This window comes from Rhinopithecus roxellana, chromosome 3 (genome assembly GCF_007565055.1).
Source record: "Rhinopithecus roxellana isolate Shanxi Qingling chromosome 3, ASM756505v1, whole genome shotgun sequence".
NCBI classification, from domain to species: domain Eukaryota; kingdom Metazoa; phylum Chordata; class Mammalia; order Primates; family Cercopithecidae; genus Rhinopithecus; species Rhinopithecus roxellana.
Genome location: NC_044551.1, coordinates 153,352,375 through 153,496,553, shown reverse-complemented (window position 1 = coordinate 153,496,553; position 144,179 = coordinate 153,352,375). Strand labels below are relative to the sequence as shown.

Genomic DNA, 144,179 nt, shown 5'->3' with positions numbered 1-144,179 from the left:
ATGTATAGCATGTGGCTACTGTGTTGGACAGCACACCTCTAGCAGAGGGAACAAATGGATTTAAGCGAACTGATTTAGCCAGGAAAACACATGGGCCTGGGTTTAACTGATAAAAATATTTTCGGATGAAGAAACCAAACCCATATTATTCAGTATTCAGATGCTGCAATGTTAAGTCAGTGTTTTTCAAGGGAGCAAGGCTGAAGATATTTTATCCTAAACTCAGGCTTTTTCTTGAGTCATTATATTTGAAACATAAAATTAAGATACATACAAGTCCAAAGGAAACCAATGATGTTGAGATTTTTTTGCAAAATATTAAAAAAGAAACTTAAAGAGATAATATGACAGTATAGGTGCTTCTTTATTGTTGCATTAAATAATTAGGACAAAAGCATATTTGCAGGACTAATAATAATAACTACCATAATTTTAAAGAAATAATAAACACAAATAGTAATATAAAAGCTTGTAATATGAAATGATATGGGTTTTCTATTGGTGGCAAAGTCACAGGTGCTACAAATGATGGTTTACTACCTACGATTATAACTGAAGGAAAATTTAATTTGTAGCTAGACCTTAGTGAAAATAAAGATGTAGTTTTCCTCCACACAAGATCATGGGCAGCCTTAATTCTGTCCATGGATCTTCTGGTACCCAAGTTTAGAATAAGTTCTAGGTAGAGGTACTTGGATAAGTGACCCAGCAATTCAACTTCACAGAGACTCCTTTTTGTTCTTTATAAAGACATGTAACCCTCCAGTCTATCTCTGCTTTGCACTTTAATTTTTACTCACTGGTATTTAAGAAAATTTTTAGAAAGTCCCACTGAAACCAGTTTCTTTTGAGCCTACTTTGTTTAATTGTCTACTAAGTACAATTAAACAAAGATCTTCTGCTTTCTACTTGAGATAAAAAATTAACAATTAACTGACTTTATTTTGTTTTTATTTTTGTTGCTTTTTATTTTTTAATTTAATTAGTATTTTTATTTCTATAAATTTATGGGGTACAAGTGCGATTTTGTTACATGCATAGATTTCATAGTGATGAAGTCAGGACTTTTAGGGTACCCATCACCTGAATAATGTATGTTATAGGCATTAAATAATTTCTCATCATCCACCCCGTTCTCACCCCCTCACCCTTCCAAGTCTCTACTGTTTATTATTATACACTCTATGTTCATATGTACACATTTAGTTCCCACTTATAAGCAAAATCATGCAATATTTGTCTTCTTGTGTCTGATTTATTTCACTTAAGATAATGATCCCCAGTTCCATTCATTTTGCTGCAAAAGACATCATATCATCATTTTTATGGCTAAATAGTATTCCATTGTGTGTATATATGTATATTAAATATGTATATATACCACTTTATTCAGACATATGTTGATGGACACTTAATGTCAACATATATGTATATTATATATGCATATGTACCACTTTTTTCAGCCATATGTTGATGAGCACTTAACATCAACATATGTTAAGATTGATTTCATACGTTTGCTATTGAGAATAGTGCTGCAATAAACATATGAGTATAGGTATCTTTTTGATATACTGATTTATTTTTCTCTTGGTAGATACATAGTAGTGAGATTGCTGGATCCAACGGTAGTTCTATTTTACCTCTTTAAGAAATCCCCATACTGTTTTCCATTGAGGTTGTACAAATTTACACTTCTACCAAACAGTGTATGAGTTCTCTCTTCTCCACACCTTCACCAACATATAGTTTTTGTCTTTTTAATAATAGTCATTATGACTGGTATAAAATGATATCTCATTGTAGTTTTAATTTGTACTTCTCTGAGGATTAGTGATGTTGAACATTTTTATATACCTGTTGGTCATTTATATGTCTACTTTTGAAAAATGTCTATTCATGTCACTTGACCACTTTTAAAAAATGGGATTATTTGTGGTTTTTCATTGAGTTGTTTGAGTTCCTTGTGAATTCTGAATATTAGTCCCCTGTTGGATTCATAGTTTACAAATATATTCTCTCATTCTGCAGGCTGCCTGTTCCCTCTGTTGATTATTTCTTTTGCTGTGCAGAAGCATTTTAGTATAATTAAGTCCCATTTGTCTATTTTTGTTTTTATTGCCTGTGTTTTTAAGGTCTTAGTCATAGATTCTTTGCCTAGACCAATGTACAGAAGAGTTTTTCTCCATTTTTTCTTGTATTTTTATAGTTTTAAGTCTAACATTGAAGTCTTTTATCCATCTTGAGTTGATTTTTGCATATAGTGAGAGACAGGGATCCAATTTCACTCTTCTGTGTATGGAAATCCATTTTTCCCAGCACCATTTATAGAAAAGTGCCCTTTCACCCATGTATGTTCTTGTCAACTTTATCAAAGACTAGCTGGCTGTAAATATGTGGCCTTATTCCTAGATTCTGTTCTCTCTTTTGTTTCATTGATCTATGTGTCTATTTTTATACCAGCACCATGCTGTTTGGGTTATTATAGCCTCATAGTATATAATTTGAAGCCAGACAATGTGATGCCTCCAGCTTCGTTCCTTTTGCTTAAGATTGCTTTGGCGATTAAGGCTTTTTTTTTGGTTCCCTACTAATTTTAGGATTGTTTTTCTAATTTTGTGGAAAATGACTTTGGTATTTTGATAGGAGCTGCATTGAATCTGTAGATTGCTTTGGGCAGTATTTGCATGTTAATGATGTTGATTCTTCTGATTCATATTCATGGGATGTTTTTCTATTTACTTGTGTCAGCTATTATTTCTTTTGTCAGTGTTTTGTAGTTTTATTTGTAGAGATCTTTTACTTCCTTGATTAAATATATTCCAAAATATTTTTTTTTTTTTTTTTGTAGCTATTGTAACTAGGATTGGCTCCTAGATTTAATTCTCAGCTAGGTCATTATTGGTGTACAGAAATGCTACTGATTCTTGGGCCTGGCGCGGTGGCTCACGTCTATAATCCCAGCACTTTGGGAGGCTGAGGGGGGTGGATCACGAGGTCAGGAGTTCAAGACAAGCCTGATCAACATGGTGAAACCCTGTCTCTAAAAAAAAAAATACAAAAATCAGCTGGGTGCAGTGGTCTATACCTGTAGTCCTAGCTACTTGGGAGGCTGAGGCAGAATTGCTTGAACTCAGGAAGTGGAGGTTGCAGTGAGTGGAGATTTCACCACTGCACTCCAGCCTGGGTGACAGAGTGAGACTCTGTCTCAAAATAAATAAAATAAAATAAAATAAAATAAAATAAAATAAAATAAAATAAAATAAAATAAAATAAAATAAAATAAAATAAAACAACAACAACAAAAAACCAAAACAACAACAATAAAAAACAACTACTGATTCATGTACATTGTTTTTTGTATCATAAACCTTTACCAAGTTCATTTATCAAGTCTAAGAGTTTTTTTGGGGTGGAGTCTTTAGGTTTTTCTAGCTATAAGATCATATCTTCAGTGAACAGAAATAATCTGACTTCCTTTTTTCTAGTTTTGATGCCTTTTATTTCTTTCTCTTGCTTGATTCCTCTGGCTAGAACTTCTAGCTCTATGTTGAATAGGAGTGGTGAAAGTGGGCATTCTTGTCCTCTTCCAATTCTTAGAGAATATACTTTCAACTTTTTCCCCATTTGGCATGATGTTGGCAGTGGTTTTGTCATATGTGGCCATTATTACTTTGAGGCATGTTCCTTCTGTGCCTAGTTTTTTAAGTGCTTTTATCATGAAGGGATGCTGAATTTTATCAAATGCTTTTTCTGCATCTACTGAGATGATCATATGATTTTTGTCCTTAAATCTGTTTATATGATGTATCACATTGTTTTATTTGTATATGTTGAACCATCCTTGCATCCCTGGTATAAAACACACTTGATCATGGTGTATCATCATTTTGATGTGCAGTTGGATTTGATTTGCTAGTTTCTTCTTTTCTTTTCTTGTTTGAAGATTTTTGGTTGATGATCATCAAGGATATTGGTCTGTAGTTTTCTCGTTTTGTCCTTGTCTGGTTTTGGTATCAAGGTAATACTAACCTCATAGAATGAGTTGGGGAGAATTCTTTATTCCTGAATTTTTTGGAACAGTTTCAGGAGGATTGGTATTAGCTTTTTGTATGTTTGATAGAATTTGTCTGTGAATCCATTTGATCCTGGGCTTTTCTTTTTTGGGAGATTTTTCTATTATTACTGATTCAATATTGTTACTCATTATTGGTTTGTTCAGGTTTTCCATTTCTTCCTGGTTCAATCTTGGGAGGCTGTATATTTCCAGGAATTTATTTCCTCTAGGTTTTCTAGTTTGTGAGTATATAGTTGTTCATAATAGTCTATGATGATGTTTTGTGTTTCTGTGGTATTAATTGTAATGCCTCCTTTTTCATTCTTGTTTTATTTGGATCTTCACTCTTCCTTGGTTAGCCTAGCTAGAAGTTAATCAAGTTTTAAAATCTTTTTGAAGAAGCAGCTTTTTGTTTTGTCAATCCTTTGTATTGTGCTTTTGCCCTCTATTTCATTAGTTCTGTTTTGATTTTTGTTATTTCTTCCTTTGGATTTGGCTTATTCTTGATTTCCTAATTTATTGAGGTGTGATGTTAGGTTGTTAATTTGTATTCTTTCCACTTTTTTATTTATTGTTATAAGTGTCTCTCTTCACACTGCTTTTGCTGTATCCTACAGGTTTTGGTATGTTGTGTTTCCATTTTCATTTATTCCAATTTTTAAAAATTTCCATCTTAATTTCTTCATTGACTCAATGATCATTCATGATCAGGAGCATGTTGTTCAATTTCCGTGCATTTGTATAGTTTCTGACATTGCTTGTGGTATTGACATCTGGTTTTATTCTACTGTGGTCTGAGAATATACCTGATATAACTTCTATTTTTTAAAAGTTTGTTGAGACTTGTTTTTTGGTGTATCATGTAGTCTGTCTTGGAGAATGTACTTTGTGCTGATGCAAAGAATGTATATCCTGCAGTTGTTAGGTAAAATGTTCTGTAAATGTCTTTAAGATCCATTTGGCTTTAAGTCTGATTTAAGTCCAATGTTTCTTTGCTGATTTTTTTTATCCTGATAATCTAATGCTGTGACTGGGGTTTTGAAACCCCCACTATTACTGTATTACTGTTGATCTCTTTCTTTAGGTCTAGTAATATTTGTTTTTATGAATCTGAGTGCTCCAGTGGTAGATGTATATATATTTAGAATTGTTATATCTCCTTGCTGAATTAATCCCTTTATTATTATTTGATGACCTTCATTTTTTTTGGCTATTTTTGATTTAAAGTTTAAAGCATAAAGATACAAGCATAGCTACTGTTGATCACTTATGGTTTCCATTTGCATGGAATATCTTTTTTCACCCCTTTACTTTCAGCCTATATGTCTTTACAGCTAAGATTTGTTTCTTGTAAGAACCATATAGTTGGACTGTGTTTTGTTATTGATTCCACCAGTGTATATCTTTTAAGTGGAGCATACATAGGCCATTAATGTTCAAGGTTAATATTGATATGTGAGGTTTCATTTCTGTCATATTGTTAATTGTTTTCTAGTTGGGTTATAAATTCTTTGTTTCTTTTTCTTTGTCACCTTATATATTAAACAAATAAAATATATTCAATGTAGAGAAATAAAAGAAGCAATCAACAAAAAAGAAAATTAGTGCACTATAGACATAAATACCATTAATATTTTGATGCATACCCTTTGAGACAAACAAAAATGTATCTGGTATGTACACAGGAAAAATATGTAGATATTTATTTTTAAAATAAAATGAGATGGTATTGTATATACTCTCCTGTAACCTACTTTTTTGCACTTAAAATGTCATAGGCATCTCTGTATGTCAAAAAATATTTGATACCATTTTTTAATGTCAGGATGGCTGAATTCCATTGTATAACTGTGACATAATTTAACAAATTCCCTTCTTAGACTTTTAAGTTGTTTCATTTTTTTCATAAGTAAAACAATACTTAACAGTAAGCAAGTATTTCATTTTCAAACTTTCTATTAAATTTAGATGACACTTTCTTTCTCAAAAAAAAAAAAAAAGAACATAACATCCCCCATCTCATAAGATTATTGGAAATATTAAATGAGATGAAGTACATAAATTATTTGGCACAGATCCTTTCATGTAATAAATATGCAGTGGCAATTAGCTATTTTATAATTTAATTTTTGTTATTATAGTACCTCTTATCTGAAATACTTTGGACCAGAGAAATATTTGATTTGAATTTTTTTGAATTTTGGAATATTTAAAGACTATATGCCAGCTAAACAATCCTTATCTAAAAAATCCAAAATCTGAAATAATCCAATGAGCATTTTCCTTGAGTATCATGTTGGTACTCAAAATGTTTCAAATTTTGTAATATTTTGAATTTCAGATTTTTGTGTTAAGGATGTTTAACCTGTATTTCATAGGGTAACTTCCTAAGTATGAAATTTCTAGATCAAAAGGTATAGTCAAATTTGAAATGTGATGCCAAAGTTTGACCTAGAAATATTGTTTCCAAACACCCATGAATGAATGTAAATATCTATTTCCCTTGTCACTGTTGATTTTAAAATCTTTGCCATTTGCTATGCCTTTGACATCATCACTAGGGGAGTTGAATACTTTATATACACTTATTGGCTATTTTAATTTCTTTTAAAAATTATTTATCCCCCTATTTGTCCTTTGTCATATGTTGTAAATTTTTTTTTTCAGTTTTAAAAACTTCCCTTTTAGCTTTATCTACAACATCTTTTTATGGAGAAACTTCAGAAATAATTTAATGCTTATAGTTTCACCTATTCCCTCCCCACCTTTTTGGTGGGTTCATTTTTTGGAGTCACACTTGGAAATATTGCTTTGTTTCAATTTTATAATGTATTAGAATTTCTTTAAGTAATTTTATCATATAGATGTTTATATATAAACTTTTAGCTCATCGGGAAATTATTTTGATGTATTACATTAAGCATAAAATTAGCTTAAAAATTAATAGCCACTTGAACTAAAGTAATTACTACATAGGTAGATTCTTTGCAACAAAGAAATGTTTAAGAATTTGTAAAAATTCTGTTTAAAGTACATTTCAAAGAAGTAGATTTGATTATACTTTATTCGCCTACATTTTGACTTCCTAGTTCACAGTAGTAGGGAGGAGGGGTTATGTTAGACAGAATATTGTTAATTAATCCTTCCCATTCCCTAAGTAGCAATTACCACCCAACCTTTATGGGTACTTTATTTTCTTTTCCTTCATTTCTCTCCTAATCACTTTTATATTTCTAGCTTTGTCTTAAGCCTCCACTGATTTCATCAAGGAGAATGAAACAGGAATAGCATAACAGCTAAAATAACAAGATGAAGTTGGGCACTTTTGCTAGTAGTGTTGATTTTTTTTTCTAACACATCAAAATATAGCCCTATGTGAAAACACTGACTTTGTAGAGATGATTGGTTCTTCAAAAACAGAATGGTACCGTTGATTTATTTTGCATGATGTCTTGGTTATAGGTAAATATTTTATGATGTTGGCATATGGAAAGTATGAATCCACCCAAGTGTTTAACATGAGATAATTTATTTTTACTTTTCTTGTCCCCATTTCCTGTGGCAATATTCTGTTTAATTCAATCAGAACTTTGTATCCTTATGATATGTAGAGCACCAGCTTCACTGAGACAGTGCTTGAAGAAGATTGGCGCAGATAGCAGCTCCTCTTGTCACAAATGGAATCAGACTCCTCTTATATAGGAGATACTAAATTGGCATGGTGGGCTGAATGACAGCAAGGCTGAAGGAAAGCTATTTAGACAGAAAAGGTACCTCAAAAAGGCACTGTATTGACCAAGAAGATATCTAAGATGTCAAAAGGTGATGGTAAAAGAAAGTATGGGTTCCTACTTTCCCTGTAGAAACTCACTCAAAACCAAGTTAGTTTCCTCACCAACCCAGAATTGAGAGGAACAACCAGAGAAATGTCTTGCTTCCCCAAGGTCTTTTGAAAGGCACATTTAAAGCTATGCATATGTGCCTATCGACTGCATTTTACATCTCTAAACTGTCTATGTCATTGGGTCTTCTACCTCAACAGGTAACTTCATCTGTGAACACTGGGGCGATTTCAACTGAGCAACCACTATTACAGACAGAGCTAAGCCTGCTAGAAGTAACTGTATTTATCAGTCATCTGCCAATGACATCCAAGCCATGTATCATACATTCAAACTTCGGGTGGAGTAGTAGAGAGCTGTTTAGAAAATCTAACTCTGTCCTCCTAGTCACACTTCTTTGATTTGTATGAGACATTCCCTTGCAACCCTGCCTCCAACCTGCTTTCCTTTAAATAAGGTGAAGAACAAGAAGAATTGCTTACTACCCCAGTTCTCATAAAAACAAGTTAGTTCTTATATCAAAGCTATGACAGAGTCCAATGTCTAGAACGTATCCAAGATTCCTGAGTCCTATAATCTACCGTCAAACCTCCATCCCACTGCTAACCTTCACTGGCAGAATGCCATGGGCATACAGGCTTGTGCATCATGGCTCCTTGACCTAGTACAGTCTACAAAATCCTGAACCAAACTCATAATGTCTTCTTCCCTCTGAGACCTCAACTCCAGAGTAGGCTAGAAATAAATTGATGCACTTGCTTTGAAGTCCAACACCAGGCACAACGGTGATCCCCAGTGCTACCCATATCCAAGAATCAGTAAACTATTTAATCTTTCTAAGTCTTAGTTCCCTGATGTTAAAATGTGAGTAATTATAGTCCCTATCACATGAAATCTAAGATATAAATGCACAAATACAGTGCTTGGTTCAGTAAAATGTGAACTGTTGTTCTTTTCCTCCTCCCTCTACTTTTTACTTTCTACCACTCTCCAACATTTTCCTCATCTATTTTTACTGAAACACAGTCTCTATTGATACTTACAACTTTCCACTTTCCTTTCTTTCTGTCACTTAATTATATGTGACATTCCGACAAGACTATAACCAGGCCTACTATGGGCATGACCCTAATCCAGCTTCAGCACCTATCCCACTCCCCCTTTCCCCTGCCTTGCATGGTGTATACTGGTATGAATACATGAATGAATGAACGATTATCTGTGACTTTTAAAAACTGGTACCTGCTTTAATACATGTTTGTATCAAAGTTGGCTCTTTTTCTGTCTGCCCACATTGGTGATCTTGGTGTTTTGAGGACAGGGACTATCAGGGTAATTGGTTTTGTACCACAGAGCATGCAAAAAGTCCTAATTGATGATGACATTTTAGTAGTCAACAACAGTTGAAGTCAGAAAGGACTTTTTCTTTTTTGCATCATCTTTATGTTTAATGAAACATTCGATCCTCCTCTTTAGGAGTTTTATTTTCTAATTTCCCCAAATTGCATTTCCAGTTTCTACATGTTGCTTGTCTCATGGTGACAGTTTCAGGCATTTTCCCAAATGCTAATGATACAAAGGATGAATGATAGTGTGAGTAAATTGCTGTGGAACTGCGCTTTTGAAAAGATAAAAAGAACAAGAAATGGGACTTCTCTAGTTTCTGTTCAATTTCAATAACACATTTCTTATTAGCTGCCTTTGTTTTTACTCTGTGGGTATTTAAATTTTAGCAAACTGAGTAGTTTCTCCCAGAGAACTACCAACTGAGCGTTTTTCAACTATGGCAAACAGGATTTTTCTCATATGAAGCAGATTATGTTATTACTAAGAATAATTGAAAGCACACTTGAATTGTTGAGTTGGTTCCCAAAGTGGATTTTACTTGCAGAGAACATGGAAAAACGAGACTGATTGAAGTGAGCCCCATTCTTAGCACCAGGCTCTATTTCCAGCATATTTCTGGGTCTCCCCTACCCTCCTTCAATCCATAGCCCATGTTGCTGTCAGAGTGTTTTCTAAAATGCACTTCTGATAACATTGTTTCCCTCCTAATACCTGATTATGGCTCTTCTTTACTTTCTGAATAAAATGCAAACTTTTTCCCTCCCCAGGCTTAGCTACTACTCTTCTCAAAGCGTACTATAGTCTTCCTGGCCTTTGGAAGTTTATGTATGTGTACCTATTGTCTAGAACCTAGAAGAAACTCTTTATATGCCTTCCCAGACCTCACCCAGGTTACCTTGCATTCTCTTGACTTCTGTTCATCTCTCAGAATTCTACCTGGATGTCACTCCTACCAGGCAGTCTTCCATAACTCCCAGCTGGTTTAGGGGCACCTCTCTGATTATACAGCCCCCTATACCTCCAACACCATAACCACACCATAGCCCTGATAGTCTTTCTCTGCTTGATGTCCCTCAGTAGACTGCTCAGGTGAGACGGTTGTCTCATTCACAACTGCCCTGTAGGGTCCAGCATAATGAATGCCTCACATATTTTTTAACATGATGATATATTAGGGATAAAAAGGAAGACCTAATAAATATTAGGATCCTAAGTTCATTTTGCTGAGGCTAGATTCAGGCATTTAGCTTATATTTCATTTGAACTTGAATACTTCATGAGATGTTTCCCCAACCACAACAAAAGGGACTGCTGAGCTGACCCTTCAGAAGCCTCCTGTGGGGCCTGCCTGCAATAGGTAATACATATTTACTGTTAGCTATGCAAATCTTACTTCTCTATGAATAGTTTCTCTCTCAATGGTGTGTCTAGCAATGATTAATAGAGTTTGAGCACCTAGTTCCTAGTTATTTTTGCAACTAGGATAAAACATGATACAAAACAAGTTTAAATTATAAAGGCAGATTTTCTTGACCAAGAGACTTGTGAACTTTAGGAGAATTTTCATAGGAAGATGATCAAATATTGTGTTTTAGCTAGGGATCTAACAGGCAAATGAAGTATAAGTCATTTTTTGGCTTCCATGGTGGATCGCCACCTTGACATAGTAAAAGCCATCAATGTGGTGACACTTGGCCACCTAAGTCAAAGTTGTTACAATGCCCAGGACAGTATTCCACACAAATGTAAGGACTTATCCAATCAATAGGTTCCAATAGAGTCTTAACACTTGTAGAATTCAGTTTGGTGCTCAAGATTTCTTTTTTTTTTTTTTTTTTTGAGACCGAGTCTGGCTCTGTAGCCCAGGCTGGAGTGCAGTGGCCGGATCTCAGCTCATTGCAAGCTCCGCCTCCCAGGTTTACCATTCTCCTGCCTCAGCCTCCGGAGTAGCTGGGACTACAGGCGCCTGCCACCTCGCCTGGCTAGTTTGTTGTATTTTTTAGTAGAGACGGGGTTTCACCGGGTTAGCCAGGATGGTCTCGATCTCCTGACCTCGTAATCTGCCCGCCTTGGCCTCCCAAAGTGCTGGGATTACAGGCTTGAGCCACTGCGCCGGGCCCGGTGCTCAAGATTTCTAAAGCAACAGCTGGACCAGAAGAAGCTCTTAGAAGAGTTAGGATCAGCTCACAACAATTATCCACTTAATGTGGCATTTATCTGAAACACTAACTCTGTGCAAGGTCATTTAGATTAACCACCATTTATTTCATGAACACTTTCCTAAAACTAGAAATAGTCATAAAGATAATAATTTATTGCAAGCATAATCAATTTAAGAAAAATAATTAGCATGAGCCATTATTGTAGGGGAATATAAGCTGTCCATAAAACATATGCTCAAATCTGTTTCTTGTTTCCCTTGGAAGAGATTAGTTACATATGGTTTATATGGTATGCCTCTTGCAGATGTGGATACTTAAAAAAATTATGAACTAGCATTATTAATCTTTTTGTGAATAACAAAAGAATTAATTGAGAGCTTCATTATCATAGATGATAGAGGTTTTAGATGACAATGGCATTTTATTTCAAAAGTTCATCAAAGAGAGGATTTTAATTGTGAAGCTTGACTAATCATGACCACTTCGACTCGTGATAATTATGTATCAAGATGGAAGTTTTTAATGAGTCTTCTTGAGATTAGGGGTACATTCTGCCATTGTGTATTTGACACAGAAAACAAATGTTCCAAATTCTAACTGAAAATGTCAAAAACCTACTTATAAACATACTTGTTCTAAAAATTTATTCTGAGTTTAGGTTAGAAGTACATGAGCTGAGAGACAGTATTGTTAGAATGGTTTACAGCAGTTGAGAGGGAACAGTCATGGGGACAACTTCAATAATTAGCTTAAAAAAGGGCACTGACAAATCTTTTGTTCAAGGACTTGCCTTACAACTCAAAGCAAAGGGGTTAAGGTACATGTGAGAGGATTCCAAATGCCCATCCACTAGGTAGACCCACTAAGAAAATGTTTTGCTGTGAGTTTTATTATTCCTCAAACTCTCCATGACAGATGACTTAGGAGAGCAAGTTCCTTCTTGCTTCAGAATAATTAAATAGGTGGCATTAATGGCTGATATCTAACATCTATGAGGCTATACAATTGCCCCTCTATGAGTCAGCTGCTTCTGGGGCTGGTATAGCCTTCAGAGCTGAAGTCAGATGCGGAAGACACTGACTTCCTTGCAAACTAATGATCTCTTTCTTCCCTTACTTTCACTTTGATTCTGATGTAAACACAATTAATTGGGAAACTGATCTGCTATTAGATAAACTTTCTTTTATAGGTGGCATTTCTAAAATGGGACTCAAGAAGGGAAGTTACTCCTTTTTTATAGAAGAAAACAAAAGCTCAAAAACAGTGTGAAGAATTAGAGAGTTCTAGGCCTTCTCTCAACCTTTTCCTAGGATCCCACCAGTTTCCTGAGTGCCAGCAGCATTTCAATAGTGGAATATAATTTCCAGTCAACAACTTTCTCAACTAAGTATAACCAAGTCACACATCAAAAGAAATTTAGGATGTATTCAGAAACCAACTGAATTCCAAGACATATCATTGGAGCATACTTTTATTTTCTCATGGAACTTTTATTGGGACCATCCTAAACTGACAGCCCTTCCCAAACCTTAGTTTCCAGAACTGAAGACAGCAATTTGGGATCATACAACACACTATTTCCTTTAAATAGCAGACAGCCCTCTGGACAAGACTAAGAACCTGAGATGTAAAGATCCTAGGTAGATAAAAGAATCTCTGTTAGCTAATGAGTGAAGCAAATCTACCCAAGGGCTGACATAGGAAAATATCAACTGATTACATAAAAGGAGAAAAAAAAATGCATTGCAGGTTCAAACTCCTTGCCTGAACTATGTTTGCATGAAGGTGGAGAGGCGTGATTAAAACTCATTTAAAACCATCTGGGGAAGATGCAGAGTCTTCTGCCCTATATTAGTCAGGCTTCTCCAGAGAAACAGAACAAATAAGATTTATATATTAATATAAAGTCATACAATTTATATATTAATATAAATATATTAATATAAAGAGATGTATTATGAAGGTTTTGGTTCATGCAATTATAGAGGCCAAGAAGTCCCGTGATCTGCTATCTGCAAGCTGAAGACCCAGAAAAGCCAGTGATGTGGCTCCAGCCCAAGCCCAACCCAAAGGCCTGAGAACCAGGAGTCAAAGATGTAAGGCTTGGTCGGAGTCTGGAGGCCTGAGAACCAGGAGTGCTAATGTCCAAGGGCAGGGGAAGAAGGATGGCTCAGCTCAGGCAGAAAGAGCAGATTTCCTTTCCTCTGCCTTTTTGTTCTATGTTGGCCCTCAGTGGATTGGATAATGCTCACCCCCATAGTGAAGGCAGATCTTCTTTACTCAGTCTATTGATTCAAATGCTCATCTCTTCTGGAAACACCCACATAGACATACCCAGAAATAATGTTTGCCAGCCATCTGGGCACCCGTGAGCCCAGTCAAGTTGACACATAAAATTATCCATCACATGCCCCATCGCTCTTTTTAGCCATAGTTGCCAGAGGGGACAGAGGTGTCATGTTTTGGGCAAAGACTGATAAATACTTTTATTAGGAAAAGGATGATAAGCCCAATTTGAATTGGACTATAAAGTAGACTTTGAGTTTTTGTGCAAGTTGGAAAAGAAACAGGGCCAATGTCAGGAAATCCAATTTCAGGAAGCAAAGCAAGTATGTGAGATGGCCCTGCTCAGAAAATAGGGTGTGCAGTAAATTTAGACAACATGGGCGTAGTGCTGAGGCCACAGTTAAAATGAAAGAAAATAGGCACATATTTGCTTGTCTGTGCAGTTTCTCACTTTCTGCAGGAAGGACAGATAGGCTCAGAGCTGTAAAGTCAACAGCTCAAGAATGTACCATTTTGTGGTGATTCTAACAAATCTACATCTATTTGGTCCTCAAAAATTATGTTAGTTTACTCAGACATACATGAATGCAGCCAGCCTATAAAAGAAGCCTGTGTGTTCACTCTTCCCCCTTCTGATTCCTGCCCTTCTTCCCCACCACACAAAGATGCTGGTCTCAGACTGATCACTCTAAGATCTCTGTTTCTCCCTTCCTACTCTATCCTCACTTCTGTTAGCTGTTTGAGATCCTCTTGACTCCCAGTGTGTCTGGAGTATCCTTTTCCACTCTGACCCAGCAGCCATCAGCCTCTTCCCCACACAGCTTCCCCCATACTGATATCATACCTCTGAAACCAACATCGAGTTTCTTGCAGCAATATTTGCAATACTGGCTTCTTGGCCTTGGTTTTTGGTTCCCCTCTCAGTTTGGCTCTGTCTCTGGCCTTACACTTTCTGCTCTAACTCTGATCCCACAGTGATCAGAGTTCTTATATTCTACTCAGACTGACTATAGCTGAGTTAATATTCTCTTAATATCCAGCTTTGACACAGGATATAGTCTTATCCCTGGCACGCACAGAGTAGACACACGATAAGTATTGGTTGAAATATTGCTAAATAAAGCAGGTGACTGAATATTGCCACTGGTTGTTTCTGGACTGCTGGTTGATCTTATAGACTTACGGATTTATCTCATTTATTTAGCCTCAATTAGGGTTTTGTTAATCAATCTATCTCAAAACCATATTAGTTGCATGGTTAAGCCTAAGATGAGCACAATTTATCCATTGGTGAATGAGAACAGATTGAATTAGCTAAATATGGTTGGATTAAATTAGCTGCAAAATTGAAGAGCTTTTGTCATTTGGGTTTAGTTGTCATCCCTTGAAATCACTGGATGTTCTAGGCCAAGACCTTACCTGAGCCACCGATGTGATTGAGCACCAAATAACTGCCATTCATGAGCAAGTAATACGTTACATGGGCCTCAAGAGAGAAATCTCACAGCTGAAAGATAAGCCTCGTTTTGGCCATTTTACAGATAAGAAAAAGCCGAGAGGTGAAGTGACTTATCCGATACAACTAGACAAGCAGACAGATGCTGGGGCCTGAATTCAAACTGAGGTCTGGATAATTCCAAAGATCATATTCTTTTTATATTTCCATTTAGAGTTTCCTCATTATGGTCCAGGCACAGAGTAGACACCCAGAATTCAAAACCTAAAAAAAAAAAAAAAAAAAAAAAAAAATCAGAGCTCTAGGTCCCAAGGAACTCATAGCCCAGTAGGAAAAAAGACTGCATTTAAAACAAGCAGATGGCCAGAAATGGGCAGCCAGTCACAAGGTGGGAGGTGGTCCACTGCAGGGAAGAAGCTCAAGGATGGTCACTGCACACACACAGCCCAGCGAGCTCCTTCAAAGATACCAGCTGGGAGTGAGCTTTAATGCTCCCTGTCTTTTGCTGTCCTCATCCTGGCTTTCCCTTCTTTCTGCTCTACCAGCCAAAGCCTCAGGATCTCATTCATGACGGCTGTCAGAGGCCACAACATTCCCTACTGGTTGATTTCCATTTACTCACTTATTTATTTGGCTCTCTGCTTCCCCCTGCTCAATCATAGGTGTGGTTCAGATTCATTTTACTTCCTCCAAATCCCTTGACTTCCTGCTAGCTTCTCTGACCCTCGAGTAACATAAACAGCTGCAGAAATGGCACAAATGATTTCTCACACCTGGGCTTCCTCCATCACCAGCGTCAGTATGGATCATAAAGTTCTAGATCTCAAATTTGAATGATTATTTTTATTTCCTCTTAAGTGCTACACCATTGAAGTCATTTTATAATCCTCCAATTCCACCATGAGCAAGGATGCTCATGTCCTGTGCCCAGGTCTGCCAGTCACCAGGGAAATTTGGTTAGTGTGCAGGGAACTAGGTAGGGGGAACAGTAGGAGAGTATTCAAAGAAGTCATCCAGATCCTTCTTCTCAGGGATTAAAGGGAGGACATGATGGAATAATTTAAGAAGGACACAGGCAGAACCGAAGTAAATGTTAGAATGGTTGGAAGTGATTAGATGATGATAAAATTCTCCTTGAATACTTGCTACTGAGTATCATCACAGTAACATTGTTAGGTTTCTTTTTCCCATTTTATAGATGAAAAAAATGAGTCTGAGAATTAATGAGCCTAAGGTATATAGCTTATATGTGGCAAAGCCAGTTTTCAAACCTAGGTCCACCAGAATCCTGCTGTTAGTCCCACTGCACCATGCTGCAAAGAAGAAAGATGAACAGCTGGGCCTGCTGGGTAGGAGTTTAGGAGGGAGATAGGAGGGGACAGCATGAAGCTGGAGTGTGCAGCTGTGCTCGGGAGACTGTCCTGAGGGATAGACAGGGCATCTGGGCTTCAGAAGAAGAGGTGTAAGCTGCAACAGGAGGGAAGCAGGGGTTGCAGTCAAGGATCAGAGATACCTTCCCCCTTGAAGGGCCCAGCTCCCTTTTCCTTTTGCACAGAGGATGAGAGGACATGCAGGGCTGAATCCTCTGGTGGGCGTAATGCCTGGCTACACAGCACTCATGCTGAGGCCCTGAAAAGATGAACTGCTTTGGACAGACTGTGAGAGCAATGAGTAAAATCCAGCTCTCATTTCCATCCACTGAAACTCAGACCTCATCAAACGCCCACAACAGTTTTAAAGAGAATGTTAGTTACAATCCAGAGCTAATTAAAACTTTCCATAAAATGACTCTTTAAAATTTAAGTGGCCTTGAATGCTAACAGCCCAGGCTTGTCTCTAACTGCAGAAATATTATTAACACATTAGCACAGCAATACCAGCTATTGAATTTGCTCGGCAATTTTGAAATAATGATGTTTTGAGTGTTTCCAGCTGAAATGGTGTGTCCCTTTCAATTCTGACCTAGCAGCCATCAGCCTCCTCCCTCCACTGCTTCCCCCATACTGATGTCATCCCTCTGAGAACAACATCGAGTTTCTTGCAGCAATATTTGCAACTGCCCAGGGCTCCTTGGTTTAGTTCTATTCTGATGCCTACCTACTTAGTTTGGACCTTTTATTTTCACCCCCCCTTGAAAACACAGACTGTGTTCATGTGAATTACACTGTATGCAAGTTGAGGGTATAAAATGCACCAAGCTCATTTCTGTCCCTTAGAGGCTGTGGGACTTTAGAACAAGTTATTAGGACATTATGGCTACTAATGACAATAATTGTTAACATTTGTTGAACACTTACTATGTGCCAAGCAGAATTTACATACATTACCCAAATTCCCCCAACAAACCTCATTTTTATTTATTCTGTTTAACAAACAGCTATAAAGTACTCACTACAACACTCAGTATGTGTCAGACACTGTTGTGTTTTATGTACATTCACAACTTAATCCTTATAACAATCTCAACAAAGCAGATATAGTTATTATTTCCTATTTTACAGATGAGTGAACTCGGATGCAGATGGATTAAGTAACTAAAGATTTAGTAAGCAAAGTAACACGACCAATAAGTATAACAATGAAACAATGCCAGGGTTCAAAATCATGGACTCGGACTCCAGAATCCATATCCTTACTGTACACCACCAGTCTTGCAATTTGAGCATGCTTTGGAATCACCTAGAAGGCTCATGGAAGCATAAATGACTGGGTCCTAACCACCCCCTCCTCCACCATGCCCAGTTTTGATTCTATAGTTGGGCCTGAGAATATGCATTTCTAAAAAGTTGCTAGGTGATATTGATGCTGCTGTTTGAGACTGCTCTAGACTGTGTTCTAATATTCCAATTATCTCCCTTATTACAACTGAGGAGGCTGAGTCTCAGGTTAACTAAATTACCCGAAACTATATAGCGCAGAAGTAGCTGAACTACACTTTGGTTGTTCTAAAATGCACAAAACACCCTGAATCTCAGTTTCCCCATCTTGATAATGGGGATATGAATATCACCTAACTTACAAACTTGTTAATACTAGCCAAAGTAATTAACATTATAGACTATGGCATGTAGCAAGTACTGAGTGCTTGCTGGTATCCTGAAAAACCCTGTATACTGTATGTGCCAAATAAAAGTTAAATTGTGTTGAATCCATCCAATTGCTCAGAAACAAACTTTTGCTGTTGCTGTTGTCCAGATGCTCCTGACATCTCTAGGTTCGCCTTCCCTTTAGTGCCCAAATATCAAAGGTCTGAACAGGTCTTTCCCTTCTAGATCCAAGTTCCCTGAGCTGTCATGTTCTATAACTGCTAGGAGACACTATTACAATTTTATAACGTATGAATAGCACCTTATGGAGTTGGCAGTGTGGCAGCCCTGATGGTATTTATATCTTCATTTTTGTTTGTCTTTTTCCTTAGATCCAGAATAAGAATAAATCAAATTTCCTCTTACTTCCAGTTTGGGGCCTGCCTCTTGATGCTGTTATATACAAAGATAAGTTAATACACTTAAGAGTTTAGTTCTCCATTGCCTCAGCCTTGACAATTTTGCATAAACAAAATATTCTTGTATTCTCCCCCACCCCTCTACAATACAAAGGCAAAGCAAAACAAACAAACAAAAAACTCTGCTTTCAAAATTGAGTCTAAGCATTCATGTCAAGGGAGGAAAAAGGCTGAGAAACACTTTGATTTAACAATCTCACTTCTAAGGATTTACCCTGAAGATTGATTCTCAATAACATAAAAACCACTCATATGAGCAATATTATTCATTGAAGTTATTTATTATAGCAAAATATTAGAATGAATGAAATGTCTAGTCATAAAATACCGGTGGTGTTTTCATACAGTGAAATGATATGCATCTGTAGAAATAAATAAGGATGATATTTGCAAAATGATCTGGCATAATTTCCAGAATATGTATCTTTAAGTGAAAAGAAGCACAATGCAAAAAATTATATATAGTATTTTACTGTTTATGTTAAAATAAATTTCCTTGGTGTTTGCCCAAAGGAGCTGAAAACTTATGTCCACACAAGAACTTGCAAATGGATATTTAAAGCAGGTTTATTTATAACTGCCAAAATTTAGAAAGAACCTAGATGTCCTTCAGTAGGCGAATGGGTAAGTCAACTATGGTACATCCAATCAATGGAATATTATTAAGTGTTAAAAAAAAAAGGGGGGGCGCGGAGCAAGATGGCCGAATAGGAACAGCTCCAGTCTCCAGCTCCCAGCGCGAGCGACACAGAAGACAGGTGATTTCTGCATTTTCAACTGAGGTACTGGGGTCATCTCACTAGGGAGTGCCGGACAATTGGTGCTGGTCAGCTGCTGCAGCCTGACCAGCGAGAGCTGAAGCAGGGCGAGGCATCACCTCACCTGGGAAGCGCAAGGGGGAAGGGAATCCCTTTTCCTAGCCAGGGGAACTGAGACACACAACATCTGGAAAATTGGGCAACTCTCACCCCAATACTGCGCTTTACCAAGGGTCTTAGCAAACAGGCACACCAGGAGATTATATCCCACATCTGGCCGGGAGGGTCCCATGCCCATGGAGCCTCCCTCATTGCTAGCACAGCAGTCTGTTATCTAACTGCAAGGCAGCAGTGAGGCTGGGGGAGGGGCACCCACCATTGCTGAGGCTTAAGTAGGTAAACAAAGCCGCTGGGAAGCTCGAACTGGGTGGAGCTCACAGCAGCTCAAGGAGGCCTACTTGTCTCTGTAGACTTCACCTCTGGGGACAGGGCACAGCTAAACAACAACAACAACAACAACAACAAAGCAGCAGAAACCTCTGCAGATGCAAACAACTCTGTTTGACAGCTTTGAAGAGAGCAGTGGATCTCCCAACATGGAGGTTGAGATCTGAGAATGGACAGACTGCCTGCTCAAGTGGGTCCCTGAACCCTGAGTAGCCTAACTGGGAGACATCCCCAACTAGGGGCAGACTGACACCCCACACCTCACAGGGTGGAGTACACCCCTGAGAGGAAGCTTGCAAAGCAAGAATCAGACAGATACACTTGCTGTTCAGCAATATTCAATCTTCTGCAGCCTCTGCTGCTGATACCCAGGCAAACAGGGTCTGGAGTGGACCTCAAGCAATCTCTAACAGACCTACAGCTGAGGGTCCTGACTGTTAGAAGGAAAACTAACAAATAGGAAGGACACCCACACCAAAACCCCATCAGTGCGTCACCATCATCAAAGACCAGAGGCAGATAAAACCACAAAGATGGGGAAAAAGCAGGGCAGAAAAGCTGGAAATTCAAAAAATAAGAGCACATCTCCCCCTCCAAAGGAACGCAGCTCGTCGCCAGCAATGGATCAAAGCTGGACGGAGAATGACTTTGACGAGACGAGAGAAGAAGGCTTCAGTCCATCAAACTTCTCAGAGCTAAAGGAGGATTATGTACCCAGCGCAAAGAAACTAAAAATCTTGAAAAAAGAGTGGAAGAATTTTTAACTAGAAAAATTATGCAGAGAAGGCCATAAACGAACTGACAGAGATGAAAACCATGACACGAGAAATATGTGACAAATGCACAAGCTTCAGTAACCGACTCGATCAACTGGAAGAAAGAGTATCAGCGATTGAGGATCAAATGAATGAAATGAAGCAAGAAGAGAAATCTAAAGAAAAAAGAAGAAAAAGAAATGAACAAAGCCTGCAAGAAGTATGGGATTATGTAAAAAGACCAAATCTACGTCTGATAGGGGTGCCTGGAAGTGAGGGGGAAAATGGAACCAAGTTGGAAAACACTTTTCAGGATATCATCCAGGAGAACTTCCCCAAACTAGTAGGGCAGGCCAACATTCAGATTCAGGAAATACAGAGAACGTCACAAAGATACTCCTCGAGAAGTGCAACTCAAAGACACATAATTGCCAGATTCACCAAAGTTGAAATGAAGGAAAAAATCTTAAGGGCAGCCAGAGAGAAAGGTCGGGTTACCCACAAAGGGAAGCCCATCAGACTAACAGCAGATCTCTTAGCAGAAACTCTACAAGCCAGAAGAGAGTGGGGGCCAATATTCAACATTCTTAAAGAAAAGACTTTTAAACCCAGAATTTCATATCCAGCCAAACTAAGTTTCATAAGTGAAGGAGAAATAAAATCCTTTACAGATAAGCAAATGCTTAGAGATTTTGTCACCACCAGGCCTGCCTTACAAGAGACCCTGAAGGAAACCCTAAACATGGAAAGGAACAACCGGTACCAGCCATCGCAAAAACATGCCAAAATGTAAAGACCGTCGTGGCTAGGAATAAACTGCATCAACTAATGAGCAAAATAACCAGTTAATATCATAATGACAGGATCAAGTTCACACATAACAATATTAACCTTAAATGTAAATGGACTAAATGGTCCAATTAAAAGCCATAGACTGGCAAACTGGATAAAGAGTTAAGACCCATCAGTTTGCTGTATTTAGGAGACCCATCTCACATGCAGAGACACACATAGGCTCAAAATAAAGGGATGGAGGAAGATCTACCAAGCAAATGGAAAACAAAAAAAAAGCAGGGGTTGCAATCCTAGTCTCTGATAAAACGGACTTTAAACCATCAAAGATCAAAAGAGACAAAGAAGGACATTACATAATGGTAAAGGGATCAATTCAAAAGGAAGTGCTAACTATCCTAAATATATATGCACCCAATACAGGAGCACCCAGATTCATAAAGCAAGTCCTTAGAGACTTACAAAGAGACTTAGACTCCCATACAATAATAATGGGAGACTTCAACACTCCACTGTCAACATTAGACAGATCAACGAGACAGAAAGTTAGCAAGGATATCCAGTAATTGAACTCATCTATGCAGCAAGCAGACCTAATAGACAGCTACAGAACTCTCCACCCCAAATCAACAGAATATACATTCTTCTCAGCACCACATCACACTTATTCCAAAACTGACCACATAATTGGAAGTAAAGCACTCCTCAGCAAATGTACAAGAACAGAAATTATAACAAACTGTTTCTCAGACCACAGTGCAATCAAACTAGAACTCAGGACTAAAAAACTCAATCAAAACCGCTCAACTACATGGAAACTGAATAACCTGCTCCTGAATGACTACTGGGTACATAACGAAATGAAGGCAGAAATAAAGATGTTCTTTGAAACCAACGAGAACATACCAGAATCTCTGGGACACATTTAAAGCAGTGTGTAGAGGGAAATTTATAGCACTAAATGCCCACAAGAGAAAGCTGGAAAGATCTAAAATGGACACTCTAACATCACAATTAAAAGAACTAGAGAAGCAAGAGCAAACACATTCAAAAGCTAGCAGAAGGCAAGAAATGACTAAGATCAGAGCAGAACTGAAGGAGATAGAGACACAAAAAACCCTCCAAAAAAATCAATGAATCCAGGAGTTGGTTTTTTGAAAAGATCAACAAAATTGACAGACCGCTAGCAAGACTAATAAAGAAGAAAAGAGAGAAGAATCAAATAGATGCAATAAAAAATGATAAAGGGGATATCACCACTGACCCCACAGAAATACAAACTGCCATCAGAGAATACTATAAACACCTCTACGCCAATCAACTAGAAAAGCTAGAAGAAATGGATAATTTCCTGGACACTTACACTCTTCCAAGACTAAATCAAGAAGAAGTTAAATCCCTGAATAAACCAATAGCAGGCTCTGAAATTGAGGCAATAATTAATAGCCTACCAACCAAAAAAAGTCCAGGACCAGATGGATTTACAGCTGAATTCTACCAGAGGTACAAGGAGGAGCTGGTACCATTCCTTCTGAAACTATTCCAATCAATAGAAAAAGAGGGAATCCTCCCTAACTCATTTTATGAGGCCAACATCATCCTGATACCAAAGCCTGGCAGAGACACAACAAAAAAAGAGAATTTTAGACCAATATCCCTGATGAACATCGACTGGAAAAATCCTCAATAAAATACTAGCAAACCGGATCCAGCAGCACATCAAAAAGCTTATCCACCATGATCAAGTGGGCTTCATCCCTGGGATGCAAGGCTGGTTCAACATATGCAAATCAATAAATGTAATCCAGCATATGAACAGAACCAAAGACAAAAACTACATGATTATCTCAATAGATGCAGAAAAGGCCTTTGACAAAATTCAACAGCACTTCATGCTAAAAACGCTCAGTAAATTCGGTATTGATGGAACATATCTCAAAATAATAAGAGCTATTTATGACAAACCCACAGCCAATATCATACTGAATGGACAAAAACTGGAAAAATTCCCTTTGAAAACTGGCACAAGACAGGGATGCCCTCTCTCACCACTCCTATTCAACATAGTGTTGGAAGTTCTGGCTAGGGCAATCAGGCAAGAGAAAGAAATAAAACGTATTCAGTTAGGAAAAGAGGAAGTCAAATTGTCCCTGTTTGCAGATGACATGATTGTATATTTAGAAAACCCCATTGTCTCAGCCCAAAATCTCCTTAAGCTGATAAGAAACTTCAGCAAAGTCTCAGGATACAAAATTAATGTGCAAAAATCACAAGCATTCTTATACACCAGTAACAGACAAACAGAGAGCCAAATCATGAATGAACTTGCATTCACAATTGCTTCAAAGAGAATAAAATACCTAGGAATCCAACTTACAAGGGATGTAAAGGACCTCTTCAAGGAGAACTACAAATCACTGCTCAGTGAAATCAAAGAGGACACTAACAAATGGAAGTACATACCATGCTCATGGATAGGAAGAATCAATATCGTGAAAATGGCCATACTGCCCGAGGTAATTTATAGATTCAATGCCATCCCCATCAAACTACCAATGAGTTTCTTCACAGAATTGGAAAAAATTGCTTTAAAGTTCATTTGGAACCAAAACAGAGCCTGCATTGCCAAGACAATCCTAAGTCAAAAGAACAAAGCTGGAGGCATCACGCTACTTGACTTCAAACTATACTACAAGGCTACAGTAACCAAAACAGCATGGTACTGGGACCAAAACAGAGATATAGACCAATGGAACAGAACAGAGTCCTCAGAAATAATACCACACATCTACAGCCATCTGATCTTTGACAAATCTGAGAGAAACAAGAAATGGGGAAAGGATTCCCTATTTAATAAATGGTGCTGGGAAAATTGGCTAGCCATAAGTAGAAAGCTGAAACTGGATCCTTTCCTTACTCCTTATATGAAAATTAATTCAAGATGGATTAGAGACTTAAATGTTAGACCTAATACCATAAAAACCTTAGAAGAAAACCTAGGTAATACCATTCAGGACATAGGCATGGGCAAGGACTTCATGTCTAAAACACCAAAAGCAACGACAACAAAAGCCAAAATTGACAAATGGGATCTAATTAAACTAAAGAGCTTCTGCACAGCAAAAGAAACTACCATCAGAGTGAACAGGTAACCTACAGAATGGGAGAAAATTTTTGCAATCTACTCATCAGACAAAGGGCTAATATCCAGAACCTACAAAGAACTCAAAAAATTTACAAGACAAAAACAAACAACCCCATCAAAAAGTGGGCAAAGGATATGAACAGACATTTCTCAAAAGAAGACATTCATACAGCCAACAGACACATGAAAAAATGCTCATTATCACTCGCCATCAGAGAAATGCAAATCAAAACCACAATGAGATACCATCTCACACCAGTTAGAATGGCAATCATTAAAAAGTCAGGAAACAACAGGTGCTGGAGAGGATGTGGAGAAATAGGAACACTTTTACACTGTTGGTGGGATTGTAAACTAGTTCAACCATTATGGAAAACAGTATGGCGATTCCTCAAGGATCTAGAACTAGAAGTACCATATGACCCAGCCATCCCATTACTGGGTATATACTCAAAGGATTATAAATCATGCTGCTATAAAGACACATGCACACGTATGTTTATTGTGGCACTATTCACAATAGCAAAGACTTGGAATCAACCCAAATGTCCATCAGTGACAGACTAGATTAAGAAAATGTGGCACTTATATACCATGGAATACTATGCAGCCATAAAAAAGGATGAGTTGGTGTCCTTTGTAGGGACATGGATGCAGCTGGAAACCATCATTCTCAGCAAACTATCGCAAGAACAGAAAACCAAACACCGCATGTTCTCACTCATAGGTGGGAACTGAACAATGAGATCACTTGGACTCGGGAAGGGGAACATCACACACCAGGGCCAATCATGGGGAGCGGTGAGGGGGGAGAGATTGCATTGGGAGTTATACCTGATGTAAATGATGAGTTGATGGGTGCTGACGAGTTGATGGGTGCAGCACACCAACATGGCACAAGTATACATATGTAACAAACCTGCATGTTATGCACATGTACCCTAGAACTTAAATTATAATAATAATATAAAAAAAGTAATAAATAAAATATTACAAACAGGTCATGCAAAAAAAGAAAAAAAAGCATCAAGCCATGAAAAGATACAGAGGAACCTTAAATGCATAATATTCACTAAAGAAACCAATCTGAAAAGGTTACATATTTTATGATTCCAACTACATGGCATTCTGGAAAAGATAAAACTATGAAGACAGTAGAAAGATTAGTGTTTTCCAGGAGTTGGAGGTGGAGGGGATGAATAGGCAGAGCATGTAAAAGTGTTAGAGCAGTGAAAATACTCCATAAGATACTATAATGGTGGACACATACCATTATACACTTGTCCAAAACCATAGAAAGTAAAACACCAAGAGTGGACCCTAACGCAAACTATAGACTTTGAGTGATTATAATGTGTTCACCAATTTTAACAAATAAACCACTCTGATGAGGATGTTGATACTGAGGGATGTTGCATGTGTAGGGGCAGTGGCTATATGGGAAATCTCTCTATCATTGTATCAGTCTCTCAATTTTGCTGTGAGCCCAAAACTGCTCTAAACAATTAAATACTTTTAAAGAATCCAGAGAATTTAAAAAATAATATGGTGCATGTATGTGTGTGTGTGTGTGTGTGTGTGTGTGTGTGTGTGTGTGTGTGCTATTTTGCAAAAAGAAACACAGGAAGAATAAACCAGAAACCAATAAAATTAGTTACCTAATGTCTTAGTCCATTTGTGCTGCTATAAAGGAATACCCAGGCTGGGAAATTTATAAAGAAAAGACATTTGTTTGGCTAATGGTTCTCCAGGCTGTATAAGAAGCATGGCGCCAACATCTGCTTCTGTTGAGGTCCTCAGACTCCTTCTACTCATGGTGGAAGGTGAACGGGAGCCAGAATGTGCAGGGATCATATGGTGAAAGAGGAAGCAAGAAAGAGCAGGGAGAGATACCAGTCCCTTTTTGACAATCAGCTCTTGAGGAAACTAATAGCGTGAGAACTCCCTCACCCCCACTACCCAGGGAGGGCATTAATCGGTTCATGAGAGATCTATTCCCACGACCCAAACACTTCCCATTAAGCCCACCACCAACATTGAGAATCAAATTTCAACATGAGATTTGGAGGGGTCAAATAAACCTTACTGTAACAAGTAATTAGTAATGTACAAGAATGGGTAGGAATACAGTATAGGAGTGACGGAAGAAATTGGAGTCTTTCCAAGTATATCCTTTTTGTAGTTTTCTTTTGATTCCATATTAATGTTTCACATATGCTAAATAATAAAAATAAATTAATAAAGATGGAGGAAAGCTAAAATGAAATTTAAACACAGATTATTAATCCTATGTTAATATCAAACAGCTATCAAAAGCATATAAAAGAAAACCAGGATTTGTCCAAGTAACTCTTGAATATATCACTAGATACAATTGCTGAGATTTGTTTTAAAGACAAAAAGAACAACAAAGAAACCTTGAACTCTATTTAGGAGATTTGTTTTGATAGTAGTATTGGTGTAGTAACTTTGAAAGCACTAATCATTGTATTGTAGACTTGAGCAATGAGTAACTATATTGATACTGAGAACCAGAGTTCTCATTATGCCTATTTATAGACTATTCATTCTCATTGTACAAGAAGGAATATACAAATATAAAATGCAGAAATTCAATGGAGAAAAAAATAGCCATTTCAACAAATGGTACTGGAACAATTGAATGTCAAAATTCAAAAAACATCTAGAAATGACCACTTAAATAAATGAACTGTAGACCTAAATATAAATTGCAAAATTATACAGCTTCTAGAGGAAAATGCAGAAGAAAATCTAAGTGACCTTGGGTTTGGTGATTAGAGGTAATAAAAAAGCATGATCCATGAAAGAAAAAATTTGATAAGTTGTAAAAAAGTTAAAATCTTTTACTCTGTGAAAGACGCCATTAAAAGAATGAAGGCCAGGCATGGTGGCTCACGCCTGTAATCCCAGCAGTTTGGGAGGCCAAGGTGGGCAGATCATGAGGTCAGGAGATCGAGACCATCCTGGCCAACACGGTAAAACCCCGTCTCTTCCGAAAAAAAAAAAAAAAAAAAAATTAACTGGGCCTGGTGGTGTGCCTGTAGTCCCAGCTACTCTGGAGGCTGAGGCAGGAGACTTGCTTGAACCCCAGAGGCAGAGGTTGCAGTGAGCTGAGATCTCACAACTGCACTCCAGCCTGGGCAACAGAGTGAGACCATCTCAAAAAAAAAAAAAAAGTAAATATAGCAATAGACCGGGAGAAAATATTTATAAAACACATGTGTGATAAAGGACTTACATCCAAAATGCAAATACACTTGAAGCTCAACAATAGGAAAACAACAACACAATTTAAAAACGGGCAAAAGATCTGAATAGACGCATCATCAAAGAAGATATTCAGATAAAAAATAACCATGTGAAAAAAATTTCAAAATTATTTGTCATCAAGGAACTTTACATTAAACCAATGAGATACTACAACACACCTACTTAAATGGCAAACAAACAACCCCAAAAAGAAAACCTGGCAAAGCAGCAAGAGTTCTCATTCATTGCTGATGGGGACGAAAAATGTCATGTTGGAAAACAGTTTGTCAATGTTTTACAAAGCTAAACATAGTCTTACCATATAATTCAGCCATCATCTTCCTATTTAAAGACTTATTGCCACAGAAAATCTTGCAAGCAAGTGTTTACTGCAGCTTTATTCATAATCGACAAAGACTGGAAGCCACAAAGAGGTCATTCAATAGGTGAATAGAAATTTATTCATTGATTAAAAAGAGATGAGCTATCAAGCCACAAAAGGCTACGGATAGACTTTAAATGCATATTGCTAAGTGAAAGAGGTCAGTCTGAAAAGACCACACACTGTATGATTCCAATTACATGATATTCTGAAAAAGACAAACTATATAGAGGTAGTAAACAGATTCATGGTTCGGGGGAGGGGTAGAGGGTTAAACAGGTGAAGCACAATAGATCTTTAGGATAATACAACTATTCTGCATGATATTATAATGTTAGATACATGACATTATTTTCAAAGTTTATAGAATTTTATAGCACAAAGAGAGAACTTTAATGTAGACAAAAAAAAAAAAAAAAAAAAAAAGAAAAAGAAACATTAGGAGCTCCAGGAATCCCAGGAAGGAATTCAGACTGTGATAAGAGACTCTGATTGTTATCGCAAATATACAGAACTACAGCACTGAAGGGGGTAGAATAGGTAATGACCTACATAACTTTAGTCTAGAAGTAAAGTCTATAAGACTAAAGTCAAAAGGGACTCAAATAAGCACTGTATGCTATTTGATAAAGTTGTTTCTTATGGGGAACAGATTAATAATCCAGATACTGCTACACACGTATACTGCAACTGAGCAATTAAGTAAATGTACAGTAGAAGCGTGGGAGCCAGGTTCCTCACTGTTAAAGAAGGAGGCTACAGATAAGCAAGGGGTTATAGATAAGCATGGAATGGTCCATATGGTAACTCATTACAGTTGGAGACATCAGTATGAATTTATATTTAGCTTAATACAGATACAGAAATATTTATGGATAAATGTATATGCGTAATGTACTATATACATATATATTTCCTTGTTCTGGTAGTGGAGAGGGGCTAGAAAAAAACACCATCCCAGCAGCAATGAACACACCTAGAATCCAGATCTTGGTCTATAATACAATTACAGGAACCTTTAAAAAGAACCAGGATTCCTTGGAGAAATGGCTGATTACAGTATTGGGGCAGGAAACAAACAAGATGAGCCTCGAGCATCTTGTAATATCAGAAAGTAAGGAAGTGCTTAAAAATTAAAAGAAACTTACAATGATGGGTTTATGTCAGAGGAACAGAGGGACACAGAACCCAACTGCAAGAACTTCCAGTGGTCAAAGCTGGAACAATTTGAACAACAAAATACAGTAGTATTGGATTATAACCCAAAGTGTAACATAAATATCCATAAGTCCACATTGAAAATGACTAAATAAATAATTGATAGAGAAGAAACAAATGTCCCTTTCAAAAGAATTCCAAGTGAATCATGTAGATACTCCATTCTTTTTCATCATTAGTGATGTATGCAAACAACTTTCAAATACATTTTGACATCAAAGTCAGGCAATTCACTTGGAAGAACATTATAACGAAAACCACTGAATTTTTGTAGTAAGATGTTTAGTGTCAACTTTGATTATGGGAATACTTTACATCTCATACAAAGAAAGCACTGGTACTTAGAAACTTAAGAAAATTACTAGAACTGTTAAGACTGAGGTGAAGAATTTGTACAGCCTTCCACAGTTTCAAAGAGGTAGTGATAGGTACTTGTCCTCCTTGCAATATCAAATGCAGTTTCTTCCAAGTTGTTTTTCAGCCCTGGCTTGATGTAACAACTCACCAGGAGGAGTTCTAGGGTATCCTTGCTGTCTCTGTTCCCAGCAGCAAGATGCAAGGGGGCCAAGAGGCCTTTTGTTTGGGCATTGATATCTGCATCATGCTGCAGTAAGAAAGAAGCCACTTGTATTATTCTACTTACAAGCACTGTGTAGGGGCGTCTAGCCATCCACAGTCACTGCATGAGCATCTGCTCCCTGTGCAATGAGCTCCTGGACAATATCTAAGTGTCCACTGTAGGCTGCACGATGAAGAGGGGTATACTCATCTTCATCTCTGGTGTTCACATGAGCGACCTTTTCAGAAAGTAGTCTCCGCACTGTAGTAAGCCGATTTTTTTCAGCAGCCCAAAGAAACAATTTGCCTGGGTCTTTTTCCATTTTTTTTTTCTTGCAACTGATACCACTCTTCATTTTTTTCATCTTGCTCCTCGTCTTCATCAGAACTGCCTACCCAAAGACTTTGAGTACCAGTAGGAATAAGGTGTCCACATGTTTCCAAAAATTCAAGTTGGTTAAAGTGTTCAGAAAAATCCAAGGAATTCCCTTGGTCTGGTATTCCATCATTATTTCCTTTTTCTTTTTCCATTTTTACTGCTATTCTAAATTAAAAGCATTTCAAATGCCAGGGTATAAATAACCTTTCTAGAGATGAATTATGACTGCTTTATTCATCAAGATCTGACAGAAGGGAAAATAGCCGCCGTGCATCTCATTTCCGGGAGCATTTTTTTTTAACAATTTTTCATTATTATACTTTAAGTTCTGGGGTACATGTGCAGAATGTGCAGGTTTGTTACATAGGTATACATGTGCCATGGTGGTTTGCTGCACCCATCAACCCCTTACCGACACTAGGTATTTCTCCTAATGCTCTCCCTCCCCTTGCCCCCCACTCCCCAACAGGCCCCAGTGTGTGATATTCCCCTCCCTGTGTCCATGTGTTCTCATTGTTCAACTTCCACTTATGAGTGAGAACACGTGGTGTTTGGTTTTCTGTTTTTGTGTTAGTTTGCTGAGAATGATGGTTTCCATACTCCATTCTTAAGAAGGGGAGCATAAATCTGTACTCTTTAATTGTAGGCTTCTCATAGTGACTTCCTTTCAAAGAGTACAGCATGGAAATGAAGGAGGGAGGGAAAGAGTAACTTTACAGTGAAGAAACCCAACAAAACACCCATGGCCAGGCGATCAGGGCCAACATCAGCAGTGAGAAACCATGTTGATAAAATGTGATGAAAATGGCACTTTACCTCTGTGGTTTCCCCCCAAAGTCCACAATCTCAGTCTAATTGTGAGGAAAGATAACAGACAAATCCAATTTGAGAGGCATCCTACAAAATATCTGACCAGTATTCAAAACTGTCAAGGTCATCAAAAATGAGAAAAGCAAGAGAAGTTTTCATAGCTAAGAGGATCCTAAAGGGACATGATGTGAGTGTAAGGTAGTATCTTGGATAGGATCCTGGGACAGCAAAAGGACATAAGGAAAAACTAAGCAAATCTGAGTAACTATAAACTTTCAGTTATTAAAAATATGGTATCAATGTTGGTTCATTAGTTGTAACAAAAGCTAAGTGGCTAATAAGGGAAATTGGGTGTGGGGTATACCAGAACTCTGTATACAGTCTTAATTTTTCTGTACACCTATAACTGTTCTGAAAAAATAAACTCTATTGGGAAAAAAAGTTCCCCTGGTTTTGATTCCATTTATGTAGAGATTTGGGTCTTGTCTGCAATATGATTCTTCATTCAGTTCCTTACTCTTTGAACTATTTCCCTTTCTTGTCCTATATTGTTCTGCTTCTGCCACATTGATTCCATCACTGGGCAGTTCTAGCAGCTTAGAAACCCTATTATTGTGCTCATTTATTCATGGGTTCTGCCCTCATAGAGCAACATAGAATGAGTTTGCAGCCACAAAGCAGTTCTTCAGTCATTCAAGGATACTACTTTCTTGAAGCCATCCTCCCAGGATTAAAATTAGGTAAATGCCCTCTCCATTCCTCATGTGGTGCCATTTCTGAATACTTCACTACCCTGGACACTTTCCTATGAGTATTTATGTTTGTTAAAATGAGGAACCTAGATCTAAATATGTTTTCCCTGTTGTATTCCAATCAGAATTAAGCATAATAGCATAATATCATTTTTTAAATTATATTTCCTCTTACCGACTGCTTAAAATATATATTATATCATTCTGGTTTTAGACCTCCATTTCAAGGTGAGCTAAATATAATTAAGTTTCCTTTACGCATGCTCCCACTGTCATTAAATGCACCCCATTGATGAAATTTCAAACAATTCATTTAAATTCTCTACCTCATTCAGTTGTTCTCACTGTTTGAAATCAATAGCTGTTTTTGACTGACTTTCTGAATGAACTAACACTTTTCTTAGTCCTTATTGTATACAAAATCTTACATGTATGCCAAGGATGCATAGTAAACACACTCAAATACATGTCTTTTGTTCAGCAATGGGCTTTGTGTTGATTAGTAAAATCATAGCTCTCTCAAACAGGATATATCTCAATAGTACTTTTCCCATAGGGGTTAGCTGAGGTGTAAAATAGTGAATCCGTACCAAGGAATTTGGTGGCATGAAGTCTTAGGTTTTCATGCCGAGCGTAAAACCAAACATAGCAATAAAATAAAATGGTGATAGAATAACTCCCAGGGGAATATAGAAATTATAGTGCTCAGATATGAAAGCTGGAATTAGTTGCTACCTTTTTGTGTTCCAGAGTAAATCTTTCTTAACATTGCAGAGAAGTGATTTGGGACTTCTGACGTTTGGAAAGATGTCTTTATCCATTTGGATGATGTTTCTTTCAGGATTTGGCAATCTGTGCTATCCCTGACTCTCTCCTTGGGAAGAGTGTGGTAGGTATACATGTAAGGGTACAGCATCAGCTAAGAATTTCTGAACGTACTCAGTGAAGGCCCATATATATCTATTGGGTGACTTGTTCGACAGCCCAACTTCCTGTTTTTCCCCACTTCAACTCCACATGGATCCCAGGTTTCCCCTTTCCTCTGAGCCTGTTGCCCTCATTGATATTTTTGGCTTTTCCTCATGACCCAAAACCTTCTGTTTGGTTGTTTGATGTTATTCACTATGTCTGTTTATTAGAGTCTGCCATATATTTGCCTCTCCTGATAGTATATGGATAAATAAAATGTTAAAAGGTCACTTAATTGTGTGGCAATGGTTTTGAGGATGGAGCCATGTCCTGCATTTCTTGCTTTTTCCTCTTACATCAGCACTCCAAGGACACTGAAATATGGATGTACTCAGTAGGTCCTTCTAAATCTACCAATGGATACAGCCTAAAAGGTTACCTAGGCCAAGTCCACTTAATCCCCCAAAATAAAGTTGATTCATTCAGAAGCAAAATCAATTTCATTTGATTACACTCTCAGAGCTGAGTGTCCAGAAAAATGCTTGTGCTTGAAAGAACTGACCAAATGTTGGATTTGGCACAGTTGGTGGCAAATCCAGTTTTATCTTTCTCCTCTATGCATGAGTAGGGGGAGAGAAAGATTTGTCTGTCCTTTTATAAACTGTTTGAAAGCAAAATGAGGCTGGCTACTTATGCTGCTGGGAATCTCACTTGGTTCAGAGATTTAGAATTAGTTTTGTGGTGTTTGACAGCTTATACCTCTCTGTCTAAGCTTGTGGTAACTGAAGTTGCCCAGTGGGAGGAAGGTTAAGTTGTCTTTCTGAACAGCTTCCAGTCATCCTTCTTTGCAGACCCAGAGGCAGCTCTGGTGGTTCAAAAAGAACAAATAATTTCATCCCCCAGGAGGAAGCATTGCTTGAGAGCAATAACTGCATTTTCTACCCCATCAGAGCTTATCTGTATACTTGGGATAGTGCTGACTATATTTAGCATGCACCATAATCGTGGTGTGGTCCAGTGATGTCTCTGCTATTCCTTCCTCAAACGTTGGTGTTTCCAAGAAGCAAGCTCTCAGAGCTAGTATCCTTTTGGGTGGGGAGCCTGCCGTGTAACCATCACTGTCTCCCCTGGCCAACCTCCAACAGGGTATGATTTTGCTTCCCTTTTGGAAAGATATTCCCAGAAATTAGGATTGCAAGCCAGAAAGCCCCTGAGCAAATGGATTGGAAGTTTCAGAAGTTTTGATTGTTGCTGAGATTTGTTTCCCTGTCTTAGTCAAAGAAATTTGGGGTGGCAAATTGATTTCATTTGTGTGTCAATTCAGATCAATTGGTATGCACAGAAGAACTGTGTGGAGAGACTTTCAGGACATGTCTTATCTCGGGTGTTGAGTAAAAATAGAGCCTGACTGTTTAGAGATAGCTGTCTGGAGTGGGAGGCAGCCCCACTGAGGCACTGGGTTTGAGTGCCTCAGAGTTGTCAACAAAGGGATGCAACAATTGTGGAGCATTCTATATATACCTAGTACTGTTCCAAGTGCACAGAGGAGCTCTGACATAGAAGAAAATACAGTTATTGCTCTCAAAAAGAGTATACATGGAACAGGGTGATAGTGGTATTATTGGGCTCTGTGATGAGATTTATCACTGTCCCTTCTTAACATGTGAACGCATACAAACATACTTAAAAACATAAATGGAGGGGCGTCCGCCATTACTGAGGCCTTCAGTAGGCAGTTTTCTGGTCACAGTGTAAACGAAGCCGTAGAGAAGTTCAGACTGGGCGGAGCCCATCCGCAGTGCCACAAAGCTGCTACAGCCAGACTGCCACTCTAGATTCCTCCTCTCTGGGCAGGGCATCTCTGAAAGAAACGCAGCAGCCCCAGTTGGGGGCTTGTAGAAAAAAATCCCATCTCCCTGGGACAGAGCATCTGGGGGAAGGGGTAGCTGTGGGTACAGTTTCAGGAGACTTAAACGTTCCTGCCTGCTGGCTCTGAAGAGAGCAGCAGATCTCGCATCACAGTGCTGGAGCTCTGCTAAGGGACAGACTACCTCCTCAAGTGGGTCCCTAACCCCCATGCCTCCTGATGGGAAGACACCTCCCAGCAGGGGTTGACAGACACCTCATACAGGAGAGCTCCTGCAGGCATCTGGCAGGTGCCCCTCTGGGATGAAGCTTCCAGAGGAAGGAGTGGGCAGCAATCTTTGCTGTTCTGCAGACTCTGCTGGTGATACCCAAGCATACAGGGTCTGGAGTGGACCTCCAGGAAACTCCAGCAGACCTGCAGAAGAGGGTCCTGACTGTTAGAAGGAAAACTAACAAACAGAAAGCAGTAGCATCAATATCAACAAAAAGGACGACCATGCAAAAACCCTAGCTGAAGGCCACCAACATTAAAGACCAAAGTCAGACAAATCCACAAAGATGAGGAAAAACCAGCACAAGAAGGCTGAAAATTCCCCAAACCAGAACGCCTCTTCTCCTCCAAAGGATCACAACCCCTTGCCAGCAAGGGAACAAAACTAGATGGGGAATGAGTTTGACAAATTGACAGAAGCAGGCTTCAGAAGGTGGGTAATAACAAACTCCTCTGAGCTAACAGAGCATGTTCTGTTACAAGGCAGCTATGAAGAGCTGCTTTGCAGCTAAGAACCTTGATAAAAGGTTACAGGAACTGCTAACTAGAATAACCAGTGCACATAAATGACCTGATGGAGCTGAAAAACACACCATGAGAGCTTCGTGAAGCACACACAAGTATCAATAGCCAAATTGATCAAGTGGAAGAAAGGATATCAGATTGAAGATCAACTTAATGAAATAAAGCGTGACAACAAGACTAGAGAAAAAATAACAAAAATGAACAAAGAAAAGCCTCCAAGAAATATGGGACTATGTGAAAAGACCAAACCTATGTTTGATTGGTATACCTGAAAGTGATGGGGAGATTGGAACTAAGTTGAAAAACACACTTCAGGATATTACCCAGGAGAACTTCCCAACCTAGCAAGACAGGCCAACATTCAAATTCAGGAAACACAGAGAAAACCACAAAGACACCCCTTGAGAAGCACAACCCCAAGACACATAATTCTCAGATTCACCAAGGTTCAAATGAAGGAAAAATGTTAAGGGCAGCCAGAGAGAAAGGTCAGGTTACCCCAAGGGAAGCCCATTAGACTAATAGCAGCTCTCTCTGCAGAAACCCTATAAGCCAGAAGAGATGATTCTTAAAGAAATGAATTAAACATTCTTAAAGAAATGAATTTTCAACCCAGAATATCATATCCTGCCAAACTAAACTTCGTAAGTGAAGGAGAAATAAAATCTTTTACAGACAAGCAAATGTTGAGTGATTTTGTTACCATGAGGCCTGCCTTATAAGAATTCCTGAAGGAAGCACTAAATATGGAAAGGAAAAACTGGTACCAGTCTCTGCAAAAACATACCAAAATGTAAAGATCATTGACACTATGAAGAAACGGTATCAACTAATGGGCAAAATAACCACCTAACATCATAATGACAGGATAAATTCACACATAACAATATTTAACATTAAATGTAAATAGGCTAAATGTCCTAATATAAAGACACAGCCTGGTAAATTGGATAAAGAGTCAAGACTCATCAGTGTGCTGTATTCAGGAGACCCATCTCATGTACAAAGACACATATAGGCTCAAAATAAAGGGATGGAAGAAGATTTACCAAGCAAATGGAAAGCAAAAAACAAAACAAAACAAAACAAAACAACACAGAAAAGCAAGGGTTGCAATCCTAGTCTATGATAAAATAGATTTTAAATGAACAAAGATCAAAAAAGACAAAGAAGGGCATTACATAATGATAAAGGAATCAATGAACAAGAAGAGCTAACTATCCTAAATATATATGCACCCAATACAGGAGCACCCAGTTTCACAAAGCAAGTTCTTAGAGACCTACAAAGAGACTTAGACTCCCACACAATAATAGTGGGAGATTTAATACTCCACTGTCAATATTAGACAGATGAATGAGACAGAAAATTAAAAAAATGATATTTAGGACTTGAACTCAGCTCTGGACCAAGTGGAACTAATAGACATCAACAGAACTCTCCACCTCAAATCAACAGAACATACATTCTTCTCAGCACCACATCACACTTATTCTAAAATTTACCACATAATTGGAGGTTAAACACTCCTAAGGAAATGTAAAGGAATGGATATCATAACAAACGTCTCTCAAATCACAGTGCAATCAAATTAGAACTCAAGATTAAGAAACTCATTCAAAACCACAAAACTACATGGAAACTGAACAATCTGCTCCTGAATGACTACTGGATAAATAACGAAATTAAGGCAGAAATAAATAACTTCTTCGAAACCAATGAGAACAAAGACACAACATACCAGAACCTCTGAGACACAGCTAAAGCAGTGTGTAGAGGGAAATTTATAACGCTAAGTGCCCACAGGAGAAAGTGGGAAAGATCTAAAATCGACACCCTAACATCACAATGAAAAGAACTAGAGAAGTTAGAGCAAACAAATTCAAAAGCTAACAGAAGACAAGAAATAACTAGGGTTAGAGCTGAACTGAAGGAGATAGAGACATGAAAAACTTTACAAAAAATCAATGAATCCAGGAGCTGGTTTTTTGAAAAAATTAACAAAATAGATCCACTAGCCAGACTAATAAAGAAGACAAGAGAGAAGACTCAAATAGATGCAATAAAGAATGATAAACAGGATATCACCACTGATCCCACAGAAATACAACCTACCATCAGAGAATACTATAAACACCTCTACACAAATAAACTAGAAAATATAGAAGAAATGGATAAATTCCTGGACATATACACCATCCCAAAACTAAACCAGGAAGAAGTCGAATCCCTGAATACACTAATAACAAGTTCTGAAATTAAGATAGTAATGAATAGCCTACCAACCAAAAAGAGGCCAGGACCAGACGGATTCACAGCTGAATTCTGCCAGAGGTACAAAGAGGAGCTGGTACCATTCCTTTTGAACCTATTGCAAACAATAGAAAAAGAGGGAATCCTCCCTAACTCATTTTATGAGGCCAGCATCATCCTGATACCAAAACCTGGCAAAGACACAACAAACAAAGAAAATTTCAGGCCAATATCCCTGATGAACACTGATGTGAAAATCCTCAATAAAATACTGGCAAACCAAATCCAGCAGCACATTAAAAAGCTTATCCACCATAATCAAGTCGGCTTCATCCCTGAGATTCAAGGCTGGCTCACCATACGCAAATCAATAAACGTAAACCATCACATTAACAGAAACAATGACAAAAACCACATGATTACAATAGATGCAGGAAAGGCCTTCAATAAAATTCAACAACACTTTATGCTAAAAACATTCAATAAACTAGTTATTGATGGAACGTATCTCAAAATAATAAGAGCTATTTATGACAAACCCACAGCTAATACCATAGTGAATGAGCAAAACCAGGAAGCATTCCCTTTGAAAACTGGCACAAGACAAGGATGCCCTCTCTCACTACTCCTATTCAACATAGTATTGGAAGTTCTGGCCAGAGCAATCTGGCAAGAGAAAGAAATAAAGGGTATGTAAATAGGAAGTGAGAAAGTCAAATTATCTGTTTGCAGATGACATGACTGTATATTTAGAAAACCCCCATCATCTCAGCCCCAAAACTCTTTAAGCTGATAAGCAACTTCTGCAAAGTCTTGGGATAAAAAATCAATGTGCAAAAATCAATGTGCAAAAATAGACAAACAGAGAGGCAAATCATGAGTGAATTTCCATTTACAACTGCTACAAAGAGAATAAAATACCTAGGAATACAACTTACAAGGGATGTGAAGGACCTCTTCAAGGAGAACTACAACCACTACTCAAGGAAATAAGAGAGGATCACAAACAAATGGAAAAACTTTCCATGCTCATGGATAGGAAGAATCAATATCGTGAAAATGGCCATACTGCCCAAAATAATTTATAGATTCAATGCTATTCCCATCAAGCTACCATTGACATTCTTCACAGAATTAGAAAAAACTACTTCAAATTTCGTATGGAACCAAAAAAGAGTCTGTATAGCCAAGACAATCCTAAGCAAAAAGGACAAAGCTGGAGGCATCATACTACCTGACTTCAAACTATACTGCAAGGCTACAGTAACAAAAACAGCTTGATATTGGTACCAAAACAGATATACAGACCAATGGAACAGAATAGAGGCCTTGGAAATAATGCCACACATCTACAACCATCTGATCTTTGACAAACCTGACAACAACAAGCAATGCGGAAAGGATTCCCTATTTAACAAATGGTTTTGGGAAAACTGGCTAGCCATATGCAGAAAACAGAAACTGGACCCCTTCTTTACACCTTATACAAAAATTAACTCAAGATGGATTAAAGATTCAAACATAAGACCTAAAACAATAAAAACCCTAGAAGAAAACCTAGGCAGTGCCATTCAGGACACAGGCATGGGCAAAGACTTCATGACTAAAACACCAAAAGCAAATGCAATAAAAACCAAAATTCAAAAGTGAGATCTAATTCAACTAAAGAGCTTCTGCTCAGCAAAAGAAACTATCATCAGAGTGAACAGGCAACCTACAGAATGGGAGAAAATTTTTGCAATCCATTCATCTGACAAATGGCTAATATCCAGAATCTACAAGGAACTTAAACAAATTTACAAGAAAAAAACAAACAACCCCATCGAAAAGTGGGTGAATGATATGAACAGACACTTCTCAAAAGAAGACATCTATGTGACCAAAAAACATATGAAAAAAAATGCTCATCATCACTGGTCATTAGAGAAATGCAAATCTAAACCACAACGAGATACTATCTCAAACCAGTTAGAATGGCGATCATTAGAAAGCCAGGAAAGGCCAGGCGTGGTGGCTCACGCCTGTAATCTCAGCACTTTGGGAGGTCAAGGCAGGCAGATCACAAGGTCAAGAGATCGAGACCATCCTGGCCAACATGGTGAAACCCTGTATCTATTAAAAATACAAAAATTAGCTGGGTGTGGTAGCACATGCCTGTAGTCCCATCTACTCAGGAGGCTGAGGCAGGAGAATCTCTTGAACCTGGGAGGCAGAGGTTGCAGTGAGCTGAGATTGTGCCACTGCACTCCAGCCTGGTGACAGAGTGAGGCTCTGTCTCAATAATAATAATCGTAATAATAATAATAAAGTCAGGAAACAACAGATGCTGAAGAGGATGTGAAGATACAGGAATGCTTTTACACTATTGATGGGAGTGTAAATTAGTTCAACTGTTGTGGAAGACAGTGTGGAGATTCCTTAAGGATCTAGAACTAGAAATACCATTTGACCCAGCAATCCCATTACTGGGTATGTACCCAAAGGATTATAAATCTTTCTGCTATAAAGACACATGCATATGGATGTTTATTGCAACACTATTCACAATAGCAAAGACTTGGAACCAACCCAAATGCCCATCAATGATAGACTGGATAAAAAAATGTGGCACATATATACCATGGAATACTATGCAGCCATAATGAGTTCATGTCCTCTGCAGGGACATGGATGAAGCTAGAAACCATCATTCTCAGCAAACTAACACAGGAACAGAAAACCAAACACTGCATGTTCTCACTTGTAAGTGGGAGTTGAACAATGAGAACATATTGGTACAGGGAGGGGAACATCACATACTAGGACCTTTTATGGGGTATGGGGCAAGGGGAGGGATAGCATTAGGAGAAATATCTAATGTAGACGAAGGGTTGATAGGTGCAGCAAACCACTATGGCACATGTATACTTATGTAGCAAACCTGCATGTTCTGCATATGTATCCCAGAACTTAAAGTATAATAAAAAAAGAAAACATATATTATATTGAGGTATATGAAAGACACAGAAAAATGTACAAGTAGTAAGTGTACAACTTCATATTTTTTTATTGTGGTAAGAACACTTAACATGAGTTAGCACTTAACCGTCCTCTTAACAAATTTTTAAATGTACACTACATTATTATGAACTGTAGGTGCAATGCTACACATTATATCTCTAGTGCTTATTCATCTTCCTTGACTGAAACTTTCTGACTGCTAATTAGCAACTCTATTTCTCTCTCCTTCTAGGGACTGGCAACCACTATTCTACTTTTTGATTCCATGAATTTGACTCTTTTAGACACCTAATACGAATGAAATCATGCCATATTTGCCCTTTACTGACAGGTTTATTTCACTTAGCAAATGTCCTCCAGGTTCATCCATTTTGTTACAGATAGTGGGATTTCAAGAAAAACTACAAATGTTTTGCATTGAATTCTGTATTTGGTGGTTCCTCTACTATAAAAAAATGCTCTAGTTTCCAGTGCTTCTCAAACATAAATATGCATACAAATCACCTGGGGAACAGATTCTATTTTGGTTGGCATGGGCTTGTGCCTGGGATTAGGCTTTTCTAGCATGTTCCCTGGTGATGCCCATGCTGCTGATCCATGACCCACACTGCAGAGCAAACTTCTAAACTCTCAAATGGCTTCATATTTCTCTTGAGATACAGACTTAGCTTAACATGGCTTACAAGGTCTTTGCATGATTTCATTGCCATCTAACACAATAGCTTTTTTTCTTCGCTCCATGACTTTCTGTGCTCTTCTCGGACACTGAATTTGGCCTTTGTTAAGTCCTTTCTACTAGTCAAGCTCTGCTCACCTCAGTGCCTCAGATGCTGTTCAATCTGTCTGGAAAAATCTGTCACTATCTTTTCTCCTGGATACATTTTACTCATGCTTTGAATCTCAGCTCTAACACCACTTCAACAGGACAACTCCCTGACTGCTCTGACTAGAATACTCATCTTTATTATCTATTCTCATAGCAGAGAACATTTTTACCTTCAAATTTGGTTATGATTGGTGTAAGTTCTATCAGGGGAGGGATCTTGTTTGTTTTTATTCACCATTATATTCCTAGAACTTAACATACCATTTCTTGCATCAATTCCTAGACTTTGCTTTTCTTGGAAACGCCAATCCTTAGAGTAAGTTTTTCAGAAAAGAAGAAGCCCCTGACCCTCTAAACTGCCCTGTTTGGGCACCAAGCTGTGGGCAGGAGGTGAGATAAGGTTTAGGGTGTCCATTGCTTTGTGAGAAACTGACTGTGAGATAGAACTTGGGTTTGTGTTATTTCAGAATCCTATTGCCGTTCTTTATCCATCCTTTCAAGCTTCAAAGGACTGAGGACATGATCCTATTCTGCTTTACATCAGTTTCCTGTAGGCTTATATAACTTCCCTCCAAACCCTATCTCACTACTGAAGAAGAAGTTCTTTCTGAACAGAAATTAGGTCTTCCCTTATTTTTGCTATGTAAGCCTTGTTCACAGAGAAATTTAATAACATATGAGGTTAAATCAAATCTGGAAACATTTATAGGAAAACGGGTTCATGGGAGAGCAGAGTTTGGCCCATTAGTATCTTCCCTGGGATGGCTAGGATAACATAGTGATAATTTACCCTGCAGATATGTGAGTCACATAAAATGTCATGTTTCCCTTTTTGCATTGGATGTTGGAAAGTCTAGCATCAAGTTCTGTCCAAGTGTATCATGCTTTAAGATAAGAATTTGTTAAACCATTTCAACTTCTTTTTAGATAAAGTAAGGGTAGAGAAATGTATTGCAAATATTTAATGAGATGCCTATTAATGCTCATGATGTATTAGGAGCTCAACACATGTTAATTCCAATTCTATTCAAAAAGCTAAGTAATATTACCCTCCGTTTTAAGATAAGCAAATAGAATGCCTATGTAATTTACCCAAAGTTATAGGCCTAAACTCTGGTCTAGACAAAGAAACTGAGGCTCAGAGAGGACACACTAACTTGTTCAACTTTACTCAGCTGATTAGAGACGGTCGTATTCTTCTAGGGCTGCTATAACAATTACGACCACAAACTAGGTAGCTCAAAACCACAGAAACTTACACTTTCCCAGTTCTAGAGGCTGGAGCCCAAAACAGGTGTTGGTGGTGCCATGCTCCCTCTGAAGCCTCTGGGGAAGACTCCTTCCTCACCTCTTCCTGACTTCTTGCAGCTCATGGCTGCATCTTTCTCATCTCTGCCTTTGTCTTCACATGGTCTTCTACCCTGTGTGTGTCTCTGTGAGCCTCTCCTCTTCTTATATCAGTCATTGGTATAACCCACCCTAATTCACTATGACCTCATCTCAACTAATTACTATTTCCAAACTAAATCCGATTTCCAAATAAGTTCACAGTTTGAGGTTTTGAGTGGACATGAATTTTGGGGGTACACTATTCAACTCGCCACAGTGACTGAGCTAGGACTGTAAGTTAGAACTAACTCAAGGCCATGTTCTTTATACTACACCAAATTAACTACCTCTGCCTACGTTATCGTTGCCACAATGCTTCACAACTGACTGATCCCTATGGGAAAGGCGGCACTGGCTGATTCTAAATTTAATTTGGCAGTTTCTCTTAAAAGTGGACTGGTGGTTAATTTGAATGGAAGAATTGCTGAATGGTCAGTCTAGAGAAGATGTAATTAGTGGATTAGGGTTAAAGTAGAATTACGTTTTGAGAAGCCAAATGTTCAGATAATTGGGTTGACTAGATAGAGTTGGGTTTAGTTGACATGGAATTTCTACCCTCAGAGCAACAGCCTCTTCATCCATATTTTCCCTTTTCCCAGCTTCTAAACCCCATTGTTGAGAAAAGTGCTTACCTTGCAAAATACCTCCTCACTTGCAGGGGTGGGCAAAGCTGTTTCCCAATCACTTTTTGATCTTAACATTATTCTGAAAATTACATCTCATTCAGCATGATATTTTAATGAGTCTTTGTTCTAGTTAGGTCAATTGGTGCCGAGCTAACAAAATACAGGAACGGGGTGAGATGGCCCTCAGAGGTATTGGATATCTTCATAACTCTACGGCTTAGAACAGCAGTTCCCTTAGCTGCTCTGTTCAGCCAGTCACGAGAAATTGCAATTCTGAGACTACCTCTGGGCATGTTCTTTTCTAGGTGTGATTTCCCCATATACTTTATTGTGGTGGCAAATATTGTGGGGTAAGGGGAAGGTAGTTGTACATAAGACTCTTTACCCAGGGCCTAGATAAATTAGCCATATTAGAGGACAAGAGGAACCAAGCTTCCTCAAGAGGCAGGTTGGATGGGACATGTGACAGGAAGCTGGATCCAGTTAAGAAGGAAGGCAAGGGGGAAGGAGAGAAGACCACCTGGCCATTTCCTGGGCTAGATGGCAGGAAGGCAGCCTTAGGAGAAGAGCATTGCCCACTGATGGTTTGAAGGTCAGCTAAGGAGGTTAACCTGCTCAGTCTACCAACCATCTCTCCTCTTGAACCCCATCCCCAACGGAAAAACCTCCCTCTTCTTGGCCCTGATGGTGACCTCAGTTCTTCATGGTGACTGATTCCTCTCCTTGGTGACTTAATCTCCACTGTGCCTGATTTCTTCTGTGATTCTTTACCTTTGAGGATATTTTATTATTGCTAAGGCTTGGCATCTCTTCTATGAGGCTTATCAACCATTTATACTTTCCTGCAAATGTGATACACTTGAAAGAAATTTCTGATAAGGGTCCAACACTTTTCTTATCAGAAATTTCTTTCAAGGATTTCACATTTATAGGAAAGTGGAAAGCATGTGACCTTTTCTTCTAAACAGGAAGCCTTTTGACACAGGGAGTCAAATACTGGTTTCAACAATATTGTTAGAGGTTAGGGAGAGTTTCTCAAGAAGTGCAGAAAGAAGGAAAAAAAAGAATAAAATCAAGAAAGAGAAGAAAGGAAAGAGAAAAGGAGGGAGGGGGAGAAGGAAGAGGGAGGAATTAAAAAGCCTGGGTCCTCTGAATAACTTTGGCAGCATCTAAGCATGATTACCAAGCACGTTGGCAATTTCTTGTAGAACAAACACATTGCAAGAGATAAGTAGAGATAAGACTTTGGATTCTAAGGTTAGAGAAACCTTGGTTTAAATCTAGGCCTTTCTCCTTTATAAATGTGTAAATTTGGAAAGTCATTTGACTTTGCTGAGTTCTGCTTCTTCACTTGGAAAGTAAGGATACTGAAAACCACCTAACAGGCTTTTGGAGAAGATTCAGTGAATGCCTAATGAATATAGTGGCCAGCACAGTGCCAGGATAAATGCCACATCCATGTTGCCTTTTATTATTTGTACAAAGCAGTGTGCAGCAGAGCTGAAAGCGGTTTGGGATGACCCCCACAGGCAGCACTTGCTTCCCTTGGAAGGGTCCAGCACAGGTTCAAAGCACCGGCTTAAGGGCTAGTCCTGTGTTTCTCACATGGCTGGTTGGCTTCTGTCTCTGAAGCCTTGCTTCTGTTGTCCCAAGGATTTACAAGTTTCCTTCAGCACCTTCAGTTCCTTCTTCCGCATACGTTCACGGTGGGGAATGCCTAACAAGGCTGTCTGTGCAATGGGCAGGGACCTCGCTGGGAAGGTAGATTCTCTAACACTCTTGAAGTTCTCCAGTAGCTCCAGTGCTCCAGGCCACGGCAGCATTATCCCCCGCTCAACTCGCTGGTTTCTCCTGGGCTTGTTTATTCTAGGCCTTTTGTAGTCTTACCTGCTGCCTCCACACAGCCTTGCTTCTTGAATATGAAGTGCTGCTGGTTTGGATTTGAGATGACAAGCCAGGTGAAGCTGAGTGGATCCTGTTTGTTTGAGCCAGTGTTGTGCATGCAGGTCAGAGACTCAGAGGGTGGACAAAGCATTGGTTTGAAAAGTGGCTGCCTTTCTCTTTTTCTAAAACTACTTGCATTTCTTAAGTCAGGCCTCAGAGGGACTGGAAACATTCTTCTTTACAGACCCCATCAGTGATTCGTGAGAGCATTTGTCCTAGATTTACTCAGTTCTGCAGCTGAAAAATGTAGCAGGCAGAAAGCTAACCTTGGAAGAGTTGGAGGGCTTACCCCCTGACACCAGCATACATTTTCTTTCCTAGCTGAGGACCAATTATATAAAGGACCATATGGAAAAACTTCACTGGAAAAGAAATAAAGTATGTCTAAGCTTACACTCAGCTGGCCAAGAGGGACCTACTGTAGCCAGGGGATAAATTAAATATTGACAAAACAAGAAGATTGCTCAGTGAAAGGAGAGTGCCGCGGGACTTGGAGCTCAGGACCGCCAAGTTCATCCATAGCTTTGTCCAGGATCACTTTTTGACCTTGGGTAAGTAGGTTGCTTGATTTCCTTGGGCCTCAGTTTCTTCATATGTAAAGGAAAAGAATGTACCTGACAATCTAAGTCTCTTATCGTGTAGATATACTGCAAGGCAGAAGCAATGATGCAGCTGGCCAGAGAAACACAGATAAGACTGAGATTTGTGTTCAGAGTGACCTTGTTTTAGATATAACATTCCTAAAAATTTGTGTATTTGTAAACCATATTTAACATAAAATTAGGAAACTCAGTTTTTAAAGAACTAGTCCTTGGCTGGGCACAGTGGCTCATACCTGTAATTCCAGCACTTTGGGAGGATGAGGTGGGAAAATCACTTGAGGCCAGGAGTTCAAAACCAGCCTGGGCAACCTAGCAAGACTCTGTCTCTACAAATAATAATAATAATAATTTAAAACTTAGCCAGGTGTGGTGGCATGTGCCTATAGTTCCAGCTACTCAGGAGACTGAGGTGGGAGTATTGCTTAAGCACAGGAATTCAAGGTTACAGTGAGGTATGATCACACTGCCCTCCAGCCTGGGTGACAGAGTGAGACTCCATCTCAAAAAAAAAAAAAAAAGATTTAGTTTTTAAGTTCAAAATTGTTTCTTAAGTAGAGGCACCTGGCAATGGACACATGCCTTTTCTGGTGGAGAATATACAGAAGCCTGAATTGACTTAGCAGCAGAACACTGAGGTTCACAGCACTCATGCACAAATCCAGAGGAGTATTCATGAAAAGATGGATTACTTTCATCAGACAAGTGTCTTAGAGATTTATAGTAAGGGATATATATCCACCAACATCAGCGCCCACTTAAGGCACTTATTGAAAGGACACAAGTCTCAAAGACACCCATCGGTGAAGCACTATGTACAGCCATGGAGTCCCTGTCTCTGAATGTCTGGACCTTTCGTCCTTGTCCTCATCCCCCACATGGAGTTCCCCAGCTCCTCTCTGATATGAGCTCCACTCTCTCCACCGTCTGGCCACTTCTGCCTGCCTGGCCTCCTCCTCTCACTTTGGTTGCTGTGTGGCTTTGCTTTTGGGGGCCCTGGGCCTAACCCTGACTCTCCATGTGGCCTTTCAATTCCAGAGCCCTAACAAGACTGATTTGGCCTCTGTGGCATTGAAATTCTCAGGAGAGGGAATTCAATTCCTTCCTGGTAGAGCAGTGATTTGAATAGCCAGCTGGTTGCTGGGGTGCCACCCTCCCATGGTTGCACAGGCTGTGGGTGAATGGAGAGAATTCCCAGAGAACAGGGCTATGGGCAGAATAGTCACCGTGAAACTCAGTCACGCTCACCAGGAAAAATACAGCATGTACCACAGAAACACTTAGAACCACTTGTTTGCTTTCCAACCTTCTGGTCTCCCCATCCCTTTTCAAGAGACACAGAGTGAAAACCCTGGTCTAGAATAATCTAAGAGTGGAGTAATAATGAGTCTAGGACTTTCTATTGCACTTCTTGGTCTCCGATCTTATTTATCAAATAGGGTAAAACCCACACACTCAATCTCTAGGAACTATTCAGAGACCAAAGAGACATACAAACTTCGTCTTTTTTGCCATCTCCTGAAGCCATACATCATTTTCAAACAAAGAACCACCTCCTTATTTCCACATTAAGAAAAAGGCACAAAATGTTATCAATTCAATAAACTTTTATGATTGGCCTACTACTTAATGGTAATGGAGAACCAGGCAATTAACAGATTTCCATGGACCTGGTGAAGCAGACAGGTGCACAGGGAATTCCAACTCAGGCAGTGATCATGATATTATACATTTGTGTGGTGATGTCACATTGCTCCTCTCACAGAGCTTCCGCAGAGCCCACGGAAGCAGTGTCTGCTCGAAATATAGCCAAACACGAACAGAGGCAGGCTTGAAGATGAAGACAAAGACAAGAGAGTTCATTTTACCCAGTTTTCCCCACAAGCTCCATCTGTCCTCAACACATGGTATTCTTCCTCCCAACACCCACATGCAGCCTTATCCCTCCCTGAAAACTCACCCATAGTGATAACATATCTTCTGCAGACTTAGATGTTATAACAAAAATAATTTCACTGGAATGGATAACCTCTCAGATCCATTCCACCCTTGAGATACTGGGCTTCTCTGGTCATTATCTGTGTTTACAGGAGAGGGGCATTTCCTCCATTGTTTATCTATTTTTGAGGAACCCAACTTCTAAGTTATCTTTGCTAGCTTATTTTTTTTCCTGAAAAAAAAAAAAAAATTGAAGTGCCAGTGTTCACCTTGATAAACTAAAAAAGAAAGCTTCTCCCACTCCCTTCCCTTTCTTTTCTCTACTGAGATTTCCCATATCAATGGTATAGAAAGAGCACCTGCTGAAGTCTGTGCTCATATCCACGAATATGAACAAGCAGCTGATCTCTTCTTATTGCAACTTACAGAAAATAGAATGATACATTTAATACCTTTGGGGAAGGAACGTATGTGAAACAGTCCTACACTTTGTAACATGTAAACTTCTTATTCTTCAATTAGCCATTTGATAGAGAAAAATGCTAATTTATTTGTATTTTAATTTATTAATAATGTGTTTATTGCAGTGTTGCCTTTGGAAAAGTAGTTATTTATTTATCCAACAAATATTTGTTGGGTGCCCTCTGTGGGCCTAGCGCAGTGTTCGGCCTCAGGGGTGCCACAGTATGTAATGCATAGTCACTGCCTGCCAGCAGCTAGTAGAGAAAAGACAGTTTGAATGAATAATTATGATAAAGATGAGAGAAGTGGAAGCACACGGTATTAAGGAAACACACAGTAGGGAAAGGAGCTTATAAACTAATTAGGACCTAATTATCTAAGTGGTGTGCAAGTGTGTATGTGGTTAGGGAGAAATGGAGGAAGGTACTTCATTGGTTTTCTCTACTTTGTACATAAGAATTTTTTTCAGTTTACTCAGGTGTGTCTATTCAGTTCAGTCATTGAAATAGCACAGTGCTCAGTGGGTTTAATCAACTTGGGATTGTCTGAAAATAGGGTTGCTTGAGAGTGACAGAGAATAACAATTTATTGAGAATGACCACACTGTGGATCGATTAGATTAGGTTCACCTGCATTATGGTTTAAAAAAAGCAGGGTGAGGAACCAATACTGGCAGCTTGAACAAGATGGAAGTTTCTTCCTCATATAAAAGTACAGAGTGGGGTGGGTTGAGCAGTCCAGAGCCGGCATGACACTTCATTGCATCAGGCAGCCAGACTCCTATCATCTTGTCTTGTCTTGTCATCCTTAGCACGTGGATTCCTGGTCATGGCCCCAAATGCTTGAGCTCCAGCCATCCTGGCCACACACTCCAGGCAGCTGGAAGGAAGAGAAGGATGAGCTGAAGCCCCATCCCTTTAGGAACACCTTGCTTTACACTTCTCTCATCCCATTGGCTGAAACTTAGTGACATGCCATGTGACTGCAAAGGAAGCTGGGAAATCCAGTCTTTACCCTAGAGGACCATGCGTGCAGTTAAAAATGTGGGGTTTTATTGCTAAAGAAGAGAGGAGAGCAGAGATTAAAAACAAAGAGCACTCTGTCACATTCTGTGCTGAAGACTACAGAAGGTTTGCTGCATAGAGACAATACCAACAAATTATAATGACCCTTTACAGCTCTACTATGTTCCTCCTCATTAAGGGACTCATTAATACCCTTCCCCTGGGTAGCTGAGGGATTAATTCCTGTAGACTCTGAATTTGTCTCTCTTTGACCAACATTGTTCTTGTTTGCCCACAGTGGGATGTCTAATTCTCACCTTAGGATCGCTGTTACTGACCTCAATGTGTTTTAAAAAATGTTCCTTTTAAAAACATTACAAGGCAATGTATGTTTATTGTATAAAATTTTAGAAAATTCAGAAAAATATGAAGAAGAAAGGATTCCAACCATAATCTCACTATCACAGATAGTTTCTATTAATATAATTACATAATATAAACATTTGGAAGCATATTTCTTCAGTCCTTTTTTTAACCTTTTACTAAACATTTAAAAAATAATACATAGTATATCATTTAGATTCAAGTGATACATACGTATACAGGGTAAAACATGAAAGTTGTCCCACAGCATCCTTCACTTTGACTCATTCATTTATCTAATCATTCAAAAATACTGAGTTTTAATTATAGAGTTATAGCAGTAATTATGACAGATGCATACCTCTCCTTATGGAACTTACCTTCTAGAATGATACAACGACCACTTATGAGAGGGAAAAAAGATGAGATAGAGAGGATTCCTTCAGGTATGGGTGGTGGTGATGCTTTTGCCAGTCACAGAAAGCCTAGGGACTCTAACCAAACATCCGGAGGCACAATTTGACTCAACCATTTGAATGACATTATCAAAGAACTGGATGCTTGCTCCAATTATTGGCTTAGCTACCTCAGCATTGGTACTGTTCTCAGGTGGGCTCCATTCTCCCTGACATGAGATACCCTCTAGCAACAGCTAGGACTGCAACTTTTCTCATTCCTAGCCATTACCTCATGAACCCTACAAACCACAGAATGAAATTTCATTGTTCTACTTGTACTGACTTGGCCCATTCCTAAATCAATAGTTATAGCCAGAAAGATGGAATACATTGATTGGCTTAAGCTAGTTATGACCCACTCCGGGAACTCAACATGGAATTAGTCCTACCAAAGCCACTTGACAAGGAAAACTGTGGTCCATTAAGGAAGAGGAGCAGGAAAATTGTTGCTATGCGGTGGAGGTGGATGGCTGACTAATAATCACTATATGAATAACTTGACGCTTCATGGATGAGAAGGAGGCAGCCTCCTGAAGAGTCAAAGGAAAAGTGCTAAAAAAGAAAAAGGTTCCATGAGTTGGGAGAGAGGCTGGCATATTCAAAAAGATTAGAAAGCCAGAATTGCTGGGTGAGAGAGAGAGGTGAGACATTGTGATGGTCATCCTTCCAGTCATGTTTCTTTTTTTTTTTTTTTTTTTTTTTTTTTTTATTATACTTTAAGTTCTAGGGTACATGTGCATAATGTGCAGGTTTGTTACATATGTATACTTATGCCATGTTGGTGTGCTGCACCCATCAACTCGTCAGCACCCATCAATTCATCATTTATATCATGTATAACTCCCCAATGCAATCCCTCCCTCCTCCCCCCTCCCCCCTCCCCATGATAGGCCCCAGTGCGTGATGTTCCCCTTCCCGAGTCCAAGTGATCTCATTGTTCAGTTCCCACCTATGAGTGAGAACATGCGGTGTTTGGTTTTCTCTTCTTGTGATAGTTTGCTAAGAATGATGGTTTCCAGCTGCATCCATGTCCCTACAAAGGACGCAAACTCATCCTTTTTTATGGCTGCATAGTATTCCATGGTGTATATGTGCCACATTTTCTTAATCCAGTCTGTCACAGATGGACATTTGGGTTGATTCCAAGTCTTTGCTATTGTGAATAGTGCCGCAATAAACATACGTGTGCATGTGTCTTTGTAGTAGAATAATTTATAATCCTTTGGGTATATACCCAGTAGTGGGATGGCTGGGTCATATGGTACATCTAGTTCTAGATCCTTGAGGAATTGCCATACTGTTTTCCATAATGGTTGAACTAGTTTACAATCCCACCAACAGTGTAAAAGTGTTCCTATTTCTCCACATCCTCTCCAACACCTGTTGTTTCCTGACTTCTTAATGATTGCCATTCTAACTGGTGTGAGATGGTATCTCATTGTGGTTTTGATTTGCATTTCTCTGATGGCGAGTGACGATGAGCATTTTTTCATGTGTCTGTTGGCTGTATGAATATCTTCTTTTGAGAAATGTCTGTTCATATCCTTTCCCCACTTTTTGATGGGGTTGTTTGTTTTTTTCTCGTATATTTGTTTGAGTTCTTTGTAGATTCTGGATATTAGCCCTTTGTCAGATGAGTAGGTTGCAAAAATTTTCTCCCATTCTGTAGGTTGCCTATTCACTCTGATGGTAGTTTCTTTTGCTGTGCAAAAGCTCTTTAGTTTAATTAGATCCCATTTGTCAATTTTTGCTTTTGCTGCCATTGCTTTTGGTGTTTTAGACATGAAGTCCTTGCCCATGCCTATGTCCTGAATGGTACTACCTAGATTTTCTTCTAGGGTTTTTATGGTATTAGGTCTAACATTTAAGTCTCTAATCCATCTTGAATTAATCTTCGTATAAGGGGTAAGGAAAGGATCCAGTTTCAGCTTTCTTCTTATGGCTAGCCAATTTTCCCAGCACCATTTATTAAATAGGGAATCCTTTCCCCATTTCTTGTTTCTCTCAGGTTTGTCAAAGATCAGATGGCTGTAGATGTGCGGTATTATTTCTGAGGACTCTGTTCTGTTCCATTGGTCTATAGCTCTGTTTTGGTCCCAGTACCATGCTGTTTTGGTTACTGTAGCCTTGTAGTATAGTTTGAAGTCAGGTAGCGTGATGCCTCCAGCTTTGTCCTTTTGACTTAGGATTGTCTTGGCAATCCGGGCTCTTTTTTGGTTCCATATGAACTTTAAAGCAGTTTTTTCCAATTCTGTGAAGAAACTCATTGGTAGCTTGATGGGGATGGCATTGAATCTATAAATAACCTTGGGGAGTATGGCCATTTTCACGATATTGATTCTTCCTATCCATGAGCATGGTATGTTCTTCCATTTGTTTGTGTCCTCTTTGATTTCACTGAGCAGTGGTTTGTAGTTCTCCTTGAAGAGGTCCTTTACATCCCTTGTAAGTTGGATTCCTAGGTATTTTATTCTCTTTGAAGCAATTGTGAATGGAAGTTCATTCCTGATTTGCCTCTCTGCTTGTCTGTTACTGGTGTATAAGAATGCTTGTGATTTTTGCACATTAATTTTGTATCCTGAGACTTTGCTGAAGTTTCTTATCAGCTTAAGGAGATTTTGGGCTGAGACGATGGGGTTTTCTAAATATACAATCATGTCATCTGCAAACAGGGACAATTTGACTTCTTCTTTTCCTAACTGGATACCCTTGATTTCTTTCTCTTGCCTGATTGCCCTAGCCAGAACTTCCAACACTATGTTGAATAGGAGTGGTGAGAGAGGGCATCCCTGTCTTGTGCCAGTTTTCAAAGGGAATTTTTCCAGTTTTTGCCCATTCAGTATGATATTAGCTGTGGGTTTTACATAAATGGCTCTTATTATTTTGAGGTACGTTCCATCAATACCGAATTTATTGAGCGTTTTTAGCATGAAGGGCTGTTGAATTTTGTCAAAAGCCTTTTCTGCATCTATTGAGACAATCATGTGGTTCTTGTCTTTGGTTCTGTTTATATGCTGGATTACGTTTATTGATTTGCGAATGTTGAACCAGCCTTGCATCCCAGGGATGAAGCCCACTTGATCATGGTGGATAAGCTTTTTGATGTGCTGCTGAATCCGGTTTGCCAGTATTTTATTGAGAATTTTTGCATCAATGTTCATCAGGGATATTGGTCTAAAATTCTCTTTTTTTGTTGTGTCTCTGCCAGGCTTTGGTATCAGGATGATGTTGGCCTCATAAAATGAGTTAGGGAGGATTCCCTCTTTTTCTATTGATTGGAATAGTTTCAGAAGGAATGGTACCAGCTCCTGCTTGTACCTCTGGTAGAATTCAGCTGTGAATCCATCTGGTCCTGGACTTTTTTTGGTGGGTAGGCTATTAATTGTTGCCTCAAATTCAGAGCCTGCTATTGGTCTATTCAGGGATTCAACTTCTTCCTGGTTTAGCCTTGGGAGAGTGTAAGTGTCCAGGAAATTATCCATTTCTTCTAGATTTTCTAGTTGATTTGCGTAGAGGCATTTATAGTATTCTCTGATGGTAGTTTGTATTTCTGTGGGGTCAGTGGTGATATCCCCTTTATCATTTTTTATTGCATCTATTTGATTCCTCTCTCTTTTCTTCTTTATTAGCCTTGCTAGCGGTCTGTCAATTTTGTTGATCTTTTCAAAAAACCAACTCCTGGATTCATTGATTTTTTGGAGGGTTTTTTGTGTCTCTATCTCCTTCAGTTCTGCTCTGATCTTAGTTATTTCTTGCCTTCTGCTAGCTTTTGAATGTGTTTGCTCTTGCCTCTCTAGTTCTTTTAATTGTGATGTTAGAGTGTCCATTTTAGATCTTTCCTGCTTTCTCTTGTGGGCATTTAGTGCTATAAATTTCCCTCTACACACTGCTTTAAATGTGTCCCAGAGATTCTGGTATGTTGTATCTTTGTTCTCATTGGTTTCAAAGAACATCTTTATTTCCGCTTTCATTTCGTTATGTACCCAGTAGTCATTCAGGAGCAGGTTGTTCAGTTTCCATGTAGTTGAGCGGTTTTGATTGAGTTTCTTAGTCCTGAGTTCTAGTTTGATTGCACTGTGGTCTGAGAGACAGTTTGTTATAATTTCTGTTCTTTTACATTTGCTGAGGAGTGCTTTACTTCCAATTATGTGGTCAATTTTGGAATAAGTGCGATGTGGTGCTGAGAAGAATGTATATTCTGTTGATTTGGTGTGGAGAGTTCTATAGATGTCTATTAGGTCCGCTTGGTGCAGAGATGAGTTCAATTCCTGGATATCCTTGTTAACTTTCTGTCTCGTTGATCTGTCTAATGTTGACAGCGGAGTGTTGAAGTCTCCCATTATTATTGTATGGGAGTCTAAGTCTCTTTGTAAGTCCCTAAGGACTTGCTTTATGAATCTGGGTGCTCCTGTATTGGGTGCATATATATTTAGGAGAGTTAGCTCTTCCTGTTGAATTGATCCCTTTACCATTATGTAATGGCCTTCTTTGTCTCTTTTGATCTTTGATGGTTTAAAGTCTGTTTTATCAGAGACAAGGATTGCAACCCCTGCTTTTTTTTGTTCTCCATTTGCTTGGTAGATCTTCCTCCATCCCTTTATTTTGAGCCTATGTATGTCTCTGCATGTGAGATGGGTCTCCTGAATACAGCAGACTGATGGGTCTTGACTCTTTATCCAGTTTGCCAGTCTGTGTCTTTTAATTGGAGCATTTAGTCCATTAACATTTAAGGTTAATATTGTTATGTGTGAACTTGATCCTGCCATTATGATATTAACTGGTTATTTTGCTCGTTAGTTGATGCAGTTTCTTCCTAGCCTCGATGGTCTTTACATTTTGGCATGTTTTTGCGATGGCTGGTACCGGTTGTTCCTTTCCATGTTTAGGGCTTCCTTCAGGGTCTCTTGTAAGGCAGGCCTGGTGGTGACAAAATCTCTAAGCATTTGCTTATCTGTAAAGGATTTTATTTCTCCTTCACTTATGAAACTTAGTTTGGCTGGATATGAAATTCTGGGTTTAAAATTCTTTTCTTTAAGAACGTTGAATATTGGCCCCCACTCTCTTCTGGCTTGTAGAGTTTCTGCTGAGAGATCTGCTGTTAGTCTGATGGGCTTCCCTTTGTGGGTAACCCGACCTTTCTCTCTGGCTGCCCTTAAGATTTTTTCCTTCATTTCAACTTTGGTGAATCTGGCAATTATGTGTCTTGGAGTTGCTCTTCTGGAGGAGTATCTTTGTGGCGTTCTCTGTATTTCCTGAATTTGAATGTTGGCCTGCCCTACTAGGTTGGGGAAGTTCTCCTGGATGATTTCCTGAAGAGTGTTTTCCAACTTGGTTCCATTTTCCCCCTCACTTTCAGGCACCCCAATCAGGCGTAGATTTGGTCTTTTTACGTAATCCCATACTTCTTGCAGGCTTTGCTCATTTCTTTTTCTTCTTTTTTCTTTTGGTTTCTCTTCTCGCTTCATTTCATTCATTTGATCTTCAATCGCTGATACTCTTTCTTCCAGTTGATCGAGTCGGTTACTGAAGCTTGTGCATTTGTCACGTATTTCTCGTGTCATGGTTTTCATCTGTGTCATTTCGTTTATGATCTTCTCTGCATTAATTAGTCTAGCTGTCAATTCTTCCACTCTTTTTTCAAGATTTTTAGTTTCTTTGCGCTGGGTACGTAATTCCTCCTTTAGCTCTGAGAAGTTTGATGGACTGAAGCCTTCTTCTCTCCTCTCGTCCAAGTCATTCTCTGACCAGCTTTGATCCGTTGCTGGCGATGGGCTGCGCTCCTTTGCAGGGGGAGATGCGCTCTTATTTTTTGAATTTCCAGCTTTTCTGCCCTGCTTCTTCCCCATCTTTGTGGTTTTATCTGTCTCTGGTCTTTGATGGTGGTGACGAACTGATGGGGTTTTGGTATAGGTGTCCTTCCTGTTTGATAGTTTTCCTTCTGACAGTCAGAAGGACTGTCTGTTGGTCTGTTGGAGATTGCTTGAGGTCCACTCCAGACCCTGTTTGCCTGGGTATCAGCAGCAGAGGTTGCCGAAGATAGAATATTGCTGAACAGCGAGTGTACCTGTCTGATTCTTCCTTTGGAAGTTTCCTCTCAGGGGTGTACTCCACCCTGTGAGGTGTGGGGTGTCAGACTGCCCCTAGTGGGGGATTTCTCCCAGCTAGGCTACTCAGGGGTCAGGGACACACCTGAGCAGGCAGTCTGTCCGTTCTCAGATCTCAACCTCCGCGTTGGGAGATCCGCGGCTCTCCCCAAAGCTGTCAGACAGAGTCGTTCGCGTCTGCACCGGCTCCCGCTACTTCCCCTGTTGGTCTTCAGCTGTGCGCTGTCCCCAGAGGTGGAGACTACAGAGACAGGTAGGCTTTCTTGAGCTGCTGTAAGCTCCACCCAGTTCGAGCTTCCCAGCGGCTTTGTTTACCTACTTAAGCCTCAGGAATGGCGGGCGCCCCTCCCCCAGCCTCGCTGCTGCCTTGCGGATAGATCGCGGCAGACTGCTGTGTTAGCAGTGAGGGAGGCTTCGTGGGCGTGGGACCCTCCCGGCCAGGTGTGGGATATATTCTGGTGTGCCTGTATGCTTACAGCGCAGTATTGGGGTGGGAGTTACCCGATTTTCCAGGTGTTGTGTGTCTCAGTTCCCCTGGCTAGGAAAACGGATCCCCTTCCCCCTTGCGCTTCCAGGTGAGGCGATGCCTCGCCCTGCTTCAGCTCTCGCTGGTCAGGCTGCAGCAGCTGACCAGCACCGATTGTCCGGCACTCCCTAGTGAGATGACCCCAGTACCTCAGTTGAAAATGCAGAAATCACCGGTCTTCTGTGTCGCTCGCGCTGGGAGTTGGAGACTGGAGCTGTTCCTATTCGGCCATCTTGCTTCCAGTCATGTTTCTATGTAAAACAAATATTTTTGCTTTTTCTACATATAATGAAAATCATGTTCTGTGAATTGTTTTCTGACTGGCCTTTCTCACTGACAAAGAAAAATGCCTAACAATCTTGCACATGTACCCCTAAACCTAAAATAAAAGTTAAATAAAAGAAAAATGCCATGCAAATATTTTCGTGTCAGTACATAAAGATTTATCATATTCTTTCTGAAGGCAGTGGTTTATGTGTATCAACAATTTTTTGAACTATTCTTCTAGTGATGGACATTTTTCCCAATGCTTTTCCATGAATCTTGAAGAAAATACATCTTCCTTGAGAAAAAATTGTGAGATACAGATTTTCTGGATTAAGGAATGTACATATTTAAAGCACTAGTAATACTTCCAAGTTAACCTCAAAATGACTTGGCAATGAATACACCAAACAAGAGTATATGAGTTCTGTTTCCTTAACAACAACACTGAATATGATCAATATGTTTAATTATTTCCAATCTAATGAATAAAAAACGTGAGCTAATTGTTGATTTAATTTTCATTTCCCTGATTACTAGTCAAGTTGAACAACTTTTCATATGTTTATAGTCTGTTGGCATTTCTTTTCATGTTAATTGCCTATCTCTATTCTTTCTCAATTTTTCATTTTTTGGCATTTATAGCTTTTATATATTCTGAATATTAATCCTGCCTATAATTTATGTGATAAATATTTTCTCTTAGTGTGTTGCTTATTTTTTCCCCAAATTTCATTAAGAAAAATTTCAAATACTCAGCAATTTTAAAAAACGTTGCTTATTTTTTTAACTTCTTTTATGCCTTTTGTATACAGAGTTTAAATTTATTTTACACATCTGTGAACAGCTTTTTTTTTTCAAACTTCTGACATTTTGTATTCTACCTAGGAAGACTTAACTGACTCCAAAGCCATCAAAATATTCTTGTTTATTTTCATCTAATATTATCATTGTATTGAATACAGCATTCTTTAGCCCATCTCAGTTATATTTTGCTGCTGGGAACAGAGAGTTGGAACACATCTAGTTTTATTAAATCAATGACGTTGGGACAACTAGTTATCCATTTGAAGGGAAAATAGACCATTCTTTTTCTTTCCATGTGAAATTCAATCTGTTCCCTAAGCTAAATTTCTGTATCTACTTGGAAACATTTCTGTATCCTCTGTTTTATTCTAATGATCTATTTATTAATTTCTCCACCGATAACACACTGTTTCAATTACTTTTATCATAGATTTTTGTTAGGTCAAGTACATTAGTCACTTCTCTGTCAACAGTTCTTTCTTTCTTTTTTAAGTTTCTCTTCCTTATAAACTTTATAACCAGAAGGGTTATAAAGCTCTCTAAAGGGAATGTATTGGGTCTGCACTCTCCAGTGATTATGCCATCCCTGAGGGCTCAGCATCCTTCTGCTCTCTACAGCAAAGAAAGGGTAACGTCTTAGAGTCTGATAGAAATAATCACTTCCTCTCTGGTGGAGACTAGAGAGAGAGACCCTATTAGGCTGAGCCTTGGCACCATGACATCTTCTGCACAGCCTCTGGGACTTGTTCAAGATAAAAAGAGCTGCTGGAGTCTTGCAGTTTCATCTTTCTGTGCCCAATACTGTATATCTCTGCTGCTTCACAGGGTCACAAATGAGGGTCACAAATATGAACACTCAATTGGTAATAAAAATCTTGTATTCCTATCCCTATTTGCTAACTTGCTCTGAGTCTAGCTCCTTTGGACATTTGGTTTTGAATAAGTGGTATGGAGGAATTTGTAAGAACTTGCCCTCTCCCATGATCTGCCCCCTGTCTCCTTCTAAGTTGTCGATATGGTTTAGCTGTGTCCCCACTCAAATCTCATCTTGAATTGTAGCTCCCAAAATTCTCATGTACTTTGGGAGGGTCTTGGTAGAAGATAATTGAATCATGGGGGCGGTTTCCCCCACACCGTTCTTGTGGAAATATATGTCTCATGAGATCTGATAGTTTTATAAGGGAAAACTCCATTCACTTGGGTCTCATTCTCTCTTGTTTACCACCATGTAAGACGTCCTTTGCTCTTCCGCCATGATTGTGAGGCCTCCCCAGCCATGTGGAACTGTGAGTCCATTAAACATCTTTTTCTACATAAATTACCCAGTCTCTGGTATGTCTTTATCAGCAGCATGAAAATGGACTAATACAGTTGCCTACCTGATTTTGTTTTCATCATTTATTTCCTTCCCAGATCTTATACAATGTTCAGCTTTGGGATACATATATAATACTCTCCCCTTGCCCATATTAACCTAATGCTATAACAAAACTGTATGTATATATGTAAATCTTTAACCATCAGAAAAACATGGAGAATATTATAACTAAGGAATAGGGCCTTATAATTTTTCTGTAATAGGACAGTGCTGCCTACTTGAACAACTTCCACAATACAGTCCATAACTGCTCACCTAGTGAACAACAGGGAAGACAAAGTCATCAAAGTCATCAGAGTCAGAGGGATAGAAATCTTGGCCTTTTGGACTATATCCCCACCCAGATTCCTCAAGTGATTGGAATGACTCAATCTAATGAAATAAAAGATAATTTCAGAAGAATCCAAAGACCCTTTGTGAAATAGATAGCATAAATAAAAAACAATCACAACTTCTGGAAATCGAGGACACATTTAGAAAAATGCAATTTGCACTGGAAAGTCTCAGCAATAAAATCAAACTAACAGAAGAAAGAACTTCAGAGCTCAAAGATAAGGCTTTGAGATTAACCCAATCCATCAAAGACAAAGAAAAAAGAATTTTAAAAAATGAACAAAGAATCCAAGAAATTTAGGACTATGTTAAGCATCCAAACCTAAGAGTAATTGGTGTTCCTGAGGAAGAAGAAAAATCTAAAAGCTTGGAAAACATGCTTGAGGAAATAATTGAGGAAAATTTCCCCAGCCTTGCTAGAGATCTAGATTTCCAAATACAAGAAGCTCAAAGAACACCTGGGAAATGCATGTCAAAAAGATAATCACCTAGGCAAATAGTCATAAGGTTATCTAAAGTCAAGATGAAGGAAGTAATCTTAGGAACTATGAGGCAAAAGCACCAGGTAACCTATAAAGGAAAACCTATCAGAGTAATAGCAGATTTCTCAGCAGAAACCCTACAAGCTAGAAGGGACTGGGGTCCTATTTTTAGCCTCCTTAAACAAAACAATATCAGCCAAGAATTTTGTATACAGCAAAACTACACTTTATAAACAAAGGAAGGAAAAAGTCTTTTCCAGACAAACAAATGCTGAGAGAATTCACCACTACCAAGCCAGCACTACAAGAACTGCTAAAAGCATCTCTAAATGTTGAAACAAATCCTCAAAATATACTAAAATTGAACCTCCTTAAAGCATGAATCTCACAGGACCTACATAGCAATAGAACAATGAAAAATAAACAAGGTATTCAGGCAACAAATAGCACAATGAATAGAATAGTGCCTCACATCTCAGTACTAATATTGAATGTAAATAATGGAAGAATGGATAAGAATTTATCAACCAAGTTTCTGCTGTCTTCAGGAGGCTCACCTAACACATAAGGACTCACATAAACTTAAGGTAAAGGGGTGGAAAAAGATATTTCATGCAAATGTACACCAAAAGTGAGCAGGAGTAGCTATGCTTACATCAGAAAAACAAACTTTAAACCAATAGCAGTTAAAAAAGGCAAAGAGGGATATTATATGATGATAAAAGGACTAGTACAACAGGAAAATATCACAATCTTAAATATATATGTGCCTAACACTGTTGATCCCAAGTTTATAAAACAATTACTACTAGGCCTAAGAAATGAAATAGACAGCAACACAATAACAGTGGAGGACTTCAATACTCCACTGACAGCACTAGACAGGTCATCAAGACAGAAAGTCAACAAAGAAACAATGGTCTTCACACCCTAGGCCAGGTGTGGTGGCTCGCACCTGTAATCCCAGCACTTTGGGAGGCCAAGGCAGGTGGATCATGAGGTCAGGAGTCCAAGACCAGCCTGGCCAAGATGGTGAAAACTTGTCTCTACTAAATATACAAAAAATTAGCCAGGCGTGGTGGTGAGCACCTGTAGTCCCAGCCACTCAGGAGGCTGAGGCAGAGAATTGCTTGAACCTGGGAGTCAGAGGTTGCAGTGAGCCAAGATCTCACCACTGCACTCCAGCCTGGGTGATACAGTGAGACTCCACCTCAAAAAACAAAAAACAAACAAACAAACAAAAAACTATATCCTAGAACAAATGGACTTAACAGGTTTTTGTAGAACATTCTACCCAACAACTGCAGAATATACATTCTATTCATTAGTACATGGAACATTCTCCAAGATAGACCATATCATAAGACACAGAACAAGTCTCAGTAAATTTAAGAAAATCGAAATATCAAGTATTCTCTCAGAGAAGAGTGGAATAAAATTGGAAATTAACTCCCAAAGGAACCCTCAAAACCATGGAAATTAAATAACCTGCTCCTGAATGATCTTCGGGTCAATAATGAAATCAAGATGGAAATTTAAAATTTCTTTGAACTGAACTATAATAGTGACACAGTCTATCAAAACCTCTGGGATACAGCAAAAGTGGTGCTAAGAGCAAAGTTCATAACTTTAAATGCCTACATCAAAAAGTGTGAAAGAGTACACAAATAGACAATCGAAGGTCACACCTCTTGGAACTGGAGAAACAAGACCCATCCCAACCCAAACCCAGCAGAAGAAAATAACAAAGATCAGAGCAGAATTAAAGGAAATTGAAACAAGAAAATACAAAAGATAAATGAAAGAAAAAGCTGGTTCTTTGAAAAGATAAATAAAATTGATAGACCATTAGTGAGAGTAACCAAGAAGAGGGAAGATCCAAATAAGTTCAATTAAAAAAAAACAGGAGATATTACTACTGATACCCCAGAAATACAAAAGATTATTCAAGGCTACTATGAACACCTTTACACACATAAACTGGAAAACCTGGAGGAGATGGATACATTCTGGACATATACAACCCTCCTAAATTAAACCAGGAAAATATACCAACTCTAAACAGACAAATAACAAGCAGCAAGATTGAAATAACTAAAAAATTGCCAATAAAAAGAAGTCTAGGACCAGATGAATTCACAGCTAAATTCTATCAGACATTCAAAGAAGAATTGGTACCAATCCTATTGACACTATTCCATGGTGTCAATAGAGAAAGAGGGAATCCTCCCTAAATCATTCTATGAAGACAATATCACCCTAATACCAAAGCCAGGGAAGAAAATAGAAAGAAAGAGAGAAAGAGAGAGAGAAAGAGAGAAAGGAAGGAAGGAAGGAAAGAAGGAAGGAAGGAAGGAAGGAAGGAAGGAAGGAAGGAAGGAAGGAAGGAAGGAAGGAAGGAAGGAAGGAACTGCAGACCAATACCCCTGATGAACTTAGATGTAAAAATCCTCAACAAAATGCTAGCTAACTGAATCCAACAGCATATCAAAAAGATAATCCACCATGATCAAGTGGGTTTCATACCAGGGATACAATGACGGTTTAATATCTGCAAGTCAATAAATGTGATACACCACATAAACAGAATTAAAAACAAAAATCATATGATCATCTCAATAGATGCAGAAAAGCATTTGACAAAATCCAGCATCCCTTTATGATTAAAACCCTCAGCAAAATTGGCATAGAAGGGACATACCTTAAGGTAATAAAAGCCATCTATGACAAACCCACAGCCAACATTATACTGAATGGGGAAAAGTTGAAATCATTCCCCTTGAGTACTGGAACAAGACAAGGATGCCCATTTTCACCACTTCTATTCAACACAGTAGCAGAAGTTCTAGCAAGAGCAATCAGACAAGAGAAAGAAATCAAGGGCATCCAAATGGTTAAAGAGGAAGTCAAACTGTTGCTATTTGCTGAAGATATGACCATATACCTAGAAAGCCCTAAAGACTCATCCAAAAAAACTCCTAGAACTGATAAATTAACTCAGCAAAGTTTCCAGATACAAAATTAATATACAAAAATAAGTTGTTCTGCTATACATCAACAGTGACCATGCTGAGAATCAAATCAAGAACTCAATCCCTTTACAACAGCTGCAAAAAAAAAAAAAAATACTTATGAAGATACCTAAACAAGGAGGTAAACGACCTCTACAAGGAAAACTGTAAAACACTGCTGAAAGAAATCATAGATGACATGAACAAATGGAAACACATCTGATGCTCATGAATGGGTAGAATCAATATCATGAAAATGACCATGCTGCCAAAAGCATTATACAAATTCAATGCAATTCCCATCAAAATACCACCATCATTCTTCACAGAGTGAAGAACGGTTCTTCATATAGAACCAAGACAGAGCCTCCACAGCCAAAGCAAGACTAAGCAAAAAGAACAAATCTGGAGGCATCACGTTAACCGACTTCAAACTATAAGGCCATAGTCACCAAAACAGCATGGTACCTGTATAAAAATGGGCACATAGACCAATGGAACAGAATAGAGAACGCAGAAATAAAGCCAAATACTTACAGCTAACTGATCTTCGGCAAAACAAACAAAAACATAAAGTGGGGAAAGGATATCCTTTTTAACAAATGGTGCTCGGATAATTGGCAAGCCACATATAAAAGAATGAAACTGGATCCTCATCTCTCAGCTTACACAAAAATCAACTCAAGATGGATTAAAGACTTAAATCTAAGACCTGAAACCATAAAGATTCTAGAAGATAATATCAGAAAACCTTTCTAGACATTGACTTAGGCAAAGGCTTCCTGACCAAGAACTCAAAAGCAAATGAAGCAAAAACAGAGCTAACTAGCTGGAACATAATTGAACTAAAAAGCTTCTGCACAGCAAAAGAAATAATCCCAAACAGACAATGCACAGAGTGGAAGAAAATCTTCACAATCTATACATTTGACAAAGGACTAATATCCAGAACCTACAAAGAACTCAAACAAATCTGCCAGATAAAAACAAACAATCCCATCAAAAAATGGGCTAAGGATATGAATAGACAATTCTTCAAAAGAAGACATACAAATGGCTAAGAAGCATATGGAAAAATCATCAATATCATTAATTATCGGGAAAATGCAAATCAAAATCACCTCACTCCTGCAAGAATGGCCACAATCAAAAAATCAAAAAATAAAAGATGTTGTCAGGGATGCGATGAAAGGGGAACACTTTTACACCATTGGTGGGAGTGTAAACTAGTACAACCCCTATGGAAAACAGTGTGGAGATTCCTTGAAGAACTAAAATTAGATCTACCATTTGATCCAGCAATCCCACTACTAGGTATCTACCCAGAAGAAAAATAACTCATTATAGGAGAAAGATACTTATACATGCAAGTTTATAGCAGCACAATTTGCAATTGCAAAAATATAAAACCAGCCCAAAAGCCCATCAATCAACGAGTGGATAAAGAAAATGTGATGTTTCACACTTACATATATGTAAATATAATAGCTATATAATAGATATCATATATGTGTGATATATAATATATATATATATTCCCTGTACCATGGAATACTACCCAGCCATAAAAAGGAAGGAAATAATGACATTTGCAGCAATCTGGATGAAATTAGAGACAATTATTTTAAATTAAGTAACTCAGGAATGGAAAACCAAACATTGTATGTTCTTGCTCATACGTGGGAGCTAAGCTATAAGGACACTAAGGCATAAGAATGACACATTGGACTTTGGGGATACTGGGTAAAGGGTGGGAGAGATATAAGGATAAGACTACACATTGGGTACAGTGTACACTGTTGGGTGAGGGGTGCAACAAAAATCTCAGAAATAACCACTAAAGAACTCATTCATGTAACAAAACACTGCTTGTTCTCCAAAAGCCTATTGAAATAAAAAGTAAATTTAAAAAGTCAATTGAGTTTAAATAGTTGAACTCTGAATTTGAGTGATCTCCAGACCACCCAAATTGTATTTCAGGTAGTGAGTAATAAATCCCATCAACTATGGCAAGGAATCAGACCTCACAGATGCGGACATGACTTTAGATCGAAGCTCCCTAAAATTGGATGGGAGTCTGATTCTGCACAGATCTTGCTGTGAAGCAGGCTGCAATCCCATATGCCTAATCCTTCTTCCCACTATGATGAGAGACTTTCGATGAAGTCCAGGAACAAGGACCCCAGTGTCAGACTGCCTGGATTCAAACTCTGGCTCCACCCTGTATCAACTGAGTCACTTTGGACAAGTTAGTTAAACTCTCGGGGTCTCAGTGTCCTCATCTGCAAAACAGAATAATTACACCTATCAAGTATACATATGTAACAAACCTGCACATTATGCACATGTACCCTAGAACTTAAAGTATAATAAAAAAAAAAAAAAGAAAAGCAGTATTAAAAAATAAATAAATAATTACACCTATCTTACAGAGGTTTCGTGAAGACCAAGTTAACTTGCTATATGTAGAATGTTTAGGACAATACCTTATTCATAGTAAAATTTTAGGTTAATGATAAATTAATGTTAGCTATCCTTCCATAATTATCACTCTGGACAGGTCACAGGACTCGCCCTGTGAATTTCTCTCTATAATATACAGTGCCAGCGTTTGGCTCCCAGAGTGCAATGATGCAATGCTGACGTCCTGTCACTTGTCTTTTCTATCAGAGGTGCACTGTGATCCAGGCAGGTGTCAGGATCCCATTAAATGTTCCTGCACAGCAAACACTACAAATGGCTCACTCATAGACCACAGGTGGTGATTGGTTTAGGACACATGGAGAACTGATTAAGCCAGAAACAAATAGAGATTCTGTGCAGATGAGCCCTGCAAATACCACATCCTCACCAGTAGCTCAGATGGCAGGAGGCTCTGAGATGAGAGGGATAGAATGCCACACATTTTCCAAGGCAGTAGGAGCCTTTAGTTCAGCTGAATTACAGTGATGCCAGAATCTTCTACAGACTGGCTGTCTCAGTGTGGCTATCACTGCTTTCAAAATCTCCTGGTCACGTTTCCATTACAATAATGCAGTTGCTCATTTCTTTGCTCTCTCAAGCTGAAATCCTGCATAATTTTCTCATTCTCTAATTGCTTTTCCTATTTGATCCCATAAAATAACAGGAAGGTTTCTATTGTGCTACCAGAATTAGAAAAGTAAGGCAGAATCGCTCAGTTGTAGAATGCACTCCAGTTCAGCCCTGATGCAACTGTATTTTCCCTAGGGGCCATGTGAGCACACAGTCAGAGCCATAGCAGCATTCCCTGGGCTCCAACATAGAACTTCAGAGCTACAAAGTTAGCCCAGTGCTGTGCACCTCCAAGGGGTGACTTGGCTTGACCTGTCATAGTGAGGCATGGAGAGCCTCCCAAATGGCCACTTGAATCCCAATTTGTGTGTGTTTTCATGTCACCCCGCAGGTTTTTTGTGCAAGGCCCTGCCTTGAAAGCCTTTCTCTCACCTTCTTCCTGCATTATCACTTCCTCATTCACCCTTTGATTCCTTTCCCAATGCCACCTGAGGGATAATAAGCCTTGTTAACTTTTTTAAGGGCTTGCATTAAATATCTGGTGGATATAAATTTGGTAGTGGTGGTGGAGGAATGGGGTAATGGAGTAGGAAACAGGACTTTTGTCTGTTTTTACTCACTGATGTATACTGGTGCTTAGAACAGGTACCTGGTGCAATGCAGGTGATACATACTGCTGAATTATGAATGAATTAATTAATGAGTGATTTACACAGATTAAGGACTTTACACAGATTATCACACTAAATCCTACAAGAATCTTACAAAGTATTATAATCATCTCCATTTTATAAAGGAGGAAACTGAGGCTTAGCAAAACTAATCTACCCACAATCATACAGTCAGCAATTAGTGTTGACAGCCCTCAAATCAAAGCAAGCTGGTTCCAGAACCCTAGTCTGAACCACTAACTACCCAGCCACGTGCCTACACTCCTGACCCTTCAGTTATGCTGCATCTGTGTTCTACTCTGCACCTGCGCTGACCGAGTACACAGGACTGATCAGGCTGAATTCCAACTGGCTGTTTATTTGTGTAACTTGAATCACAGGGACATGTGCTTCACCTGCTCTCCTGTCAGGATATGGCCCCATCTATGGGCTCCCCAGTTGATGCCAACAGAGGACATTGTTCTAGCCTTGTCCACTTCCTCTGAGAAAGAGACCCTACCCTTCCCACCCTTCCCTGCAGTAGGGCATGGGTCAGGCTCTAACTCTGAAAGTTTACCAAAGTTTCAAGACTTATGACAAAGAAGTATAATAAAGTGTAATAAAGAGGAATAGCATTCAAGTTAGGCAAGCTTCATCCCACTATTTTGTTTATTCGTAACTAAGGGGCTTCCTTGTGGCAGGGTACTCTTACACCAGGATACCTCCTTGTCTCAGAATCAGGCCAGATGGACCCTGGAAGAGAGGGACATTTTTGCCTCACCCCGATCTAAAGCCTGCCTTCTAAATCATTTATTGCCCAGGGTAATGGTCAGCATATGTTTTCAATCCCTCCAGGAAGAATGCCATCACCAGTCTGACCCTAAGGGACTAAGCTGAAAATCATACAAGAAATCAACATCAATAGATCCCAGAGTTGGGGTTACTGAATTTCAAGAAGAATCTGTGATCCATCCTTCAGGTGGGACACAAACAGTCCAATGCAGCAGGACCACATGAGCCCAGGCCGACTCTTTTCCAGACTCCCCTCAGCCTTAATGCCTCATTGTCCATAAATATCTCACAGTGGCTGCAAGTCCCTTGAGAGCTGTGACTTATTCACCCATCTTCCCTGTGCCTAGCCCAGCACCTAGCACATCATTCTCTTCAAAGGCTGGTTGTGGCAAGCCAAATGCCCAGTTGTCACTATCCTGCCACTGATATGGTTTTACCTCTGAGCTCTGGAAAACATTAGCTTTCTGCAGCAAAACATCTGTGGACTCAGCAACCTGGAGCCAGTGGAATCAATCTGAACATTTCAAGCCCTGGAGAGAAAAGACTTTTTTTTTTATGTTGCCCTGAGGGTAGGTGCCAGGCATACCCTGGGATTCTGGACATAAGGTATAGGACAAGATGCACAAAAGTCAGGATTAGTAGAGCTCAGGTTTCATCTTCTTTTCATGGTCTGTGTTGACACAACAAATAGTGGCTCTCAGACAGAATTATCCAAAGATGTGACAGAGGCAGAGGCACATGCAAGTAAACAGACAGGCTCAGTGTGAAACTCTGAGTTCTCTGCCAGTTAGTTCATTCAGGGCTATCTGGGGACCTGCCCTGATTTGTGTAAAGGGAAGAGGCCAGTGTGGTCAACAGCCTAGTACTGTCTGTGAATTCTTTAATCCATTTGGCTTACACAGGTACTATCCAAAAAATTACAAGGGAGAATGGGAAAAAGTTTACTTTAGCAGAAAAATAGTTAGGAAAAATAATTATGGGAATATAGCCAACTTGAGACTCTTCTCTATATATTTACTTATATGATGCTTTATTGACATAAGAGTCATCAGAAGGTGTTATGGGTTGAATTTTATCCCCCTAAAGTTCAAATGTTGAAGTCCTAATCTCTGGCATCTGAGGATGTGACCTTACTTGAAGATGGGGTCTTTTAATCAAGTTAAATGAGGTCAACTAGGCTAGGCTTTAAGCCGATATGATTGGTGTCATCATAAGAAAGGGAAACTTGGACACAGAGACATGCATAGAGGGAAGATGATGTGAAGAGACACAGGGAGAAGATGGCTGTCTATAAGCCAATGAGATTGGGCTGGAACAGATTCTCCCTCACAGCCCCACAAGGAGAACCAACCCTTCTGAAGTCTTGATTTTGGACTTCTAGCTCGAGAACTATGAGATGAAAAAGTTTTCTGTTTAAGCCTCCCAGCCTGTGGTCCTCTTATAGTAGCCCTAGCAAACTGATACAAAGGGCATCTGGGTATTGGTAGTTTGTGTTATATGCCTGCTGCCAATCCTGATGGTGGCCTGACCTCTGCTTAAATGTTGTGATTTTCTTATAACATCACCAATGAGGGGCATCTCCTGGCTCCTAAGGCCTGAGGATTGTTCACACTCAAGGCACAATTGGAAAAGGCCAATAAACTCTGAGCATGCAATCAAATCCAAACATGGGCAGTCTTCTCTAGATTTGTATTTTGACCAGTCTCTGACAGAAGACTCAACACAACTAGACCTGGGTGGACTGGCTGCCCAGTTTTGGCACTGCCTTTGCTAATATACTCACTTGAGTTTCTATAGGCTGATCTATAAAGGCTGACTTAGTGGCTGGTCATACTCTTGGGTTGACCACACATGAAGCGCTTGTTGCCAGTCCAAGGCTGCATCCACACCAGGGACCTGGCCCTCCAGGAGTGTCCAATGCTCTAAAAATGCCAATCACTGCATTTATTTTTGTGAACTAAATTAAAGTTGAATTAGGAAAAGGGATGTCCAGACGTGTTTGCTGACAGTAGGGAAGAATTCCTTGGAAAGAATGAAACTGCAAAAGAGAGAGGAATTACTGATATGATTAAAGGCATATGAGGAAAGATTGGCCTGGCAAGGATATTTGCCATTTATTGAAACCTCCTGGGTGCCAGACCACATCCTACTGCTTTATATCTACCACAACGGTCTCATAAAATCCCCATAAAATATGTATTATTGCCATCATCTTTCAGAGGTGAAAACTGAGATGCATACAGATTCAATAGTATGCTCAAGATCATACAGCAGGTAAGTATGAATAAACCAAAAACATCCGTTCATTCTATTAGGCTACTTTCCTTGGACTAAAACATCCCTCTGTTCCTTTTCCCTGAGTTAGTAGGAATGGAAGTAGGTCTAGGTGATTTTGCCCTTCATCACCTTCTCTCTGATACTGTAGATTGTTCCCTGCCTACCTTCCACTCTGCTCTGTGCCCAGGAACTTGATCTCTGTGTGTTGCTTCAATGGGCTCCCCTGCCTGCTGGCTTCTGTTTGAGGTCAGCCAATGGAAGTCACCTGCAGGAGACCAGATGACAGAAGGAGAGTTACGCTACGCTGGTGTTTATCTCCTTGCCTCCCTCTCTGCTGAGTTCCCCGGGTTGGCTGTGTACCTTGAACCCAGGCTACAGTTTCCATCAGGTGGCCCTCTCCATAGAGCTCTTTCTCTGGGTTCCACTAACATCACGTCCGTTGTAGTACTGGAGTACTGCACCATCCCTAGCTTTTTCTGTAAGCCCAGTCCATGTCTTTGTTAAAAAAGTGTGCAGTACTCATGCTGAATGATGCTGTGGACCACTTTGAGTTACATGGCCAAAGATTTAAAGTAGAATAAATTGATCTGGCTTCTGGATGTGTTAACCTGAGAACAGGAATAGACAAAGTGTACCAAGAGCCTGCAAGGGTAGAAGGAAACAGAAATGAGCTCAGAGATGCCTAAGGGTCTCTAGTCTAGCAGTGGAGGCAGATATGGAAGGGGCTGGCCACACCACAGTATGTCAGGCATTAGACGAGACCTCTGCCCACGATGTGGCAGATAACCTGGAAGGCATGTGACTGGGGTGGGCTTCAGGTTCTGGGTGCTTTCTCTTTCGTATGTAGGTCTCCCATATCTAGGTTTCTCTAGAGTGTATGGGAAAAAACTCTGGAGTCTGTGCCTCAGTCATTCAAATAGATCCTGTGGTTCTGGGGTCTGGCCTCAGAGAAGGCATGTGCCTGACAAGTTTTAATGGTGTCCCCAGCTGGCACTAATAGTGTGTTCACTGTACTCTTAGATATTATTTTTGCTAAGCGCTTGGAAAGTCCTTAATCCTGCCCTGCCAATCAACCTCCCTTTCTTCAAGGCCCCAGAGGGACACAGGAATATGGGAAAATGCCCGGCAAAAATAAAATATAACAAATAAAACAATATGTTATCAGCTGTGGTGTTTCCTTCCAGTCCCAAAGCAGAGAACTCTAGTCAGCTGGTAAACACGTTTTTCTTAAGCTAGTTAGGCCTAATGAACTTCAGACCAAGGATTGATCCAATGCAAACCCATCTGCTACAGGAGGGATATAACCAGAGAGAAGTGGTAGCAGAAGAACGGGTTTGGGTTCCAGTACTTAGTTCAGAGCTGTTCTGGACCTCAGTGGAGGCAGATGTCCTGGGCTAGCCCGTCTAGCAGGAGAAATAGAGGACACCCAGAGAGAAAAAGATGTTGTCTGGATAGGTCTGCTTCCCTCTGCCACCAAAAGGGAAGACATAAAATCGATGCAGGAATAGAAAACCAAATTCCACATGTTCTCATTTATAAGTGGGAGCTAAGCATTGAGAACACGCAGACACAAAGATGAGAACAATAGACACTGTGGACTACCAAATTGGGGATGGGGAAAGGGGTGAAAGTGGAAAAGCTGACTCTCAGGTACTATGCTGACTCCCTGGGTGACAGGATCATTCATACTCCAAACTCCAGCGACACACTATTTACCCATGTAACAAACCTGCACATGTGCCCCGTGAACCTAAAATAAAAGCTGAAAGAAAAAAAAAAAAAAGAATTGTACTGTGTGCCAACCCTTTAACTCATAGTTATTCTACTCACGGAGGCCTTAGAATCCACGTTAGCATTCTTCCTTCTTGGGAGGAGTGAGCAGGAGAGAAGCATGGGGCTTCCTAAGGACCTGTGGCCCTTCCTTTGTGCTGTGACTGAGTAGCTCATGACCGTCTGATCCTCCTCCAGATAACAGCTAAACTGGACAAAACATCAAACCCGACGATCTGCGGGCACAGGAGACTGGAGACTGAGCACCAACAGGCAGATTCTGGAACGGGGATGACACTCAGAACAAAGGAATGGTGTGGTGTGAGACTGCAGTTTGTATGGAGTTTTTCACTCTAGAGCAAACTGAAATCTGCATTCTGTAGGGCGGCTAAAAGTCTGCTAGAAACTCCGTATTCTCTCCGATCCGAAAAACTAGATGTCTGAGTTTAAGGTCACCACACATACCGGATAAGCGAGGGAGCAATCCCTGAATGGAGCGAACCAGAGAAAGAGGGCCCCAATTTTGCATATAAACTCTGCCAAGTCTCTGTGTGAGCCCCGCACCATGTACACCCAGAAGAGACTCCAGGAAAGCTTAGGGTCGTTGCCAAAGAGACAAAGCTTGTAGCCTGAGTTTAATCAATTGCATTATCTTCTGGGGATAGGGAGGAAGTACTCTTCAGGATATGACCAGGATAAAACATAATCAGTCTCCCAAATGTAACATTCACAAGTTCCAAGACACAATCCCAAACCACAAATGAATAACTAGCAATGTCTGACCTAAAAGCCTGGGCCTCTTGCTTCATTAAAGATGGTAGGTGCAGCTGTTCTCAAAGTGAGGAGTTCCCTGGGATCCTTTCAGGGTCCATGAGGTCAAACTATTTTTATAATAATGCTAAGTTGTTATTTGCCTTTTTCTTTTTCATTTTCTTGCAAGTGTACAGTGGAGTTTTCCATAAGCTATATATATGACATATGATGTTAAAACAGACTGAATATAAAAGTAGTTATGAGAATCCAGCTCTCTTCTATTAAACTAGATATTGAAGAGGTTTGCAAAACTGTGAAACTATGCTATTTTTCTTACTTTTTTTTACCTAATTTGGAAAATCTAGTTGTTTTTCATAAAAAAGATGAGCTTATCTTAAATAAATTAATAACATATTTTTTAAATTTCTAAACTTTCGTCTCTAATGTGGTAAATGTAACTATTAGCCATATAAACAAAAATTCTTAGAGATCCCAGGTACGTTCAAAGAGGATAAGTGGTTCTGGGGCCACAGAATCTGAGAATTGCTAGTATGAGGCAGTTATTCTCAAACTTCAGCATACATCAGAGTCACCTGGGCAGCCTGTCAAAGCAGATTGCTGGGCCCCATCTCCAGAGTTTCTGATGGAGAAAGTCTGTGTAAGGCTTAAACATATTCATTTCTAACAAGCTCCCAGCTGATGCTGATCCAGGACCCTCACAGGTGTAAGAGATGTTGTGTGTGTAGGACAGACCCCGCCCCCCGCCCAACCCCCTTGCAGCACCAAGGCATTTATTTCCCAGCTGCCTCAACTGCTAGGTGGCTCACAGCTGAGTCTGTCTTTAAGCATTGCTCTGGGAAGCAGGGGTTTCCTTGTCCAGTGCTACACCTCCTCAGGGATCCATGTTACATCACACTCAGCAGGCTGAGTGATGTGGGCACACGAAGGCCCAGCCTCTTTGCCTCCATGTGTGATGATTCTGAAAAGCCCTTTCAGCTTTGGAACTCCCCTGGGATCAGCTGGGGTCCTCTTTTCAGGTACATCTCAGTTCAACATCTCCGCCTGCCCAGTCCTGCAGCCTTCATTCCCTCACAGGTGTTCCCAATAACATTCTCTAATAAATACAAATCTCCCTGGCAGAGTTCCCCACACCCCTGAGAACTTAATCTGCAACAGATGTGGAAAGCATGGGCCTGCTTTGTAGCCTTCATAGTCCCCAGTCTTTCTTTTTATTTTATTTTATTTTTTATTTTTTTAAATTTTTCCGTAAGTTATTGGGATACAGGTGATATTTGGTTACATGAGTAAGTTCTTTAGCGGTGATTTGTGAGATTTGGTGCACCCTTCACCTGAGCAGTATACACTGCACCATATTCGTAGTCTTTTATCTCTCACTCCCCTCCCACTCTTCCTCCCAAGTCCCCAAAGTCCATTGTATCATTCTTATGCCTTTGCTTCCTCGGAGCTTAGCTCTGATGTTTGGTTTTCCATTTCTGAGTTACTTCACTTAGAATAATAGTCTCCAGTCTCATCCAGGTCACTGCAAATGCTGTTAATTCATTCCTTTTTATGGATGTGTAGTATTCTGTCATAAATATATACCATAGTTTCTTTATCCACTTGTTGATTGATGGGCATTTGTGTTGGTTCCATGATTTTGCTATTGTGAGTTGTGCCACTATAAACATGCGTGTGCAAGTATATTTTTTGAATAATGACTTCTTTTCCTCTGGGTAGATACCCAGTAGTGGGATTGCTGGACCAAGTGGTAGTTCTACTTTTAGTTCTTTAAGGAATCTCCACACTGTTTTCCATAGTGACTATACTAGTTTATATTCCTACCAGCAGTGTCAAAGTGTTCCCTGTTCACTGCATCCACACCAACATCTACTGTTTTTGTATGTTTTGATTAGGCCCATTCTTGCAGGAGTAAGGTGGTATCACATTGTGGTTTTGATTTGCATTCCCTATCATTACTGATGTTGAACATTTTTTCATATGTTTCTTGGCCATTTGTATACCTTCTTTTAAGAATGTTTATTCATGTCTGTAGGCCGCTTTTTCATGGGGTTATTTTTTTCGTACTGATTTGAGTTCATTGTAGCTTCTGGATAGTAGTCCTTAGTCAGATGTATAGATTAAGAAGATTTTTTCCCAATCTTTGGGTTGTTTGTTTGCTGACTGTTCCTTTTGCCATGAAAAAGCTCTTTAGTTTAATTATGTCCCAGCTATTTATCTTTGTTATTATTGCATTTGCTTTGGGTTCTTGGTCATGAAACCCTTACCTAAGCCAATATCTAGAAGGGTTTTTCCAATGTTATCTTCTAGAATTTTTATAGTTTCAAGTCTTAGATTTAAGTCTTTAATCCATCTTGAGTCGATTTTTGTTTAAGGCAAGAGATGAGGGACCAGTTTCATTCTCCTACATGTGACTTGCCAATTATCCCAGCATTATTTGTTGAAAAGAGTGTCCTTTCCACACTTTATGTTTTTGTTTGCTTTGTTGAAGATCAATTGGCTGTAAGTACTTGAGTTTATTTCTGGGTTCTCTATTCTGTTCCATTGGTCTATGTGCCTATTTTTAAACCAGTATCATGCTGTTTTGGTGATGATGGCCTTATAGTATAGTTTGAAATCAGGTAGTGTGATGCCTCCAGATTTGTTCTTTTTGCTTAGTCTTGCTTTGGCTAGGTGGGCTCTTTTTTGGTTCTATATGGTTTTAGAATTGTTTTCTCAATTCTGTGAAGAATGATGGTGATAGTCCCCAGTCTTTCTGATGGGCAGAGTGGCAGTTCTCCTGCTGACCAGACTGCTTTGCTTTTGCTTATGTCTGGACAAGTTTGAAGTTCAAGTCTCCAGTAATGAGCATGTGGCTTCTCCTGTAAAGCATCCCCATTGGTGTGCAGGGTCCTGGAAAGATGTTTAGGGGAAATGATCTGAGTTTAGTCATCCTGACAATGGGCTGCTGGAGTTGACTCATGCCTGCTCACAGTGCTCACTGTTCTATTTTTAGGAATTCACCAAGCTGAGTGTTAAACACAGTGATATTACAAATTATATAAAGTTACAATTAACTAGATCTATAAGTATATAAATATACAATTAAATATGAAACAAATTATATTTTTAAAAGGTAATGTGCACTCAAAGCTTATGATTTCCTAATTATTTGACTACATTTTAACTATATTCTTAGGATTATTGACATCTATTGTATCTGTGTAATGAAAATGGTATGTGAAGATGGCCGAATAGGAACAGCTCCAGTCTCAAACTCCCAGTGCGAGCGACACAGAAGACCGGTGATTTCTGCATTTTCAACTGAGGTACTGGGGTCATCTCACTGGGGAGTGCCGGACAATTGGTGCTGGTCAGCTGCTGAAGCCCGACCAGTGAGAGCTGAAGCAGGGCGAGGCATCGCCTCACCTGGGAAGCGCAAGGGGGAAGGGAATCCCTTTTCCTAGCCTGGGGAACTGAGACACACAACACCTGGAAAATCGGGTAATTCCCACCCCAATACTGCGCTTTAAGCAAACAGGCACACCAGGAGATTATACCCACACCTGGCCGGGAGGGTCCCACGGCCATGGAGCCTCCCTCATTGCTAGCACGGCAGTCTGCGATCTAACCGAAACGGCAGCAGTGAGGCTGGGGGAGGGGTGCCCGCCATTGCTGAGGCTTAAGTAGGTAAACAAAGCTGCTGGGAAGCTCGAACTGGGTGGAGCTCACAGCAGCTCAAGGAAACCTGCCTGTCTCTGTAGACTCCACCTCTGAGGACAGGGCACAGCTAAACAACAAAAGGGGAAGCAGCAGAGGCCTGTGTAGATGCAAACGACTCTGTCTGACAGCTTTGAAGAGAGCAGTGGATCTCCCCACACGGAGGTTGAGATCTGAGAACTGACAGACTGCCTGCTCAAGTGGGTCCCTGACCCCTGAGTAGCCTAACTGGGAGACATCCCCAACTAGGGGCAGTCTGACACCCCACACCTCACAGGGTGGAGTACACCCCTGAGAGGAAGCTTCCAAAGTAAGAATCAGACAGGTACACTCGCGGTTCAGCAATATTCTATCTTCTGCAACCTCTGCTGCTGATACCCAGGCAAACAGGGTCTGGAGTGGACCTCAAGCAATCTCCAACAGACCTACAGCTGAGGGTCCTGACTGTCAGAAGGAAAACTATCAAACAGGAAGGACACCTATACCAAAACCCCATCAGTACGTCACCATCATCAAAGACCAGACGCAGATAAAACCACGAAGATGGGGAAGAAGCAGGGCAGAAAAGCTGGAAATTCAAGAAATAAGAGCACATCTCCCCCTGCAAAGGAGCGCAGCTCATCGCCAGCAATGGATCAAAGCTGGTCAGAGAATGACTTTGACGAAACGAGAGAAGGCGGCTTCAGTCCATCAAACTTCTCAGAGCTAAAGGAGGAATTACGTACCCAGTGCAAAGAAACTAAAAATCTTGAAAAAAGAGTGGAAGAATTGATTGCTAGAATAATTAATGCAGAGAAGGTCATAAACGAAATGACAGATATGAAAACCATGACACGAGAAATACGTGACAAATGCACAAGCTTCAGTAACCGACTTGATCAACTGGAAGAAAGAGTATCAGCGATTGAGGATCAAATGAATGAAATGAAGCGAGAAGAGAAACTAAAAGAAAAAAGAAAAAGAAATGAACAAAGCCTGCAAGAAGTATGGGATTATATAAAAAGACCAAATCTACGTCTGATTGAGGTGCCTGAAAGTGAGGGGGAAAATGGAACCAAGTTGGAAAACACTCTTCAGGATATCATCCAGGAGAACTTCCCCAAACTAGTAGGGCAGGCCAACATTCAAATTCAGGAAATACAGAGACCACCACAAAGATACGCCTCGAGAAGAGCAACTCCAAGACACATAATTGCCAGATTCACCAAAGTTGAAATGAAGGAAAGAATCTTAAGGGCAGCCAGAGAGAAAGGTCGGGTTACACACAAAGGGAAGCCCATCAGACTAATAGCAGACCTCTTGACAGAAACTCTCTAAGCCAGAAGAGAGTGGGGGCCAATATTCAATGTTCTTAAAGAAAAGACTTTTAAACCCAGAATTTCATATCCAGCCAAACTAAGTTTCATAAGTGAAGGAGAAATAAAATCCTTTACAGATAAGCAAATGCTTAGAGATTTTGTCACCACCAGGCCTGCCTTACAAGAGACCCTGAAGGAAGCCCTAAACATGGAAAGGAACAACCAGTACCAGCCATTGCAAAAACATGCCAAAATGTAAAGACCATCGAGGCTAGGAAGAAACTGCATCAACTAACGAGCAAAATAACCAGTTAATATCATAATGGCAGGATCAAGTTCACACATAACAATATTAACCTTAAATGTTAATGGACTAAATGGTCCAATTAAAAGACACAGACTGGCAAACTGGATAAAGAGTCAAGACCCATCAGTCTGCTGTATTCAGGAGACCCATCTCACATGCAGAGACATACATAGACTCAAAATAAAGGGATGGAGGAAGATCTACCAAGCAAATGGAGAACAAAAAAAAAGCAGGGGTTGCAATCCTAGTCTCTGATAAAATAGACTTTAAACCATCAAAGATCAAAAGAGACAAAGAAGGACATTACATAATGGTAAAGGGATCAATTCAACAGGAAGAGCTAACTCTCCTAAATATATATGCACCCAATACAGGAGCACCCAGATTCATAAAGCAAGTCCTTAGAGACTTACAAAGAGACTTAGACTCCCATACAATAATAATGGGAGACTTCAACACTCCACTGTCAACATTAGACAGATCAACGAGACAGAAAGTTAACAAGGATATCCAGTAATTGAACTCATCTCTGCACCAAGCGGACCTAATAGACATCTATAGAACTCTCCACCCCAAATCAAGAGAATATACATTCTTCTCAGCACCACATCGCACTTCTTCCAAAATTGACCACATAATTGGAAGTAAAGCACTCCTCAGCAAATGTAAAAGAACAGAAATTATAACAAACTGTCTCTCAGACCACAGTGCAATCAAACTAGAACTCAGGACTAAGAAACTCAATCAAAACCGCTCAACTACATGGAAACTGAACAACCTGCTCCTGAATGACTACTGGGTACATAACGAAATGAAGCGGAAATAAAGATGTTCTTTGAAACCAATGAGAACAAAGATACAACATACCAGAATCTCTGGGACACATTTAAAGCAGTGTGTAGAGGGAAATTTATAGCACTAAATGCCCACAAGAGAAAGCAGGAAAGATCTAAAATTGACACTCTAACATCACAATTAAAAGAACTAGAGAGGCAAGAGCAATCACATTCAAAAGCTAGCAGAAGGCAAGAAATAACTAAGATCAGAGCAGAACTGAAGGAGATAGAGACACAAAAAATCCTCCAAAAAATCAATGAATCCAGGAGTTGGTTTTTTGAAAAGATCAACAAAATTGACAGACCGCTAGCAAGGCTAATAAAGAAGAAAAGAGAGAGGAATCAAATAGATGCAATAAAAAATGATAAAGGGGATATCACCACTGACCCCACAGAAATACAAACTACCATCAGAGAATACTATAAACGTCTCTACGCAAATCAACTAGAAAATCTAGAAGAAATGGATAATTTCCTGGACACTTACACTCTCCCAAGGCTAAACCAGGAAGAAGTTGAATCCCTGAATAGACCAATAGCAGGCTCTGAAATTGAGGCAACAATTAATAGCCTACCCACCAAAAAAAGTCCAGGACCAGATGGATTCACAGCTGAATTCTACCAGAGGTACAAGGAGGAGCTGGTACCATTCCTTCTGAAACTATTCCAATCAATAGAAAAAGAGGGAATCCTCCCTAACTCATTTTATGAGGCCAACATCATCCTGATACCAAAGCCTGGCAGAGACACAACAAAAAAAGAGAATTTTAGACCAATATCCCTGATGAACATTGATGCAAAAATCCTCAATAAAATACTGGCAAACCGGATTCAGCAGCACATCAAAAAGCTTATCCACCATGATCAAGTGGGCTTCATCCCTGGGATGCAAGGCTGGTTCAACATTCGCAAATCAATAAACGTAATCCAGCATATAAACAGAACCAAAGACAAGAACCACATGATTGTCTCAATAGATGCAGAAAAGGCTTTGACAAAATTCAACAGCCCTTCATGCTAAAAACGCTCAATAAATTCGGTATTGATGGAACGTACCTCAAAATAATAAGAGCTATTTATGACAAACCCACAGCTAATATCATACTGAATGGGCAAAAACTGGAAAAATTCCCTTTGAAAACTGGCACAAGACAGGGATGCCCTCTCTCACCACTCCTATTCAACATAGTGTTGGAAGTTCTGGCTAGGGCAATCAGGCAAGAGAAAGAAATCAAGGGTATCCAGTTAGGAAAAGAAGAGGTCAAATTGTCCCTGTTTGCAGATGACATGATTGTATATTTAGAAAACCCCATCGTCTCAGCCCAAAATCTCCTTAAGCTGATAAGAAACTTCAGCAAAGTCTCAGGATACAAAATTAATGTGCAAAAATCACAAGCATTCTTATACACCAGCAACAGACAAGCAGAGAGCCAAATCAGGAATGAACTTCCATTCACAATTGCTTCAAAGAGAATAAAATACCTAGGAATCCAGCTTACAAGGGATGTAAAGGACCTCTTCAAGGAGAACTACAAACCACTGCTCAGTGAAATCAAAGAGGACACAAACAATGGAAGAACATACCATGCTCATGGATAGGAAGAATCAATATCGTGAAAATGGCCATACTCCCAAGGTTATTTATAGATTCAATGCCATCCCCATCAAGCTACCAATGACTTTCTTCACAGAATTGGAAAAAACTGCTTTAAAGTTCATATGGAACCAAAAAAGAGCCCGCATTGCCAAGACAATCCTAAGTCAAAGGACAAAGCTGGAGGCGTCACGCTACCTGACTTCAAACTATACTACAAGGCTACAGTAACCAAAACAGCATGGTACTGGTACCAAAACAGAGCTATAGACCAATGGAACAGAACAGAGTCCTCAGAAATAATACCGCACATCTACAGCCATCTGATCTTTGACAAACCTGAGAGAAACAAGAAATGGGGAAAGGATTCCCTATTTAATAAATGGTGCTGGGAAAATTGGCTAGCCATAAGTAGAAAGCTGAAACTGGATCCTTTCCTTACCCCTTATACGAAGATTAATTCAAGATGGATTAGAGACTTAAATGTTAGACCTAATACCATAAAAACCCTAGAAGAAAATCTAGGTAGTACCATTCAGGACATAGGCATGGGCAAGGACTTCATGTCTAAAACACCAAAAGCAACGGCAGCAAAAGCCAAAATTGACAAATGGGATCTAATTAAACTAAAGAGCTTTTGCACAGCAAAAGAAACTACCATCAGAGTGAACAGGCAACCTACAGAATGGGAGAAAATTTTTGCAACCTACTCATCTGACAAAGGGCTAATATCCAGAATCTACAAAGAACTCAAACAAATATACGAGAAAAAAACAAACAACCCCATCAAAAAGTGGGGAAAGGATATGAACAGACATTTCTCAAAAGAAGATATTCATACAGGCAACAGATACATGAAAAAATGCTCATCATCACTCGCCATCAGAGAAATGCAAATCAAAACCACAATGAGATACCATCTCACACCAGTTAGAATGGCAATCATTAAGAAGTCAGGAAACAACAGGTGTTGGAGAGGATGTGGAGAAATAGGAACACTTTTACACTGTTGGTGGGATTGTAAACTAGTTCAACCATTATGGAAAACAGTATGGCAATTCCTCAAGGATCTAGAACTAGATGTACCATATGACTCAGCCATCCCACTACTGGGTATATACCCAAAGGATTATAAATTATTCTACTACAAAGACACATGCACACGTATGTTTATTGCGGCACTATTCACAATAGCAAAGACTTGGAATCAACCCAAATGTCCATCTGTGACAGACTGGATTAAGAAAATGTGGCACATATACACCATGGAATACTATGCAGCCATAAAAAAGGATGAGTTTGCGTCCTTTGTAGGGACATGGATGCAGCTGGAAACCATCATTCTTAGCAAACTATCACAAGAACAGAAAACCAAACACCGCATGTTCTCACTCATAGGTGGGAACTGAACAATGAGATCACTTGGACTCGGGAAGGGGAACATCACGCACTGGGGCCTATCATGGGGAGGGGGGAGGGGGGAGGGGGGAGGAGGGAGGGATTGCATTGGGGAGTTATACATGATATAAATGATGAATTGATGGGTGCTGACGAGTTGATGGGTGCAGCACACCCACATGGCATAAGTATACATATGTAACAAACCTGCACGTTATGCACATGTACCCTAGAACTTAAAGTATAATAAAAAAAATAAAAATAAAAAAATAAAAAATAAAAATAAATAAAAAATAAAAAAAAAAAAAAAGAAAAGAAAAAAAAAAAAAAAAAAGAAACTCAATCAAAACCGCTCAACTACATGGAAACTGAACAACCTGCTCCTGAATGACTACTGGGTACATAACGAAATGAAGGCAGAAATAAAGATGTTCTTTGAAACCAATGAGAACAAAGATACAACATACCAGAATCTCTGGGACACATTTAAAGCAGTGTGTAGAGGGAAATTTGCAGCACTAAATGCCCACAAGAGAAAGCTGGAAAGCTCTAAAATTGACACTCTAACATCACAATTAAAAGAACTGGAGAAGCAAGAGCAAACACATTCAAAAGCTAGCAGAAGGCAAGAAATAACTAAGATCAGAGCAGAATTGAAAGAGATAGAGACACAAAAAACCCTCCAAAAAATCAATGAATCCAGGAGTTGGGTTTTTGAAAAAATCAACAAAATTGACAGACTGCTAGCAAGACTAATAAAGAAGAAAAGGGAGAGGAATCAAATAGACGCAATAAAAAACAATAAAGGGGATATCACCACCGACCCCACAGAAATACAAACTACCATCAGAGAATACTATAAACACCTCTACGCAAATCAACTAGAAAATCTAGAAGAAATGGATAATTTCCTGGACACTTACACTCTTCCAAGACTAAACCAGGAAGAAGTTGAATCCCTGAATAGACCAATAGCAGGCTCTGAAATTGAGGCAATAATTAATAGCCTACCAACCAAAAAAAGTCCAGGATCAGATAGATTCACAGCCGAATTCTACCAGAGGTACAAGGCGGAGCTGGTACCATTCCTTCTGAAACTATTCCAATCAATAGAAAAAGAGGGAATCCTCCCTAACTCATTTTATGAGGCCAACATCATCCTGATACCAAATCTGGCAGAGACACAACAAAAAAAGAGAATTTTAGACCAATATCCCTGATGAACATCGATGCAAAAATCCTCAATAAAATACTGGCAAACCGGATTCTGCAGCACATCAAAAAGCTTATCCACCATGATCAAGTGGGCTTCATCCCTGGGATGCAAGGCTGGTTCAACATTCGCAAATCAATAAATGTAATCCAGCATATAAACAGAACCAAAGACAAGAACCACATGATTATCTCAATAGATGCAGAAAAGGCCTTTGACAAAATTCAACAGCCCTTCATGCTAAAAACGCTCAATAAATTCGGTATTGATGGAACGTACCTCAAAATAATAAGAGCTATTTATGACAAACCCACAGCCAATATCATACTGAATGGGCAAAAACTGGAAAAATTCCCTTTGAAAACTGGCACAAGACAGGATGCCCTCTCTCACCACTCCTATTCAACATAGTGTTGGAAGTTCTGGCTAGGGCAATCAGGCAAGAGAAAGAAATAAAGCGTACCCAGTTAGGAAAAGAAGAAGTCAAATTGTCCCTGTTTGCAGATGACATGATTGTATATTTAGAAAACCCCATTGTCTCAGCCCAAAATCTCCTTAAGCTGATAAGAAACTTCAGCAAAGTCTCAGGATACAAAATTAATGTACAAAAATCACAAGCATTCTTATACACCAGTAACAGACAAACAGAGAGCCAAATCATGAATGAACTTCCATTCACAATTGTTTCAAAGAGAATAAAATACCTAGGAATCCGACTTGCAAGGGATGTAAAGGATCTCTTCAAGGAGAACTACAAACCACTGCTCAGTGAAATCAAAGAGGACACTAACAAATGGAAGAACATACCATGCTCATGGATAGGAAGACTCAATATCGTGAAAATGGCCATACTGCCCAAGGTTATTTATAGATTCAATGCCATCCCCATCAAGCTACCAATGAGTTTCTTCACAGAATTGGAAAAAACTGCTTTAAAGTTCATATGGAACCAAAAAAGAGCCCGCATTGCCAAGACAATCCTAAGTCATAAGAACAAAGCTGGAGGCATCATGCTACCTGACTTCAAACTATACTACAGGGCTACAGTAACCAAAACAGCATGGTACTGGTACCAAAACAGAGATATAGACCAATGGAACAGAACAGAGTCCTCAGAAGTAATACCACACATCTACAGCCATCTGATCTTTGACAAACCTGAGAGAAACAAGAAATGGGGAAAGGATTCCCTATTTAATAAATGGTGCTGAGAAAACTGGCTAGCCATAAGTAGAAAGCTGAAACTTGATCCTTTCCTTACCCCTTATACGAAGATTAATTCAAGATGGATTAGAGACTTAAATGTTAGATCTAATACCATAAAAACCCTAGAAGAAAACCTAGATAGTACCATTCAGGACATAGGCATGGGCAAGGACTTCATGTCTAAAACACCAAAAGCAATGGCAGCAAAAGCAAAAATTGACAAATGGGATCTAATTAAACTAAAGAGCTTCTGCACAGCAAAAGAAACTACCATCAGAGTGAACAGGCAACCTACAGAATGGGGGAAAGTTTTTGCAATCTACTCATCTGACAAAGGGCTAATATCCAGAATCTACAAATAACTCAAACAAATTTACAAGAGAAAAACAAACAACCCCATCAAAAAGTGGGCAAAGGATATGAACAGACATTTCTCAAAAGAAGACATTCATACAGCCAACAGACACATGAAAAAATGCTCATCATCACTGGCCATCAGAGAGATGCAAATCAAAACCACAATGAGATACCATCTCACACCAGTTAGAATGGCAATCATTAAAAAGTCAGGAAACAACAGGTGTTGGAGAGGATGTGGAGAAATAGGAACACTTTTACACTGTTGGTGGGATTGTAAACTAGTTCAACCATTATGGAAAACAGTATGGCGATTCCTCAAGGATCTAGAACTAGAAGTACCATATGACCCAGCCATCCCACTACTGGGTATATACCCAAAGGATTATAAATCATGCTGCTATAAAGACACATGCACACGCATGTTTATTGCGGCACTATTCACAATAGCAAAGACTTGAAATCAACCCAAATGTCCATCTGTGACAGACTGGATTAAGAAAATGTGGCACATATACACCATGGAATATTATGCAGCCATAAAAAAGGATGAGTTTGCATCCTTTGTAGGGACATGGATGCAGCTGGAAACCATCATTCTTAGCAAACTATCACAAGAACAGAAAACTAAACACCGCATGTTCTCACTCATAGGTGGGAACTGAACAATGACATCACTTGGACTCGGGAAGGGGAACATCACACATCGGGGCCTATCATGGGGAGGGGAGAGGGATTGCACTGGGAATTATACCTGATATAAATGACGAATTGATGGGTGCTGACGAGTTGATGGGTGCAGCACACCAACATGGCACAAGTATACATATGTAACAAACCTGCACGTTATGCACATGTACCCTAGAACTTAAAGTATTATAATAAAAATAAAATAAAATAAAATGATTTCTATAAAAGGAAAAAAAAAAAAAAAGAAAATGGTATGTGATAGTGCACCACACAGATACAAAAGATATTAATAACCTTAAGAAAATAGATAATAGGTAAGATAGTCAAATAATTAGAAAAAAAAGCAAGGCCAAGTGTTTGGAAGATAAAAGAGTTGCTAAACTCTGGGAAAACAGTCAACAAGAGACTTGAGTTGATATCTTTCCCATCCCAGCTCAGAAGCTTCCTGTTTTCCCAAGCCAAGAGACCATTGGAGCCTATTCCATTTCTTTTAGCTCTTAGCTGATGGCAACTCTATGCCTCCTCCACTAGTGTGGATGGAATTCTGACTTTCTTATTTATTTATCTGGTCCTATCTATGCTTATCTTCTGATATCAACTGCGTGCTGAGCATTGGAATAGAGAAGACATGCCCTTGTCCTTGGGCAGTTCAAGTCTAACAGAAAATACAGACATGCATAAAAGAAATGAAATATGTACACATCTAAGTAAGAAGAGAACCACATAAATATCTATTGAATAGAACCCCTGGAAGCATCAGATAAGTGATTGCCTATTAGGAGAATTTCACAGAACTGAGAAGACACAAGCAATGTCTGTGTGGAACAGCTGAGATTAGCCAGGTAGGCAAATGATGCCAGTTGGAAAGAACATTATATGCAAAGCCATGTCAACAATTCAGGGTATAGCTTTTGGTTATGGGGACTGTGCAGAGCTGCCTACACTCTCCTCTGGTTGTTGAAGACCACATGTTATCCTATCACCATTAAGTCTGCTGGCATCAGAGAAAGGCCAGCTGGCTTACATGGGAATCACAGCCCTGACTAAGGCTGTGCTCACAGGCTATTATAGTCCCCTGAGCTAATTGGACACTATTTCTATATTCGTGTGCTCCTGGAGCTTTGTAGAATGATTCAGAGATTTTATGATTAATCTCATATTGGAAAGGGCACCTGTGGAACCACTTCTCTGAAAATCTTCCAATGATGAGATTTTCTCATTGCTGGTGATGGTTTAGACAGACTTGCTGGGTGGAAGGCGTTGGCAAGGCATCAGATGACCTGCAACTTTTGCTGTCGAACTCCCGAATCACATCTAGTGCTGGTCCACTGACCTTGATCTTAGAATAATTGATTTGGATGAACTAAAATCCTGGCAAAAGTCCTAGAATCTTCAGCAGCTTGTGCTAAAGAATTGTTTTCCGTTTCCTGTACAGCAAAAGGGAGCTTGCTGTGGTATTGAAATCAGGACATAGCACAAGTCCCTCTAGACCCCTTTGTAGCCATAGCGTCCAGCTTTTTCTCTGGAACCAAAAGGCTTCTTTGAGCAGCCAAGAGCAATGAGGATGTTGGACACTTCAGGCAAATGAAAGTGGTCTCTCTGAGCTGTCCCATTACTGGGGAAGATTGACAAGTTCTAATTGGCGGGCGCTAAGCCTTTCAAATATATCATGTCATAATAAACCTGTTCGCATTTCTGTCTCTCTGGCAAGACTGCCAGCTCTTTGAGGGCAAAGACTGGGTTTAATTTATCTATGGGATTCCAGGTGTTAAATGCTTGGGTGGGTGCATGGATGAAAGAATGGATGGATAGACAGATGATTAATCTTGCCCTATAGGACTTAGAGTAAAAAATTTAAGTAACTTAGAAAATATTCATTAAACAGTTAACTATATACAAGAAACTTTTCTGTCTTCTTTATGGATTATTTTATTTGATCTTCATAGCATTCCTATGAGAAATATATTATTAACTTGTCTATTTACAAATAAGAAGTCTTATTTTTAAAAGAGTAGTCACTTTCTCAAGATTACTTTTCTCACAGGATCACTTTCACTTTCTCAATTCACTTTCTGAAGATTAATAAGAGGAAGAGGCTAGGTTCAGGATCATTTTTTCGGACTCCAGAGTCCTAGTTCTGAAACATGGTTGAGTAAGGGAAATAACCTAGTGCCCAGGCATTGAGGGGAGGTAGGGAATGGAGAGGTTGGGGCAGTGAGAGAATGCTTCTTGGGGAAAATGGGATCAAAACTGAAGTCTACAGGGTAGTTATAATGTAAACAACTGCAAAGGGGACAGGAAAATGCTCCAGAAGGGAGGGTAGAGTGGGCGAAAGCTTGTTGGGATTGTGATGGTCTGTGCCAGGCTGTGAGAAGATGAAGAAAGGACGGGACTGGAGGGGTAGTCTGCAGCCAAATGTGTCTCTGAACCAACCTTCCTCCATTGCCTTTTTCCTGGAACTTGTCCATTAAGCTGAAAGAAGATGTCAGCCTTGTAACTTACTTCTTTCATGAGCAGGTCTGGGTCTCTTGCATGACTTAGACCAAGCGAGTAAGTAAAGCAGAAATGCCCACATTCATACCAGGCTGGCACTGGAGTTACCTCATATGAGAAAGCTGCCTGCTGCCTGCTACCTGTGGCTTAGCCAGCCTTGCTTGAGGTCTCCACAGAGGCTACCATTGGCATTGTGAGAGGCAAAGAAAATAGGCTGAGTCAGAGGCAGGTTTGCAAGTAAGCAGGAAACCCCTTAGAACCCTGCCAAGAGGAACTGCAATACTTAGCGTTCAATTAGACAGCATAAAAGAAGAGGGCACTCGGAGTAAGTTATAGGGCAATTGAAAGCTGCTCCATTATGTTTGAAAATGGAACATAGAGTGTTCCCCATTTCAGATTACAAGGTCAGGGTGTCAAATGGGATCATCAGTGCAGATATTGAAGACTCTGTGAAAGGGTGGTGATAATCAATAGTTATAATGGAGGCTTACATGCTAGGCAATGTGCCAGGCACTCCATATGTGTCGTCTAATTAAATTCTTACAACACTTCTGTGAGGATATAGAGATTCAGAAAGGTTAATTGACTTGCCTAAAACCATCCAGCTTTTAAGTTGTTGAGTCATATTTGAAAGCCAATTCCATCAGGCTCCAAGAGTTTTGCATTGTAATTGCTTCTGCAAAAATATTCCAAATATTCTCCTCCTGAGAATAAAGTATGATCTACTCCAGTGAAAACCAAATATCCCAACAATTAGCACTATGAGAACACTCTAGACCTAGAGTCATGCGAATCGTGGGGTGTTAGAAAGGTTATTAGACCAGTTATTAGAAGACGTGAACTATGGTTTCTAGACCTTTTGATGAGTACCTGAATGACTTCTCTTAAACTTAGAGGGAGTATATGTAAAGGAGTTATCATAGTGACTAGCTTGCAGTGAATATGTAATAGATGTACCTTCTTGTTATTAATTGAAATGCTAAATATTGCTTAAAGACTTCCAGAAATGACTTTATGGTTGGAAGCCACAATACTAGACAATCTCTAAAGTCCTTTCTAGTTTTAAAAGTTTGATTCGTTCTGTTTTCTCCATCCCTATCTTCAAGGTTTTCCTAGAAACTTTTGAACCTGCATTAAAGTATAAAGCTCAATCCTAATCCTCCTATTTAGAGGCACCATAGTTGACATCACATATATTTTCTTCTGATCTATTTTCTTTTGTGTTTTTACGTAATAAATATTATTGTGCATAACAAACTTCTATCATGTTTTCTTCATTTAACTTTTTATTGTATTTTTTCCACATCCTTAAATTTTTTCCTCAATATTACTTTCAATGACTGAAGAATAATCTGTCATTTGGATATTTCTAAGATATTGGTCAGTTCGCTTATAACATTTAGCTAAAAGAAATAATGCTTCAATTAATATGTTTGTATAATAAATCATAGCATTTAAAATTATTTCCTAAAGGCAGAGACTTTGAATTGAAGAAGAAATTGCCATGCTTTTATACAAGTTATCTGAGTTCTTGACTTATGAATCATTTTGCCAATTGAAGCTATTTCTTCAAGCATTATTTTACAGACAGATGTGTGGATGGTACATTTGTTTAACATATGTGTACCTGAGAGTTCCTGTTGCTTTCACATATGAATTATTGTATTCTGTTGTTATCCCCTCAAAACCATTTCTCTCTTTTTCTCTATAACTTAGTATCATAGAGGAAAAGTGTATTGTCAAACAGATATATATTTCTTTACAGGTCATTTGTGGATCATCTAAAAGGATGCTTATAGAATTTTATTTTTACTTATAATTAAAATATTCCATTTTAGATTTACATTTAGATTTGGGTCATTTTCTTTGATTCTATCTGAGAATGTAGTAAGATTTCTCACCCTAATATCTTCCTATTAAAATTCTCCTTAAAAAAAAAGGGTGGATCACGAGGTCAGGAGATCGAGACCATCCTGGCCTACACGGTGAAACCCCGTCTCTACTAAAAAAAAAATACAAAAAAAAAACTAGCCGGGCGAGGTGGCGGGCGCCTGTAGTCCCAGCTACTCGGGAGGCTGAGGCAGGAGAATGGCGTAAACCCGGGAGGCGGAGCTTGCAGTGAGCCGAGATTGCACCACTGCACTCCAGCCTGGGCGACAGAGCGAGACTCCGTCTCCAAAAAAAAAAAAAAAACTGTGCAGAATGTTCTTCAATTATGTTCTCCAGTATTGATTCAATATTAATGATTCTGGATTTTTCCTTAGAAATTCATGTAATTATTAGGTGGAATGTTTAGTCTCTGTTTTCTCTCTATATATATCATCACTCACATTTTAATATTTATCCCATTCCTCTAATTATTAAACACACTTTAAAGTTTGTCGTTTGTATCACTGAACTGAATTTTTCTGCCACTTCTGATCTTTAATGCCTCCAATATAGATTTAATTCTGTACTTTTGGTTTACAGAAAATCTACATTTTATTTTTTCTTCCATCTTATTATGTTATCTCTTCAGTTTGGGTTTTCCTAGAAACTTTTGAAACTTCATTAAAGTATTTTAACTGCATTTTAAACTTGTGGAAATCTGTTTCCGTTCCAGAGAGGTCATACCTCATAGCATCTTCTTAAATATACAAACAATTTTCTAAACTCTTTTTCTGATCCCTGTAGTAAATTATCTTCAAAGATTTGCTATTCCTCTGCATCTTCACAATAAAATAGCCTTTCACCAACCCTGTAGAATATTCTAATGGATCCCATAATGTTTTTGCTCTCGTGTGCTTGAATAAATGTGCTTTATGCAGAGTTAAAGTTTGCTATGCGTTATTAATCATTGAGGCCTTTGAATTCTGGTAAGCACTTTTCTCGTATTTTATAGCCAAAGAACAAAATGGTACACGCAGTTCCTAGCCCAATTTCTTGTTTCCAGTGGGCACTCAACCTATGTGGAAAAAAATGCTGAGTGCCAGGTGCATGTAGCCCCCACCTCATCCCCACAGACATACTGTACATAGTCCCCTACCCTATATGTCTTGTTTTGTTGTTTTCTCGGGGGTTATGTATATGGGTAGTGTAAAATTTACTGAAAAAAGTATGTATTGAGAGTGCACTAAAGAAGTAAGAAGCAATATTTTGTCTGCCAAAGTAAGAAGCAATATTTTGTCTGCCAAAAAGAATGACATCCATGTAGTTGAGAACCATTGCTCCATTTTCTTGGATGTGTTTCTCAACCAGATTGATGGTGATGAACACAGGTTCTACCTATTTATTTTAGGACCAGAGTTTTTCATAGGCGAATTAGTGAAAATACAAGAAAAGTTGTGTCTAAGGCTGCAGCAAGATATAATCTTAAGCCAGAAGCAATATTCTAGGAACCAAATGTCTGCCTCACGTTCTTGGGTCACAGGAGCTAAATTAATTTACTCTAGGCTGTGTTTAAGATTAGAAGCTAGTTTTGCTGGTATAACTTCCTTTTTCTTCTTGTCTTCATCAACATCTTTCACCATCGTGTCTTCTTCATTTTTCTAAGTAGCTCTCTCTTTCATTTAAAATTTTCACTTCTTTCCTTTGAAGTCAAACATTCCTTTTAGTAGAATGAATTCTATGCAATAATAAAGAGATCTTTCTGTAGCAATGAGATGTGAAAATAATCATTTTCTTCTACATGTCTCTAATTTACACAACATAGATACCATCAGTTTCTAATGCACTAGATAGTTATGCTTAATTATTTTTTACATCATTTCCTACTAATGTGTTTAGGGGAAGTGATTACTGGAGATGTGATTGAAGTACTAGAAATCCATTTGGGAGACAGATGGTTCATCTCAATCCAAGAGCTCAATCCATCAGTAGGAAAATGGAGTCATGCCCCAGGTGAGATAGTAGATGTGTGAAATGCCATGTTTGTGTGTGTGCAACACACGTGCAGGCATGTGGTTTTATAGGCCATTGGTTATGACTCTGTGTGGATATAGGACCTGTGTAAAGAGTTTAAGATTCATTAAAATAGTATACACTCTGAAAGTGACAAACTTTATAGTTCTCTGAATGTACAATGTTCCCTTTAGTGACTTTTTACATTTTGAGATGTAATGATCATTCAGAGTTTATTATCATCTAAATGAATATGGGGAGTTGGTAGAACTTTGCAATTGTCTTTCACCACTGCTAATATCTGCCATTGGGGGCAGAAATAGAAGTTGTAGGAAGAGGAATAAATGCCTAAACTCACTTCTCTCTCTCCTTCCTAACTCACTCCTGTTTTCTCCCATCTCTCTTCCCTACAGTGTGGCAAAACTGTTTTCAAGGATTCTTGCTTCCTTCTCCACTTTAATCTTTCTGCTTTTCTTCTGTTAAATACTCAGAGCAGGTTTCCCTTCTTACCCATTGGGAAATCTTCCTCCCTTCACTTAAATTCCATTTCTTTTTTTTAAAAAAAACCTGTGCTGTCATTGGACCAAATTCTAACCTTAGATATCCTCTCCCTTTCTGCCCAAACCAAATAATCCAGAAGATAGGAGTAAAAGTGAGCACAAACATCTTTATAAGTATGAATTGTAAAGTTATGAAAAATGACATCTCAGAACCTTCCAAAAAGTTTTAGAATGATATATATGGCATGCTGCCAGATTATTGACATTCATGAAAAAACCTCTTCATCTACCCAAATGTAAATAGTAATAATAGTTTATTGAGAGTCTATTATGTGCCAAGCGTAAGCTTAGATTTGGAATTCAATCATGAATTAGATATAATCCCTTTCCTGTAGGAGCTCTCTGCACAGAGGTACTGATAGGCACTCAAAATAAGAAATAGCAACATAATGTAGTCCTACGATCACTCATGGGAGTACCAATAGAGGAGTCATGTGATGGTTAATTTTAGGTGTCAACTTGACTGAATTAAGGGGTACTCAGATAGCTAGGTAAAGCATTATTTCTGTGTATGTTTGTGTGGGGGGTTCTGAAAGAGATTGACATTTGAATCAGTAGACTGAGTTAGAAAGATCTGCCCTCACCAAGTGTGAGCAGGCACCATCCAATCCATTAAGGGACCAGATAGAACAAAAAGGCAGAGGAAAACTGAATTTGTTTTCTCTTCTTGAGCTGGGACACTCATCTTCTGCCCTTGGATATCAGAACTCAAGATTGTCTCCTCTTTGAACTCTGGAACTTGCACAAATCCCTCCCCCAACCAAAGCTTTTGGCCTTGAACTGAGAGTTATACATTCAGCTCTCCTAGTTCTTCAGCCTTCAGACTTGGACTGAGCGAGGGTACTGGCTTCCCTGATTTTCCAGCTTGCAGACTGCATATTGTGGGACTGCGTAGCCTCCAAAATTATGTGAGCCAATTCCCATAATAAATACCCATAGGTAGATAGATATAGATATAGATATAGATATAGATATAGATATAGATAGATAGATATAGAGGGAGGGAGGGAGGGAGGGAGATAGATAGATAGATAGATAGATAGATAGATAGATAGATAGATAGATTGATAGAGATAAATTTTTGAGACATGGTCTGGCTCTGTTGCCCAGACTGGAGTGCAGTGGTGCAATCTTGGCTTACTGTAACCTCCACAGGATCAGGTTCAAGTGATCCTCCCACCTCAGCCTCCCAAGTAGCTGGGACTATGGGCACATGCCACCATGCCTGGCTAATTTTTGTATGTTTTTGTAAATGTGGGATTTTGCCATGTTGCCCAAGCTGGTCTCAAGTTCCTGAGCTCAGTGATCCAATCCACCTCAGCCTCCTAAAGTGCTGGAATTACAGGGTGAGCCATGGCATCTGGCCCCTTCTCACATATTGATATCTATTATCTTTATCTGTGTGTGTGTGTGTCTCCTATTGGTTCTGTTTCTTTGGAGAACCTTGACTAATACAAGTGATTATATCTGGAGATTTGGGAAAAACATATCCTGGAAACGTGACCTGCTAGTTGGATTTTAAAGAGTGAGAGGGATTGGTAGGTTGGGTAAAATAATGAATAAACTCTTATGCAGAAGAAAGAGTAGGTACAAAACTTTGGCGATATTAAAGAGCAGAGCACATTTGGGTGAAGGTATCTTAGTCCATTTTGTGTTGCTATAGCAGAATATTTGAGACTGGGTATTTTATAAATGACAGAAATGTATTTCTTACAATTCTAGAGACTAGGAAGTCCAAGATCATGCCATTGGCAGGTTCAGTCTCTGGTTTCAAGATGGCATTAGGTTGCTGCAAAAGTGATTGCAAGTTTTGCCATTGGAAGTAATGACAAAAACCGCTATTACTTTTGCACCAAACTCATACCTTGTTGCCGTGTCTGCTGAAGGGGAGGAACATTGCGTTCTCACATAGCAGAAGATCAAAAGAGAGTGAATTTACTTCTTTAATAGCTTCTATAGTGGCATTAATTATTCACGAGGGCTCCGCCCTCATACCTAAACACCACCAGTTAGGTCCCACCTCCCAACACTGTTACATTGGGGATTAAGTTTCCAACATGTGAATTTGTGGAGACACATTCAGACCATAGCAGAAGGCAGGAAGTTCACTGTGACTGGAACACAGTATTACAAGGAGATGCAGGAAGCGAAAAGGCATAACACGAAGCTGGGAAAGTGGGTAGAAGCTTCATTTTGAAGGTAGCATAAGGTATGCGAAGGCTTTTATCTTCTAGATGGTGGTGAACCACTGGTGAGTTTGAGAAGGGATGTGAAAGGACCCAACTTTTATCTTAGAAAGCTCGTACAGAATGTAGTATGCAGAGTAAGGGTGAGTTGGGTATGGAGATGTGACCCTGGGGAAGGAACTCTGATCAGAACACTATGGCCGTGGTCCATCCAAGAAAGAAGCTCAGATCACAGCAAGGGATAGATGACTTCAGAGAACACAAACATTCTCCTTTCAGCTAAAACTATACTATATCAACATCATCCAAGGAACAAAATGTAAAAATGTTGAGAAGTTGTTTCTAATCTTTTCTGATATGCTCAACTCTACTGAACTCTAAAAGGAAATTTTGCATTCGGCTCTATTTCTCCGTTTGCATTTTATTGTTGTCTGCAGTAGTGAGAACTACACCAGAAAATATCTGCAGTGGTTTCCATCTAAAACAGCTTAACATCTTACTTTATTATGGCTCCCTTTTCATTTTGAAACAAGTTGGTCTATGTGGATAAATCCGCCAAATGGAGAACCCCAGTGAGTCCCCCTGGAAAACAGTTCCCTATGCCAGACACCAGTTTAATATTCCTTCAGTGGAAGGTGTCTCTCTGAGGGAAACCATCTAAAAAATTGTCAGCCTCCTCTTGAGACCATTTCTGTTTTGTTCCTGAAACAAATTATGGGCCAGCAGTGCCCTCACCTGGCATCTTGAAATTATAGAGTGACATTCCTATTTTCAAGCACAGAGGAGGATTTTTATAGAAATAAGCCATTGGTAATATTAGTTCTCTCTCCTTGAAGATCTAAACTAATGAGTTACTTGGGGCCACAAGTTGTGGCTGAAATGGGGATCAAGGAGAAGGCTATTTTTCCATGGTCAATGTGAAGGAGGCAATTGAAGTATTCAACAAAACAAACAAACAGACAAACAAACCTGCTTTTGTTGTCTGAAGCTGAGTCCAAATGTCGGCATTGCTTCTCACCTCCGCTGTGACGCTGACAGGTCATATTCCTTTTGCTCACCTTATGGAACCCTTGTAAGCATTGATGCAAGAATGTATCTGAAAGCATCTGTACATGGCAAATGTTCAATTTATATCATATAAAAACCTGAAATTTCCCGAAAGGACTGTACTTGATACAAATTTTCTAGAAAAAAAAAAAAAGAATCTGCTAGCAAATACCAAGAACTATAAACTTGTATGGACCTTTCAAGCCAATAACTATACTTTTAGAACTTATTGTAGGAAAATTAACTGAAATGTATAAAATGTATGCACAAATGATGTTCATTATGGTGATATGTATAATAAAATTTGGAAGTAATCCCAATGTGAATAGCTAAGAAACTAGAGAAATGTTTACATTGACTTGCTATATCTATGCCACATATTGATGCTGCCATTTAAAAACAAAGTTTCAAGAAAATTTTAATTATATAAAAATATGATGTTAGAAGAACGGGCTGTATATTATATCAACTATAAGAGATGTAAATAAAACAAATAGAAAAAATCTTTGAAATAAAAAATTAGATGATATCAAGTAATGGTAAGGATATGGGGAAAATGGGTACTTTCACATATTTCTAATAGAAGTGAAAATTTGAAATACTCTGGACAGCCTTTTCAATAAATTTGTTCAAGTAAAAAATATATAAATGTATATGATAGAAAACGTTCCATCTGAGCACAAAAATGTGCATATTCACCAACATCTTGTTATAATAGTGAAAAATTGGAAACAGCTTGCTTGTCCACCCATATTGAAATGATTAAATGAATTACGATATGTGTGTTTGAACAGACCACGTGATTCTGTGGGAGCAATCAACATACAAATCACGATGCCTTAAAAAACAATAAAAATTTTCTCACACTGTAGTGTGAGTAAAAGTAACTCATCACACTTCAGCTGGGGCTCAGCTGCGTTATCCTTAAGATCCAGACAGAACTGCACTGTCCCACATGGTAGCTACTAGCCACATGGAGCTATTGAGCCCTTGAAATGTATCTAGTCCGAATTGATAAACACTGTAAGTGTAAGATATGTACTGTATTTCAAAGGCTGAGTATAAAAGTGTAAAATATCTCCTTAATAGTTTTTCGTGTTGATTGCATGTTGAAATAATAGTTTGGGTATATTGGATAAATAAAATTCATTATTAAAATTAATTTTGCCTGTGTTTAACATTTTTTAAATGCAACTTACAGAACATTTAAAATTAAATAACAGCTTAGATTGTATTTTTTACTAGGCAGTGCTGGTCAAGAACACCACTAGTCACAACAGCAAGTGAAAAGAGAAAGATGAAGCATGTGTCACCTCTTAAAGCATTTGCCTGGGAGTGACATATGGGACATGAGTTTATGTCTCCTTGACCAAAGGCAATCATACTGGCAACCTGAATTTAGTAGAGTGGGACGCTCCCATCCTACTGTGTTCCCAGAGAGAGAGAGACAGACAGAGAGAGAGAGAGAGAGAGAGAGAGAGAGAGAGAGAGAGAGAGAGAACTAGGACATTGGATAGGACATTGGAGAGCAGCCCTCCTATCAACCATGCTGTGGACACAAGGGATTAAAATAATGTTAGGTCTCTACATGTTAATGTGAAAAGAGTCCAAGACAAATCATTGAGTAAAAAGGCAAGTTATTTAACAATACATATTATATCACACTGTTTACAAAACACACGCCCACACAGGCAGAACAAAATTGCACCTATTATGAGGACATATATGATACAGGTAACAAACTAGAAAAATGTCTGGAAGATGTATGCTAAATTTAAAGAATGGTTACCCCTTTGTAGGGGAGAGGTTGCTTTATCTTTAATGTTCGAATATCAGACAATGAAAGCGAAGTGTGTTTGGGCTGTTTGGGCTGGATATCTTCTGTTTGCCCCTCTGGTTGAACTCTTTACCCTCCCTGACCCTGTCCTATGCCCAGGGGTGTAGGCTGCATAAATGGGCTGCAGCCTTGATTGCTGGTTTCTGATGTATCTGGTCAGAGGAAGCCACTGGTAGGGAAGGGGAAGAGTGAGGATGAGGCATGTATTCTCCTTCCAGTGATGTTGCACCACCTCCTCTCACTGTCAGGATGTGGTCCCTACACAGTTCTCTCTGTCTTGGGTTCTGACCATTGTCTTCTCCCACTCAGGCTCCAGTTGGCAATGTCATCACCACTAAAACCAAACCCTAGGTGCTGCACTATCTCTTGTGGTTTCCTTACATTCCATCCACTCTCTTATAAATAGGAAGTTTACTAAACTCTCTTCAAGTTGCTCAACTTTAATATATCCTGTACTCTTGCTGGGACTGTGAGTAATGCATTTCAAAATGAAGAAAAAAATCACAGAAGAAAAAAATAACCTTGACTAAATTATGACCAAAAATGACAAAATTGTTTGCCTCACCATTTTTGGCATCAGGATTATCTGTATTTCCTGTGCTGTTGTACTTCTTTGTGGTTACTAAGTATCTCTATAATAAATATTACCTTTACAGTTCATTTAAAAAGTAAAAGTCTAAAATGAAAAAAAGACAAAAAAAACACAAGTAAATGAAGTTACTCTAAAATTGAATTTGAGGTCCTAATAAATTCTTTGCTTACGCCAGTGTCCAGAAGAGTTTTTCCTGAGCTTTCTTCTAGGAATTTATAGTTTGAGGTTTTAAGTTTAAGTCTTTAATCCATCTGCATATGGCAGATGGATTAAATAGTCATCTGCATATGGCTAGCCAGTTTTTTCAACATCACTCATTGAATAGGGAGTCCTTTCCAATGCTTATTTTGGTCGACTTTGTCAAAGATCAGTCAGTTGTAGGTGTGTGGCTTTATTTGTGGTTCTCTATTCTGTTCCATTAATCTCAGTGTCTATTTCTGTATCAGCACAGTGCTGTTTTGGTTACTATAGCCTTGTAGTACGGTTTGAAGTTGGGTAATGTGATGCCTCTGGCTTTTTTTCTTTTTGCTGAGGATTGCTTTGGCTACTCATGGTTCCATATGAATTATAGAATTCATTTTTTATGATTCTGTGAAAGCTGACCTTGGTAATCTATTAGGAATTGCATTGAATCTGTATATTGTTTTGGGCAATATAGACATCTTAATGATATTGATTCTTCTAATCCATGAGCATGGAATATTTTTTCCATTTGTTTGTTTTATCTCTGACTTCTTTAAGGAGTGTTTTGTAGTTCTCCTTGTAAAGATCTTTCACCTCCTTGGTAGATGTATTCCTAGGTTTTTGTTTGTCTGTTTTTTTTGAGATGGAGTCTTGCTCTGTCACCCAGGCTGGAGTGCAGTGGCAAGATCTCAGCTCACTGCAAGCTCTGCCTCCTGGATTCACGCCATTCTCCTGCCTCAGCCTCCCAAGTAGCTGGGACTACAGGCACCCGCCACCACACCTGGGTAATTTTTTGCATTTTTAGTAGAGACGGGGTTTCACTGTGTTGGCCAGGATGGTCTCGATTTCCTGACCTTGTGATCCGCCCTCCTCGGCCTCCCAAAGTGCTGGGATTATAGGCGTGAGCCACCGCTCCCAGCTGCTTTTTTTTTTTTTTTTTTTTTTTTTTTATGTGGCTTTTGTAAATGGAATTGAGTTCTTGATTTGGTTCTCAGCTTGAACATTATTGGTGTATAGAAATGCTATTAATTTTGTACATTGATTTTATATCCTGAAACTTTATTGAAGTCATTTATCTGGTCTAGGAGTCTTTTCGAGGAATCTTTAGGGTTTTCTCGGTAAAGTATCATATCATCAGCAAACAGATTATTTGACTTCATTATTTCCTATTTGGATGTCTTCTATTTGTTTATTTTGCCCGATTGCCGTGGTTAGGACTTCCAGTACTACGCTGAATAGAAGTGGTGAGAGTGGACATCCTTGTCTTGTTCCCGTTCTTTGGGAGAATGCTTCCAGTTTTTGCCCATTTGGTACGACATTAGCTGTGTATTTGTCATAGATGGCTCTCATTATTTTGAGGCCTCAAAAGCAAACACAACAAAAATAAAAATTGACAATTGGGACTTCATTGAACTAAAGGACTTCTGCACAGCAAAAGAAACTATCACCAGAGTAAACAATCTACAGAATGGAAGAAAACATTTGTAAATTATGCATCCAACAAAGGACTAATTTACAGAATCTATAAGAAACTTAAACAAATCAACAAGAAAAAATAAATAACCCCATTAAAAAGTGGACAAAACACATAAGCAGACACTTGAAGACATACATATGGCTAAAGCACATGAAAAAACGCTCAGCGTCACTAAAGTATCAGAGAGATACAAATTAAAACATGGTGAGATACCATCTTACACCAGCCAGAATGGCTATTAATAAAAGAAAAAAAACAACAGCAGACACTGGCAAGGATGCGGAGAAAAGGGCTTATACACTGTTTATAGTTTAGCCCCGGTGGAAAGCAGTATGGAGATTTATCAAATAACTAAAAATAGAATGCCATTTAACTCAGCAATCCCACCACTGGTTATGTGCCCAAAGGAAAAGAAACTGTTCTACCAAAAAGACATCTGCACTCAAGTGTTTATCACAGCACTATTCATAATAGCATAGTCATAGAATCAACATAGGTGACTATCAGTGGTGGAATGGATAAAGAAAATGTGGTACATATACACCATGGAATACTACGCAGCCATAAAAAAGAATGGAGTCATGTCTTTTGCAGAAACATGGATGCAGCTAGAAGCCATTATCCTAAGTGAAATAACTCAGAAACAGAAAATCAACTACTGCATGTTTTAACTTACAAGTGGGAGCTAAACAATGGGCACATATGGACATAAACATGGAAATAATTGACACTGGGAACTATGGGGAGAGACAGGGGAGGAGAGGGGCAAGGGTAGAAAAGCTACGTATTGGGTACTGTGTTCACTATTCAGGCAACGGGTTCAATAGAAGCCCCAACCCTAGTGTCATATAATGCATCCATGGAACAAAGCTACACCTGTACTCCCTGACTCTATCCTCTGCTTGTGACCTTACAACCCATTGCTAACAGCACCACTGCTTTGCTCTCATTGTGGCAGGGCAGCTTCCTGACTTGTGAGCAGACTCTGATACATCATCCCACGAGGACAGGCTGAGGAGTCCCAGTGTGAGAGATCTCAGATCTCAGCGTAAGTAATGACAGAGCACTACTTCCCATGGCACACGGAGCCAGAACACACCTGCCAAGTCCCTCTGTTGAGACAGTTAGATTTTTCAAGAACCAGAACCACAAAAATTACCTTTACTGGCCTATGTGAAGCTAGGGTTCTTCCCACCCACTAGTAACATTTGTTTAATTTCTTCACTCACTTACATTGCTGAGGCATGCACTGCCAATGTCTACCAGAGCACACATGGTGATTTCCACATGCAATAAGACAAAGAAGCAAGGCAAACCAGGGATAGGCATTGTTCCTTTCTTTAATTCTGTGTGTTCCATTCCTTAATTATAGCCTCCATAGTACATGAGGTTGGCAGGGGCCAGGAGAAGAGAACTAGCACACCAAGGAGGGCAAAATGACTGAATTAATTAATCCATCCCCAAATAAATGTTATCTTATAGTAGTGGTTCTCTACCAGGCACAATTTTTCCTCTCTAACATATGGCAATGTCTGGAGACATTTTTTGTTGTCTCGACTGGGAGAGGGGCTTCAGCTGGCATCTAGTGGGTAGAGGTCAGAGATGTTGTTAACCATCTTTTGTTTATTTTTTTTTTTGAGACGGAGTCTCACTCTGTTGCCCAGTCTGAAGTGCAGTGGTATGATCTCCACTCACTGCAACCTCCGCCTCCCAGGTTCAAGTGATCCTCCTGCCTCAGCCCCCCTAGTAGCTGGGATTACAGGCAAGCGCCACCATGCCTGGCTAATTTTTGTATTTTTTTTTTATAGACGGGGTTTTGCCATGTTGGCCAGGCTGGTCTCAAACTCCTGACCTCAGGTGATCCACCCACCTCGACCTCCCAAAGTGCTGGGATTATAAGTGTGAGCCACCGCACCCAGCCTGTTGCTAACCATCTTGCAATGCACAGGACAGTCCCCACAAGAAAATTCCTAGCCCAAATGTCAGTAGTACCCAGGTTGAGAAACCCTGCCTTAGGGCAATGGATAGACACTACTGGTTAGTCTCCTAGGAGCACTCGAGGTTTCAGAAGAAATTGGAGCTGTCCAGGACAAGGCCCAGCCTCATGCACTCACCTGATTTTCTGGGACGGGTATTGGTACAGCTTAGGGTTAGATATTTTGATAAAAGCTAGTCTTCCTCCTTAGCTCAAGAAAGCCAATTTTGTGTGCATTATTATTTGAATGGAACTCTTATTAGCAGAAGATCTGATTGGCCCAGATAATGTTTGATGTGATTAGAACTTTTCTGTTATCTTAATTGTAACTGCTTCCAAACCAAACACAGACTTCAGGTCCAGGGGACCTTTGAATCTCACCAAAGCTCATCTTCGAATGACAGCTTTTAGTCCACCCAAATGAGGATGTGGCCTGGACTGAGGGTGATTTCTGAGGAGGAGTCTCTGGAAGCAGGGTCTGCTGGGATAGTTATATTAGGGACATGGGTGCAAGTCTAGACTCTCCTTCTTACTGGCTGTGTAGCCAAGAGCAATACACTCTCTGAGCTACGGTTTTATTTTTTATAAAAAGGAAATAACAGCTTCTGTATTGGGTAGTAGTACAGTACACAGAGTAGTATCTCCATACATGGGAGTATGCTATTATTATTAGTGGTGAGAGTGATATAATCAGTTAATCAGCCACTTGACTCCTATAGGTATGTCCACCTCAGACTATTTCTTAGCTTTTGTAACAAAGCAGGTTTGCCAGGATGTTCTAAGTCAAGTCAATGTAATTGAATTCCAGCTCCTTCTTTGTGTCAAATGCTAAGAGTAAAGTAGTGAACCTGCTGGGCTTGGCCCTGCTACATGGAACTTGTTCTTTCTTGATGTGGCCTTACCTCCGTGCCTCCTCATCACAGTCAGAGGCAGCAGATGCAGAGCTCAATCCCTCTCCTTTTGTCTCCAAATCCAAATCCATTTCCCTCAACCATGCCATGTACTAAGTACCGTACATTTGACTTGGTATTTTCTATACATTCTCTTTTCACCTGTTTGGGCTTTAGAGTGAGGCAGATATGGGTGTGGTATGAATCTCTAGCTCTGCTACCCAATGTTTTATCTTCAAACAATGGTTGAAACCTGTTAAACACAGTGTCTGGCACATGGCAAGCCCTCATAAATATGAGCCATGCTTCTGTTCCTTCATCAAGTGCCCATCGTCCAGATGTGACCCTGTGGCACCATGAAGGCAGGGACCATGCTTGTTTTGTTACCGTAAGAGTCCCCAGTCCCAGCATGGTGCCTGGTGGTCAGTGTTTACTGAGTGAGGGCAAAGCCAAGACCCATGAGCTGGGCTGTGACTCCAGGGTCTGAGTTTTTGTGATTCCACACTGTCTCTCTGGGAGTCCCCAAGTAACCCCATGGGGAGACAGATGATCCAACAAACTATAGCAACTAAATATGTCGCTAGCCACTCTTTCAGCCCATGGGCTTCTAAGATACAATCTCAGAGTTTAGGTGGGAGAGGAGTTCACAATATTGCCTTGGCTCTGTTGATGAAGGGGCTTTTATATTATTGATCCTGTGCTGCCATTAACTTCAGCACTGGTTTAAGAGAAGAGGAGCTTCTGAAATGTTAAGATCAGAAAGAAGGGAAAGAGAATGAACCAGCCAGAGAGACAGGAAAGGAGTCCAAGTGGGAGGACACAGAGTAGGATGCTATTTGATAATTTCTGACCTGTCTTTGCCTCTACCATGTTTCTGCTGTATAGCTCTTTGCTTTAGCATCGAAATGCCTCAGGCTCCTCACCTGGAGGATGTAAAACACAATTTCTACTTTATCATTCCAAATAATGTTTACAAGTTTGCAGGGCACTCCATAGATGTGAAGGTGGAAGATCCAAAAGTGCTTGAAAAAGGAATGATGAAGGCATATTAATGTATGTGATAAGCATTTAATGATCACCTACTATGTGTCAGGTGCTATGCCAGGCACACAGAGACTAGTAAGATATTGTCCTTGCCCTCAAAGGACTTCCTGTTGAACAGTTTTCATTTAAAATGCAGACATTGACAGCAGAGATTACTGTGTACAACCTCAACATCCTCTCTGCAAACTGCCACCAGGAAAGATAATGAACATCACACTGAAGTCACAGCTGAAAAGTTCCAGAACCAACCATCCCAATAGAGAAGTTTGGGATGTGCTGCAAGACAGCTGAACAGTTCCTTGCCTTTTCATAAAAAATATTTTAATTCTACAGAAAAAGTAACAATAAAATGGGTGACAACTAGGAGTACCAAGATCTGCTCAGCTTGATTTCTTTGGGCTTTTCTACTTCAGTCACTTAGAGAGTGAGAGTGCCCTGGAAGTACCAGCCTTGTACTTTGCAGAGAGGGCTGAGAGGCAAGCAGGGGTCAGGCAGTGGAAGTGTGGCCTGGTGCAGCAGGGCAGGGCCCTGTCCTACTGGACTCCAAGGGAGAACAGTGCTTTGAGGCTACCAGGCTATGAAAATCAAGTCCATCCACTCTATCTACAGAACTTCACTTTCTGAAGGAAAGGTAGTCCAGTCTAAATTAACAATATTGTCTAAAGGAGGAGATGAGCCAATGGAAAAAGAAAAATACCAGGCTATGAAAATCAAGTCCATCCACTGTATCTACAGAACTTCACTTTCTGAAGGAAAGGTAGTCCAGTCTAAATTAACAATATTATCTAAAGGAGGAGATGAGCCAATTGAAAAAGAAAAATTAGTTTCGTGTAGAAAGATGTAGATTCTGATCTGACCCTAGTAATTAGCAGATGTATACTTGAGCAAATTATGTAACCATTTAGAAATCTCAGGGTGCCTGTAAATGGGATTATCAGTAACAACAGATCTCAAAGGATTGTAAAAGGATGACCCAGTACCTGATCAAGGTACATACTCAATCAGAAGTACTTTTTTCTTTTTCCCTTCACTTTTAATTCATAAATAAAAATTGTACACATCATGTACAAAGTGATGTTTCGAAATATACATACATTGTGGGAAGATTAAATCAAGCTAATTCACATATGCATTACCTCACATATTTATCATTCTTTTGTGGTGAGAACAGTTAAAACCTACTCTCTTAGCAATTTTCAAGAATGCAGTATGTTGTTATTAACTATAGTCAGCATGTGTACAACATATCTCTTGAACTTATTCCTCCTATGTAACGGAAATTTTGTGTCCTCGCATCAACATATCCCCAACTCCAAAGAAGTTATTTCTTAAAAGATATTCAACTTTATTATGTCTAAATTCCTACCTATGAAAATTTAAGTTGATGACTAGATATCAATAGCGTAAAGTTTTATTAAACAAACAGATAAGCGTATGTTTAGTGAGAGAATTGTCTACAGCAAAGGAAGGGCTCCCAAATTACTTCATAACAGAGTCCTATCTTGCAAGTTCCAATCCTGCCTGTACAAACACAATCACCTTCACATTATTACTCCATTTGGTAGGCACATATTTCTGAAAATGAAAAACAAACAGAAACTCTGACAGAGCTGTAGTTATCATATTTTGCACATTAGTGATGTACAAATTCAGAATTCATGTGGTTAAAAATAGTCAGTGACTACTTTGACATGATCCACAGAAGCATCATTGGATTTACACCTGGTCACCTCTGAGATACCCCAATACTCCCACTCATTGCTGCTTCTCATGGGAATCTGTTCCAGAAAATCATTTTTCTTGGAAAAGCTATATACCAGCAACCTGTCCCCAGATGCAAGAGATCTCTTGAATCACAAGATTAGAGTGGCCAGAGAAGAATAACATAACTTACCAGATCGTTCAAGCCACCTAAATGTGAAATATAACAGAGGAGATACTGTACAGTAGCACCCTATCCCTGCTCCCCTTTCCCCATATCCATGCCACTTACAAGGACCCTCAGGCCCCTGCTCTTAAAAGAGCACCAGCCTAGGAGTCAGCAAATATGCTTAGATAGTGTGTCGTTACTAGAGGAAAGTTATAACTTAAGATAATAATAAACCTAAAAATTAAAATCACTTATTTTTTCCACTCAGAAAAAATAAAAAGAATTTTGCTGAATATAATCCAACAATTTATTTAATGTAATTAGAATCTGGAAAGAAATGCTGTTGATAACTTAAAAAAACATTTTTTTAAATGAAATCTCCCTCTATTACGCAGGCTGGCATGCAGTGGTGTGATCTTGGCTCACCGCAGCCTCTGCCTCCTGGGTTCAGGCGATTCTCCTTCCTTCACCTCCTGAGTAGCTGGGATTACAGGCGTGCACCACCACACTGGCTAATTTTGGTACTTTTAGTAGAGAGGGGGTTTCACCATGTTGGCCAGGCTGGTCTTGAACTCCTGACCTCAGATGACCTGCCCACCTCAGCCTCCTAAAGTGTTGGGATTACAGGAATGAGCCACTGTGCCCAGCCAATAACTTGAAATTTTTGACCTAATAAACTGTTTATAGCTTTTCAAGTCTATACATTTACTTTTTAATTTTATAATACTGTTTTCTAATATATTACAGTTTAGCAAACCATTTTTTGTTAGACAGTAAGGCAATTTCTAGGTTTTCACTATTGTATACAATGCTATCTTGAACACTTTTTTTGTAGCTAAATCTTTTTACTTTTTTACACATTCTTAAGCATTTTGTTAGGATAAGTTACTGGAAGTAGAATTCCTGGGCCAAAGACTATGTAAATGTTGATGAGTTTTAATGCAGATTAGCACTTTGTTCTTCAGAAACTGATTGCATGAGTTTATGCCCAATCTTCTCCATCCTTATTGTTTAAATAAAAGCTTTGTTGTAGTACAACATACATGCAAAAAAGTGAGCAAATCTTAAATGTACATTTTGTCAAAAAGTGAACTCAACTGTGAAACAGGAACACAGATTATTAATGGAGACAGAACATCACCAGCAACTCAGAAGCCCCCTTATGTTCCTCTGTCATTACCCTCTTCTTCTACCAGCATAAAACCACTATTCTGACTTCTAAGATTATAGGTAAGATAGGTAAATTTGGCTGGGCGTGGTGGCTCATGCCTGTAATCCCAGCACTTTGGGAAGCCGAGACAGGTGGATCACTAGGTTACGAGTTTGACACCAGCCTGGCCAAGATGGTGAAACTCCATGTCTACTAAAAATACAAAAATTATCTGGGCGTGGTGGCATGCACCTGTAATTCCACCTACTCAGGAGGCTGAGGCAGAAGAATCACTTGAACCCGGGAGGTAGAGGTTGCAGTGAGTCGAGATCATGCCACTGCACCTCTAGCCTGGGCAACAGAGCAAGACTCTGTCTAAAAAAAAAAAACACAAAACAAAAAGGTAAATTTTCCTGTTTTTTCCGCTTTATAGACTTGGAATCACGTAGTATGCATTTTTTGACCTGGCTTCTTTTGCTCAATATTTTTGTTTTTGAGATTCATCCTTGTGTTGCATATAATTGTTCATATGAATTTTCTTAGTTGTCTAGACTCCATTGTGTGAAAATGCTAATACGCCATCAATTATCCATTGTATTATTAGTAGACATTGTTGGTGGGTTATTTATGCTTTTTGGCTCTTAAGAATAATGTGGCTGTATGTACATTCTTGCATGTTTTTGGTGAAGATATTTCACATTTTTTCTGTATATACAAAAAAATGTATAGGTACTGTTAAAGAGTTTTTCTAAAGAGTCATTCCAATCTAGACTTCCACCTTCAGCATGTGAGAGTTCAGTGGTTCCTGTCCTTGCTAAGATTTGATATAATCAGTCATTTTTATTTCAAGCATTCTGGTAGGTATGTAGTAAAACCACATTGTAATTTTAATTTTCGTTTCCCTGATAAGTAATGAGGTTAATAATCTTTAAATATATGTTTTGGCCATTTGTCATATTGCTGTAAATGACAGGATTTTATTCTTTTTATGGTTGAATAGTATTCCATTGTGTGTACACACCACATTTTCTTTATGCATTCATCTGTTGGTGGATACTTAGGTTGGTTTCATATCTTGGCTACTGTGAACAGTGCTGTGATATTGTGAATAGTGCTACAATAAATAAGGGAGCACAAATAGATATCTCTTCAATATACCAATTTCTTTTCTTTTGGCTCTGTACCAAGCAGTAGGATTCCTGGATCATATATTAGTTCTATTTTTAGTTTTCTGGGGAACCTCCATACTGTTTTCCATAATGGTTGTATTAATTTACATCCCCACAGTGTGTGAGTTCCCCTTTCTCTGAATCTTCACAGACATCTGGTTTTGTGTGTGTGTGTGTGTGTGTGTCTTTTTTATAATAGCCAATTTAATTGAGGTGAGACAATACCTCATTGTGGTTTTGATTTGCATTTTCTGGATGATTAATAATGTTGAATATTTTTTAATATACCTGTTGGCCATTTGTATGTCTTCCTTTAATAAATGCCTATTTTGATTCTTTGTCCATTTTAAAAATTGGATATTTTGGGTTTTGCTATTGAGTTGAGTTCCTTAAATATTCTGATTATTAATCCCTTGACAAATGGAGAATTTGCAAATATTTTCCCACAGCTGCATAACATTCCATAGTGTTAATATAATACCATTTATTTTTATTGATTTTTGTAAGTTTATTATGTGCTTAGGTGTTGCTTTCTTTGTACTTACTTTGGGTTTGTAGAGCTTCTGGTGTATGTGGCTTAATTTCTTTCATGAATTTTGGAAAATTCTCAGACATTGACTCTTCAAATACTACTTTCGATCCATCCTTTTCATCTCAACTTCTCAGACTCAAAAAGTATGTATATATTCTATGCTCTTTTCTGTATTTTGCATTATTTTATTTCTCTGTGCTTCAGTCTAGATATGTTTTGATCTATATTCCAGTTTATTAACTCTCTCTTTAACTACATCACATTTTGAGGGGTATTTTTCACTTCTAAAATTTCTGTTGAATTCTTTCTCATGTTTTAAAGTTATTCACTCTAAGTCTTCATTTGGTCTCTTAACTCTTTGAATACATTAATAATGACTGTTAACATCCCTATCTCATAACTCCAATATCTGGATCTCCCATGGAACTATTTCTATTGTTTGGTTGACTTTTGGGGTCATATCTCATATTCTGTTTTGTCTGGTTAATCTTGATTGAGTATGAAGCTTGTGTTCAAAAACTTTAGCGATCACGTGAGGATCTGTATAATGTTCTTCTTCAGAGAGGATTTACTATTACTTATGACAGGCCGATAGCCTAGATGCACATTAACCTAGTGTAATTATGGATTGAGCTTCATTCTTGGCAAAGACTAGACTAATCTAGTGTAAGACCTTGAGGGTAGGGATCTCAGTTGAAACTCTGGGGGGGGCGGAGCAAGATGGCCGAATAGGAACAGCTCCAGTCTCCAACTCCCAGCGCGAGCGACACAGAAGACCGGTGATTTCTGCATTTTCAACTGAGGTACTGGGGTCATCTCACTAGGGAGTGCCGGACGATCGGTGCTGGTCAGCTGCTGCAGCCTGACCAGCGAGAGCTGAAGCAGGGCGAGGCATCGCCTCACCTGGAAGCGCAAGGGGGAAGGGGATCCGTTTTCCTAGCCAGGGGAACTGAGACACACAACACCTGGAAAATTGGGTAACTCCCACCCCAATACTGCGCTTTAAGCAGACAGGCACACCAGGAGAATATATCCCACACCTGGCCGGGAGGGTCCCACGCCCACGAAGCCTCCCTCACTGCTAACACAGCAGTCTGCCGCGATCTATCCGCAAGGCAGCAGCAAGGCTGGGGGAGGGGCACCCGCCATTGCTGAGGCTTAAGTAGGTAAACAAAGCCGCTGGGAAGCTCGAACTGGGTGGAGCTCACAGCAGCTCAAGGAAGCCTGCCTGTCTCTGTAGTCTCCACCTCTGGGGACAGCACACAGCTGAAGACCAACAGGGGAAGTAGTGGGAGCCGGTGCAGACGCGAACGACTCTGTCTGACAGCTTTGGGGAGAGCCGTGGATCTCCCAACGCGGAGGTTGAGATCTGAGAACGGACAGACTGCCTGTTCAGGTGTGTCCCTGACCCCTGAGTAGCCTAGCTGGGAGAAATCACCCACTAGGAGCAGTCTGACACCCCACACCTCACAGGGTGGAGTACACCCCTGAGAGGAAACTTCCAAAGGAAGAATCAGACAGGTACACTCGCTGTTCAGCAATATTCTATCTTCGGCAACCTCTGCTGCTGATACCCAGGCAAACAGGGTCTGAAGTGGACCTCAAACAATCTCCAACAGACCAACAGACAGTCCTTCTGACTGTCAGAAGGAAAACTATCAAACAGGAAGGACACCTATACCAAAACCCCATCAGTACGTCACCACCATCAAAGACCAGAGACAGATAAAACCACAAAGATGGGGAAGAAGCAGGGCAGAAAAGCTGGAAATTCAAAAAATAAGAGCGCATATCCCCCTGCAAAGGAGCGCAGCCCATCGCCAGCAACGGATCAAAGCTGGTCAGAGAATGACTTGGACGAGAGGAGAGAAGAAGGCTTCAGTCCATCAAACTTCTCAGAGCTAAAGGAGGAATTACGTACCCAACGCAAAGAAACTAAAAATCTTGAAAAAAGAGTGGAAGAATTGACAGCTAGACTAATTAATGCAGAGAAGATCATAAACGAAATGACAGAGATGAAAACCATGACACGAGAAATACGTGACAAATGCACAAACTTCAGTAACCGACTCGATCAACTGGAAGAAAGAGTATCAGCGATTGAAGATCAAATGAATGAAATGAAGCGAGAAGAGAAACCAAAAGAAAAAAGAAGAAAAAGAAATGAGCAAAGCCTGCAAGAAGTATGGGATTACGTAAAAAGACCAAATCTACGTCTGATTGGGGTGCCTGAAAGTGAGGGGGAAAATGGAACCAAGTTGGAAAACACTCTTCAGGATATCATCCAGGAGAACTTCCCCAACCTAGTAGGGCAGGCCAACATTCAAATTCAGGAAATACAGAGAACGCCACAAAGATACTCCTCCAGAAGAGCAACTCCAAGACACATAATTGCCAGATTCACCAAAGTTGAAATGAAGGAAAAAATCTTAAGGGCAGCCAGAGAGAAAGGTCGGGTTACCCACAAAGGGAAGCCCATCAGACTAACAGCAGATCTCTCGGCAGAAACTCTACAAGCCAGAAGAGAGTGGGGGCCAATATTCAACGTTCTTAAAGAAAAGAATTTTAAACCCAGGATTTCATATCCAGCCAAACTAAGTTTCATAAGTGAAGGAGAAATAAAATCCTTTACAGATAAGCAAATGCTTAGAGATTTTGTCACCACCAGGCCTGCCTTACAAGAGACCCTGAAGGAAGCCCTAAACATGGAAAGGAACAACCGGTACCAGCCATCGCAAAAACATGCCAAAATGTAAAGACCATCGAGGCTAGGAAGAAACTGCATCAACTAACGAGCAAAATAACCAGTTAATATCATAATGGCAGGATCAAGTTCACACATAACAATATTAACCTTAAATGTTAATGGACTAAATGGTCCAATTAAAAGACACAGACTGGCAAACTGGATAAAGAGTCAAGACCCATCAGTCTGCTGTATTCAGGAGACCCATCTCACATGCAGAGACATACATAGGCTCAAAATAAAGGGATGGAGGAAGATCTACCAAGCAAATGGAGAACAAAAAAAAGCAGGGGTTGCAATCCTTGTCTCTGATAAAACAGACTTTAAACCATCAAAGATCAAAAGAGACAAAGAAGGCCATTACATAATGGTAAAGGGATCAATTCAACAGGAAGAGCTAACTCTCCTAAATATATATGCACCCAATACAGGAGCACCCAGATTCATAAAGCAAGTCCTTAGAGACTTACAAAGAGACTTAGACTCCCATACAATAATAATGGGAGACTTCAACACTCCACTGTCAACATTAGACAGATCAATGAGACACAAAGTTAACAAGGATATCCAGGAATTGAACTCATCTCTGCACCAAGCGGACCTAATAGACATCTATAGAACTCTCCACCCCAAATCAACAGAATATACATTCTTCTCAGCACCACATCGCACTTATTCCAAAATTGACCACATAATTGGAAGTAAAGCACTCCTCAGCAAATGTAAAAGAACAGAAATTATAACAAACTGTCTCTCAGACCACAGTGCAATCAAACTAGAACTCAGGACTAAGAAACTCAATCAAAACCGCTCAACTACATGGAAACTGAACAACCTGCTCCTGAATGACTACTGGGTACATAATGAAATGAAAGCGGAAATAAAGATGTTCTTTGAAACCAATGAGAACAAAGATACAACATACCAGAATCTCTGGGACACATTTAAAGCAGTGTGTAGAGGGAAATTTATAGCACTAAATGCCCACAAGAGAAAGCAGGAAAGATCTAAAATTGACACTCTAACATCACAATTAAAAGAACTAGAGAGGCAAGAGCAAACACATTCAAAAGCTAGCAGAAGGCAAGAAATAACTAAGATCAGAGCCGAACTGAAGGAGTTAGAGACACAAAAAACCCTCCAAAAAATCAATGAATCCAGGAGTTGGTTTTTTGAAAAGATCAACAAAATTGACAGACCGCTAGCAAGGCTAATAAAGAAGAAAAGAGAGAGGAATCAAATAGATGCAATAAAAAATGATAAAGGGGATATCACCACTGACCCCACAGAAATACAAACTACCATCAGAGAATACTATAAACGCCTCTACGCAAATCAACTAGAAAATCTAGAAGAAATGGATAATTTCCTGGACACTTACACTCTCCCAAGGCTAAACCAGGAAGAAGTTGAATCCCTGAATAGACCAATAGCAAGCTCTGAAATTGAGGCAACAATTAATAGCCTACCCACCAAAAAAAGTCCAGGACCAGATGGATTCACAGCTGAATTCTACCAGAGGTACAAGGAGGAGCTGGTACCATTCCTTCTGAAACTATTCCAATCAATAGAAAAAGAGGGAATCCTCCCTAACTCATTTTATGAGGCCAACATCATCCTGATACCAAAGCCTGGCAGAGACACAACAAAAAAAGAGAATTTTAGACCAATATCCCTGATGAACATCGATGCAAAAATTCTCAATAAAATACTGGCAAACCGGATTCAGCAGCACATCAAAAAGCTTATCCACCATGATCAAGTGGGCTTCATCCCTGGGATGCAAGGCTGGTTCAACATTCGCAAATCAATAAATGTAATCCAGCATATAAACAGAACCAAAGACAAGAACCACATGATTGTCTCAATAGATGCAGAAAAGGCTTTTGACAAAATTCAACAGCCCTTCATGCTAAAAACGCTCAATAAATTCGGTATTGATGGAACGTACCTCAAAATAATAAGAGCTATTTATGACAAACCCACAGCTAATATCATACTGAATGGGCAAAAACTGGAAAAATTCCCTTTGAAAACTGGCACAAGACAGGGATGCCCTCTCTCACCACTCCTATTCAACATAGTGTTGGAAGTTCTGGCTAGGGCAATCAGGCAAGAGAAAGAAATCAAGGGTATCCAGTTAGGAAAAGAAGAAGTCAAATTGTCCCTGTTTGCAGATGACATGATTGTATATTTAGAAAACCCCATCGTCTCAGCCCAAAATCTCCTTAAGCTGATAAGCAACTTCAGCAAAGTCTCAGGATACAAAATTAATGTGCAAAAATCACAAGCATTCTTATACACTAGTAACAGACAAGCAGAGAGCCAAATCAGGAATGAACTTCCATTCACAATTGCTTCAAAGAGAATAAAATACCTAGGAATCCAGCTTACAAGGGATGTAAAGGACCTCTTCAAGGAGAACTACAAACCACTGCTCAGTGAAATCAAAGAGGACACAAACAAATGGAAGAACATACCATGCTCATGGATAGGAAGAATCAATATCGTGAAAATGGCCATACTGCCCAAGGTTATTTATAGATTCAATGCCATCCCCATCAAGCTACCAATGACTCTCTTCACAGAATTGGAAAAAACTGCTTTAAAGTTCATATGGAACCAAAAAAGAGCCCACATTGCCAAGACAATCCTAAGTCAAAAGGACAAAGCTGGAGGCGTCACGCTACCTGACTTCAAACTATACTACAAGGCTACAGTAACCAAAACAGCATGGTACTGGTACCAAAACAGAGATATAGACCAATGGAACAGAACAGAGTCCTCAGAAATAATACCGCACATCTACAGCCATCTGATCTTTGACAAACCTGAGAGAAACAAGAAATGGGGAAAGGATTCCCTATTTAATAAATGGTGCTGGGAAAATTGGCTAGCCATAAGTAGAAAGCTGAAACTGGATCCTTTCCTTACCCCTTATACGAAGATTAATTCAAGATGGATTAGAGACTTAAATGTTAGACCTAATACCATAAAAACCCTAGAAGAAAATCTAGGTAGTACCATTCAGGACATAGGCATGGGCAAGGACTTCATGTCTAAAACACCAAAAGCAACGGCAGCAAAAGCAAAAATTAACAAATGGGATCTAATTAAACTAAAGAGCTTTTGCACAGCAAAAGAAACTACCATCAGAGTGAACAGGCAACCTACAGAATGGGAGAAAATTTTTGCAACCTACTCATCCGACAAAGGGCTAATATCCAGAATCTACAAAGAACTCAAACAAATATACGAGAAAAAAACAAACAACCCCATCAAAAAGTGGGGAAAGGATATGAACAGACATTTCTCAAAAGAAGATATTCATACAGCCAACAGACACATGAAAAAATGCTCATCATCACTCGCCATCAGAGAAATGCAAATCAAAACCACAATGAGATACCATCTCACACCAGTTAGAATGGCAATCATTAAGAAGTCAGGAAACAACAGGTGTTGGAGAGGATGTGGAGAAATAGGAACACTTTTACACTGTTGGTGGGATTGTAAACTAGTTCAACCATTATGGAAAACAGTATGGCAATTCCTCAAGGATCTAGAACTAGAAGTACCATATGACCCAGCCATCCCACTACTGGGTATATACCCAAAGGATTATAAATTATTCTACTACAAAGACACGTGTACACGTATGTTTATTGCGGCACTATTCACAATAGCAAAGACTTGGAATCAACCCAAATGTCCATCTGTGACAGACTGGATTAAGAAAATGTGGCACATATACACCATGGAATACTATGCAGCCATAAAAAAGGATGAGTTTGCATCCTTTGTGGGGACATGGATGCAGCTGGAAACCATCATTCTTAGCAAACTATCACAAGAACAGAAAACCAAACACCGCATGTTCTCACTCATAGGTGGGAACTGAACAATGAGATCACTTGGACTCGGGAAGGGGAACATCACGCACTGGGGCCTATCATGGGGAGGGGGGAGGGGGGAGGAGGGAGGGATTGCATTGGGGAGTTATACATGATATAAATGATGAATTGATGGGTGCTGACGAGTTGATGGGTGCAGCACACCAACATGGCATAAGTATACATATGTAACAAACCTGCACGTTATGCACATGTACCCTAGAACTTAAAGTATAATAAAAAAAAAAATGAAAAAAAATAAAAAAATAAAAAAAAAAAAAGAAACTCTGGAATATTTGTCAGGGTTGGTCCTCCTTGTCAGGCTCTGAAATAAGATGTTCCCCCCATCTCATGACACTGATGAATATCTCTGCTCAGGTTCTCAGCTTCTCATTTCTGGCTCTCTGCTCATCTCTTCATCTTTGCCACTGCTTTCCAGTCTCCAAATGTTTCAGAGAGGATGCCTTGGCAAGTGTTGTGATTATGTCTCTAGGCTTCCAGTCTCTTGGAAATCTTAGGTTTCTGAAGTTTTCATTACCTCTATAACTCTCTGATACCTTCAGATGGATTAATTTTCAAGTACTTTTTGCAACTTTTGGAGATTAAAAAAAAAATATCTGCAAGTTTAAATAAATTAGCCAGTGTTGTATGGCCGGAAGTGTACAATGGGATTAGAACTCACACCTGTAAAACAGGATAATGATAGGAACTGCCTCAGAGGTCATGCAACAGATATTTACTGAGCACATTTTGTGTGCTAAGTAGGGTAAGTTTACAGGCATATCATTCGATACATCCATCCCCTCAAGCCATTCACCACCTAGAGCAGAGAGAGATAGAACAGCAAATATAACAAAATGTGGTGAATGTGATAGAGACTGTACCAGGGAGAGCTAGAAGCTTGTGGACTCATGCGTTTGCGTTTGTGTGTGTGTGTGCACACGTGCACGCACGTGTGTGTGTGTGTGTGTTTTGGGGGTGGGAGAGAAAGTTTCCTGGAGGGGATGTTGCAAATAAATTTTGAAGATTGAGTAAGAGTGAGGTCAAGTGTTTCTCAATTCTGGCTGCCCATGAGGAAACACCTGGGAGTCAGGGCTTCACCCTGACCAATTAAATTAGAATCACAGAGTAGGGGTTGAGGGGTGGGTTGGAAGGATACCAGGTATTAGTGTATTTTTAAGACATCCTGTGTGATTCTAATGTGCAGGCAAGGTAGGAAACAATTTGTGATGATAATACTGAGTGTCAATTTGATTGGGTTGAAAGATGCAAAATATTGATCCTAGGTGTGTCTGTGAGGGTGTTGCCAAAGATTAACATTTGTGTCAGTGGGTTGGAAAAGACAGACCCACCCTTAGTCTGGGTGGGCACCTTCTAATCAGCTGCCAGTGCAGCCAGGATATTAAGCAGGCAGAAAACTGTGAAAAGGCTAGACTGGCTTAGCCTTCCAGACTACATCTTTCTCCCATACTGGATGCTTCCTGCCCTTGAACTACCGGACTCCAAGTTCTTCAGCTTTGGGACTTGGATATATATATATATATATAGGATATATATATATATATATCTCCTATTAGTTCTGTCCCTCTAGAGAACCTTAAAACACAACTGAAGTAGCCAAAGGAGGAGTGGAGAAGAGAAAGTGAATCCTACCAGAAAGAGTGGCATGTGTGAAATCTCAGAGAGGCAAGAGGAAAAGATGCAAAGGTACTGCAGAAATCAGTTTAGTATACGTTTTACAAACTGAAGTTCATGGTTTCTTAGTGAGTCATGAAACCCATTTTGTATGTCATGACCAGCTTTAAAGAATATTTAGAATGAATAGAATTGGAAATATCAGGGCATGTGGTTCACAGTAAAGATCACGATTTCCAGAAACTTTTGTTTCACAAACACATGTGAGTGTGTGCCCTGGGTCCTGCAAAACATACTTCTTGCTGTGGACATGGTTGCATGCCCACAAAGTTTCTGAGAAACTTGTGTGTGTAGGGGGGAAAAGCAACTAGCCCACTAAGCAGTTATGAAAGGGCAGTAATTGGGACAGAATTGCTTTGTGACTACACCCTATTGAATTCTGCTCTTTCAACAGCATGTGTGCATACCTATAGCAATGAGATAAATATACAATAACCAAAAACCCATGATTAATATTTCAACAAATTACCCTGCTATTTACTCATTGATTGGTTTATTCAACAAATAGTGACTTAACACCTAACATGTGTCAAACTCTATCCAAAGCACTTGGAATACAGTTGTAAGCGAGAGGGACCTTGTTTTTTCCTCTCTCCTGGAGGATATAAAGGAGCTTAGGCACAGAGTTTGAATTAAGAACCCTGGCTGTGAAGTCAGAGGTGCAATTTTCTGCCCTCAGGGACCTCAGAGAAAAGGATCTAACTTAGGGAACAAATAGTGTAAGTTGTTTTCTCTGATATTTTACAATGAAATGAATGAGGTGATTAATCATTGCTGTGCTGTTTCTAATTTTGGCTGACTGAGCAATCCTTTTACTCTCTCATCTTCAGTTTGACACCTATACAAAAGTCATTGATGTTCACTAGATTATCTGTTTTTAAAATTATTATTAAGTGGTAATATTTTGGAATCTGTGACTCTATAATTAGTGGTAAGAAGGCATTTCCAGGTTCAACACATTCTTAACACTCTGAGACACTAGAGGGCAGTAAAACCACATACATGAAACAATGCACGCTTCGGGGCTTATCACCATGAAAAGGTTTCTGCTAAGTTGCATGCTTTCTTGCTGTTCAGGTTGATTCTGCTGTGAATAGCAGGCATGGATTTTCTTCATCACTTATATCTCTGACACAGGTCAATTTCACAACCATCTTACTGCTCTCAATCCTCATTGCAGTGAGTGTTTTCATACTTAAAATTTAGAACTCTTGATTTGAAAATAGAATGTATAGTCAGTCCTTTATGTCCATGGTTCTGCATCTGCAGATTCTACTAATGAAGGATCTAAAATATCTGGAAAAAAACAATGAAAAATAACCATATAGCAATAAATGTAACACAAATAAAAACAACACAGTATAACAACTATTTCTATCATTTACATTGTATTAGGTATCATAAGTAATCTAGGACTGATTTAAAAGATATGGGAGAATGTGCGTAGGTTATATGTAGCATCCCCAGATTTTGGTATCTGCTCATGGAGGTTCCGAGAACCAATACCCCACAGATATGAAAGGAGGCCTGTAATATCTGAAATTGTGACTATCCTGCAAAATTCTTGCCGTGAGATTGTTATAACTAAGAACTTTTTGTATTTGACCAAAGCCCCTTCTGATTCAACTCATGTACCAACCAAGTCAGATCGGAAATAAGCAAACTTTCATATTGTGCACCAGATATTTGTTTGTGTCGAGGTGATGGGGAGAGCGCACGGAATAAAAACATCCTTTGCTGATATCAGGATGATCTGACGTGCTGCATTGTGCTGTCAGCCAGCACCCTGGTCATCACAGAGCTGAGGCTGGGGACCTCAGTGCAAGTATGAAGCAAGAAATCAGAAACCAGAGGAAGTCCTGGGAGTTCGGAACCATGAGAAGCTCTTTTTTCCTCTGTTGAAAGAACAGGGAGTGCAGGAGCAGACTTCAAATACAACTGACACGATTTTTATTTCATAACAAGGGAAACAGTCCCTGATCCTGAGGCATGAATTGCCAGTCAGAGGCTTGTATCATTGATCAATAGGATGCAACTTTGGGGAGGGCCCTGAGACTTTCCAAACCCAGCCTACTCAGTTTGTAGATCGGTTTATATATGGAGCTCAGAGAGGGGTGGTCTCGCATAAAGTCTCACAGCAAACCTATCACAAGGCCATTCCTATTGCAAGTCTTGGTCTAAGATGATAATTCCTTAGACTGAAAATTTAGGTTTAAGGAATAAGTAATTTGGGGCCCTCAGCTGGTGTCCAGATTGTTGTTGGCATTGTTCCCAGAATGTGTTAAAGTGGTACAGTCAAATGTAGGATAGTACAATTTCTGACTGACTATGATTTTGAGACTGGGAAATCATGATGCTCCTAGAACATATCGTCAGACAAGGGTCTTTGCCCAGTAGGCCAGCTTCTTTTCTTGTGTATTCCAATTCTTCCAACACTCCAGAAAATTTGGTGGTCATTGAGAGAGGCTGTTAGGCTTCTATGTGACCAAGTCCTAACCCTTTGCTTTGTTAAAGGACTAAATGCTATCTTACCCTGCCTAATATTCCCACCTTTTTGTCTTACTAAAGAGAACCTGCTTTTTCCTCTCTTCTACTAGTGAAAATGAGCTTTTCAATTCATTGAGATTACTCAGGGAAATGGAAGGGAATTGACAGAGCTTATATTCATTATGAATCAGATAATAAAGAAGCTACTTTGAGCATATGACTTTATTTGATCTCCCAAAACACCCTCATTAGGGAGAGATGATCATTCCCATTTAACAGGTGCATAAAATGAGTCTCAGAAATGAAAGAAACCAGTTAAGTGTTCAAAGAAACTATAAGCCACAAAGTCAAAATTCAAAACCAGGTGTGTTTGATTCTAAAATGCATTTTTCTCCAGATAGAATGAAAATCTTGATTGTGGAAGTCAGGTACTGAATTATAATATACCCAAAGCAGGGCAAGAGAATCAGAAAAGAAAGTGTTCCCAGATAAAGAGAGGATCTCTCCAGGTTGACTTAAGGCTAAGCCCAGGCTCTGTGATATAAATGTAGGTAGATGGGGTTGTGCTTGTAAAGTGGAGGCATGCTGATTTACTGATGTTAGATTCTAATGTTGCACGATGTTTTGTGCTTTATGGAGCACTTTTATGTATATTATCTCATTTGTTTTCTCACTGCAGTCCCACAAAACAGGAGGAAATAGTGTTGATAACATTGGCTATGTTGGATAGATTTTTATGGAATTTAATATAGTTTGATAATTTTTCAGCAGGAAAGAAACACCAAGCCTGTTGTACAGTCTCTCTGTGTTCAAGATGGGAAAATTTGGGCTCATAAGAATATATTTCACCCCTGTGATGGGAGAAGGCATTTGACAAATCAAGGGATCTTTGGATGTCAGCCTAAGAGAAGAAAAATAAAGTTGAACAATGCCTAGGGGACTCTATTTTTCCATGTATGGGGTGACACTGTGCAATATTATAAAATGGGAGCCCTTGCACGTATCAATCTCATTCATTTGCCCATTCATTCATCTACACATGGGCATTAAGCATCTACTAGTTGTTTGGCATTGTGCTAAGCTTACAAATAAAATGGTGAGCAAAAATGCATATTGTCTCTACCCTCATGAAGCTGCAACCTTACATTTTTGCCAATATGATAGGTATGTGCTGATCCTTAATTGTGGTTTTAATTTTAATTTCCCAGGTTATTAATGAAGTTGACACATTGTCATATTGGCAGCCATGAAAATGTCTCATGTGAAGGGAGGAAACCAATAGATTTGTGTTTCCATAAGGTCTGTCTGGCTCTGGTATAGAGAGTGAACTGAGAGAAGCCCGTCAGGAGGCTTGTGCAGCAATCCAGTCCAAGGCAGATGACAGCTTACGTTGGAGGCAGTCATAAAGGCACCAAACTAAGAAATTTAGGAGTTGTAGTTGACAGCAGTGTTTCCAAATTTCTGAGGGTCTTTAGAATTTGGAAATTGGAAATTGGAATCCTGGGGATTTTCAGGAATTTCCAAAATCATATGTTTTTTTTAAAAAAACTTTGAACATTTCTCATATTTCTTAATTATTATTATGGATGGCAGAAAACATTGTTTCAATAAATAAGAAGTAAAAAGAAGGTTTAGAGACTTTACAAAGAATTGTAGCCTATAGATTTAAACACTTGAAAATGCTGGCACATTTTTGGATGGTACTGCGGTAATGTAGTGTTCAGATCTCCTAGGGAGATAAATGATACTTCACAGAATCACATGTCAAAATTGCCCACTTGAGGATGTAATTTCTTTGCAAAACTTGCTGTTTCTTGAAACACCACTCATAAGACTATGTGTATAAGCTTATTAATATTCATTTTACTTGAAAGAATAACTCACTGTTAGCAACAGAGAGGGCCAGGGACACACACTCATAAACATATCCATAGCCACAGAGGAAACATTAATTAGATTCTGACTGTCTTTGGGCTAATGTCTGGTTCCTAGAAATGTCCACCTTAACCTTTGATTTTTCTTGCCAAATTTTCCTGCTCTTGCTTTGAACTTCAAGCCAGGAGTGTCTTTGTGTTACTCGTTAAGTTTTAACTCTCAAAGGAAATTTATATTATTTGTTTTTCATTTTCCTGATTTCTTGACTGATTTTTCTCAAAATTGAGGAATTCAGAAAGGTATAAATTTTCCAAGAAATACTGGAAAGGAATTTCCACATGGAAACACAGGGCTCCTGGTAGATTGGCATGGTGAAACACTCTGGCTGAAAGGGGGCAGATGAATCTTGTGCCTGTTTTTATGTGTTTTCTCCAAATCGATTAGTTTCCCTAAGATTGGTCATCATGGGAGAAAGCTGAGGCAGGTCAACAGCTAACACACCAAATAGACATTTGAACATCAACAACTAACACACCACTCTATTATCCACAATGAAAATGAAATTTCCAAACAGAGCTCTCTTACTCCTCTTTTAGAAAGTAATACACCCATTCAGACTGGACAATGTTATTTGCATGAGAACCAAGAGATCCACCAACAACAGAGGCCCAGCAGAGGAACAACCGAGAGGAAAGGGAGACAGCTGCAAGCACACAAGAGGCACTACTTTCTCTCCTAAATTACTTCTTTTTAACGTACAAATGGTGAGGTTTTTCTTATTACTGGGGGAAAATGTTAATTTGTAAAAAATTGGGACTTTTTTTCCACAATAAAAGCAAGAAGAAGAAATTGGAATCATTCACAATTCCAACTCTCAAAGATAACCACTGTTTATACGGAAAAGGAATTCTATGTATGAGTACACACTGACATGTAAAACTGGTCCTGTTTTGTTTCCTGTTTTTTTCTACTAAGTACGTTGTAAAAATGTTTCTGTGCTGAATCAAAGACTGCTATTTGTGCTCATTTGCTCTTTAGTAACAGAATCCATCAAAATGTTTTATGATTGTCCACAATTATTTTAAAAACCCTACTTCCCAGCCTCCTTTCCATCTACATGTAGCCATGAGACCAAGTTCTAGCCAGTGGAAGGGATGGGAGTACTGCACTGAAGGAAAGGGATATGCCCTCCATTGCCCACTCTTGCTACTTTCATCTAAAGGGAATGAAGACAAAGTGTGGACTGTCTTGGATCATGCTCTACAAGATAATAGGATAGAAGAAGACTGATAACAAGATAGATAGACTGATAACAAAATAGACTGATAATGATACAGAAGGCTGGTATGACAAAATAGACTGTTAACAAGATAGATGGCAGAGGAACAAAATATAAAGAGACTGGGGCCCTGAGTGACCTCATGGAGCAGAGCTACTGCAAGCCCTGGACTGACCGTCTTCCTTATTCCTGTGAATAAGGAAGAAACTCCCATTTTCTTTGCTTTATTATAAACTGAGTCTTCTTAATAGTAGCTGAATCTATATCCTAATACATGTCTCCAAGTCTCCCTCTACAATACAGTTTGAATGACTGTGTATTTTTCATTATATTGATGTTCAATATCAAAATTTACTGAATTCAACTAAGTATAAATTGTTGACCATTTCTGTTGCTTTTAAACATTTCTTTATAATCAATTCCACTGCAATGAATATCCTCGTACATTAAAGCAAGTAATATACCCATTCAAAGGGCAGAGAGCAGGCTGAAACACAAGTCTTCCTAAAATCTGGGCTCTTCCCATGGGATCAGATACTCTGGACTTGGTATGGGGACAAGATGGGTCAACTAGAGATTTGCACATGATTCCTGGCGGTTGATTCTCTTTTAGGCACCTTACCAAATTATTCCTTGATTCAAATCCTGGAAAAAAAACACGATTTTTACATAGTCATTATCTACTCCTGAAGATTAGGTGATTGATAAATTGTAAACCATGGCTGTGTCATAATGAAATATGCATGGTTTAAAAGATAGAATATAGACAAAAACATGAATGTAGAAATAAGACAAATTAATTGAAATTAAAAAATAAAAAATAATCTGATTATCTCAAGTATCCAAACAAAGTCCAAAGTCATCAAATAATCTCAATCCTTTTCCTTTGTGTTTGAATACAGGCAGTGTTCACCAAGATGCATGAGGGAGTCTGAGCAGAGATGAAAGTAGAGGTTGGATTCTTCTATCTACTGGTTTGTGATAATGACCCTTGTTAGAGCTTCTCATAGCACAGTCTTCTCCAGGTGCTTTCTCAGAATTGTGACATGTATAATCATCTAGGATTGTATAGCTATTGGTAGTGCTGAAGTTTATATGTGAACTTCACTTATAAACTTGGCACAGTCCCCCTTTTTTGAAGCGTTGTTATAGCTTTCTCCACAGGGAATATTTTTCAGGCTGTGTAGGAATAAGAAAATTGGGAGGAAAATGAATGCTATGGAGAGCCAGGAATACAGTGTTCTAGAAGAATCTTAAAAATCCACAGCTATGTATATATCTTGAAATAAATGGCCTCCCTTTGATTGGAAGAGGCACTTCTAAAAGAACTTTTTAAAAAAAATGAACAACAGCATGATGGTAAAGTGAGAGAAAAAATGATCTAAGACCTGTCTGTCTGGTATAAGTTTTTCTTAGGACAAAAATCAGAATGACCACATTATCACACAACATGAAGGAAAAAGAAAAGTTATTTGAAGAGGTAGATGGCAGATCTTCCACAAAGTCTTTTGTGAGGCAAAGGATAAAATCAAGGAACTGATTGACAATGGGAGAAGAAATCTTTGGCTTGCTAGTGTGTTTTTAAGAATTGAGTTTATTTTGTAAAGGCATTTGTGGCTAATGAAACTGGATGGGATGTTATTGTGTTCTTAGAAGACATTTTATACTGAGAGGATTGGTATATACTTTCACTGTTTTATTCTGTTGTTTTTTAAAGCATCAATTAATTGCTCGACTTTCGTTCATGCCCATTGTGAGGTAATCAATGCAAGATTAGGATATAAGGATGCAGAGTGTCAGGAATGGGCACTGAGGTGGATTTGTGGCCAGATCTTAACTGACCACGTGGATGACGGCATAAAGTAGATTATCAAAATCTGCCAAAAAATCCAGAAAATTCAACATTAAGTCAAAGAGTATTCTAGAGCAGTGTCTCTCAGCCTGACCACTGACCCACTGAAATATTTTTTAGAAACTTTGATGCCTGGTTCTTACCAATTCTTATTTAATTAGTCTGAGGAGTGACCTGACATTAAGATGTTAACTGCTCCCCAGGTAACTCTGATGTTCAGACTACGCTGAGAACCACAGATCTAAAAGGCTGGCCAGGGCAATGAATTAGTGGTATCTCTGTCTCTTCACTATCTCTTGCAAGTCTAGGGAATCTAGAAAGCAGACTTTCCTTTTGGACAGTAGTTAAGCCAGACAGGGAAGACTACTGAGTAAGGTGGTATCTCTCCCCTCTGCACCTCAACCCTTTGTGCGGGGTTTAAAACTGTGTCTTTGTTCTTGTTCACACCAGTGTTTCCCCTTCATCTGGGCAATCAAACCCTATGTTTAGAATCAGAGCAGTTGGTGGTACAACTCCGGATTTATACAATCAATTCTTTCTTTTCCTTTGCATTCTTTGTTTTGTTTTGTTTGTGCTTTGTATTTACCTTGTTTTTAAATATTTGTGAATTTTATACCAACATAAAACAAAAGGAACTGTCACTTGTGCTTCCTAAACGACATAGCTGGTTTCATGTAAGGGCATGTTTTACTTTTTAAATTTTTACATTCATCAAATATTAAAGCATGTTTTTAAAAATTATTTATGATTTTCTTTTGGATATTGCCCTGAGACTCACCAAGGGCTCATAATTGCTCTGCTTATATTTGACATTCATTATCAAAGGACCCTGGCAGCCCTAGAACTGTAATATCTGACTGCTGCAGAGCAACGAATTTTCAACTTAGGTTTTCAGAGCTTCTACAAATTACCTGCTTCTTTTTTAATGCCCTATTAATGAAGATCCAAAGTGTGGCATCATTAGAAAGTGCATTTTCCAGCTGGACAACCCATCGTACATGCAGTATATCTGCATTTGGACTGTCTGTCCATGTTAGGAGTCTAGGGTCAGCCTGACCTGAAGCACAGCAGAGATGCAACCACACAGACAAACATGAGAACCATGCGTTTACTATGAATTTGAATCTCTTGCTCCCACCTGCAACTAGACCTTGGCTAGGACTCAGCTGAGAGGGGCAGCACGTCCTGGGACACGAAGAGGTAGGGTCTTCTGAGTTCCTCTATTCACCACCCCCTAGCTACTGTATTTCCCATCTCCCTTTTCACCTCCAGCTGTCATCTTTTATTGTTGGGCTGTGTGGGGAGTAGAGGTGGGAGGGACTGTGTGCCCTTGGAGCAGCAGACAAGGCAAGTGTGTCTGCTTCTTGATCTTGAAATGCTAAAACCAAACCTCCAGAGATGCACACTTCAGATGTTTGTGGTTTGGACAAAATAAAGAGTAAGACTGGGCTGCCTAGCTGGGCTCATGGCTGGTGGCTCAGGCTCCAGCACTTGCAGACTTTCAAAGTCCCTGGAGCCTCCCACAGTAGTGCTGTCCTTGTGTGATGGATTAGCCCCCTGGGGCCTCTTTCAAGGCTCAACAGTGCAGTGCCCACCTCTGTGCTCCGCTCCACATTAGACAACAATGAGGGAGAGGATCTGGCTCAGTGCTGGTTACTGCTACAGCTAAGAAGTGCGTCGGCATCACCAGGCCAGTTTACCCCCAAATGCAAGATGATACTCATCCCTTTTGCCATTGAACTTGGGTTGATCTTGAGTAAATTATTTATTAGCCATCCAACTTCTAGAACAATCATTTTCAAGCTTCTGAGTCATCTGGTAACTTGCCAAAAATGCAAATTTTCAGGCCATACCCCAGACCTGTTAAATCAGAAACTCTTGAAGGTGAGGCCTTCAAGGTAATTTGATAGAATACCTCAGGGGAGTATTGTATCAAACAGTGATTATGGGCAGAGGGGAGGGAATCAGTCTCACCGGATTAGGAACCCTTGAGCAAGTTACCTAAGCTTCCTGAGCCTCCATTTTCTCATCTGTCAAATGGAACCATGAGAATTCTGGCCTCACTGGGTAGTTATGGTGCTCATTTGGAATGGAGCAGCCCAGTCCTTAGCACATAAATCCCAGTAAACATGAGCCCTTGTTCCGATCTTGTGTGGAATCTGCCTTTGTGCTTCTCTTGCATTTCTGTCACTTGTCATCCTGTAATCTACCCTCAGGTAGTGAGAATCATTGCCACCACACCTTGGGATGTGTGTCTTGCCTTCCTACATCATTCCCATTGCTGGGAGCTGCTTCTTCCATCCAGGCAATCCCTCTAGTTGCAGAGAAGTTGTCCCCCACATATTTTCAGCTCTAAGGGAAAGGGTTCTCAGGATAAATGGCAGGGAAGTCTTTTAACAAAATATGTCTGTATCACCCCTTCACCCATTCTGACTCCCCAGACTATGGCTTTAGATTTAGGGGCAGTCATGCAATCTCGGGGATATTTGTTCCTAGTTGTGCCCCATCCCAGAACCTGAGCATGGAGCCATTCAAGGGCAGCAGTAACAAAACTAACAGATCAACCACATCTGCTAATGAGAGGCGGGAACTTTGCCTGGTGGTCAGGGTCCTTGGAATGTGTGCCTCTGACTTCCTGTGACACGGCATGGGAGGGGGCTTAGGTGAGACCGAACGGGCTGGGAGGCAGTTTTTGTGGGAAAACTCTCAGTCTCCAGACTTTCATGGAAGGAGGTGACACATAACAGTATCACCGTGGAGTTGTGGAAGGGTCTAGGTTACCAGACACACTGGTGTTTGAATTTTAAATCTTAGCCTAGCCACCTACTACATAATGAGTCATGGGGCATATTATTTCTTGGAGATTTTATTTTCTCTCCTGTAAAATAGAAATAATACCTCCAGCTTCCTGGGGTTAATATGATGATTAAATTAAATAAAGCATATGAAAGCACATCTACAGATTATACCCCCACATTAACTTCAACTGTGATTTTTAGAAAGAACATGGTTGTGGAATCACAGATGGGCTTGAAGTTCTGCTTGGCTTCTTCCTACCTATGTGACCTTATGCTTCACCTCTTTGGGCCCTGGCTTTTCCATTTGTGAAAAAGGGAACAGGCCTCCCACAGGAGCCCACGTGGGGCTTAAATAAGATAGCAGGTGATTCGACACCTGCATGGATCAGGCATATGGCAGGGGCTTAGTGAGTGCCAGAGCCTCCTCTTCTCCACAGATGGACGAGATCCTTCAAAGACTGGGCCCACTGGCTCTCTAGGTGCCTCTGCTGTGCTTGTTACTCCTGGAGCCTGTTGTGTCCACTCAGCCCCATACTTGGGTGTCAGATTCATCTTTTTTGAGAGCCTTGGTATTTAAAGGAAAAAGGCCCTTTCAAGGTGCTCCATAACTTGGGAGGAGTTGGCTGGGGTCTCTCTTGCTCTCCCCACTGGAAGAGAAGCTATTTCTCTTCTGGGACCTTGGCTCCAGCCCATGCATATGGCTTCATTTCCTTCCTCTCTGACTTCTTGCAGGTCTTTCCTCACCCACTGTTTACCCATGTCGTCCCTCCTTCCTGGAGTCCTTTCCCAGCCTCTCCACATACCCCATGCTTAAAGGCGTGCTATGGCTTCGGTCTTTTTGAGCCTTTCCTTCTCCTATCTTATTTGCTTTCATTGTTTCATTGAGGGTGTACCTTAATCTCTTGGGGAGATTATACTTTTTTTAGGACAGGCACTGCGTCCCTTGCAGGTCTAGTGAGGGTGGCAGGCGAATAGTAGGAAAGCAGTGTCTATCATGTTCAAGGGAAACAGGAAATAGTCAGCTCAGCGAGCAGTGAGCCAAGACAGCCACTGGGGGGCGAGGAAGGACCAGACTGTGAGTGGGCTGGAGCATCTGAAGGAGGAGCCCAGGCCAGGCACTCAGGAAGCAGAGGCTGTCACATCACAGCAGCAGGATGACCCAGAGAAAAGTTCTCCAAGGAGGGTCAGAGGGCCGAAAACCCAGCAGAGGAAACGGCCCAGAGCCAGGCCCCTTCAAACGTCCCACACTTGTTAATATGCCTCCAGTCATCCCAGAAGGGCCTGGGGCTGCCTCTGGAGTGGCCAGAAATCTGAGAGCCCGACAGTTCTTCCGAGGGAGCATGTTCCTTCTGTATCAGACACAGTGCTGATGTAGGGGGCTCCTGACCTTCAGGGCAGCCAGGTTAACCCTGGCACAGACCAGGGTCGTGGAGGATGGGTGGAGATCATACTTTCTGTGGCCTCAAGAAGCCAAGAAAAATACCCCAGAGCAGAGAAATCCATAGGTCCCACCACACTGTGCTCTGAAAGCTGCTGCTGACACAGCCTTGGCTTCTTAGCAGCCAGTGCCAATCGATTTGGGGAAATTCGGCAAATGGGCTTTATCCTGGTTGGTGCTCCCAGCCAGCCTAGCTTTGCTGCCCCACCATGGGCCCCTGCTCCTCGCTCTGAGCTGACAAGAACTACCTCCTTCCCTTAGTGATGTGCGATTGTCACCCTCCTTGGCCTCACCCACACAGCCTCAGGGACACCTCCCAGGTTCAAGCAGGAGTAGCTCTAGGGTGCATAGGGGTTTCATTATTTTTCAGCAGCCATATTTCCTTTAGGCCTTGGCCTTCGTGGGACTTGTGAGGAGGGTTTGCCTCTGCCCTGTGTTCGAGGTGAAGGTTGTTGAGGTCATGGTTTGTTGGAGAGAAGCTTTGGCCGCAGTTGCAGAGGTAAAGCAGTGGTTGGTGGGGTGAGAACACGCTGTGCGCTGGCCTGGGTGGCCCAGTGGGGTTTCTTTCCCCTGGTGTCTGGATGAATGACCTGGGGAATTGCCCTTTGCATGACAGCTGCAGTTAATTCTGATTTACGGCCTCTGAGCCTCCCTCCACCACCTGGAGAAGGAGCTGTTGAAATGGCTTTGTGGCGGATGTTGCTGGTATTTTTATTCTGGTGCTCCCTGCCCTGGTCCTGGTGCAGCCTGTGCACCCTCCGTCTGCCAGCTGTGTGGAGAGAAGGCCAGCTAAGTCTTTCCCTGCCTGTCTTGGCCCACTGGACCCAGGTCTGGCTGGCCATGCCCTCTCCTTCCTGCTCAGCTCATCTTCCCTTGACTGGCCTTGCTGATGATGCCCTCCCTGGCAGATCCTCTCCCTATCCCTGCCCCTGCCCTGTCCCTTGGCTGCTAGGTGTTCCTTTGGTCCTGTCTGCATTTGCTCTTTCTCACCTGTGACTAATGTTTAGTGACATATCCTTGTCATTCTGGCTGTGAGCCCCTGGAGTATAGAACCATGGTTGCTAGTCTCTGTTAAATCAATTTAATAAATATTAACTGAGTGTCCTCCATGTGCCAGGCACTAGCTAGGTGCCAGTGATGCTCATGGAGCTAGATGAGCAGAGAATCATACAACACAAAGGTCATGGGTAGTGACAAATGCTACAAAAAAAGCAAACAGTGCATGCGATTGGGATCTACTTTCAACACATTAGAGGGAAGTGACAGCCATATTGAAACCTGCAAAAAAACAGGTGCCCATGGGTGACAGCCCTGTCTGTCTCTCAGACGGCTGCACCCCACTGCCTATGTAGACAGGAAGAGCATCTGGCTGAGGGTACAGCAAGTGCAAAGGCCAGGAGGTAAAACTAGCTTACATTTCTAGAAACTGATGAATGAGCAGTATGAATTCAGCGGTTGATGGGAGATGAAATATTGCCAAATTTCCCATGTCCAAGCTGAACTCATTTCCCTATAAAACCTGCCCCTCCTCTTATCTTTCACATCTCCATTCTTCTACTGCTCAGGGGCCAAACTTTGCAGCTATCCTTGACCCTCTCTCACACTCTGTAGCCACTCTCTCAGCAAGTCCAGTTAGCTTCATTGTGCATGATGACCATCCTAGTTCAACTCCACCTGGAGTGAGCAGAAGCCTTATACCTGATTTCTACGCCTAAGAAGCCAGAAGGAAACTTTGAAAATGTAAGTTAGATGACAGTGCTGTGCTGCTTAAATTCTTCCGTAGCTTCCATCTCATTCAGAGCATAACCTGCAAGTGTGTACGGTGACCCACGAGGCCCAGCATGCACTCTGTCTCTCCTATCCGCTGTGCTCCAGCACCAGCCTTCATTTCTTCATACACATGAAGCACACACCCTACCTCAGGGCCTTTGCACCTGCTCTTCTCTCAGCTGGAGAACTCCTTATTGCCTCCCCTCATACACACATATTCACATGGCTTTTTATGTCTCTACTGGAATATCAACTTATTATGGAGGCTTCTCACCAACCTGTTTACTCCTCCTCAATGTCTCCATCACCTACCCTGAGCACTTTCTTTCTTTCTTTTTTTTCTTTATTTCTTTATTTTATTATAATTATTTTTTTTTGAGACAGAGTCTTGCTCTGTCACTGGGCTGGAGTGCAGTGGCACGACCTCAGCTCACTGCAACCTCTGACTCCCAGGTGCAAGCAATTCTCCTGCCTCAGCCTCCTGAGTAGCAACCTCCACCTCCAAGGTTCAAGTGATTCTCCTGCCTCAGCCTCCCGAGCAGCTGAAACTACAGGCACGTGCAACCACCCCCAGCTAATTTTTGTATTTTTAGTAGAGATGGGGTTTCACCATGTTGGCCAGGATGCTTTCAATCTCCTGACTTTGTGATCTGCCTGCCTCGGCCTCCCAAAGTGCTGGGATTACAGGCATGAGCCACTGTTCCCGTCGAGCACTTTCTTTTTTCTCCCTGACGCTTATCACTCTTTGATGCATTCATTGTTTGTTTGTTGTCTGTTCCCCGTAGGATGGAAGCTCATTGGATGTAGGGACTTCATTCTGTACATTGCTGTATCTCCAGCACCTGCCTGGCATGTGGCGGATCCCCCAAAATATTTTGGAGGTCTGAAACATACATGGGTTGGACAATGGAAAATGTAATAGACAGATTGAAGCACTAGAGGTTTTATTCTAAAAGCAGTGAGAAGCCATCGGGAAGTTTTGTTTTCGTTTTTGTTTTTCTGAGACAGAATCTTGCTCTGTCACCAAGGCTGAGTGCAGTGGTGCAATCTTGGCCCACTGCAACCTCCACCTCCTGGGCTCAAGCGATCCTCCCACCTCAGCCTCCTGAGTAGCTGGGACTACAGGCATGTGCCATCATTCCTGGCTAATTTTTGTATTTTTTGTAGAGACAGGGTTTTGACATGTTGCCCAGGCTGGTCTTGAACACCCAGGCTCAAGCAATACACCTTCCTTGGCCTCCCAAAGTGCTGAGATTACAGATGTGAGCCATCATGCCTGGCCCCACTGGGAAGTTTTAAGCAGTAGGGAATGTGATCTGCTTTGCATTTTGAGTTTACTGTGGATATATTGTAGAGAACGACTGGAAGTAGGGGGTCAGAGATGGAACTCAGGGAATGTGCTGGTGGCTTGCATCAGGATGATCAGTGGATGTGTAAAGAATGTGAGCAAAGTAATTGGCAGATGAGCTGGAAATAAGCTGGTGCCCAGGGCCACAGACTCCTCATATGGCCCCAGGCCTCCGTGACTCACCCTCAGCCAGGCTGGGCACCGAGGAGGGCCCACTGTGCTGGCACTCAGGCAGATGCAGGAAGTTTAGACTCTGAATTCTTCTGCAGATGGGAGTCTGAACTGAACCATCTACACTTCTCCCTTCATGCCCAGTGATGAACATCTTGAGAGCAAGGCTGTGTCTGTTTGCAACACTCTTCATTCCACTCCTCACACATACACACTGCTGAAGATGTTCAACACTGCTGGAGGTTGGAGTCTCTGACAGCAAATGCCAAGACAAACTGGAGTGCAAGATGCCTGTAATCCCAGCACTCTGGGAGGCCGAGGCGGGTGGATCACCTGAGGTCAAGTGTTCGAGACCAGCCTGACCAACGTGGAGAAACCCATCTCTACTAAAAACACAAAATTAGCTGGATATGGTGGCGGGTGCCTGTAGTCCCAGCTACTCAGGAGGCTGAGGAAGGAGAATCACTTGAAACTGGGAGGCGGAGTTTGCAGTGAGCCAAGATCATGCCACTGCACTCCAGTCTAGGCAACAAGAGCAAAACTCCCTCTCAAAAAACAAAACAAAACAAACAAGATGTCTATTAGGAATGAACACCTGTGGAAGGAAGGGGAGGAAGCAGGATGGGTCAGAGGGAAAAGTCAAAATACAATGTAGACCTGATAAAGCCTTGGCCCACTTGATAAGGAGCATGAGAGTAAAGATCACCCATCAGTGTTGGGCTGGGCTGAAATGGCTGGCCCTATGCCACTGAATACAGGCTGCCCAGGAAGGTGTGACCCAGGCTCTCTGCAACTGAGCCAGATCCTAGAGGAGCTGACAGCTGGAGGTGCCTGCTTTATTCCCCCAGCAGCTGGGGAGCAAGTCCTTCCTTGAAGGGGATTTGGGTGGCTTGTCTCTGAGTCTACTATGGAGGATATGCAATTGCTGAGAGCAACTTGAGTGAAACCCACTGTTCCTCCCACTATGATATAAACTGGTCCCCAAGAAGAGTTAGCAACAGCTTGGGATCTTTCTAGGCCTCTGGCCTGAGCTAACTGGCCTGAGTTGAGTACATAAACTAGACACTAGTCTTGTATCAAAGCATCTCTTCAGACTCCAAAGAATACTTACAGATGAGATTCATTGAGAGGGCAATTCAGAGTCATTTCAGCCTCTGTTACATTGGGAAAAGATATAGGCCTTGTGATCCCAGACAGTCTAGTGTTCCAATCTGATTCTGCCAAACACCAGCTCATGAGCCCAGGCAAGTTGACAAGCTGTCTGGAGGTATTTTCCCTCTTCTGTAGAATGTGTGTAATGATATTCAAGAGATACGGCTGTCTCACTAATCTTGTCTTTTCGTTGACCTGCAGGTTTTGTTGAATGAATGAGTACCATTTGTTGTCAGACTTGCACCCTGGTCTCAGGCAGGTCACAGCAGTCATAAGCTTCTGGAGGGCAAGGGCTTCTATTGACACACAGAGGTGTGAACAGGAGCCACCCCTATTTTATCACTTCTCAGTGCATGAGATTTCTTTGTCTAATTGCCACTTCTCCAGCTTGTGTTCACTGCCAATTTCATGACTGAAAATGTAGGGCCTGGCCCAGAGTTGGCCCCCAAAACACATTAGTTGGAATGATTGACACTGGCCATAACACCCTGGGGTTTCAACATCACCCCAACAGTCAGCTCATGACATCCTCTGAGAACAAGTCCCAATTTTACCCTGATCTCAGCCCATCTTTCTGGAATCTCATTTGCATGGCAGGATGTATGCTGCCCCAGCTGGATTGTAAAGTTGATCAAGAGTGGAGCATTTGCCATAGCTCACTGGTTCGGAGGCAGTTTAATGTCACCCTGATAAGCCTGTCTAAATTCCTTCCTGTCAGCTTTCTTTCACCTAGAAATTTATTTTTCTCTAGGTTTTGAGATAAAAGATTGAATATCCACAGAGGAAAACATAGCCTTTGATAGGACTCCAAAGAACTTATGTTTGGCCATTTCAGCAAATTGCCCCCTGGTTGTTCAAAGCACAGTCCTTCACTTTGCTCCATAAAGCCTGGTGTAGTAGGATAAGCACCTGCTATGGACCTAGAAAGACCTGAATTCAAGTCCTATGAGGTCTTGAACAAGTCTGCCCAACTTCTGAGAACTTTGATTCCTATATCTGTGATGCTTATCTTGCAGGTTGGTTGACAGTTTAGAAAAGTAATTGCCTGATACACTACCCCTGCTCAACAGCATGCACTTACCATTTCCTTTTGGCAAGGGAAGGGGACAGAGGGTAGGCAGTGCTGATATCTGTTTTGTTTAATGCTGTGTGATTTGCACTCAATGTGGGGACATGGAAAGTCCTGGCATCTGTTGCACTGACTCAGGACTGAGGAGGTCAGCAGGAGTGCAGGCACCTGAAAGAGTGAAAAGCCATAGTATAGGCCCTGAGGGGTATGGTCACAGAAAGTAGGAGCCTCTGAATGGATTGAGCTTCTTTCCCATCAGTACCATCTGCACTTACATTACTCTTGTGGCAGATAGAACTGAGAATATGACTGAGACCCCTGCTCCATCCTCTGCCTTCAAGAGAGCCTGGATGTATCCTAAACACTGAGAAGCAGGCTCTTAGGTAGACTTTTTCAGGGAGGGAGAAGGAAAAGGGTTGGGGCTTGTAAACTTATAAACCAGACTGGAAGCTCCTTAAAGGCAGGAACTATGTCTGTATGGTCACCATTGAATTCTTAGCACTGAGTCTGACACATAGGAGACATTCAATATTTGTTTAATCCAAGTCAAGTTGTACAATGATTTTTTTTTTCCATCCATCCATCCATTTGACACCCATTTGCTGAGGGCATACTCTGTCCTTGGTACTGGATTGGGTTGGGTTTATAGAGACAAAGTCAGCGTCTTATAGCTCACAGACTAAGCAAGGGAGACAGTCATGGGTAACCAATAGTACCAGTGGAGACCAAATTTTCTGATAGAGAGGAGCCCTGGGAGCATGAGGTAGGCATTCAACTTGCAGGAGGTAGAGAAGGACAAACAAAAATATTCTGGAGGAAGGGCAGGCAAATCAAATAAAGACATGGGTCATCTAGTTCAAAGCTGTGGTTTTCCATTGTCCTTTATAAAGTTTCTTTGGATAGTAACATAAGGATATCTGTAAAATAGCTGGCACTTGGTGTTTGCTCTCCAAAACACTGCAGTTATCATCATTATCATCATTATCATCATCCTCACTGTTGTCAACACTGTTTGCTCTGCAGGGAAGGTAGAGGACAGTACCTGTGTCTTCCTAGTTTGTGTTGTACATTTACACCATTCTGTCCCATCTATGCTTAGGGCCAGGCATCTTAGTTCCCTCAAAGTTTAGAAGGTCTGGGAGAAAGGAGTGACCTGAGTAAGGTGGGGGCAAACTTCCAGGGTTCACAGGGGATCCTGAGGCTCTAGAGGAGTTGAGAGGATAGTGAGGCAATTTGCTTGACTTTTGACCTTTCTTCCTGGGTCTTCCCCTCCTCAGTGACAGTTGGGCCTTGTGCCACCCACCAGGTGAGAATACAGCATTTCTCTCCTCTGGAGGACACAGCATCAAAGTACCATCTTGGAAGCAGAGACCAGCCCTCACCGGACAACCAAACCTCCTGAATTCTTGATCTTGAACTTCTCAGCCTCCAGAACTGTGAGAAAATAAATGGTTGTTCTTTATAAATTACCCAGTCTCAGTTATTTTGTTATACCTGCACAAAATGAACTAAGATAGAAATTAATCTTAGCATACTTGAGAGAAGTGAAGAGGGAGTTCAGCTCTGGTGTGGACCTAAGTTTTCATGGAGGGGTGCTAGCGGGCACCAGTTGTGGCTTTGGGAAGCACACTTTGTTCAGGGCATGGGACACATGCCCATCAATCCAGGCTCTCCTGAAGGCTCTTGATTATGAGTCCTGTCCTCATAGTAGATAGGAGACGCTGTAGGCATTCATATGTGGGAAGACTGATAGGGAGCTCCAGCATTCAGTTTTCCATCAAACCACACATCCTCAACCTCAACGTGGTATGAACCAGCCCATGGCCAACACACCACTGTTTCTTTTTGTTGCAAGGTGGCCAGTTTAGATTGACACTGAGAAGGGGAGGTTTCTAACTGAACCAAATGCCAACCAACAATGCTCAACCTTCTAATCAGGAGACAATTTAGTGGTGAGTGAGTACTCCCAGGTCTGGCTGTATGCTAGTTACATGCAAAATAAAATCTAATAGATCTAATCAAATAATTCAAATACATTTACTTGTGCTTAATTAGGAACAAAAGGGCTATAGTGTTCAACACCTCTATTCTCTTGGCATTTGGCTTCTAAAAATCACTGCTATGGCCTATGCAACTCCAAAACATGATTTTTTCCTACAAATTTGATCTCTCTCTCTCTCTCTCTCTCTCTCTCTCTCTCTCTCTCTCTCTCTCTCTCTCTCTCTCTCTCTCTCTCTCTTGTGTGTGTGTGTGTGTGTGTGTGTGTGTGTGTGTGTGTGTTACAAATTATTTGGGGGTTTATAACCACATTTGATAATAAATTAACACATTGCTAGAATTTATACTTCTGGTCTAAGAAGCATAGAAGGAAGTGATCCAACACCCAACTTCTTTGCAGTGTAGGAAATTATTGAGTGAAAAGGGTCTGGATGATTGGAAATTATATACTCCTAACAAAAATCCACTATGTTTCTCTGTTTCATATGCATGTGAACCCATGTTCTCTCATGTTCTCTTGCTGTCTCTCACACATGTGGTAGGAGGCAAAAGAAAAGGGTTTTCTGGAATGTTCTGGAGCTTATGGAACTTGTTTCCATTTTTCAGACTTTTAGAGGTGGTAACAATGCAAAATACTGCTTGGTTTTCAATGTGGCTCTGATAGACAGACACTGATTGTATCTTGTAAATGAATCTTGTCCAGACCTATATGGCCTAGTGAGTGTTATTGATTTCTAAGTAGTCAAACTGGAAGACTGTGCACCTGTTCCACAGGTGCTTTGGTTGCTCTAAACAAGTCATTCAGTAACTTTCACTCTTCTTTTAAGATGGTCTTCAGGGTCATTTTACAAATCATACAAGAAATTTATTCTCATTATCCTCCCATCATTGTGCAGGAGAGCAAGCAGAGTGGTGAGACAGTATAGTTCAAGGTACTCACCGATCAGGCTAAACTCGCAATGACCTTGGGATATTTTCTAACATTTAAAACCCTCCTCCCAAGACAACAATTTGATCTCATTAAGGAGATATGAAAAGAATGTGGCATAAGCTTGGGACGTAACTTTTGTTTGTTTGGTTGGTTTTCTTTCCAACTTTTATTTTAGGTTCAAGGAATAAATGTGCAGGTTCATTACATGGGTAAATTGCATGTAGTAGGGGCTTGGTATACAGATAATTTTGTCACTCAGGTAATCAGCATAATACCCAATTGGTAGTTTTTCAATCCTCATCCTCCTCCTACCCTCCACCCTCAAGTAGGCCTCCTTCTGTCCACGTATACTCAATGTTTAGCTCCCACTTATAAGTGAAAAAATGTAGTATTTTGTTTTATGTTCCTATATTAATTCACTTAAGATAATGACCTCCAGCTTCATCCATGTTGCTGCCAAGAGCATGATTTCGTTCATTTTTATGGCTGCATAGTATTCTGTGGTGTATATGCACCACATTTTCTTTTTTTTTGAGACAGAGTCTGGCTGTGTTGCCCAGGCTGGAGTGCAGTGGCCGGATCTCAGCTCACTGCAAGCTCCGCCTCCCGGGTTTACCCCATTTTCCTGCCTCAGCCTCCCGAGTAGCTGGGATTACAGGCGCCCGCCACCTGGCCTGGCTAGCTTTTTTGTATTTTTTAGTAGAGACGGGGTTTCACTGTGTTAGCCAGGATGGTCTCGATCTCCTGACCTCATGATCCGCTCGTCTCGGCCTCCCAAAGTGCCGGGATTTATCCAATCCATTATTGATGGGCATTTAGATTGATTCCATGTCTTTGGTATTGTGACTAGTGCTGTGATGAACATGCATGTGTGTGTCTCTTTATGATAGAATGACTTATATTCCTTCGGGTATGTACCCACTAATGGGATTGCTGGGTCAAATTGTAATTCTAAGTTCTCTCAGAAATCTCTAGACTGCTTTCCACTGAATTAATTTACTAATGACTGAAACTAATAACCGAACTAATTGACGTTCCCACCCGTAGTATATAAGCATTCCCTTTTCTCCACAACCTCGCCAGCACATATTATTTATTGATTTTTTTAATAATAGTTATTCTGACTGGTGTGAGATGGCATCTCATTGTGGTTTTGATTTGCGTTTCCCTAATGATTAGTGATATTGAGCATTTTTTTATATGCTTGTTGGCCATGTGTATGTCTTCTTTGGAGAAGTGTCTGCTCATGTCCTTTCCCCTTCTTTAAATGGGGCTGTTTGGTTTTTGCTTGTTGATTTATTTAAGTTCCTTATAGATTCTGGATATTAGACAATTGTTGGGGTCTTCTGTAGCTCCACATGAATTTAAGGATTGTTTTGGCCATTTCTTAAAAAATGACATTGGAATTTCGACAGGAAATTACATTGAATCTGTAGATTGTTTTGGATAGTTGGGCATTTTCACAACATTAATTCTTCCAATTCATGAACATGCAATATCTTCCCATTTATTTATGTTTTCTTCCATTTCTTTCATCAGTATTTTACAGTTTCAGTACACAGATCTTTTATCTCCTTGATTAAATTTAGACCTAAGTATTTAATTTTTTTGGTTGCTATCGTAAGTGGGATTACCTAATTTGCTATTCAGATAGCTTGTTATTAGTATAAGGAAATGTTCCTCATTTTTGTATGTTGATATTGTAATCTGAAACTTTACTGATTTTCTGTCTAGATAATATGCCAATTGTCCAAAGTGGGGTATTGAGGCACCATACTGTAACAGTAATTCGTTCTATCTCTTCCTTCAGATTATTTAATAATTGCTTTACGAATTTAGGTGCTCCAATGTTGGGGGCATATATATTTACAATGTTACATCTTCTTGGTGAATTAACTTCTTTACTGTTATGTAATGATGTTTGTCTCTTTTTATAGTTTTTGGCTTAAAGTGTATTTTGTCGATAAAAGCATAGCTACACTTGCTCCTTTTAGTTTCCATTTGCATGGAATATCTTTTTCCATTCCTTTACTTTCAGCCTACGTGTGTCCTTACTAGTAAAGCAAGTTTTTTCTTGTTTTTTTTTTTTTTTTTTTTTTTTTTTTTTTTCATCTATTCAGCCACTCTTTTATTAGAGGATTTAATTCATCTACATTCAATGTAATTATTGATAGTTTGGTAGGTCCCCTGTTTCTTTCTTCGTCTTTTACTGTTTTCCTTTGTCGTTTGATGATTTTCTGTGGGGGTACACTTTGAAAGCTTTTATTTTATATTTTGTGCAACTACTATAGGTTTTTGCTTTGTGGTTACTGTCAGGCTTACACAAAACATGTTATCCTTAAAACGGATTACTTTAAGCTGACAGTAATTTGCTTTTAATTGCATACAAAAACTCTACACTTTCACTCCCTTTCTCCCATCTTTTGTTTTTAATGTCAAAATTTACATTTGTTCTTTTATTTATATTTTTAAAAATTTACTGTATCCACAGTTATTTTTAATAAGTTTGTCTTACAACCTTCCTAGTAGGAATAAATTTACTTCACACCATCCTTTCAGAATTAGAGAATTCAGGGCTTAATTGAATCCTTATCTTACACCATTAAAAATCAACTCAAAAGGGATTAAAGACTTAAAAATAAGACCCAAAACTGTGAAAATGCTATAAGAAAACATAGGGGAAATCTCCCTAACAGTGGTCTAAGCAATGATATTTTTGGGTGTAACCCTGAAAACACAAAAAAATCTGAAACTTTACTGAGTTTATCAGTTTTAACAGATTTTTGGTGAAGCATTTATGGTTTTCTATACGTAAGATCATGTCATCAGCAAACAGAGATAATTTTACTTCTTCCTTTTCTGTAATTATGTCTCTTATTTCTTTCTCTTTCTTAATTGTTCTGGCTAGAATATCCAATACTATGTTGAAAAGAAGTAGTGAGAGTGGCATCCTTGTCTTGTCCCTGATCATAGATGAACAGCTTTCAAATTTTCATCATTGAGAATGATGTTAGCTATGGGTTTGTCATGTATGGGTTTTGTTTTGTTCAGATAATTCTTTCTATACCTAATCTGTTGAGAGTTTTTTCTTAATCATGAAAGAGTGTTGAATTTTGTCAAATAGTTTTTATGTATCTGTTGAGATGATCATATAACGTTTATCCTTCATTTCATTAATGTGGTATATTTCATTTACTGATTTGCATATGTTGAACCATCCTTGCATCCCGGGGATAAATCCTACTTGTTCTTGGTAAATTATTCTTTCAATGTGCTCTTGAATTTAGTTTGCTAATATTTTATTGAGGATTTTACATCTATGTTAACCAGGGGTATTGGCTTGTAATTTTCTTTTCTTGTAGTGTCCTTATCTGGCCTTGGTAAAAAGGTAATGTCAAAGGTAATGTAAAACAAGTTCAGAAGTATTCTTTCCTCTATGATTTTTTGGGAAGGATTTGTGAAGAACTTCAATTAATTCTTCTTTAAGTGTTGGGAAGAATCAGTAGTTAAGCTGTCTGAATCTGGGCTTTTCTTTGGTGAGAGATTTTTTTTTTTTTAAACTACTGATTCAATCCCTTACTCATGGTTGGTCAAATCAGATTTTCTATTTCTTCATTCTTCATTCTTGACAGGTTGTATGTATCTAGGAATTTATCCATTTCTTCTTGGTCATGCAATTTGTTGGCATATAATTGTTCACATTAGTTGCTTATGATCTATTGTATTTTGGTGGTGCAAGTTGTAACGTCTCCTCTTCCGTTTCTGATGTTATTTATTTGAGTAATTACTCTTTTTTTCCTAGTTGGTCTAGCTAAGGGTTTGTCTTTTCTTTTTTAACCTTTTCAAAAAACTAACTTTCAGTTTTATCAATGTTTCTATTATTTTTCGAGTCTCTATTTCGTTTATTTCTACTCTGATCTTTGTTATGTCCTTCTGCTAACTTTGGGCTTAATTTGTGATTTTACTAATTTATTGAGGTGTAACAGTAGATTGTGATTTTTATATATACGTAGGTATTTGTTGCTATAAATTTTCCTCTTAGGGCTGCTTTTCCTAAGTTTTTGTATGTTGTGTTTTCATTTTTGTTTGTCTCAAGGTATTTTTTATTTCCTTTTTTATTTCTTCTGTGACCTATTTGTTAGACATATGTTGTTTAATAGCCACATATTTCTGTATTTTCCAAGATTTATCCTGTTATTGATATGATATGACCTCATTCCTCTTACATGTGTTGAAATTTGTTTTGTGGCCTAAAATATGATCTACCTTGGGAGATGTTCCATGTGTACTTCAGAAGAGTGTATTTTGTTGTTGGATGGAATGTGCTGTATATGTCTGTCAGGTCCATTTGGTCTAAGGTATAATTCAAGTCCAATGTTTCTAGCCAGAGCAATTAAGAAAGAGAAAGAAATAAGAGACATAATTACAGAAAGGGAAGAAGTAAAATTATCTCTATTTGCTGATGACATGATCTTATGTATAGAAAACCATAAATGCTTCACCAAAAAAACTGTTAAAACTGATAAGTAAAATAAACCAGGCACAGAAAGACAAATACTGCATGATCTCACTTACATGTAAAAACCTAACAAAGTTGAACTCATAGAAATAGAGAGTAGAAAGAGGCTGAGAGTGGGCTGGGAGGGAGGGAATGAGGAGTTGCTGATCAAAGGGTACAATGTTTCAGATTGAGTTGGGAATGGGAGTTGTTAATCAAAGGGTACAAAGTTTCAGAAAGACAGTAGCGATAGATTTTGAGATATATTGCACACCAGGGTGACTACAGTCAATAATACTGTATTGTATATTTCAAAACAACTAAGAGTAAATTTCAAATCCTCACCATAAAAAAAGATAGGTAAGCAAGGTGATAGATGTGTTAATTAGCTTGATTTAATCACACTGATTGTGTATATATATGTTAAAACATCCATTGTTTTAACACAGCTATGATTTGACAATAAAACAATTTAACAGCCCACAGAACCATGTCCTAAATAAATAGTTGTTATAAATTAAAATGAATAAAAGCAAAAAAAAGACCTATGTGTGGTTGTGAATATGCTTGGTCTATGCCTGCCAGTGATGCTCTGGGGCAAGAGGCTGAGAGAGTTGAGGTTTCTCAGAGGTTCTGTTGGGGCTTCCCTGCTTTCTTTGGCAGGGTCAGGCATTGCTGGCAAGTCAGGCTTTGATATACACTGCTCTTTGAGACCTGTTGTCTCCTCCTGGCCCTTGTCAAGAGGGCTAAGTCAAGCAGGGAAGGGCAAAATCATAATTTAAAAAATGCCACAGAAAGTTATTGTTGGCAGTTCCCTATGTAGAGCTAGTTCAAGAACACTCCAAAAATCTTCCCTCTGGTTACATGTCACTTTCACATATCTCAAGAAGACTTCTGTTAGAACAGGAATACATTATCTGGTCAGGAGACTACATTAATCAATAGTAGCTACTGATAGTTTTGCAAGAAGTAGCTTACCTCCTCACCAGAAAGCTGCTTCAAGGTTCTATGGACACTGAAGCCAGGATGAGTCTTTCTCAAGAGTGAAGGTTAGGAGGAAGGTAGAAAGGATGGGAAGATGGCAGAGGTCTAGCATAAAAGACTCTCCCAGCAAGGCATTTGTGGTAGTAATGTTGGGACAATGAGAATCTTGAGGCTTGAGCCTGGGAAAGGAGACCTCTGACAAACGATATCTTCTTGTTTTATTAGGGTGCAATCTTGTCCCATTTTCTACAGCACTGTTTCCCTTTCCTACCCATCTACTTTGGAGAGATGCAGAGGAGACAAATACAAAGAGGGGATTAAGTCTGAAAGAATTCTACTTTCTATTTTTTTCTGAGATGAACCCAAGGGGATTAAGTTCGAAAAAATTCTACTTTCTATTTTTTTCTGAGATGAACCCAAGGTGATATTTCTCAAAGGGGTGATAAAAAACATATTATTTGAAATTGCAGTGTAGTGTCACTAAGAGACTATTTCCTATTCAAACCAAGAGGTGTCTGGAACCAAAGGAAACTACTTTGTGCTTTTTCAGCTTGGTCTTGTGATTTCTGGCAGTGCCATGGGCCCAGGCAAGCTGCCTTTTGGCACAGTGACCCTTTAAATGTTAACTAACTGCTGTGCTAGAAAGAAGAGAGAAAGACAATTAGCCTGGGCATGGCATTTGGGACTCCCTTTGCCAATATTTCTATGTATTTTGAATGCCCTTATTTATAGATAAAATTTTCTAAGTCACCCAGGTGTGCAGGATGTGAACTATAGTTTTTCATCAAAAGTTTACTCTCAGAATCCAGTCTTATTCCCTTCAAGAGAGTACTTCCCACAGAAATACAAACTACCATCAGAGAATACTCTGACACCTCTATGCAAATAAACTAGAAAATCTAGAAAAAAATGGATAAATTCCTGAACATATACACCCTCCCAAGACTAAACCAGGAAGAAGTTGAATCTCTGAATAGATCAATAACAGGCCCTATAATTGAAGCATTAATTAATAGCCTACCAACAAAAAAAAGTCCAGGACCAGACGGATTCACAGCCAAATTCTACCAGAGGTATAAGGAGGAGTTGGTACCATTCCTTCTGAAACTATTCCAATCAATAGAAAAAGAGGGAATCCTCCCTAACTCATTTTATGAGGCCAACGGCATCCTGATACCAAAGCCTGGAAGAGACACAACAAAAAAAGAGAATTTTAGACCAATATCCCTGATGAACATCGATGCAAAAATCCTTAATAAAATACTGGCAAACTGAATCCAGCAGCACATCAAAAAGCTTATCCACCATGATCAAATTGGCTTCTTCTCTGAGATGCAAGTCGGGTTCAACATACGCAAATCAATAAACATAATCCATCACATAAACAGAACCAATGACAAGAACCACATGATTATCTCAATAGATGCAGAAAAGGCCTTTGACAAAATTCAACAGCCCTTCATGCTAAAAACTGTCAATAAACTAGGTATTGATGGAACGTATCTCAAAATAATAAGAGTTATTTATGACAAATCCACAGCCAATAACATACAATGGGCAATAACTAGAGGCATTCCCTTTGAAAACTGGCACAAGACAGGGATGCCCTCTCTTACCACTCCTATTCAACATAGTGTTGGAAGTTCTGGCGAGGGCAATCAGGCAAAAGAAATAAATAAAGGGTATTCAATTAGGAAAAGAGAAAGTCAAGTTGTACCTGTTTGCATATGACATGATTGTATATTTAGAAAACCCCATTGTCTCAGCTCAAAATTTCCTTAAGCTGATAAGCAACTTCAGCAAATCTCAGGACACAATATCAATGTGCAAAAATCACAAGCATTCTTATACACCAATAACAGACACACAGACAGCCAAATCATGAGTGAACTCCCATTCACAAGATGAAGAGAATAAAATACCTAGGAATCTAACTTACAAGGGATGTGAAGGACCTCTTAAAGGAGAACTACAAACCACTGCTCAACAAAATAAAAGAGGACACAAATGGAAGAACATCCCGTGCTCACGGATAGGAAGAATCAATATCATGAAAATGGCCATACTGCCCAAGGTAATTTATAGATTCAATGCCATCCCCATCAAGCTACCAATGACTTTCTTCACAGAATTGGAAGAAAACTGCTTTAAATTTCATATG

At 39.7% G+C, this 144,179-nt stretch overlaps 1 pseudogene across 1 annotated transcript; it reads right to left on the bottom strand.

Annotated features, from left to right (window-relative positions):
- Window positions 1-29,792: 29,792 nt before the first annotated feature.
- LOC104659778 lies at window positions 29,793-30,639 on the bottom strand (annotated as a pseudogene). The gene has a single exon (XR_004056489.1). The product of XR_004056489.1 is annotated as an ankyrin repeat domain-containing protein 49 pseudogene (transcript).
- Window positions 30,640-144,179: the final 113,540 nt, after the last annotated feature.